This window comes from Mizuhopecten yessoensis, unplaced genomic scaffold (assembly GCF_002113885.1).
Source record: "Mizuhopecten yessoensis strain PY_sf001 unplaced genomic scaffold, ASM211388v2 scaffold8381, whole genome shotgun sequence".
NCBI lineage: Eukaryota > Metazoa > Mollusca > Bivalvia > Pectinida > Pectinidae > Mizuhopecten > Mizuhopecten yessoensis.
In genome coordinates, this window is record NW_018407519.1 from 538,791 (window position 1) to 682,969 (window position 144,179).

The 144,179-nt window shown below is 37.0% G+C and overlaps 4 protein-coding genes across 7 annotated transcripts in view; all 4 read right to left on the reverse strand.

The window, feature by feature from the left end:
- Window positions 1-28,275: 28,275 nt before the first annotated feature.
- Window positions 28,276-33,018, reverse strand: LOC110455802 (transmembrane protein 234 homolog). Its single transcript, XM_021506184.1, has 6 exons — window positions 32,915-33,018; window positions 31,476-31,649; window positions 30,768-30,834; window positions 30,191-30,283; window positions 29,622-29,726; window positions 28,276-28,796 (listed from the first exon to the last, which is right to left on the reverse strand). The coding sequence occupies exons 2-5, from the start codon at window positions 31,635-31,637 to the stop codon at window positions 29,662-29,664; spliced, it is 387 nt and encodes a 128-aa protein (XP_021361859.1). The 5' UTR covers window positions 31,638-31,649; window positions 32,915-33,018; the 3' UTR covers window positions 28,276-28,796; window positions 29,622-29,661.
- A 6,064-nt stretch (window positions 33,019-39,082) lies between these two features.
- Window positions 39,083-41,265, reverse strand: LOC110455782. The gene is made up of 3 exons (XM_021506140.1): window positions 41,220-41,265; window positions 39,664-40,307; window positions 39,083-39,591 (listed from the first exon to the last, which is right to left on the reverse strand). Exons 1-3 carry the CDS (start codon window positions 41,263-41,265, stop codon window positions 39,520-39,522), a joined length of 762 nt encoding a protein of 253 aa, XP_021361815.1. The 3' UTR covers window positions 39,083-39,519.
- Window positions 40,306-116,352, reverse strand: LOC110455793 (multiple PDZ domain protein-like). Its single transcript, XM_021506162.1, has 23 exons — window positions 116,291-116,352; window positions 115,259-115,279; window positions 113,249-113,550; window positions 112,590-112,717; window positions 111,941-112,051; window positions 106,698-106,766; window positions 101,892-101,994; window positions 70,323-70,519; window positions 67,281-67,375; window positions 65,119-65,188; window positions 64,445-64,570; window positions 64,124-64,222; window positions 61,207-61,281; window positions 60,315-60,450; window positions 59,329-59,498; window positions 58,992-59,075; window positions 58,340-58,564; window positions 57,999-58,115; window positions 57,265-57,409; window positions 44,500-44,672; window positions 44,092-44,203; window positions 43,179-43,308; window positions 40,306-42,772 (listed from the first exon to the last, which is right to left on the reverse strand). The coding sequence occupies exons 1-23, from the start codon at window positions 116,305-116,307 to the stop codon at window positions 42,496-42,498; spliced, it is 2,982 nt and encodes a 993-aa protein (XP_021361837.1). The 5' UTR covers window positions 116,308-116,352; the 3' UTR covers window positions 40,306-42,495.
- Window positions 116,353-128,230: 11,878 nt separating this feature from the next.
- LOC110455792 (patj homolog) overlaps window positions 128,231-144,179 on the reverse strand; it is a 54,959-nt gene continuing 39,010 nt past the window's right edge. Inside the window, exons 10-16 of one of the 4 annotated variants that reach the window (XM_021506158.1) lie at window positions 142,724-143,110; window positions 141,905-142,153; window positions 139,957-140,682; window positions 136,800-136,922; window positions 131,962-132,030; window positions 129,213-129,462; window positions 128,231-128,451 (exon numbers count right to left, since the gene is read on the reverse strand). In XM_021506158.1, coding sequence (XP_021361833.1) covers window positions 128,246-128,451; window positions 129,213-129,462; window positions 131,962-132,030; window positions 136,800-136,922; window positions 139,957-140,682; window positions 141,905-142,153; window positions 142,724-143,110 — 2,010 coding nt within the window. In that variant the 3' untranslated portion in view covers window positions 128,231-128,245. The remainder of the gene's footprint in view (window positions 128,452-129,212; window positions 129,463-131,961; window positions 132,031-136,799; window positions 136,923-139,956; window positions 140,683-141,904; window positions 142,154-142,723; window positions 143,111-144,179) is intronic. The other 3 variants (XM_021506160.1, XM_021506159.1, XM_021506161.1) reach the window with 3 other exon arrangements.

Below are 144,179 nucleotides of genomic sequence, written 5' to 3' on the forward strand. Positions count from 1 at the left end.
ATTCTCATAGATCCGTAGAGGTTTAAAACAAACACGCGTATAAGGGGATCGAAAGACATTAACAGCGCTTACAATATCAAATAAAAATATATTTAAATATATTTAAACATTGCAATAAAACTGTATGGAGACATGCAGAGAAAAGTGTTATGCTTGGTGTTTCATTTCCCCTCCCCCAAGTCGTCACATAAAGTATAACGCTTTTCAACTCTTAACACTGTATGGAATCCAATGTACGTCAAACGTTTGTCGAGACAGGAACATGTTCACAAAGCACGTCAAACACGTGCAGTCATTATTCCACAATGTCTGTACGCCTACAAAACCGAGCCGTCGATTCAGAATATCAATAAAGAATTTGTCGACTTCGTTCGCAGAAGGACGTCAATACTTACAAGAAGTATTTGAAAAGTAGTCCTTGTTGTATGGAAAATAATTGAATTTAGAATACTATAGAGGACAGTCGCGCCCTGTAAACAACATAAAACCATAAAACTTAAAAGCAAACAAAACGAATTTATATGTGTATTCAACAAAACAATGGCGTTGTACAATTGAAATTGTGTTACCCGATGTAAGGGACCAACGGCTAGGTGCTATACAACAGTGGGCTCGCGGTATTAGTGTTCTATTGAGGAATACGTTTTGTTAGTTTGTGTTTGTATCAGCTTGTAAGGTTTTATTTACGAAAATATTGGTCTATAGACGACGCTACGTGTCTGCGACAGATTAGCGCTATTTAAGGGAAAGCCATGTCACAGACAATGAGCTGTACAGGTAAAGATAAGGAAATCGTTAAATCGTCAGACTGAAACCTTCGTATATCGCCATGTGATTAGACGGATATAGATAGATATGTCCCATGACATGACGATATACGAAGGTTACGTATAAACCACCATAGATATACGTACATAGTCAAACTGAAACCTTCGTATATCGTCATGCGATTGGACAGATTTAGATATATGTACATGTTCGGACTGAAACCTTGTTTATCGCCATGAAATTGGAGAGTTTTAGATATCCTTACATCGTCAGACCGATTAAAACCTTCGCATATCGCCATGTGATGGGATAGATTAGGTTACCCGTACATCGTCAGATGTAAACCTTCGTATATCGCCATGTGGTGGGATAGATTAAGATACCCGTACATCGTCAGATGTAAACCTTCGTATATATATCGCCATGTGATTGGGCAGACTTAGATATATGCACATCGTCATATTAAATCCTGTGTATGCCTTCATGTGATTTGACACATCTAAAAATCCGTACATTGTCAGGTTGAAACCTTCGCATACCGCCATGTGATGGGACAGATTCAGATATATGTACATCGTCAGACTGAAAGCTTCGTATACCGCCATGTGATGGGACAAATTTAGATATATGTACATAGTCAGACTGAAACCTTCGTATATCGCCATATGATGGGTAATATTTAGATACCCTTTCATCGTCAGAATGAAACCTTCGTATACCGCCATGTGATGGGACAGATTTAGATATATGTAGATCGTCAGACTGAAACCTTCGTATATCGCCATGTGATGGGACAGATTTAGATATATGTACATCGTCAGACTGAAACCTTGTTTATCGCCATAAAATTGGACAGTTTTAGATATCCTTACATCGTCAGACCGATTAAAACCTTCGCATATCGCCATGTGATGGGATAGATTAGGTTACCCGTACATCGTCAGATGTAAACCTTCGTATATCACCATGTGATGGGATAGATTAGGTTACCTGTACATCGTCAGATGTAAACCTTCGTATATCGCCATGTGGTGGGATAGATTAGGATACCCGTACATCGTCAGATGTAAACCTTCGTATATCGCCATGTGATTGGGCAGACTTAGATATATGCACATCGTCATATTAAAACCTGTGTATGCCTTCATGTGATTTGACACATCTAAATATCCGTACATTGTCAGGTTGAAACCTTCGTATACCGCCACGTGATGGGATAGATTTAGATATATGTACATCGTCAGACTGAAACCTTCGTATACCGCCATGTGATGGGACAGATTTAGATATATGAACATCGTCAGACTGAAACCTTCGTATACCGCCATGTGATGGGACAAATTTAGATATATGTACATCGTCAGACTGAAACCTTCGTATACCGCCATGTGATGGGACAAATTTAGATATATGTACATCGTCAGACTGAATCCTTCGTATATCGCCATGTGATGGGTAATATTTAGCTACCCTTTCATCGTCAGACTGAAACCTTCGTATATCGTCATGTGATTTGACAGATCTAAATATCCGTACATCGTCAGGTTGGGACAGGTTAAGATATCCTTTCATCGTCAGACTGAAACCTTCGTACATCGCCATGTGATTTGACACATCTAAATATCCGTACATTGTCCGGTTGAAACCTTCGTATATCGCCATGTGATGGGACAGATTTAGATATTTGTACATCGTCAGACTGAAACCTTCGTATATCGCCATGTGATGGGTAATATTTAGATACCCTTTCATCGTCAGACTGAAACCTTCTTATATCGTCATGTGATTAGACATATTTAAATATCTGTATATCGTCAGATTGAAACCTTCGTATATCGCCATGTGATGGGACAGATTCAGATATCCGTATATCGTCAGACTAAAACCTTTGTATATCGCAATGTGATTAGACATATTTAGATATCCGCACATTGCCAGAGTGAACCCTGCGTATATTGTTGGTACATGTATATATTGTTTACAAACCACGATGTCCAACATACATTTCGTCTTTATTTAAATATAAAAGTGTCTATAGCAACGAATATCCCCATATACGAGTTGTCTGTATAAAACATTAAATATAAGTTACGATTCCCCCATACACAGGTTGTCTATAAATGTCTATAAGCAACTCGATCTTGTCCCAGAATACAATGTGATTAAACATAAATATTCTCCATAAACAGCGAGTATCGCAACATAAAGATAGTTCCTATACAAATATTCTACACATAGATATGATCCCACACAGAGTTTTTTCCCACATCAATAGTAGTGCTTCCACAAAAAGTTTCTCCATACAAGTATGGTTCCCACACAAATATTATGAGTGAACACAACTGTTGTTCCTACGCATAGTTCCTACAAAAAGACTATTTCATTGTGCCTATGTATATTATGATATGGCCCTCACCCGCGACCTCTCATTAAATCGCGTTTTGATATGCTTATCTACAATCTATCTATAACCGAATATTTGATACCTTATTGTATCTCATTGTATAAATAAATCGACCAACGAGACGCACCATCCAAAAATACCAAACCTGACAGGTATAGACGGGAAGACCTGTCAAATACACCTGTATTCTCTACTATACAGGTACGGGCAGAACGGACAGGTGGGCATATAAATTCAGAAGTCGGGCTATTGTCCTGATAATTATTTGATTGGAAACTGATCCAGATTTATATATGCGAACACATGTATACACCTATATTAATTTATGTATATAGTAAACAACCCCAACTAAAAACCTACATACATATATATATAAATATATCGAAACAACCCCCCCCCCCCCCCCCCTCCCCTTCACTACCATCAACGCTACCGCCACACATTTCACTATCAACTCCCAATCAAACACACATTACCATCTGTACACACTACACCACCACTACACACACACTGTCATGTGAGACTTGTATTACCAAGGATTGTTACATCTGTACACTACACTACACTACACCACTACACACACACTGTCATGTGAGATTTGTAGTCTCAAGGATTCTTACATCTGTACATATTATGAACACTGTAATATACTTCATGTCTTTACAATAATGTTTTCAAATGTCTGTCGATAAAACAAAATAAATGTAGAGACTATTTGATTTTCCAATGTAAATTTCAGTTGCAGCTCTTTCTTAAACTCGGGCACAGATAGTATCAATAGCTCATAAATATTTAAACAATGCAAATAAACAAAGTTTACAACGCCACAAAATCCATGTTTTAAGGCCAGGAATCCGGGAGAACAACCGACCTAGATTCTGTATAAGGAACCTATATTGTCCCCTCCCTGTCAGCAGGACTCTTGAGAGTGTTGACATACAATCATATTAGATTTAGAAACCGTTCGGAACCTTGTATTAAATAAACATAAGTTTGTAAGCTGCCGTAAATCCTTCTTCCTGCCCTGGGAGGCTATTATCGCTCACACAATATGGTAATTTATATATGATGTATATACCATGACACCTCGAAACTAATAATCCGTTTGCAATATGAGCAAATCATGAATAATATGGATTGAAAAATAAAACATCAATAGAGTACGTTTTATAGGTAATCTTTTGTCAGGGTTCGAAAGAGCACCTTATGGCCCTAATCGGGTATGTAGGTATAAAAGATCTACCTGTACACATGCGCAGAACGGCGAACACCTGAGCGTTGATATTAAATGTGTATCATACACTGACAGAGTTTGAGAGACCAGACACAGTCACTTGATCAGGTCGATGTGAGGGACGGTATCTGGTCGCCTGTTTAGAATACATTGCTACTGCGCTATTCCTAAACAGCGTAATCTTCAAGACTACGTACTAGTCAAAGAATTATATATTTAATGAACTACCTGGAATCTTAGGAACGCACATGGAGAAATAGATTAGTATAATCCGTTACATTGATGTAAAGTCGGCCATGACTTAGAGAGGTGTTTAAAGTGTACGTAAGAACAATATATGTTGATTAAATGTCGCTCCACAGGTATTGGAAATGTGGGTGACTCCAGGGCTGTACATGGCTGATGTAAACACCTTAGTTTCTTCTCGACCGACGACCATTGTACGTGAGCACAAAGACATCTGCGCTTAATTAAATATCAATACAAATAGTTTGAAGACGGTGCCAATTAATGAATGATTCAAGTAGCAACACGGAGTTTATTTACCAAATATGAGTATGACATCGAAAAGGATGGTAAACAACTTATTGTGAATTATTTGTGTTAGAACACGTAGTGAAACATACACGACATCTTGACGTGGAACATCTTAATAGGAATCAGTATGGAAATGTGAATCTCAATCGGCATGGAAAAGACGGATCACTACAGAAACATGTAAAACGCTATGGAAATGTGAAAATCAACACAATCATTAACGTGATCGGTTAGTGAGGAAGGCAGATTAATTTTGTCATAGAACATAAAAAGTAAAAATGTTTTCATCCGACGACGAATCTTGCGACTCGCTAGACATTTTCGACCAGTCGGAAACCGAAAAATCCACGGCCGACGACTGGCCGGGAGAGGAGGACGACAGGGAGAGCGATGGGGGGCGCTCCACGTCATCTAGTTGTGTCAGTCGCTTAAAGAAACGTGTGACCTTCCCCACGGAGGATAACCTTGTGTTTATCCGTGAGATACCACCCCGGGACTTCTATTCCGATTCCGACACTCAGGTTGACTCGTGTGACTCAGACAACTCGTCTTCGGACGCGGAGTCGGACGACTTGGAGGACGAGATAGTGGAGAAGTTACAGATATGTACGGAAAACACTTCATCGGCTACTGTGTCTAAAGGTAAATACGAAATAAGCAAAAGTACAAGAAAAACTATCAATAAGGTAGCGCAAATTACCGGTGCTAATCTAAACAGCAAAACTGATACAAATAAGAAAGTAAGTGTGAAAAAACGGAGAATAAAAAGCGCTCCACCTTCTCTAGAAAGCAAATCTCTACTAGACAAACCTAAGCCTAAAGTTTTAAAACCAAGAGCCAAAAGTGCAACGGTCAAATCTAACGACAAACCAAAGACCAGTGTGAAGAAAGTTAAAGCAAATGTTTCTAAGGAAGGTAAAAAGTGCGCTGGTACTAAGGTAAAATGCAAGAGTGCAAGTAAGCAGGAAGTGAATGACACCCTAAACAATGTATGTGGTGGTATTATAGAGGTAGATACACGGGTTATCAAACCAGCAAATGACGAACAGATTGTAAAAACACATCATCTGAGCAACGCCAAAGACAACATGTGGTCACTGATTGATTGTGAGGGACACAGCAGTATGTCTTGTAACGGAACCGGAAACGGGGTATATAATAGTGTGAACAGGTCGTTTGAACAGATCTCCGGAAAATCCACCAGCAATTACCGTGAGCGACCGGACGTCCGGACAATGTCCACAACGGACAGACGTTTATATAGTTGGTTAATGGCGAACGGAAACGTTCCAAATCCTCGATATGAAACGCCCTCCATTTCACCACTGTGGGACTGCAGTCAGATGGAGGGTCACGCTGTGAAGGCCCACATCTGAACTGTGCGTGCCAGTCGTATCTCCTCGTACACCGGAAGTGCCTGTCGACTTGACGAAGAGGACAGCAATAACAGTTGATATTAACTATGACCTCGTTAACGGTATATGTTGTGTACCGATGGATGCTGTGGGGGATCGATATTCCGTCACAAAAGTGTTTACCGTGTTTATGGCTAAACAACCGCGGAACTACTAATGGGATAACACTCGAGTGGCAATAGTCGAGTCGCTACCATCAAAACAATGCCGCAATTATTCTCTCTCACCTTCACTTAATGTATTTAGTGACTCTTGGTTTACCCTGTTATTGAAATATCAGTACATTTCAATGGACGATTTCCTGTTATAGTCAATGTCCACGAATAAGTTCGAGTGTTTCTCCGACGGCCATCGATTTTTGTTTTCTATAGTAGTCTGGTCAACTACTAGTCCATATAACCCGATAAGGGCTTCGTATCCGGCGTTTTAACACCCACCCTCTGTCTGTGATAAAACTATCTTATCTCCCACGAGTTCCGCGGTTAACTCGAGGTCAGTGATGACGTCATAATGGACACAAAACGGTGCTAAGATACCTGGAAAGTAGGTGTTATATCTTATAATGTAATGTCCCGTAGAGTATTTATGTTATAACATCTATTTCGACATACAGTAGTTTGATACAATAGACTTATAAATGACATTTGATATATAAACGAGTAATTTTTTTTTATTTTAAGACCAAATGTTATTTTTAAGGATCCCCGCACCACTGCCAAAACTGTAACCATACGTTAGAAACGGTTCTTCCAGCATACTGTACTTAGCATTAATACACCCTTTCTGGAAAGAAAACCATACATTGCAGGATTTTCAGGAAATATAAAACAAAAAATAACGGGGCTAGACCAGGATTCGAACCACCTTGACTACAAATTGGTGCATGTATACTACCGACTGAGCTACCTGGTGATTCAGTTATATCTAAGAATAATTTAAGGGGAGGTTAATGTAAAAACAACAGTGCAGTTGGACAGGGATCCTTAATAATTCAACGTTTGTGTTCAAACACTTGATCAGGTTGGAACCTGGCAAATTTGAAGAAGTTAAAATATACATTTTCAATATCAATCAGGTCAGATAATTTATCTTCTGTTTAGACAAAGCGAGAATATTTATTTTAACATATTAAATAATGTCACTATCTGAGTACCACTGCCTGAGGTGAACTATACACATGCAATCCCTTATGCAAGATTTTAACAACCCATTCAGTCCTGCCTCAAGTTTTCCCTTTTTCCTTATATTTGCGATGAGCGAAGACGACTATTTTCCTTTCAATATACATTTTTTACAACCAAACAATATTTCTGACGGTTTAAATCGAAGGACAGAATTTTAATTATATGTTTCAAGCCCAGATGACGTAATTTTCTGTTGGACAATGCCAGCATATTGATTTCTATATGCTGTCTCTACGTCCCATCCTACTCCCTCACAATCATACAATGAAGAAGATTGAGGTCAGGAGGAAATTGCAACCGAAAATATTTTCTCGTTTACGGAAAGTGCCGATGATTCCCGATTGAAGGAATTCGGTCTCTGCATTGTGACAGTGTATGCAATGACGATAAGTGTTCTGAGGACGTAAACACTAACAAAAAAGGTAGGTACTCAAACAATAAAAACCAAACAGCTTTTCATTTAAACCCCGCTTGAAGCTAACATTTAAGGATCCCCGTACCATTGTCAAATTGTAACAATGCAGTGTGGACTGTATATCTGAAGCTTTGATAAAACATGTCTGAAAGGTAAACGATAGCTTGCGGGACTTTTATAAAAAATATATCTTCTCCCTAACCGGCTGAGCTATCTTGTCAATGGAAGTGCGTTGGCCCAGCTAGCTGTGCCGCAGTAAATCCGAAACCGGAAAATTAGGGGAGGTTACTCTATTTACGAGAAATTAGAGTGCAATGGTACAGGGATACTTAAGCAAATCAATTTTCACTTAACACGTTTACACTGTAAATTCGAACATATGGCTGTGTTAACAAACCACCTATATCGGATGTTAAACGTATTAAAATCAATAAGACTGTTCTATAAACTACAGTTTGTTCGAGTCCGATTTTATTTTATTTCCTGAACATTTGAATTTGAACGAAATATTCAACCGATTTTCGTTATTTATATATAATCTTCCCAGGAAAAACATAAGAAAAATAAGAACAAAATTGAGAACAAAATTCATCTTCAATTTCTAATAAAAATGCATGGACGTTAACAATGCGCATACATGTACTTGTGCGTAATATTACGCTTGTACCAGATTTATTCAAGTAGTCGGAACATTGTTTTGATATTCAAATAAATGACTGACATCTTAGTGATTTAGTTTTCCTGGGATAATTCGACGATTGAAATTTTGAAAATCTGTTGAAAATTCGTTCATATTTTCAAATATCGAGAAATCCATTCACCGTTTTAAATGAGACAGATTTAGTATTGCAATCTCTATTTTCAACGTCTTCAATTGATAAAGAGAAAATCATGAAAACTAAATTAATAAATACTGAATATACGCAAGAAAACATCTTGAAATCATTTTAAAGACAAGGATTGGTGCACAAGCAATCAACTTGTAGGCAGAACTGCACAGTGACGTAAACAAGTCGTGATGACGTAAACTTACTGTTGATACGTAGTTTTATGAAAACTCTAATCCATATGTATTATATTATCATCATACATCTTCTTGTTTTCTTACACGTCGGCAATGTATTGACAGTTGACTGGTTAATAACAATGCATTATGGGCGAAAGACCATGAAAGTGTAACGGTATTCCATTAGCCCCTCCCCTTATTGAAAATGTTAACAAGTTAGCCGGTTTTTAATATATTTTGAAACCGTGTATTAGATTTTGGTACGCAGATATCATAGTAAATTAGACAGAAACCGAGCAGTATACCATCACAAACTACGTAAACAAACGTCATCAGTATGGTTTTATTAGTAATGATAGTTCACAAATTTTGTCAACTTGTTGTACCGCAAGGCTCAGTCGTTTGACGTTTTACTTTTTTATTAGTGATACGCCAGATAACATCGCAATCCCATTAAAAAAGAACCATTACGTATTGATAATGCTTAAATAGTCCATGTTCAATCAGGTCAGCGTCTAGATCATAAAAAATCACATGCTTACACAGTCCATGTTCAATCATGTCAGCGTCTAGATTATAAAAAATCACATGCTTAAACAGTCCATGTTCAATCAGGTCAGCGTCTAGATCATAAAAAATTACATGCTTAAACAGTCCATGTTCAATCAGGTCAGCGTATAGATCATAAAAAATCAGGTCAACGTCTAGATCATAAAAAAATCAGTTCAGCGTCTAGATCATAAAAAATCAGTTCAGCGTCTAGATCATAAAAAATCACATGCTTACACAGTCCATGTTCAATCATGTCAGCGTCTAGATCATAAAAAATCACATGCTTAAACAGTCCATGTTCAATCAGGTCAGCGTCTAGATCATAAAAAATTACATGCTTAAACAGTCCATGTTCAATCAGGTCAGCGTATAGATCATAAAAAATCAGGTCAACGTCTAGATCATAAAAAAATCAGTTCAGCGTCTAGATCATAAAAAATCAGGTCAGCGTCTAGATCATAAAATATCACACACCTCGGTATTACTTGTAATTTAGATAAAATTTAAACTGACATGGAACAACTCCACCTCGATATAAAGCCCCTCGTTTCATTTGCCACCTCGCTTACCGCCAACTTCTGGTATTTCAATTTACTCTTTCTCTTTTTTCTTAACAATTACATTATATAGGAGTACTGATCTGAAGTATAGAGCGGTTGACCATTGTTAATTAATCAGAGAAAGCTCAAACTAGATCTACAATATGTAGCAGACATTCTTAATGGACATGCTGTGCTCGATTGGAAAATTCACAACAATAGAAGTTTACCCCATATCTTCTCAAAAGAAGTTTTGACTTGTATTATTATTTATTATCACAAAGTACAAATTGAAGATTCACGAAAGCAATTGTACCATCCTCAATACAAATCGGTAACACATTGTCTTTGTGTTTAATATATAAAATGCACGAACGATCTTTGTGAATTCATCAAATACACAAGCGGTCTTTCATGGCCTGTTTCGATACAATTTATTTTTATGTCATGCTTTTCAATTACCAATGATCCGTCTATTTTGAACATTATGAATATGCTTAATGCATGCTGCTTGGTTATTAGAACCATTAAATTTGTTTATGAGTAATTAAATAGACATTTAAACTTGTTCATGTATATACCGTACTATAAATAGACAATGCGAGTCACATAAGGTTATAGAATGTGCATATACATTTATCAAAATCGGTCGACCGATTTTAATACCGTAAGTCCGTGTTATTTGGAGAGAACAAAACACTTCTATTATTACATGAAGTTAGGCCTCGCTTAAAGGTCGTAATGCCTATTAAATAAACAATTCTCTTTTCAAATTTATGGCTAATGATTTATTTCCCATAATAAATATTTTGAAATATATTTTTGATATGAAAGAAGAATTTTAATCGCATGAGAGGTTTGAAGCCCTTTGTGACTCTTGTTTCATTATACACATTATTCCGGTAGGGGAGCTCAGCGTATAGTATTGCTCGTGTTCAGGATAAATTACAACACAATCTAAAAGGCATTAAGTGAATTTGAATTCGCTTGTTGACGTCACCTTTTCTTCAGACAATAAATACATGTAAAACGTTCTAGCATTATCAAAAAATGTCTCCGTATGTGATATCAGACTTTACTCCTGAATGAATTCTGTGTCGGTTCTCTCCTCTACAAATCGGAGTTGATGAGACAGGACACGTAAGAAAACCTCGCTGGTTGCTGCTGATGAGTTTTGTTCCAAATTTCAATGTTAAAAAATCAAAAACATGCTCCCTGTGTGATGTTTTCTATCCGTTGGGGAAATTAATATGTTTAGAATGAGTTAAATACGTAGTTCAACAGGTTGCTTTTAAAGGGACGCCGAAAGTGTTCCGGTATCACACACGCATCAACACGGCTCGTTAAACAATGCACATTGGGTTTCCTGTTGCATATAATAGATTAACTTTCAACAAATAGCAATTAAACAGCCATTTAACTTAATTCACCACTGGCAAAGGTGCATTAGGTGCATGTATGGTATTAGTGGCGATGTGTATTACAGAACAAACATTTAGAGGATTTATCGACACCAGGGATTGCCTCTGTGACGTCACCTACAATGGCGGGTGTAAACAGAGACAGGTGCCAGGATAAGGAATTATTTAAAGAATGGAATTTATTTTTTCAACACTTACTAGGTCATAACAACAATGAGTTCCTGGATATATTCCATGAATCGCCTTAGCAGTTCATAGTAAATATGACCAGGAATCAGTTAACTATGCAGTAATACAGCTATTGTTTCTTTATTATACATAGGAGCAACGCAGTAGGAAGAACAGCGTGTTTCACAGGAAATAGTGAATCTTCCGTTGTAGGTACGATATGTAGTTCCATGTTCAAAATTTAATTTGAAGAATAGTACACGTAATACATATTTGTATTATCATTTATGTAAATCAACTTATTTCTATCTTTACGAATATGAATACCATAATACTAACAATATACTGGCGGTTCCACGGCGGACAGTAAAACAACTGTACTACGTAAAGCGACCTGACATATTGTATCAATGCATAATGTGATGAGGTCGCATGAGTTTTGCAAAAATAAGTGTCATTTTCGTAAATGGGTCCAAGCCTACATAATTTAAATATACGATTACATATACGAGGTCAAGTGTTTTAAGGCTTAACATAATATTTCACAAGATTTAAAAATTTAAAAGTTATTGGAAATATGTTAGACCGTCCATGCAAAACAGTATCGAGTTAATCTGGGTTTATTCCACACCGTATCTTGGATATACGTAGATGTAAACAGAATTCGTTAAGTAATATCGTCACTACTTAACTCTCCTTTCACTGAAATAATGCATATATTTGAAGTTGTATATCGATTTTTATTAAAAATTATTTTACAGCATTTGTGATTAAAGTTAAATAATATTTTATTAATCAATGTTGTTGACCCGAATGGAAGCGAATTGGAGATGAGAGTAAGCTGAATATTTCTTTATCTGATTGCTATCTATTACTGCGGGTAACTCAGAATAGAATGTAATTTACCGATGTATTTTGTTTTACATGTTTTATGACATCACCAAATTTGAACAAAACGACCAGGTGTTACGGAAGGGTAAGTTTCTTGTGCTTCATCTAAGCAAAATGAAAGTGCATGTAAAGTCACGTTCTTAGAGTAAGAACCAGGGTAGTGTCAGCGAAAACACGATGTACTCTGATAAGCCTAATATATAACATGACCATCATATCGCACTAGGAAAACAAAATTAATGAGAAAATGTTGGCGATCAAAATACTTTTTTGTCCATAATCTTTTTCAACCAGCCGAGTCTGTCAGCAGTCAACATTATAAAGAGGCTGACAATATCTATCATGTTGGAACTTAGATTAGAATAAGCGGCTGGTGTAGAAGGGAGTTTCAGAAAGATATGCACAATCAACGCGGTATATAAATTGCATGTTATCTAAAGACAACAGTCGTCGATATATAGAAAAAGATAAACTCTTCCATGTATTGAGCCTCAGGCGAAAACAGACACATGACAACCAGAAGAGGGGCATATTTTTTGAAGGGAAATTCCAATAGTCTGCTGGCAATTCTTGCCATATAAACATAACTATGGGGACATGATTGTGTCCTGAAAATATCACAGCCATTTTTTGTCATTCCCATGTAATGAGACTTCAAAGAAATAAGATCCCTTTAAAGAAGGATGTAAACACCCACTACGTGTATCTAAGCCCACGTTTTCTGCGCAGACTTTTTTTGTATATGATTCTGTCATGAATCTCTATTTTTGGTCTGGAGTACATATACATACAGAACTCGACTATACAATAGCCAGGTATATGCATGTTAAGAAATACATATTCATTATGTTTCTTCAAGTTAATGGGCATATTAAATTACTTTAATACAAGGTATCAAATGTAATATTTAAAACTAAGAAGGCTTAATCATAGCATGAACTCCTATTACAAAGAAATATTCAATATTTCAATAAAAGGAAAGGCCCTCGCATTAAACATGAATCCAATAATCTTCGTAATTTGTATTTAAAGAATAAAGAGAAGTTGGTTTTCTATATCGTTATCGGTTTACAGACTAAATACCAGACTGTTCTATAAGACACATGACTATAACCAAATCTACCGGTCAATACTTATCAAATGCACACACAATGTTGATACCAGAACAACAATACCTCACAATTAAAAAGGTCACTGGATTATGATATAATACAGAATGTATATTACATTACAAACTTAATTCGTTCGAATGATTTGTCCCTTTAACCTTATAATAACCCATGCAACCTAGAAAAAAATTCTTACAGGGTCCTCTAATGATTGTTTAATTGCCAGATATACTGCCTATATTGTAAATGAAAGTCAATAGGTCACATGACAAGAGGAGGGGCAGGAGGAGAGTAGGAGGAGGAGGGGGATGAGGAGGAGAAAAAAGACAACGACGAAATCCTAGTCTATGTTAGGAAATTCTTAATTTGACAGTAAATTTCGGATGCAATAAAAGTTTTTCATATTAAAAAGAAAATACAAATCAAAACCAACCCTCTAAAATATTTCTTCATTTCAGAATCGAATTTCGTCTCGTGATCCAAACGTTGTATGGTTACTTCCATCTTTGATAACATCATCATTTAGAATTCCAAAGTTTAAATTACGTTTTATTTTTCGGTTTTGCCTGTTCTGTTTTAAACTCCTTCATGAATGAAGAACTAATTTTATACACATCCAACATACTCACTTATGATTTGTAGGTGATCCTTGATCTGTTATAGAGTTTTGAAAAAACTATCTCTCCATATTTTTCGATGTAGTATGTAGCTTTTCTTGACAGTTCTCAATCGTTGATGTGTTACTGTACATAATGCAATACAATTGAAATGTTTGTAGAACACGTTTAATCTCTGATTGACTTCTTGAACGGTATTACTGACTAATATTTCACAAGATAAATACTAGTAACCCAAATAAACACACGACTTGGGTACAATTAAAACACGTTTTACTTGTCCGAGAGGCAGAGATGCCGTGTGGCTAAATAAGACTTCAGGAATTGGAATCGTTCAGCTCTGTTTAAAACAACTGTCGTCGGCGCAAAAAAGTGCTTGCATTATTGATCATTATCATTGTACATGTTGTTATAAAAAGCAGTGCTCCAATGAACTGCCCTGATAACATAACAGGATGTATTGTACAACACACTGAAGTTACATAATTAACTTCAACTGTCGGATCCTATTAGATAAATATGAAACAATACAATCTATCTAATCCGCAAATTCTGTTTATGGTTTGCTTTATGGCAATCCTTCAGTAGGCATAGCATTACACTTTATACTCATCTGTGGTTTGACTGAAACCCATGCGGAATATTGTTTTCCACTATAAACTGTTCGGTCTGCTTGAAGTATGATTTTCCTAAAATGTTTAACCAATTTTTTTTATCCTTCGGGTACTTAAAGAAGAGCAGCAGCATCCTTTCAAAAATGAACCGGAATGCACTTCACATCTTTGCATATACTCATAGTCACATTTTCTGAAACATATGTGAGGTGTTATGTCATTTGTTTTATCAAATTTTAAGAAGTTTTTGTATGGAGGACGGCACTCAAACACTCACTGAAGACTTCGTTACAACGGTTGGCTATTCTTCAGCCATCGGGGCAGCTGCAGTTATTTCCATCTATCTTTAGCCAACTTTCAAATTCATCTGTTTAGCTTCGTTACCCAAATCCTTTAAGCTTGGCTAACATGAGAAATGCATAAAGCACGAAATTGGTCAAAGGCGAACTTAGTGGTGTCGATAATCTGGCGGCGTCCTACATGAGATGATCCGTGTTGCAAATGTTTATAACATCCATGTAATCATTTTTTTATGGACTATAACAGATGTTGAAATCACCTTAGAGAATGATTTCTCTTTAGATATGATTTTAAGTAGTACTTCCTCTATTTTTCTGGGTAAAGAAAATGTTTGAGGCCTGTAGCATAATCCCACTGGGAATGGTTTAGTTTTTGGAGGAGTCAAACACAAAGAGTACCTTAAGACTTCCCAACAGCATGACCCAATAGAGTATGCGCCTGATAGTTTCTAATATAGAGCCACGTGATCCATCTGTCCTTCAGAACCACGTTGTAATTATAAAGATTAGTTAACTAAGAAAACAATATCGCTGCCTTTGAACCGTTTACTACGATTTGGAGTTTTGTGAATGGTCCGGTCGGACATGACAGCATATACAATATATGTTACAATTATGTGTTTTATTGGTGACCTACATGTACATATCGCTGATGAACAGTTTCTGTATACACCGATGAGATATTTTTGTAAATGTGAGGTACATGTACAGAATTGTCAAGGTACAGTACAGCCATGAAATGGAGATGAATCACTCATTCGTAGCCAAAATGACTAAGTAGATTTTAACCGGTGCGAGGTACACATACTAGCGGCTCCGATTTAATCAATCAATTTATCAATTAAATGTCACGCATTTCTAACAGATAAAAACAGTCAATTTAAGTAAGTTAAAAATTCAGTCTATCACAAATGGGTTTCATCAAGTTAAACATCCGAAGTAAACAGATCTAATAAGTTAGACTATGACGCTTTTTACTTGTACTGGTCAGTTACTATATCAAAACGAGCCATGGAGACCGATAGGTTGATCATATTTGTAACATTATTGCAGGCAAATAGCCGTGACCTGTAAAGACTTAATGCCCTCAACTAAATTTTGGTTTCAATTGTTTTATTTCTCCAGCAACAGTTGGGATAGGGATTGCCACGGTTGAAGGGCCCTGGGTTCAAATCCTCAAACATTAAATATGCCCCCAACGTAGTAGGGTTTCCATTCGCCATGCCTCTTTCACTCAGTAATTACACATTATTTGTTTTTGTTAAATTTCATAAGTATGCCATTCACACCCGATCATCATAACTAACAAGTTAATCCTCATTATTAAAATGTTCATCAACACACAATGATATAATCATCTTCACACAACACCATCCTCATCATGACATCTACATGATCATTATGAGCATCCTTATCTTACACCATCCACTTCGTCATCAGTACCACTTTTAATCATCCACTTCTATTCACACCTCTCTCTTATTTTTCATTGCCCTCAACTTGATTTAATTCACAAATCCATATACAACTATGAATTATGATAATCCCTCATTCTCCAACAAAACACATGTATTTTCCCGTTTTTCTCGTTCCTGTGCGTGTAGGACTAGTAGCATCTGTCACCCCTTGTGGGTGAGATAGGAGAATCTCAACCCAAGGGGGAAGATTCTTAATTCGAAGCCGAGTGTATGACAACTGAAGAATCTTTCCCCGAGGGTTGAGATTAATAAAATCTTTCATCCCCTTAGGGGTGAGATAGGAGGATCTCAACCCGAGGGGAGGGGGGGGGGGGGTATTCTTAATTTGCCAAAAACTCGTGTTTGGCAACTTAAGAATCTTCCCCACGAGGGTTGAGATCCTCCTATCTCACCCCCAAGGGGATGAAAGATTTTATTAATCTCAACCCTCGGGGAAAGATTCTTCAGTTTATCTTACCCTGTTGTTCCTGTCCAAGTGTAAGACTAAGCATATTGTTCGTAAACAGAAACACGTGGATAGCGTCTTAATAGTATATGTTTGCGTCAGACGGTTCACGCATCCTATTTTGAAGATTTTAAAATCAATCCAATCTTCTTTGATGTCAAATGTAAACACGACAAGATTAGCAGACGAACTTGTGTATGTGTGTGACCACATACAAGTAGTCCTTCTTCCGGGTCACATCAGTGACGTCAGGTTTATTGTGGAGAGCGTACAAAGAGCACGTGTAGCGTGTCGCAACCCTAGGGTGAGACAAGGAAATATCACACCGGTAAAAGTAAGGATAAATCTGTCCAGGGTAAGAGAATTCCTTGTCTCACCCTAGGGTTGAGACGGGGGGATTCCCCTATTCATAACAATGGTATGACGTCACTTCAACAATACAATGACGTCACGTCAACAATTCATCAACGTCACGTCAACCCTGATTTTAGCATGTAACGCTATCATTACATTGTGTCTATGATACACATTAGGAGAACAGGGTAAGAGAAAAAGAATCATTCACCCATTTGTGGGTAAAATAGAGTAATCTAAACCCTCGGGGAAAGATTCTTAAGTTGCCAATGGGGGTGAACGATTCTATTAGTCCTGGGCAAGAAACAAAGCGGTGTAAGAATTTCTATCTCGCATCCCATTTCACTTGAATGACGACACCATTTGACATTAATGACGCGACGTCACGAAATCGGGAACATCCCAAAGCCTGATGCATTTTTGTGGTTTCTGAGTTAGTTCAGTTGATTGGGATTAGAGGAAACAACATTCTTCAATGTCCAAGGGTAAAGAACAGGGAAAATCCAATCTCAGGATTTTTAAATAGGTGGAAAACCCTCGTTAAGTCTCTAGTTACATCAAAATTGAAAACTTCTTCGGTGGATTTTCCCTATTCTACATCTCTGAACGAGACTGATAGACACTAAGGAAAGTCAGCTCACTTGCTAATATACCGATAACGTCACCATTGCGTCATCACTGTATGCAGTTTAACCAGGAGGCCATCAATGTTTCCACACATTTCATCTGCTTTTGACACTTACACAGTACATTGAGTTCGCAGTTTGTTTGGGGGATAATCATTTCTGTGTCATGAAGGTTAAGAAATTTCAATCCAAGGACAAGATTTTTTAACGTGTAGCATCCGGCAAAGCCTCTTTCCAGACTTAAAAATGCCTTCTGATTGCATATTGTTTGTCTGCTATGGGTGGCGGTTCGGGCCAAAAACGATATATAGTTACGCGTTAGAGGTTACTTTGAACGCGTAAAAACTGACTTTTAACGCGTTAGAAGTGACTTTTAACGCGTTAGAAGTGCATTTAACGCGTTAAAAGTCACTTCTAACGCGCTTAAATTCACATCTAACGCGTTACAATGGTAAATGTACTGGCCAATCAGAGAAATCGTTTCATAGTTGATGCTTTTGATATTTAAAACAAATAAAAATGTTATGACTATTTATACTGAGAAAAAACCCCAGACAATAACCCATTTCCACATCATATTTTTCTTCTACGTGATGTGGAAATTGGGTTATCGTCTGGGATTTTTTCAATATAAATAAACAAGTCTTCATTTAATTTAGATAAAATATTAAACAATTCCTGTATGAAGATAAAATTATCACATAAAAGGAACATAAAACTTGATACGTCTCTGATTGGAGTCCTTAAAGGAATGATAATGTTAAATAATGTAAAAGAAAGAGGTAAAGGAACAGCAGATAAGTGTGTATCATTGTGATAATGAATGATGTTGTATGCAAGTATTCAAGTTGCCAGGTTCACGAGGATGTTGGACAACATGTACTGTATATCATATAAGTGTGAAATCTGGTGATAATCAATATAAATTAGGTGGTTTAGTAAGGTATCCACTGGTTCAATACGTGTATGAAATCCACGATTTGTCCTTCACAGATCTCAATAAATATTCATATGTAATATTTATGAAGTGCAGCGTTTCCAGAGTGATTTTCTGTTTAGTTGTAAGGGTATATGTTTTGTATTTAAAAAATGTTCGAATAATTAGTGTTTTGCGGACTAGTACAGACATGGAGGATGAGACAGAAAAGGCAGGAAAAGAGAAAGAACCTACATTGGTGGATAAATGATGGGATCCGGGGGATTTATCCTGATAAATGTAGAGTATATTGCACATGTAATGCCTGTTTTCATAAAAAACGGTTGCATTGACAAGAAAGTGTGTTTCAAATGTTCCTCATAAGGTCCTGAATACTGTACACTGTTGTTTTACTTTACAGGCGACCAAGCGACCCCATAAGTCTATCACGTAGAAGAAACATATGATGTGGAAATATGGTTTTTTCTCTCAATATAAATAGGCATATCATTTTTATTTATTTTAAATATTAAAAGCATCAACTATGAAACGATTTCTCTGATTGGCCAGTGCATTTTCCATTGTAACGCTTTAGATGTGAATTTTAACGCGTTAGAAGTGACTTTTAACGCGTTAAAGATATTTTAACGTGTTACTTTTACACTTGAAAAAGTAACGCGTTAAAAGTCACTTCTAACGCGTTAAAAGTCAGTTCTAACACGTTAAAAGTAACTTCTAACGCGTTACTATATATCGTTTTTGGCCCGAACCGACACCCAGTCTGCATCATGCAGGTGTGTGTGCTCGATTCTCAGTATTACCCCCGTATGCTCTCAATGAATGAAACGAGACATTCCTTATACTACCATTGTAGACCATCGTCTGTGAACATGTATACACGCGCGTCCATTGACCGTCCCTGTCACAAAGACAGGTTATGTATTATATCGAGTCTTTGCTGCGGAAGACCTGGTATCGTATATCATATATTCGTTGTTTTAGAGTACAACGCATTGTCTAATCTAAGAGCTGAAATGTTGGGTGCCGTTCTTCGCTGCATACATAACATACTGTACTTCTCTACTCTGTCCAGCACTGTCTTGATTTAAGATAATTGAGCATTCCCCAAATCGGTACACTGTAGTACAATATTGATACATTTTAGTACCGTAACGGGTTTGTCAACGAATATAAACGTTTCACCACTGGACATTCCGTAGTCGTTCATTAAAAACCTAAACAAGACTTTTCATTTGTTTGACTTTCATTGTCAGATGATTCATGGTTACGTAGAGTCAGTGAAGGAATGTTACATGCGTGTCCTCGAGAAATGTTTGTGTTGTAACGAGTCCGGGATAAACTACTGAACAGATGTGTTTACTATTTTTATGCTGTTAAAAATCTGAAATCATTTCGCTCTATTTACAAATAATTACTAGAAATACGATGTTACAACAACTATTACACACTCAGAGAGTCGATACAGAACTAAAATCTAAGTAAACCATTACTTAATATAACTGTTTTCCATTTAGGACTCATGTTTTTGGTAATTACAGGTAAAAGAATTGAAAAAAAAATAAAAAAAATCTCCTGATATATCCAAAATCATCTCGCATCCAGAAACTAAGTCGATCGTTCTTCATTTCAATCCGTAAACAACCGAGTTGCCAACCTTCTGTCTGTGGATGAACCAAGTGTCTTGATCACATTCCTGTGAAAAGAACAGATATTTGCTCCCGGTGTTACATTATGTATATTTCGGCATCTTTATCAAATTTGAGCTGTTGGTTGTGCCAAGTAAGTGTCATTGATATTAGAGGACATGGAAGAAAACACTTGATTCTGCGAGGACAAACATCAGTCGATCGCGTAGTTAGGAAACATAGGCACGTCCTTGTCAAAATCTGCACCGACAAGTCCATGGTTGAAACACTTCAAACAACAAAATAAGGGAGAGCCACTGTTATAAACGGACTACTGAAACAATCGTTGACAGATATTAAATTGGTATAAAATATAACGCATAAGTCATTAAAATATGAAGTCATCTCCTGTATGAAAAGGTTAATTAATAATCCCTCGGGCACTTGAAGAAAAGTAGCAAATCCTTAACTGAACTGCAATTACGGATTAGAATTACAAAGTTTTTTACATAGATGAAGGCACACAAAATGTTTTTGCATGAAAAGACGCGAAGAATTCAATTGAATGGTTGCCTATTCTTTCTGCCATCGAGGATGTTATCTTATTTTTTCTTTAGCACAACATTCAAATTCGTCTTTTCAGCTTCGTATCCCAGAACACTTTGACTGAACTTAAGAAATGTCAATAAAGGGTTTTTACCTGTTCCAGGGGATATCAGCCGTGATCCTGACCCCGTATTAATGAAACTATGCCCAAACCAACTTCCTTGTAATTCACAAAAATCATGATATCAAATGATAAAAAAAAGTCAAATGTAAATATTGAAAACAGTATTCAACTGTAAGTATCTTCACAATGTTTCTAAATCATTGACATATAGGAGTATTTTTTATTAATCTATACCCAGATCAAAAAGTAAGGCTTGAGCATGAGAGCGGTTTGTTTAAGACGGTCCCAGAACTCACTGTGTTTCATAGTACACGTATGTCTTTTATAGCGGCAAAAGCTTGCAATGCATTCATGAAATGTCTTGAAATGTATCCAGCATCCATTTGAATTATCTGCGTAAAAGCACCCTTCCCGCGCTCAAACGTTTTTCTTTATCAAACGATTCTTTTTTTACAGTAAATATAAATGAAAATATGTTTAATGTTATATTTTGGTGCTTTTCTAGAGTACTTAGTTCTTTCGCAACTACAGCATGCATGCTATAGTTATGTATTGCACAAAACTGGCCAATGACGGATTCGGTAGTGTCAGTTATTCTGGCGGAGCCCTAGATGAGTTGATCCATGTTGAATATTTTGTAAGGCCTATATCAGCTTCAATTATTGCCTGTTTTCATTGAGTTAAGAGATGTCTTGTATTTAGTAGCAACTCTCATTTTTATGAAGTATTACTCAAACAATGGTGTGACATATATTAAAAAGTTTCAAAGTATCACGTCATGGAAAATATGAAGTCATCTCCTTTCAATATCTAGGTTATACAGTGGAATGAAGTTCTAAATCGACCTTTTGTACATCAAAAAACTTTCGCTAGACCTATTCTCGTTTTTGCACATATTTTGATTCATCATAATTTACATCTATAACAGGATTTTAATCCATAAACTATAGTTACCTCAGACTCGAATAAAAAGTGATAGGTATTATCACATCAGTAGCCACAAACAGTTCTATTTTTCACTAAATTGGCTTGGAAGGTGAAAGGCCCTAAACATCCCGTTCACCGGAGCGTCATTGTAAGGATTTGTATTAAGTCAAAGAACGGCAAACATTAACGAGAGAAAAGAGTTTAAATAACTGAAACATGTGTACGACACTTTAGCAGTATCCGGCCGTGTGTACATTAGGACTACAGGTATAGTACGGACAAAGGTATTTCCGCGAGTCAGCAATTCAGGGTGTTTAACGAGCTCGGCAGTGTAAATATCTATTAAACGGGTCATGGATTCAAATAAAATCGGAGACATTATCGACAATTGATCGATGTGTGTATTAAAAACAATCAATATACCTGTCCTATAGAGGTATGTTATCTTACCTGTCCGAGTTATAGGATACTTCCCACTGTTTAATACACCATATAAACAAGCTCGAGAGGTTTGCTCTGTTTGTGTATAGTAAACTACTGTATGCCATACACGTTTAGCTTCAAGTACACCAATTACTAACACAAACATTTCCCTTATATTTAATACAATTCTACACCGAAACTGTAATAGCCCAAAGTGACGATTTGTCTGAGTCCTAACCTTATAACAACTACCCAAAGTAACGATTTGTCTGAGTCCTAACCTTATAACAACTACACAAAGTGACGATTTGTCTGAGTCCTAACCTTATAACAACTACCCAAAGATACGATTTGTCTGAGTCCTAACCTTATTACAACTACCCAAAGTTACGATTTGTCTTAGTCCTAACATTATAACAACTACCAAAAGTTACGATTTGTCTAAGTCCTAATCTTATTACAACTACCCAAAGTTACGATTTGTCTTAGTCCTAACCTTATAACAACTACCCAAAGTTACGATTTGTCTGAGTCCTAATCTTATTACAACTACCCAAAGTTACGATTTGTCTAAGTCCTAACCTTATAACAACTACCCAAAGGTACGATTTGTCTGAGTCCTAACCTTATAACAACTACCCAAAGTAACGATTTGTCTAAGTCCTAACCTAATAACAACTACCGAAGTAACGATTTGTCTAAGTCCTAACCTTATTACAACTACCCAAAGTTACGATTTGTCTAAGTCCTAACCTTATAACAACTACCCCCAGTAATTATTTGTCTAAGTCCTAATCTTATAACAACTACCCAAAGTAACGATTTGTCTAAGTCCTAACCTAATAACAACTACCGAAGTAACGATTTGTCTAAGTCCTAACCTTATAACAACTACCCAAAGTAACGATTTGTCTGAGTCCTAATCTTATAACAACTACCCAAAGTAACGATTTGTCTAAGTCCTAACTTTATAACAACTACCCAAAGTAATGATTTGTCTAAATCCTAACCTTATTACAACTACCCAAAGTTACGATTTGTCTAAGTCCTAACCTTATAACAACTACCCAAAGTAACGAGTTGTATGAGTCCTAATCTTATAACAACTACCCAAAGTAACGATTTATCTAAGTCCTAACTTTATAACAACTACCCAAAGTAATGATTTGTCTAAATCCTAACCTTATTACAACTACCCAAAGTTACGATTTGTCTAAGTCATAACCTTATAACAACTACCCAAAGTAACGATTTGTCTAAGTCCTAACCTTATTACAACTACCCAAAGTTACGATTAGTCGAAGTCCTAACCTTATTACCTGCCCAAAGTTACGATTAGTTTAAGTCCTAACCTTATTAAAACTACCAAAAGTAACGATTTGTCGAAGTCCTAACCTTATTACAACTACCCAAAGTAACGATTTGTCGATATTCTAACTTTATTACAACTACCCAAAGTTACGATTGGTCGAAGTCCTAACCTTATTACAACTACCCAAAGTAACGATTTGTCGATATTCTAACTGTATTACAACTACCTAAAGTAACGATTTGTCTCAGTCCTAACCTTATTACAACTTCCCACAATAACGATTAGTCGAAGTCCTAAACTTACTACAATTTCCCAAAGTAATGACTAGTCGAAGTCCTAACCTTATAACAACTATCCGAAGTTACGATTAGTCGAAGTCCTAACCTTATAACAGCTACACAAAGTTACGATTGGTCGAAGTCCTAACCTTTTTACAACTACCTATAGCAACGAGTACATGTCTTAACCTTACACCTACATATAGCAACGAGAGACCATGTCTTAACCTTACAACTACCTATAGCAACGAAAGAACATGTCTTAACCTTACAACTACCTACAGCAACGAGAGAACATGTCTTAACAATACAACTACCTTCAGCAACGAGAGTACGTGTCTTAACCTTACAACTACCTACAGCAACGACAGAACATGTCTCAACCTTACAACGACCTACAGCAACGAGAGAACATAGCTCAACCTTACAACTACCTACAGCAACGAGAGTACGTATTAACCTTACAACTACCTACAGCAATGAGAGTACATGTCTTAACCTTACAACTACCTACAGCAACGCGAGTACGTATTAACCTTACAACTACCTACAGCAACGAGAGAACATGTCTTAACCTTACAACTACCTACAGCAACGAGAGAACGTATTAACCTTACAACTACCTACAGCAACGAGAGTGCATGTCTTAACCTTACAACGACCTACAGCAACGAGAGTACATGTCTTAATCTTACAACTACCTACAGCAACGAGAGCACATGTCTTAACCTTACAACTACCTACAGCAACGAGAGTACGTATTAACCTTACAACTACCTACAGCAACGAGAGTACATGTCTTAACCTTACAACTCTCTACAGCAACGAGAGTATATGTCTTAACCTTACAACTACCTACAGCAACGAGAGAACATGTCTTAACCTTACAACGACCTATAGCAACGAGAGAACATGTCTCAACCTTACAACGACCTACAGCAACGAAAGTACATGTCTTAACCTTACAACTAACTACAGCAACGAGAGTACATGTCTTAACCTTACAACGACCTACAGCAACGAGAGAACGTATTAACCTTACAACTACCTACAGCAACGAGAGTACATGCCTTAACTTTACAACTAGCTACAGCAACGAGAGTACGTGTCTTAACCTTACAACTACCTACAGCAACGAGAGTACATGTCTGAACCTTACAACTACTAAGCAACGTGGATTCTGTATTTCGAAAACCTTCTTACAATTATCCACAGTAACTAGAACTACATGTACTATCCTAACACTCTTATAACTACCAACACGATCAGTAAGTCTATGTCCTAATCCTACAACTACCTGAAGTAATGAGGATTCTATGTCCTAATCCTACAACTACCTGTAGTAATGAGGCTTATATGTCCTAATCCTACAACTACCTGCAGTAATGAGGATTATATGTCCTAATCCTACAACTACCTGTAGTAATGAGGATTCTGTGTCCTAATCCTTCATCTACCTGTAGTAATGAGGATTCTATGTCCTAGTCCTACAACTACATGCAGTAATAAGGATTCTGTCCTAATCCTACATCTACCTGTAGTAATGAGGATTCTATGTCCTAATCCTACAACTACCTGCAGTAATAAGGATTCTATGTCCTTAAAGTCTCAGGTTGTCACACATCAACGATAGTTGTATGCATTAATCGCCTAACAACTACGTCAATGACAATGCGGGCGTATGACATGGAAATGTCTCTGGGAGGCGGTCTCATTTTGTCCGAACTGGTGAGGCTATTTTTAGAAATTTTACCATGGATCGTTGTCGTTCTATTGATTATTAAACCTTAACATACATTGTTCAATAGTCGTTTGAGTGAAAATATTTATTTACAACATAATAAAGTAATCACACTGTTTTGAGTGTAAAGAGATCGTTTATTATTTTGGATAATTGATTTCAATTACATGTAAACTCGTTCTACAAATTTCTGTGTGAATTAAGTAATATCTGGAGAGTTTGTTCACAAGTAGTAAATGTCTTTGAAATATGACACCTTCTGCGTGCTACCACGAAGGTTATTTGTTCTCTTTTTACCTTTCCATTTGGCCTTAAAGTAAAAACTGCCTTTACTCGCAGGCGATGTCTGTAATACAAAGGACTAATTTCATTACACAGCCTTCTTCTGGCAGGCAATGAACCTCGTAAAAAAAATGGTCTTCTCTTAGAACTAATATAAATACCCGGCCTCCTCTGGCCCAAACAAACCTCTCGTCGTCAGAAGCTACGTTATCGCAGCCAGTCTTCTCCGACATAAGCTTCTTCACAAAAAGACCTGAAGCAACGGGATCCTTCTATACAGGACACCAGTAAAACGATGGGGTCCCTTGAAAAGGGCTGTCAAAAACCAGAAGCTACTTAATGAGTGTTAAGACGATGCTGTCCGACCTTCCATCTCGGATATGTTGTTATCAGACATCAGAACCCTATCATTACATTTTCAGGGTGTCTGTAAATATAGGTTGAAATATAAAACTCCACCTGGTTTACCCATTTTCCAGTCCAGGAAGTCAAATACTCAGGCCAGATTCAAGAGGGACATCAAAACTCACCACTTCACGGTTGCATTTTTGTCTCTTTGCAAAGACGTCATGTAAATACCACCCTTTAATTGTTCATCTGATTGCTTAAATGTATAAAAGGGATGGTAAGCCTTTGTTTTTGTTTCACAATTATAACTAATATTATTATCCATATGTTGTAAATTAAAGCGTTTTAGAGTAATTTTACAAATTATATAGGGCGCTTTATAAATGTTGTATATTATTATTATTATTATGAAGCATACTCTTTCGATTCCACCATAACTGGGCAAAGAGCAAGCTACCTATCCTGATTGGTATACTCGGCTGAACGAATCTTCCACAAGCCTGCCACTCCAAGTTACACACTTGATAATCTAGCCGCCCAGGATAAAGACACAAAATTCCCCCAACGCATAGGACCTGGCCGTGTCAAGGCTTAAGACACAAAAGTCTAGTCTAAATTCGAAACCGACTGAAGAGTGTTACTGAGTAACACGTGAACCCAGGGCTCATGTAACAATTAAGAGATGGGTATATTCTTGTCCAGAAAGTCAAGCCACGTACGCCCGAAGCACACACCTTCAGGATGGAAGTTAATGCACCTCATCCTCAACAACCTTATAGTTAACACCATCATGGTTCCCCTCATGAATATGGTCCTTAAATGGAGCACCTGACAACGGTCGTCGAAGTCAGAGCACCTGGCAAAGATTAACAGCGTCACAGCCACCAGCAAAGACTGAGAATTGACCAAAAGGGCCTAAACAAAAATGTTAACCTCTCATTTATCTGCACTGTAGTGGTTATGTAAGGTGTCTAACAACATTGCCTGTTCCCGATCCCTGTCTCTATGTACATGGAAACAGAAGATTCTGCTTGGGAATCCTGAAGGTCATGTAAAACTACCAGAATTTGCTTGAAACGCCTAAAAGAAGTTAATCGTTGACGAACATATTACCACCCTATCACTTTTGTGCGAGAGAGGCCATGAGTTCAAAAATTAAAACTACATAGGGTTGAACCAAAAACCTTAAGGAAGTATACGGGATATGGTTGTAACTGCCAGGTTGCCCTCCTAAATCATATGCATGGTGTTTCAGATGGCTTAAACACTGCTGCTCGGAGGTACCAATAAATCCAAAGCATAGTGAAAATGTCAATCAGCAACTGGTTACCCGATTGGTAAACCTAAATCATAGAGGATAAATTTCCAGACTCCCAGTCATTGCACAACCATGCAGTACCCAAAAGAACTGACACCAGATAAGTGACTTCCAGGGAATGCTGACCCAGCAAAGGTGTATGAACTAGCATGGTTGACACTGCAAGTTCTGGGCAAACGTGACATCATGGACGACTGGCCTCACCTGTCAAGGAAACCCCATCACAAGAGCATAATCAACAATCGTTAGCATCTACCCCTAGGCAAATCTAATGATTTGTAGGTTGTCCTGATCAATTTGAAACTGGCTGGTCATCCAATGAGACAAAGTTTTTGAGAATCAGAACATAATCTTTAATATTGTGCTTCACATACATTTAAGATTTCCTTATCCTTGAGTTGTATTTTTGTGGTCTAGCAACGTAAGAAACTCCTATTCCGTGCATTACACGTGAATTAGCTGATAAGGTTGATCTTTTTGGAGACTGGGACTCTGCCTTGTATATGTCTTGATCTTTAGTCATACTACACTTAGTATGAATCTTATACCATGTTATGCAAACCAGCTGGTCTGCCTGAATCCAGTTAGTATACTGGACAGCATGTTACTATACCACCGGTATTACTTATTCCTCAACATCAGTAAGTACTATAGTGTTGCAATTGAACCAATACAAGCCTGTATTACATAGCTATTTCAACACGGACACCTTTCCTCCAACATACATTATATTCCAAATGTATTCCTCCATATGTTAAAACAATGCATGCTTCCATGTACACATGACTGTGATCGTTAAGATCTAAGATCGTGATCCATTAACTGTTTCACTGTGTGTGAACAGGTAGGGTTCCACTATCTGGAAGTAGAACAGAAGACATGTGTAAGAAGGGAGACAACTCTTCCAATCTCTGCACAAAGATTTGAAGTAGTAATGTTTCAGAATTTACGATTAATGTTATGACTCTTGTGATATTAAAAGTATATTAAGATAACTGACTTGAACAAACCTAATTACCCTTCATCCCAGGCAATTACTGACTAAAAGTCAACGCTCCAGTCATTAATGGTTCCACAGAAGTCATCAGAACGTTTCCCACAGGTAACTAAACTTTACTCAATAACTTTTCCCACAAGTAACTGAACCTTACTCAATAACTTTTCCCACAGGTAACTGAACCTTACTCAATAACCTTTCCCACAGGCAACTGAACCTTACTCAATAACTTTTCCCACAAGTAACTGAACCTTACTCAATAACTTTTCCCACAGGTAACTGAACCTTACTCAATAACCTTTCCCACAGGTAACTGAACCTTACTCATTAACCTTTCCCACAGGTAACTGAACCTTACTCAATAACTTTTGAAGAGGTTTAGACATATCTTTTAGCAGTGAAATCCCTCTTCACTAGCAAGCTATATGTACATGTAAAGCATCATGACAATGACCTCATAGTTTTGAAGATAAAGTCATTTGAATTTTTTAACTTTCAGCACTGATTACCCTGTACACGTGACAAGTGAGATATGAAATATAACTTTATAGAATTTATAGTCTTCAGGAAGAATCTTATTATTGAAATTCAGTATTGAAATCCTTCAATTAGAATAACAACATAAATATTTTGCATTCGTTTTGGAAATCAGCTGGTTATCTACAATGCATGTTTTTGATAACTTACCTAATGTAGTGCTGGAAGAGGTGATCTGATTCACATCCATTCATACTTTGTCAAACACACAGAGTGACACCCCACACACCACTAGTACCATACCTAAACAGGTTTCTATAGGGATCCAACAGAAGACAAAACTTGTTTGAGTTACCAATAATGTGTTTCTTTATGATAGGCCAATGTCAAATTACACATAAAGTAGCTGATTGTTCTTATACTGGTTAATATATGAAAAGTCTATTGTGATGTTTTTCTTCAGTATTTTCATTTTCAGAACTTTTTATAAGAATGCAGAAAAAAACACTTTTTTTTACTTTCTTTATACGATGATGAATGCACACTACTTAAGTTTTGTTTTGAATTAAATTCATGGATATAGTACATATAAAAAAAAATCTTTGCTTTTACACCAAATCCTCAATTTTCATTGGTTGGAGTTTTCTGGTAAAACAACTATGAAAAATAATTAAAACAATTGCCTAGAAACTCTGTCAAGTCATTATACTCTATGAAGGAGGTTTTTCGCCCAAACATTGTGTCTGCTTTAATCCCAGTAGCAACATAATGAAACTTACCTAAAGATGGAGGTTTCTCACCCAATAGAGTTCCCGATATAGATGTAAATATAAAAGTCAAGGAATTTGTGATGGGGACTGCCAAAGATAAATCTGAAAAAAGAAACGAATCAAAATTAGAATCAATGAAATATTGTAGTCTTATAGTTATATCACTACTGCTATACAATAATAGCATTAGGTAATACAATATTGAATTCCATGGCTAAGGGATGATCTTTGCAAGCCAAATATCATAACATTTAATTCTCTTCAGATCAACCTGTCCCCCCTTCCCCATCCATTTCCTCTTTCTGGTCCCATGCATGCATCTATCCCCAAAATATTATCATAAGTTAACATATCGGATTATGTACCAGTGTTTGAAATGAAATACGAAAATTAAAAAACATAACTGCAGATGTTGTCATTTATACAAATCTAATACCTTTGCCAATGGGAAACTTAAATATCAAACTTAGTCAAAATTCCTTTACATGTGAGCGATTACATGATAGAAAATAGGCAAACTTATACCTGTAATCAACAGGTAAAAAAGTTACAAGATATACTTTTGGGAACCCTAGGTTTACTGTACCTGCTGTGGCCAGTGTTAGGTAGTATACAACAGATCCTCCTTGGTTGATGCCGAATGGAATCAAATACTGCAACATTGAATATAACAGAAATTAACATGCAGCACCTGTAAACTTTTTAGTTTGGTTGTATTGCTTAGCTTACCACACCACATCTACTTTGTTTTATTACAACCATGATAATTGCTGCTATTATAATGTATTTGTGATATTGAATTTCAAGATTTGAACATTAATCAGTCATTCAAAGCAACCAAAAGGGATTTCTCCCAACATCTGCAGTAAAAAATAAATAAATATATATATTTCATTTAAAACACTGGCACATAACAGGAAATGCTATGATTAAAGTATAGGGAGTAAATCTGTCTACATCCAATTGACTAATTGCCAATTAATAGTGATACAAACTACAACTTTTCTGATGAGCTGTGGATTCACAACATATATACCTCAATGAATCACTGCCATTCTGATAGTGATAGAGAATAAGTTTGGGCTTTAGATAATGATGTTGCAGAAAATTTAAAGTCAGCATATTTTTTCAGAAACAAAAATGCCAAAGATTTGGACAACAACAAAAATCAAAGTGACAATTAACAAAACAAAGGTAAAATACAAAAGGAACGAAACGCAAGGACATAAAAAAAACATATATTTTTAAAGTTTTAAAAGCATAAACTTGGTACACTCTTTATGACAATACATACCTTCCAGTTAAAAAAAAGGAATTTAAGTTCGGATACAAATTGTTTTATCCTATTGTTTTCCTTGATGTTTTCCACACCTTTACTGCCCCTTTTGATGAGAGGGTTTGTGCCTCCCCACATCGCCGCCACCACCATAAACCAAAGAGCAGATGTGTTCACCATCGTTTTCAGATGCTACAAATAAAGTGTTATATTTCAAACAATGTTTTGAACAATTTCATTTTTCAATAGTGAAAACAGGATAAATACATTTTTATTAAAGTTTTCACAGCACTAAACAAGCATAATGAAGTAAAGCAATATGAACATGTCCTCAGCTATGACACACGTTTCATTTAAACCCTTCCCTTAATTAACTGACCTTTATGTTCTGAATAATCGTATATACAACTCCATACTTTACTACAATGGGTACTCAGCAATTCTTGACATTCATTTAAAGTTAAAAACTGTAAAATTTAAAAGTGAGCATTTATTCGTTAGAATATAAAAAAAATATATATATAATTTTCTACATTGATACTTTCAATAAATAAAAAATAAAACAGAAAGGAAATGTTACATGTTTAAATTATCTTAACAAAGCAAGGATTCGCAATTTCCAACTTAGATAACAAGCCACAGGCAGATTTTGACTTATATTTTCATATAATCTTGAAAATGTCTCTAGTCCTAATATAAAATCTAGCAGCCCCTGAATGGCTTCTCAAGTGTGCTTCCTTTTATTTTAAATATAATAACTGCTTAAATTTTAATAACATGTAGCTTGTAGGAAATAATAACAAACATAAACAATATCATTACATCAACGAATTAGCTTTCTACCGGTAAGTCCGTGATTATATAAATTGTTTCATAAAAAAATCTGGTAACAGTGAGTCTGCATGTATCGAGATTAGGAGTTACTTCCCTTACACAATATCTACAAAAAACATTATTCGAGTCACTACTCCATGTTACACAAGTAGTCTTACTATCGACACAAAAATCAACATTTATTTATATAAATGCAACTAGTATATGATGAAGGCATTAAAACGGTTATAACATTATGAAGCTTATATAGGTTTCTCTATGGGAAGTGGGCACTCAATGGCGTTAGAAATATCTCTTACTCCGACCGAATTTATTGTGACCGTTAGGGGTAATCTAATATCTAAACAAGCTCCACTAAAAGGTAATTGTTAAACAAAATAGTTTAAGTGTGAATAAACGCGTTTTTTTATGGAGTTTCCTGTTTTGTTTGTTTTCGAACTTGGTCGCGCTCTAAGATGAAAGTTCACTAGCTGAGCTAGGCCCACTGTGACTGTGTAGAACATGATTTATTACGATTATCTGTGACTGACATCTTTTAATGTATCTTTGGTAAACACATATGGGAGCTTTTGTTTACAGACAAATATCAATAACGTAAGCGGTGTAGAAAATAACGGTCTTACCTTGTGTTTGCCAGAAGAAATGTTATCGTCTGTTGATCCGGAAGTGAATTAATTTCGTATAATCTTGGTGATCTAAACGTTTCAATGGCTACACTAAAAGCGGGGAAGGATTTTGATAATAATCTGGCAACGTCAGATGGCACAGTATTCTGACATAATACACATTTATTGCCATTCTCTCCCAACGCCACATCTTGACTTCCCGATAGAAACCCCAACAGTTAAATGACAATAACAGCCGATATTTTACGAATTTCACGCTCATTATCAATTGAAGTAACAAACGATTCATTAACAGTTACCTTTGTAAAAACATGCACATCAAAAGGTCCGTGGAAAATTAATCGTATCTGACTTCGTTTTCAGTCAAAAAATGATGAGACTTTATTGGTAGTATTTATATAACACTATCCGTTCCATAGATTTCTAACCATGATGATTTAAATGGCCACAACATTTTTTACTGCAAAATTTCATATAAGCATTGTTTATGCTGGGGTGAAAAGTAATATCTCAACAACCGAAACACAGATATTAATATAAATATTACCATAATTAACACTGGAAAGCTGTGAATTGCCAAACAAAATTATTTCTAAATTTAACGCAACATTCAAAATACTGGTCACACTGTCCTTTTTAACAGGGATTTATCCAAATAAATGGAAATTTGCTAATATCATGCCGTTGTTTGAAAAGGGTGACAGATATTCTCCTTCGAACTATAGACCTATTTCTTTGCTGTCCACTGTTGGTAAAGTGTTTGAAAGAGTGATTTTTAAACATTTGTACAACTAGTCTACTCTATAGAAAATTCTTTGTTTTACAAATACCAGTCGGGTTTTATGCATGGTCATTCTACAGCGTACCAACTCATTGATAGTTATCACGAAATATGTATTGCATTTGGGGAAAAACATACTGTTGTTGTAATTTGTGACATATTCAAAGTTTTTGGTAGAGTTTGGCAGAGGTCTTATGGTGAAGTTAAAATCGTATGGAATGTCAGTATGGTTAGAAAATTATTTGTCTCAGAGACATCGAAAGGTCTTTTTAAATAGGTCATATTCTTCCGTATGTCTTATTGAGGCAGGAGTTCCACAAGGCTCTATTCTTGGACCACTTTTATTTCTTATATTTATTTCTAATCCACTGATATAGGCGAAGATTTAGACTTAGAATTTGATGGGAAAGTCTTAAACGTTACGGATTATCATAAACGTTTAATGGTTACTTTTAATTCAAATGCAAAGTAGGGTATCATGTCAATGGGATTTATACTTCTGTTATGAAAAAAAAAGTCTTACGGAAACTGAAACACTAATTAAGTAGGAATGCTCTTTGATAATTTATAAGACTTCTATTTTACCTGTTTTAGAATGTGCTTGTGAGTTGTGGGACGGTTGCACTACATTTGAATATGAAAAGTTAGAAAAAGCCCAACGTGAAGCTGCTCGCATTATATCAGGACTCCCTTCTTATACCCCTATCAATACTTCATTGTGCGAAACTGGTCTTGAAACTTTATCTAATCGAAGAAAAAGGATGAAACTGCAACTGTTGTATAGGAAGCATAATAAAGTAACTCCCGATTACTTCAATAATCTTTTGCCGCCTTTAACTGGAGAAAATAATCGTTACGCTTTACGTAACAATAATAACTATATAGGATTCCTCTTTTCAGACTGTCTCTTACTAACTATTCTTTTATAACTTCTATCCTTCATCGTTGGAATAACTTATCTACTTTAAATTCGGAAAACGTAAACCTAATATTTTGCATACTAAGCGCAGGCACCAGTGCAGTTCCCTTAATTACGACCTCTTTAGACTCAGAGATTTTTATTATCACTCAGGCACACTATTGTGCGCAACAAGAGGTCATCATAAAGTACAATATAACAATGATATGGTTGACCGTAAAGCACTCATCTTACTATGCTAGCGTACAATAATATAGTGGAAACTATTACACTCCTCATACAATGATAAACACAATATTACACTGTACTAGCATACCTTATTATAATAGACAGTATAACGCACTGATCATACAATGACACTCATCATACACTGTGATATACATTATTACACTCATTTTACAATACTATTACGATGGTATAATACATAGCATTACATTCACACATACCGTGCGTTCACACTATGGTATAGCAGGCACTGTTGCATCCATCTTACAGTACAATCCTACAATAATATTATTACAGTATTACACATATATTACTCGCACTCCATGATACATATATTATAGATAGTATACCACACCATACAGTGCAATCATACCATGGCATAATAGTGACTATACTACTCATCATACCATATAATATTACAAAGGTATAATAGACAGTGTTACAATCCCATCATACAATACTGTAATAGACAGATAACAAACAAACCATGATAAGCAAGCTGTAACCACACTCATTATGCAATACAATTATGTTAGGTTTAGCAAATGATCAGTAATATCTATATGTATACAAAAGTTTACAGTTTGATGTGTGAAATTCACATATTATTTTTTAATTGTCTTTCTAGTAATTGTATGAACAGCGATAGATTTGATAATATTCTAACATTACATATTGATATTAATCCTTTCATTTTATGAACAGATGGATTAGAGGTGTAATAAATAGGTATATATTTTCTGCGGATTTGACTTACATAAGCATTTGAACATATAAACAAATAATGATACTCGCTTCCAACTCCAGTAAAACAAAGCGGACAGATTCTGCCTTCACGTGGTGTTCTAGTCCATCGCCCAGTCTCTATAGGCAGAGATATATTACTGGTTCTGAACTTACAGATAGTTATTCTATCTCTTTGTTTGAGCATAGTTAAGTATTTTTCAAACTGAAATTGATGTTTAAATATTGCATATGTTTGACCCCGGGAAGAATTTTCAATATCAGTATACCATTGTTGTATAAATTGGTCATACAGAACAGTTTTAAAACTAACCCTAAGGTAATTTTTATTCATAGTGCAAGTTTTTTGTTGTAACCATACGTAACTTAGTCCCGTGCAATTGAATAGATTCTTGATATATGAAATCCATTTTAGAGTGAGCGTTGTTGAAAGTACAGCCTGTATTTGATGTCATCCTTGTGAGCATGTCTTTCACTACTTTTTGGAATGTCATCTTCTTACAAACGAAAGACGTATCCTAGTTCAAAATTTAAAAATAATTTGAACGATCCGTTAAATTAAAAAATAATTCTGTTTGGCAATTCACAATTTTCCGTGGACCATAACATAAAAACTTTAAGATACATGTATGTGCAAAACTTTATTAAATCCAGCAAGAGATTTTGAGTTCAAATGTATAATACATGTACCTGTTGTCACTATCGTAATGTAATTGAAAATGTATATTGGAAGAAGGTGTTGATAAGTTGTAATAAGTTGTGCTTTATTCATTTGCCGACTTTTAGCAATGACTATGTTTACACTAAAACTGATTAAAGGCGCTTTTCCACTTCATCGCCGCTACATAGCGAAAAGGCGAAAAAGGCAAAAGCGACCCTATGTTTTCTGCTATCGATTTTGAGACGATTTGTTTTATGGTTCCATAGTTTGTTTTATTTTTAAAGGATAATATAGGATGATTTTGAACAGCTGCTTTATTTAATTTATCTTCTGTGATGTTGACTGCCCTTAATGTGATATTTGGTGCGTTGTCTCTTAACGACAGCAAAATTATTTATCCTCCATTCGAAAGTAATGAGTTGTAACCTTTCGACTTTTTCCATGTCATTTACAGTTTTCTCCAATGTCTTTAACTAGTTGCATATTTTTCTCGTCTTTTTCAAAATATACTTCATGTAGGTACAATGGGTAAAAGTGAGCAAGATGCCTCAAGTACTTTCTGAGAAATAGCGCTAACAACGTGTAACTTTTAAAATTCAAGGAGGCCGCCTCTCAGCCATTTTGAATGTTGATCAGCCCCAAAATTCGATATGTATAAAAAGAGACCATGGGGAACCTTCACGTGAGCAAGATCCCTCCAGTATTTTCTGAGAGACAGTATCAGCAAGAAGGTCGGGCGGAACGACAGACGGACGACGAACCCCGTACGAAAGGCGTTTTGATTTTAAAAGGTTTCAGTCGGCGCAAAAGATGAGGGTAGGTAGCGCTATCGGAAACACAAAACATTTTTGTTTTAAATATTATGTTTTGGTTTTATTTATTCAATGATAAATTGTGATTCTGCCATCACTGTAACCGCCGAAGTGCCTACGCTAGCATGAATCACATTTAGACCATTCTTGTTAAAACTTTATAAACGTCATAGAGCTGGATCACTTTAAAGTTGGCGTGGTATTTCAGGCAATTGGTTCCAGAGGTTGATCATTCTCGGTCCCAAAAGATATTCTTCATGACGAAAGTCAAAACTTGTCAAGCGTAAGATGGAGGTAGATCACCATTTACGACAGTTTCATTCTTGCCATCACCGACTCTTGGTAAGAGAGGTATCTTTTCAAGGCGGTTAGCCTTCTACCTGAACTTATATCGGAGACTGAGTTGTAATCTACGGTGATTGATCATCGACTGATGTACTTGAATTATCTGTCAGGACGTTATGGTCAACGATGGTTTGATCAATATCCGTTGGGTCAAGTTCTTTAATTTTCCTTCAACACCGTCTTTTATTTATTCCTTCTTTCTTTGTTAGTTTATCACTACGGTTTGCCGCGTTTTTTCAAGTAAACTTTCCCTTTGATTTCATCTCCCTAACCACGGACTTGGATAACATATCTATTCTAATTCCGTGCCCTAACTTAGCCTAGCTGCGGGAACCGTAGCTTCTATGTCCGATTTTTTTTTTTTATTGTTATCTGACCATCCGGTTTTTTTTTGGTTATCGGACCATCCGATAACAATAATATTTTTTTTTTAAAAATCGGACATAGAAGCTACGGTTCCCGCAGCTAAACTAAGCCTAGCCAGTATTGGTGTATATATTTTGTGTCTTTTTTTATCAACATTTTTGTAAGAACGTGTACGCGCTATATACGTGCAAGCGTTCCGCGGTAACATCGTTCTGTCCACCTGTTCTTCCCTTCTTCAGGGCGCTTAATTCGATACTTCCGACTCGTTTATTAGTTTATCCTTTACATTGTTTTTAGTAATGGTATGACTTTTATTGGTGTCAGCTTCCACATCAGCTTTCGTTACACTGTTTGTTGTTTTACTGATCTTTTTGATATTGTTTCACTGACTTAACTGGCTCCACGCGGAAATAACGCTCTGCAGATATTTACTAAACGCAAGTGAAATATTACGTCCCCGTTGCCCAACAATACTCAAGAACTTAAGATTTGGTCAAAATTCATTCAGCTGTTCTGGACAAGTAGCTTTTTAAAGGAAATGTTGACGACGGACCAGGTGAGCTAAAAATACTGTTGCTATATAGATAGGTTTAGTCACAGACATGTGGTCCCATCAGGGACTAGGCTAATTCCGTGGTTCCATCAACACATTGTTGTATTTCAGAAATCTATATTATTTGGTTGTTGGTGTGGCAGGATTTTTCCCATGTGTATAGTTTTTTTCTGTTTATGATGTTTGAAGCTAGTCTCCTTACCATGTAATATTTATGATGACTCCAGTTACTGTTAGTTACTAATAAAGACTATAGATTCACAAGCTTGTTTGACCATATTGATGGTAAGGTGCATATGAGCGGCTCCCAGCATTATGACTTTGTGGAACTCTTGAACTTATGAACTTTATATCAGATTCCCAAAAGTCTTTCTGCAGCTTGCAGTCTAGACTAGCTTTTTTTAAGTACTTTGTACCATCGAAACCAACACATGCAAATCTTCTAAAATAATGTACATATAAACATAGATAAATGAAGGAGTTGGTAAAATTGGAGAGGCTTAACAGGATTCTTTCTCATATGTGTGTTGAAATATAAAATGTCAATCTAGATAAAGAACTTTTAAGATCTATGTCATATAAAGACAGTTGATAGATGATCTGACAATGTGCCATGGTATAAGGTCACTAATGACCAATGGTCAAGTGATCTAGAAACCAAACTAAACAGCAGATAGATTAAATAAGTTTATTTGAGTTATTGTGAGTGTAAAATTTCATGTAGACTAATAAAATAAGAATTTTCGGTAAACAATGATATTTGTATAAGCTTTTAATTACTATTTGATATGATAAAACTTCAGATATGTTCACACTTGCAAGCACAATGACAAATTTTGATTGTAATAAAGAAGACAACATGGGAACAAGCTCCGGTCATTCAGAAAAATCAGTCAAAATAATTAACCTACTGTATAAGACAAAATCAACAGGCTTACACAGCTAAACAGTGTATCAGAAGGGGTGTTTAAAGGACAGCTACCTAGGTATGTCAATCTGTAAAATTATGCACATCTCAAAGTATCAAACACACCTGTGAAAGGTATATCAGCAATGATACTGGTCTACTTAATCCTACTGACCAGTGCCTTGTAGTCAGTCACCTGTTCAGCACTGACCAATGCCTTGTAATCGGTCACCCGTTCAGCACTGACCAGTGCCTTGTAGTTGGTCACCCATTAAGCACTGACCAGTGCCTAGTAGTTGGTCACCCGATCAGCACTGACCAGTGCCTTGTAGTCGGTCACCCGTTCAGCACTGACCAGTGCCTAGTAGTTGGTCACCCGTTCAGCACTGACCAGTGCCTTTTGATCGGTCACCCGTTCAGCACTGACCAGTGCCTTGTAGTTGGTCACCCGTTCAGCACTGACCAGTGCCTTGTAGTCGGTCACCCGTTCAGCACTGACCAGTGCCTTGTAGTTGGTCACCCATTCAGCACTGACCAGTGCCTTGTAGTCGGTCACCCGTTCAGCACTGACCAGTGCCTTGTAGTTGGTCACCCGTTCAGCACTGACCAGTGCCTTGTAGTTGGTCACCCGTTCAGCACTGACCAGTGCCTTGTAGTCGGTCACCCGTTCAGCACTGACCAGTGCCTTGTAGTTGGTCACCCGTTCAGCACTGACCAGTGCCTTGTAGTCGGTCACCCGTTCAGCACTGACCAGTGCCTTGTAGTTGGTCACCCGTTCAGCACTGACCAGTGCCTTGTAGTCGGTCACCCGTTCAGCACTGACCAGTGCCTTGTAGTTGGTCACCCGTTCAGCACTGACCAGTGCCTTGTAGTTGGTCACCCGTTCAGCACTGACCAGTGCCTTGTAGTCGGTCACCCGTTCAGCACTGACCAGTGCCTTGTAGTTGGTCACCCGTTCAGCACTGACCAGTGCCTTGTAGTTGGTCACCCGTTCAGCACTGACCAGTGCCTTGTGATCAGTCACCCGGTCAGCACTGACTAATGCATGCAGATCTGTCAATCCAATACACTCCTTGACTTACATTAGTGGCTTCATACAGACTTTTTGCAATAAAAATGTAACACATAAAATGCACAGCCATACTTCAGCGTATATTAAACAACAATCTTGATAAGAAAGAAAAACATTCAAATATTTAAACAAGCAAACCAACAAAAAGAAATGTGAATTTGATTTGAAAATACAAGATCAGGCAAGTAATTTGTGATATCGTACAAGATCACATAATAAGTGTTTGTACAAGATCATACAAGTAGAATGTACAATTATTTTGTTAGTAACAAAAATGATACATATTTTTGTATGTACTTCTTCAGTGGAACCTGTCTTATCTGACACCATGTGGAAAACAAAATGGTCAGATTAGACAAGCATTCAGAATACAAAATCATTAATTTGGTAGTTTTTTCAGTGGGAAAACAGCATTATATCAGATGAAACATGATGTCAGAATACCCAAGGGTCATATTAGACAGGTTCAATGTAAGTAGGTTTTTCTGTATACAATTATCACACAACCACAAGCATATTGTTAATAACTTCGTCAGTAGCCATACCCTTAAAACAGGGATTGTTCATTAAATAGTATTTTAGTAAAAGTTTTTGGTAGTGTATATGCCCAATATGAGTGAAATAGTTGTAAGTCTACAAAGTTAAATAAATTCAGTTAAACCATTCTTAGGGGAGTTTTTAAAGAGTTGTATGCAGGCTAAACACTTCTATATCCCACTACTCAATCTTTTCAAATATGAACTTACCAGAGAAAATTGTCCCTTTAACACATCAAAAACTTGCATATCACCAACCCGATTTATATATGATTTTTATTTTGACAAAGTTCTTGTTTATTAACAATATTGACATTTTTTCTGATGAGGGTACATCATTCTTAACATTCAGGACTCGAAACCTGGACTGATGATCATTACCTTTGTCTTTACAACTTGAGCTACCAACATGTGGTTCCTTAGCCATCATGCTCAAGTTATAGCTAAAATAAAATTAAGGGGAGGTTACTGTATATACTGTACTGCAAACCCCAATGGAACTCTCCAGTGTTCTGCTTGCTACTAATTTATGTGAATTTGTTGTCCTTGGCGATTTATATACATATTTTCTATCTCCTTTGATACCAATCTACATAAATCTCTGGGCTATATAACTCTAGGGTATTTGTACTGTATAAAAAGACCCTTTATAGATAAGTAGATACATACACTATATTAAAACTAACAAACTGAATTATAGATGTGTAACACAAATAAAATTTATACATAACTCTACGGGAATGCCTGGTAGATCAACTTATAACTTAAGGCATACACATTATAAACATATTTACATATACTGGGTGAAAACAAATGTCAATATTTTCAAATATAAATTGCATAATTGATTTGTGAGAAGTAATTAGCAGAGCCTACTATCACCACAACCAAAACATACATTGACAATGTGCAACAAATCCCTTACCAAAAGTTGTAAAAAATAGTACAATATTATACAATAGCAAGGATCGCATATTACACAAGAACTGATGAACTTTGACCCCGTGTTTGCAGTCTTAACAAAAGTGATCAAGTCTAGTTGTATTCAATCTGTAAGTGTAAGAGATATTATCGTGAATGCATGTGACTGACAAACACGTTGGTGGGCGCCGGGGCATACACGCCTATCTGAAGACATAACTGACAACAATGTTTTTATTTATACAGGCAGGACTGTCACTTCTCTTCACATTATAATGTTGTTTGTATTTTGAACCAACTTCAAGCAATTCATCTGACCATTAATTGTATCTACAATGTGCCATATTGTCAACGTTTCTGAACATCATCATTTGGTAAATATAGAACTTTGTGCAACAACAAAAACATTTTTTGACAAGTGAAAATGCTGTACAAAATCATAATTTAAAACATCAAATTCTCAATTTTGTCTCAAGGTAACATAGGTAAGGTTTTCAACCAATAGAAAATACCACATTCCAAGACAAAAAATGTATGCATCATCATAATGAATACTGAAAAACGGTGTCCTTTCGCTCTCGTTATCTCCGACATTCACTGATGATACTGGGCTTGATTTGAAAAAAAAAGAAAAAAATCTAAACAGATCACACTGTACAATTAGGAATGGGGCATATAATGTTTTTGGTAAAACAAATCTTTGCGAACAAGGATATGTTAACAATCCTCAATGTTGCTATGATGTAAGGATCGTCATGACAACATTTCCCTTGGCTTTTTTTAGTATAACCACAGCCTGTTCATGAGTGCAGCCCTCCAGGCTGTCTCCATTCACTATGAGGATTTGATCCCCTCTTTTGAGATTTCCGTCTTCTGCTGCTGCACCTTTGGCGAAAACGTTTTTGACATAGATAGGAAGGTCCCCGTGGGGGCTTCCATGACCACCCACAATGGAGAAGCCCAATCCATCTCCTCCTCGCACTAAAGTGATGACTTTCTGCTGTGGAGGGGCACTGTGATAATGAAGAAAACAAAGAAAAACTTAATTAGTTCTGCAAAAATGATATGATTTCAAGAACAAGATATGGTCTTAAACCTTAGATAAATATCTTGAAAGTTGGGCACCAGACATTTCTTACAAAGACTATCCAGAAAATTGGGTACCAGACATTTGTGATTTAGACCTTGTGATATATGCCTTGAAAGTTTAGGCACCATACATCTGTGTTGAATCTGGCACAAGATATGTGATCAAAGTATCTTATTACTATAAAATAAACCACACTACAAACTCAGTTAATCAGTGACTTTGTTATGAATTATAACTTTTAATTGGTTTAAATCATATGGTATTTACGTGGTATTAACTCAATAAGGTATAAATGACTAAGTTAAGACCAGATTTTCTGGAGTACTGACCCGTCTTCTTCTCCATCAAACACGTTGTCTGTGGCAGCGGGTACCAGCGGGGCGTTAGCTATTTCCTGTGACATATCCATGCTAACCTGGCGAGAGGGGTGGCCACTCACACTTACTCGCTTCTCCTCACCTGTGAACAGAGGTAGTGTATTGCTTATCTCCCTTACTTATTATCGATAGATATCTCCCTTACTTATCATATTGACCATATATAATTTATCTCCGTAACAGAATTGACCAAGTATGATTTATCTCCCTTACATATTCTTGACAAAGGATAACTTATCTCCCTTGTCTTTCTTCAAGACATTAGCTGGAAGTTGTAACCATTGTAGATATAAAATTGTGTAACAAATGTCCATCCCACCATTGATTAAAACAGTTGGTTTAAAATGGATCATGTAAAACAAAGGAAACCACCACAAATAAATCCCTAAAGGGGTATGCTCTGGGATCCCCTGTTGTTTCGGGCTTTTCCCAGGATCCTATGTAACTGTGATTTACAACTTACTTCATACTTTCATTTCCTGTAAACAAATTCTGGAATCTGTTCATTCCTACACATCATGGTGAATATACAAATATTTGACTGTTCACTTATGAAGATTATGGTACAATCGTATAATACTCCCATTTTTATCAACAAGAGACTACTGATGGCCTTGGGTTAAATGTGAACATAACGTTTTTATCAACAAGAGACTACTGATGGCATTGGGTTAAATGTGAACATTACATTTTTATCAACAAGAGACTACTGATGGCCTTGGGTTAAATGTGAACATTACGTTTTTATTAACAAGAGACTACTGATGGCCTTGGGTTAAATGTGAACATTATGTTTTTATCAACAAGAGACTACTGATGGCCTTGGGTTAAATGTGAACGTTGCGTTCCCGAGGATGCTGCGTACCATGTTGGACTTGTAGTTTGACTACACCTGGTGTCTTAAGCAGCTGGACAACCTCATCATGGCTCAGGCCGTCAATTACCTGGGTGTTAATCTGTAAAATCTTATCTCCAATCTACAACAGATCATACAGCTTCATATAGATCATATCTTAACTACAACAATTAAGTCATACACATAACAGACAGATCTTATCTGATCTTCAACAGGTATCACAGCACAAATGAGCATAGACCTTGTGACGGGACATCAATGTTAAACTCATCTCTTACTGATGACGCCAATATCTAGCGAAATAGAAATTCAAGCAAATGAAACAAAGTATGCATGATCTGCACAGGTACTTTGAGAATGATCAGGCTTTAGTAAGCCATATGAAAAGTTTCGTCAATTACATTTACAGTTATCTACCTTTAGATTATGACTCTTTTCTGCCGGTCCTCCAGGTGTCATGTTGGCAATCATGACGGCCACATCCCCGATGGAGCTACCAATTCCCCCTGCGATGCTGAGACCGAGGGAGCCGGCAGCGTCATGCTGCAATTCTACAACCCGTATATGAGAACTGATGTCCTCACTTTGACCTGTAACAGTGAAAGGTCAAAAACACAGTGTTAAAATCGATCCAATTCTGGTCATAGCATCAATGGAGGCTGATGGACATTACTACTGTACACTCCTCTTTATATTACAGGTCAAAGAAAAATGATATTATTCAATGAAACATGATTTTAAATGGAACGTGATATTAAAAGATGTAGTGTTTTTCAGGCCTTTTTAAGATGCCCAAACTCAAAGTGACCTTTTATTTTGCAGTCCCTGTGATGCGGTTTGACAGAAAAGATTGTTCAACACAAAAAGTTTGCTGAATGTGGTTTTCATAGTCATGGCTATAACAATAGAACCATCACTTCCCTGTTTGTTCATTTGTATTGTCTTAAATGTGAAATTCTTGCAAATTTAGTCTGTAATTTCCATAAAATACAAGTCATTTAGTCCGATTCCTGATTAATAATATGTGTCATTAACCCATGAAAACGTAAATATATCCTTTCTGTTAATCTATTTGGAAACTTTCAGACAGAATCCATCAACTTAGGCCCACAGTGTTAATAAACATGAAAATGGAAGTGATGGTACTAATTAACATCTTTGATTAAACTAGATTTTCCGGGCCAACAACAGATCATACCTTGAAATTAATCTGAATTGTTTCATACAGTCATTTTGGTACATATTAGCATTTATATTTATACATGAATGTATCGCCACTTAATTCTGTTGTACCATTGGAAATTTAAAAACTTCTCTTAATGCTGCATGTTTGATGTCAATTTCTACGAATTTGGCGTAGCCAGCTACCTCATACAAATATTAGCCTACTGATCATGTGACCTCAACCATGTGATTTCATTGGATGATGCAGGAACATTGTTTGATCAGCTTTAAAATTAAAGTACATGTAGTCTCCTGTTGAAGACCTAGATTATTTTGTACGATAAAGAAAAGATGATAAACACTGACATTATGAATCATGTTGTCAAGATTTCCTTTGAGAACAAATGTTTTACATAACTTTAATCAATGTAGATTATGACATTTAATATCAGAATATGTCCATGTGTTTTTACAAACACCTCCAACAGTCACACTAAATTATGGGAAATTGTTGAAACCAGTATGTTTTATGTCTCTGAACGACATATGTATTAACTGAAGTAGATGCTCTCCTAAACTACGACATCAACGTTAACAGTTGTAGCCTAAATCTGTCATGTGAATTGGTTTGTCCCAGGATTGTTATGAGGATCAAACAATGAAGCCTACACTATCTTAAATCACGACACACTACGTCATATTAACATATATAGAACTATGGATCGAAACTGAAATATTTATTTACATAACGTGCCCAGCTGTGACTCTATATCCTTAGGTTATGGACTCAATTGTTTTTTTTACCTCAATACCATTGATTTTATTTTTTCAGGTGACAGTTTAGATAAAGCAATAACCAGAAGTCACATGTGTACCAGCTCAGGTATACATGTATTTAAGTTACAACCATAGGGTACAAACAAGAGGGCAGAACTGCTCACCTGATTTGTCCCTTCTCTGTGTTTATAAGATTTCAAATGATTAATTGAGATACATGATTTGTATGGGTATATAATTTAAGGATCGCTGTGCCACTGCTTTAAACTGTAACTACCGATTGGAAACCATTTTTTCCTTGCATGACTATAGCTTACTCAATTATTCCTAAAAAGAAAACCAAATCTTGTGGGATTTTATAGAAAATAAAAAATACAGGCCAAATAAATGAAATACAATCAACAATAGTGATCTGATTGTAAACATTCAGTGGAGCCAGATCAGGATTCAAACTCTCCACTGCACAACGATATATCGTAATTTTCCGTTCAATAGGTGTCCAGACCCAACGGTGTTATAGTTATATCGAAAGCGAAATTAAGGGGAGGTTACTGTATATGGTATACAAAAAGCTAGAGTGCTGGGACAGGGATCCCTAATAATTTTGGGTGTATGACTAATGAGGGTATAGGTTTTATTACAAAAATATCATTCCTTTTGGTTTTCGATTTTATATATCTTTTTGAGCCTATGATTTATGGATGAACATAATCTATTAGCTACGTATATATACATGGTTATGTATTTGATTTTACGGGAAATTTGATTTCAGTGGATATATGATACACTAGCTGTGATACATGGTTTTGTATATGTATATAACAGATACATGGCTTTGTATTTGTAATTTATTAGAGTACCGGGTATATCATTTTTTGGGATATTTTTCATTTTTGTATTTGATTTATAAGTCTATGATTTATATGTCAAAGAAATGCTAGTTGAACATTGCTTTCATAATTGTACAATAAATCCTCAATATATTAGGCCTAGTTTTTCCATTTACTACTAACCTTACCATCAATTGAATTCCAGGTCCCACTTTACATTCCTGTTAAAATTTAAGTCTCATGTCACTTAACCCCTTTATATATAGTACCAACATATGGTGGATAGCAGGCATCAGCATAACAAGAATTGTACTGTATACAAAAAACTAAATCCTGTTTGTCAGGATATTTTAACCAAATTAAGTTAATTAAGTGGCTTGGTGATGTTAAAATTCACAAAAATTAGAATCATGTAAGGGACTGAAGGGCCTGTATTGCTCACCTGTGATTTAAAGTTGTTGGCGACCAAGTATTTAATGCTGAAATGCTTGAGAAGAAAATGTTTTAAGATAATTTATTACGACAATCTCGATAAGCCTTTAAACCTCAGCATGCTAATGAATCCAGGCTTAAGAGAAAGTCATTTTTAGTTTTTAATATATGGTTCCTGTCACCTAAAATGTGGGTCAAGGTAATTTAATGTCATGAAAAACTTATAACCCTCTACCTCAGCAAGCTACATGCGAAATATCATTACCAGGATTATCATGATTGAGTGCGGGTCAATGTTGTTTATTTGAATAATGTTAGTAGCCGTTCCATAAGTCAGCTATCGACAAAAAACATCATTATTCTAGGCCTGTTTAATCTTATTTGACTCATATGACCTTGAATGTGATTCAATAACCTTTATTTGAATATGCTTGATAGCCACATTCATATTGACAAAATATCCTAACTCAAGGAATGCCAAGCTTGTAGATTAAGTTTGTAAATTATTGGATTCCTGTGACCTTGAAAGTAGGCTAAGGTCATTCCCTCAAGCAAGCTACAGCCTATATATTATACTAAGCATTATAGTTTATTAGAATAAATTGAAGATTTCAACACATTTGGTACTGTGATCTCTAAGGAGGGTCGTCAACGGCAGTTATTTGAACAAGCTTGATAGCCTGCCTTCCAAGTAAGCCACATGCTGGACATCCAAACCCTATAGACCTTATGTTTCATTAGAACTTCCTTCAAGAAATAAATTGATGCTAGATGCTGTGTTATTGGATACATTTTAACTCACAGGCACATAGTGCCAGGTCAGTTTACAGCTCTCCCGACTTAGGTACAGTGAAACCTGTCTAATCTGATCTGTGAGTATTGTGACATACTGTTGTAAAAGTAAATAATAAGAACCAGTTTATTCCAACATCTTGTCTTATTCAACCAATATGATTTGTACCACAGGATGCTGGATTAGGCAGATTTCACTGTGTCGTAACTGCCATCAGTACAACATTGAGCTGTGTGTAGATTACTTAGGGTAAGGGGTACCAATAAGTCAAACTATATTACAATTATGTATAACCAATGTCTCTATTATAAAACATTTGTTTAAGACCTTTAAAAAAAAATCATAAAAATCTCATCTTTCCATACAGTAGTTTTCGAAATTTGGATGTTTGAAAATAGAAATACTGTAAAAGAAAACAGGAAAACTGCTGGGAATGAATAGGGAATCTTTATATTATTACAAACTACCTACACAATTCATCAGTATCATACGAGTACAGCACCAAACGAGTATCCAATTTATGGCCCACAAAGAATATGAAAAACCTGACAGGGGAAGTTACTCTAGAAAAAAACTCTTTTTTAGTGGAACTCTTCTTCGCGATTAAAACTGATGCAGTGGTACCCTTAACCTTAATAATGGTAATCAGTGACCATTAAGTATGGACACTCACAATTGTTGTGAAATAAATAAATCATAGATTTATAATCCTGAATAAATGAAAAACAAATCTTTAAAACTTTAAGTGTAACATTTATTACTGCTGAATGCAATTGCAGAATACAAAATGAATTGTTTTAACTTAACATAGAAATCCAAAAATCAATATCACAAATAATCGCCATGAAAATCTCCATGGATGAAACATGAAATCATACAAAAAACACAGTTTTCCAAAAACTGAATGTCACCGATTTGTGTAAAGGTACTTTGTAGATCTATATCCTACATACTGGAGTCTTCTACGGGCCGGTCTAAGTAGGTGTCAACCATCCTATACTCCTCTGGGCCATACTGCTATCACATTTTTATATTGTCTATAACCTATACTGGAAAATACCCTTCCAGGGACCTTAAATATCCTGCTTTCACATGTACACAATTGGATTTTATTGATCCAATTGTGCAAAACTTGTGATTTATTTCTCAATACAGTATAGTGGTCAGTGACAAGCTTCACTCATTTCCAATTCAAAATTTGGAGTAGTTAATTATGAAACTTCAGGGGTGAATGAGTAATGCAGTTTCAATGTAATTTTAACTTTTAGACTAAATGAGGACTTGAAAATGAAAGATTACGCAAAATCTCATCTCACGTTTTATTTGTTGCTTGGAGTATGCATGCTTTAAGGGGATAAATCCTGCTGAGGGGTTGCTGGATGTTGACACTTATACTGGACCCTCACCCAAAATGCAAGCATGATACATTTTAGATCCCCTTCTCCAGCTTACCTGTATCCCTCCAGCATTCTAGCCAGTCTACCACTTTTTTGTATAAAATCTTTGGGTTATTGTTTGTCATAGATTTCGACACCTCACTCTCCGTATATATCAAGTTCTGATTCACCTACTGATGTGTCCTTACCTACATCAATGTAGGGTCAAGTATCGCAGGGGATTGTAGAGTTTGTAATTAGGGGTGTACAGCACTAAATAATAAACTGAAACTACATACCACATCATGTCTGAAATCAAACAATACAAACTCCTGTGTTTCACCAAAAGTAATCAAGCAGTATGAGTAGATATTATATATAACTGGAGATACAATTTCTGGTATTAATTTCAAAACTAAATATTTAAGATAACGAGAGAAAATAAATTGTTCATGTAATAGAATTTATGTTTGAGTTGTATCACCAGCATTTAATATGATTTATAACAAGATATGCTTATGATGAGAAAAATCTTCATCTGTTCACTGGTATAGCCCAACTCTCTTCACGCAGTTGTAGACAGTGATTACTTGAGCTCAAACTAAAACAGGAACAGCAAGGGAACACATTCTAGTACATGTACAAACATGTCAGCTCAAAAACTAAACTTTATCGAACATACGGTTTTCATGCCTTCTACAATGTTTTTACAATATTCTTAAACACATACAAATAAAAAATGCATTTTCTGTCATATAATATTCTTGTAAGACAAATCAAATCATGTACTTTAAAATAACTACAATTGACGATTTAATCCTCTGCATTTGTACATCCTCTACGCTTTTCTACTAGTAACCGTGTAATGACTTTCCACAGAGTGTTACTATGCAAGTACCCAGTAGCAGATTGATTTGTTTTGATCTTGCAGAAATAATCCGGCATTGAAATTTTAAAACAACTTGTACCTAGTATCGGGAAACAATCACTCGGCATTCACAACATTGATCATATTATGATGCTAGAATACAAATTTTTGATTTTTGATTTTTAGTTTTCTTCCTTCTTTCTTAATTTTCACCCCATAAGGGTGGGTGATTGTGAGGGTAAGTCTGTGCCTTGTGAAATTCTATTTCATTAAGAGTGTTAAGACAAAGGATTTAACATTGATTTCAATATTTAATTCTACATGAAATACTGAAATATAGACCAAGGATTAGCCTACAGCTGCACAACCACAGCTGATATGATATTTCAGCTGGAGGATTTGAACCCTAGTTACCTCCCTTGATTCCCTTTAAACAAATTAAATATGATTTATTAGTCATAGTCCATTAAAGTGAAAGGTGGTTTGTAACTGACAATGTATTTCTGGTAGTAAATAAAACAAAAATACATCAGTAATCAATGATTCATAGCGGACAGACACAAAATACAGAAATATCTAAATAAATGTCCCAATGAACTAAATATTAATATTTCATGTATTTCTACAATGTTTTTCAATTATTGTTTCTGACCTTGATCTATAACAAATTCTGTCAGCAGGTTTTTACATATACTTTCATTTACCAAAACTCTTGAAACAAATTGTATGGCTGACACTCCTTATATAAGTATAAACATTTTTTTTCAATAAAAGATTTTCATTATAAAACCAATTAGGGGGAAATCGTGTTATTACCATATGATGCTATAATGGTGACAATGTAGGGAAAGTTGGTTGCATTCTGTTAATAAAATGGATGCTGATACATGATATTGATAGGACCCAGAAGGTACACAAATAACGTTCATGCTTCGGGCGTGACCATCCCAAGAGGAAAACAACTAAACAGTCAGAAACAATTTAAGTTACATAGCACCCCCATCATGCTTCTTTCAAGATCATGAGCCAAAAACTCAAACTCAAAAAAGTTTCACAAAAAACTTGACACATGGCAGTCAACTGAGCACATAGAGATTTCCAACTGGGGACACAGGAAGCATGCAGAGGGTACAGTGAAGATTCTAGGAGTTGGAGGTCAGTGGTTGGATTGAGGTGTTACAGGCCAACCATATCCATCTTAAATCCGAATAATATATTCTGTTTTCCGTGAATAAAATATTTTTGGCAGATTTGTTACAGCATAACAATATAAAGACAAATCTCACGGTAAAAACCGCAGAGTAATCATAAGTATATGGAGGTTATCACATACTTTTAAATGACTGACAAATACTGCCTACTTCATAAATAGTTAGAAATGATAAAACTAAAATTGTCTGTATAATCCATTCACTCAACAAGCCGCCAGCATCCATACTCTTCTCATGACCAATGCTGAGAAAAATCAACAAGACAGCTTGCCAACCTTTCATTGCTCTGTTAATCTTGTACAAGGTACTGATACATGTAAATATATATACATTAGTGTTGTATATAAATAGTTGTTGATACCCATGTTTACTGCTAGATAGTCAATGTTTACTGTTTAAAATAGGAATATCATAATTAATATTTGACCTAATAAGCTACCCCTGTGGGTTAATTAGAATTCAGAACTTTCCAAAATTCACAAACAAAAGGCCCAGGGGGTTTAACAGCTCACCTGGAATTTTATATTTTAATTTAAAACCTGCTGAATATCATACACTTTTATTAAGTGTAAAGTGTCTTCAAAAGAAATTATTTGAAGTTTTTGACATATTTGACCCCTGTGACCTAGAAAGTAGGTCAAGATAACCTTTTGCAAACTTTTTTAGGCTCCATCCAAGGAATTTACCAGCCAAATATCATGAATCTAGACCTTTTGGTTCTTCAGTCAAACTTGTTTAATGGAGAAGCTGACGAGGGACAGACAGACAGACGAATGCAATGCCAGGTGAGCTAAAAATGGTTGCAATAGAAACAAATGAAACGTTAACAATAGGTTGCAGTGTGCTTATAAAGGTGGGATATGGTATAACATGTTTCCTGTGATTATACTCGGGAGTAAAAATGTATTGTTGTCACTGTTAAACATAACATCACTTGTGTTTTCCTTTTTTCCTTTTGCAGAAATGAGGAGAAATAGAGTCTGAGAGCATGCAAGTTAATGTACACATATATGCTTTGGCAACATATTTTCATAATTCACATGCAGTTTCCATGGCAACTTACACCAATCCATCAGCCACTGACCTGGTTACATTTGGTGACCTTGCTTAACCTTGTACATAAGTCTATAATTTCTTATCGAACATGATATTGGGAAGTGTTTTGATACAGATTGGTCGAGCAGTTAAAATGAAAACTGTATTAACCCATTTTTCTTTTAGATGTCTCACTTACAGTTCTATTTGGTTGAAAAAACAAAATATTATACCAGGGAGTGGGTATATAACAAAGAATACAACGTGTCAACATTTAGAAATAATTTCTTTTTTCTCTAATAATTAAAATTTACAATAAAGTTTGAACAGAAAAATATTAAACAATGAAGTTAATATATATCACAACCGTTTGATGCCAATGACAGTTATAACCATGTGAATAGTGACTGCATATATATATATATATATACAAAAGATAAGATGAAGACAAGTTTCCCATAACCTTTTCTTTGGGATCATCAAGTGGTTTACTTATCTAGGAACAGTTACTCTACCCTACATTTGTATCTAAAGGGACAGCACTCTACTTCAAGTTTATATCTAATGAAATAGACACCACATGTAATATCAATGTACATATTCCATGAAAAAGAAAACCGCTGAAATATCTATCCAGTGAAATATCTATCCCACAAAATTTAAACATCATGAAACAGATATCCCATAAAATACATATACCATGAAATAGCCCATGAAATATAAATCTTACGGAATAACTCACAATTAATTTACAGAAAAAACAACTACCAAATTAAAAAAAAAAAACCATTTTGCTCTCACTTCACTTTTAAAATATTAATTTTTAAGTATTTTTAAAATATATGGGTTCCGCTGATTTTTGGCACTATTTATTTTTACAACTTAAACAATTTTAAGCCTTATGGTTACTTTTACCAGTATCTAAAACAAGTTTATTGATGAAATTATAGTTTGGGCCCACTATACTTAGTCATACTAATAACAGCACTTAGTCATACTAATATCAGCTTTCATGCTATTTAAATGGCTTATTTGATAAATGAAATGTTACCTGTACATATCAAGTTAATGTAAAACCCTTGGAGTTGAAATTGACCCGTTCTATAAACACAAACAAAGGGGGGGATTTGGAGCACACTAAATTATAACGGTGTTGAATCAATTTATTGTTCTATTTGTATATATTAGTATTTAATGCATTACAAGAATTGATGGTCAATAATGCTTACAGATACCGAAAACCAGCAGGAGCCCATCTTTTAACCCTTTCACCCCTATGTAACTTTAGTAGGCTCTACCATGCATTGATCTGGATGAGTCCATTATGGTCTACAGTGGTGAAAGGGTTAAAGCCATGCTATATATTTCAAAAGTGTACAAATTACTTTTCCCCTTTTATAACAAATAATCTTCTGTTGCTTTAATTTCAATAGGGTACTGTCGCTTCTAAAAATTGAAGTGTTTTTTTTTAACATTAAAAAATCTTGCTTAACTTAAAAACTGTGAATTTGTTAGACTAAGTATTTTGACATAAAATACATACATGTTTGACTTTGGAATGAAGACTTCTTGTGTATAAAATCTACCTACCATCACACAATCTCTCTACATCTTAGTAGGTTTACATGAAATAAAAATCATCACATAAAATTAACACTGATCATAATAACATTTCCTTGGTACCTTAAGAAGCAGTATAAACATAACAAGCACCGATATAAATAAGCTACCTGGACCTATGGAGACTGGACAGAAGTATTCCGAAATTATCAATCCTACTGGATATTCAATCTATTTATAACTTTTTTATGAGTCTTGCTTACTTCATTTTTAAGCATTTCAGAAGATGTTTTTGTACAGTTAGGGAAAGCCTACAAAGTTCTTAATGCATCATCTACAATTAACAATCTGTTGATGTCATTTGTTTTCCGTATAAATAGAAAAAATGATGCTAAAATAACATGTTTAAATATAACTTGTTACATTTTTAAACAAGTCATTGCAAAAGATGAAAATATTTTGAGAAGACATTTTGTTATTCCTTACAGTTTGTAAAATTTCTTCTATATTGATTGAAAACAAAGCTAGGAAAACTCATTGTAAAATGTAAAAATACACGAAATATTCATAAGAATGATATTTGCCCAAATATTTTTGTCCTGTCTTTAAACACAATTAAAATATGCCAATATAAAAACACTGCCTAAAGCAGAATAGCAGGGAGCTTTATTCTATTCCACTACTCACATCATCTATCAACAAAATTATTGTGATTGAAAATCTACAAAACTGCATGTAACACCACTTAATGACATATTGATGACCACAGGTTTCAAACGTTCAATCCGAAACAGTGTTTGTGATGGTGAGGAGTGGAGGTAATGCCGTACGTCTGTACAACACAACGGGGTGTCTCTCACCAAACATCACCATATTAGGACACTCAGAGGTCAGGTGATAATTATAGAAGTGTGTATTGGTCAAGTGCGATGACACAAGTGTGGTTACTGTAATTCTATCTAGTTAGCACGGAACAAAATGTCAAGCAACCAAAGATAACCAGGTACTAGTAGCTTTTTGAGGAAGGCAGACCTGTCAAGAGAGAAAGAACACCGTTAACTCCTGATCGACAACTGGTCTACAACACAATAACTCACCTTGTATCAGGTCAAAAGGCAGTTTTATACGCCAAATTAACTGCTCAATTAACCCATTAACCAAAAGGAAGTTTTGACATCACAGTGATAATATATTTATGCTACAAACATTACTGTTAGGACACTGGTGATTGTGAAATCTAAACAGAAACCAGAGTGGCACATTAACATTTTGGTTCTAAAGAATGTACATAAGTAAAAAGTAAGTATAGTTAGGTATGGTTGGTGAAGTTAGATATGAAACTCATGATGTACTACTGATGACTGATTTGTGAAATCTTTGATATGAGCATATCATAACTTTTTGCACAGGATAAAATAACCCGAAATTGATGAAAGGAGATCATTAATGTCAGCATATGATTGATGTATAAACAAACAGATGGTTCTTGGAACAAATTCTTAGGTTCTGATGATGAGATAATTGCCCTAATGATGTAAAATCATAGTCCAGCACAACTACTACTAATCGTAACTATAGCTACATATCAAACTACCCTCTCCGACTGTGATAGTAGACCAGATCTCAATGATATTTTTAATACAATCTGAAGTGTTTTAGAAGTCAATAGTTATTACAGGGATTTGTCTTTATCGTTATTCAATAGACATGAAATTACCATACCTATCCCACAAGTCCCAGGAGTTCAGCAAATAATTTCTGACTCAAAGTGGAAGGTGGGTGCATGGGCTTATTACAGGACAATATAATACAATTTTGTTTGTAGTTCTATTGAATTGCACTAGATAAGGGTGGGCTTAATGCAGGATAGATATGGTAATAAACTGCACCAAATCTGTTTTGTAATCACACTTTGAAAGCTGGACATGATTGTTGGGATCTTAGCTTAGTAGGTTAAGATAGGTATTTATCGAAACAGTTTTGCTAGGTGACAAAAGAAAACGTAAGCTTTCAGTTGATATTAATTGCCTACATCCAGATTTCAATTTCAAACCTTGCAAACATCCCACTGCAGTTCAATGTATATTAAAACAATTTTCTTCATCCTCATAGGCAAATGGTTGTCAAAGTGGACCTCCTTGCAGAACACTTTGTCCTGAACATGTGGTGGCCCAATTCCCATTGGCCTTTAAGAATTGGAAAAATGTTTTAGTACTGTAAAAATATGCAGTTAAATTTTTGCATATTATGAAATAAATCCAGGTGTGAGCAGATTGGAACGCTCACCTTTGTGAGAATATAAACATATCTGACCACACTACCACCAGCATGTTCGGCCTTAGTCTTCTATACACAATTTGAATAATTTAACTGCTAAAGACACTGATGGTTGAGGTATTTCTTAATCAATAACTTCACATGGACTTGACCTTAGATGTGACCTTGATATGGGTTATGACCATTGATTTGTACAAATTTAACAGCCCTTCACAATAGCAAAATACAAATGAAATAGCATGACCCTAAGGCTCATGGTTCTATAGAAGAAGTTTTTTTTATTTGAATATTTTGAAAACCTTTGACCTAAGTGACCTTGTAAACCTAAGCTGCACTGATATTAAATCAAATATTATCTTGCTAGGCCTCATGGTTGTGTAGAAGTTGTTTAAATAAATGATATATGACATGGGGCAGTCATGTGCCTACACTAGGATGTAGTAGGTATGAGACTAAATGTGGGTGATAGCATATGATACTGGCAGTAGATGGCTAGTGGCTCCCTCTCATGATAGCTTACATGAAGCAAAAAATAACTGGCAAAAGGTGCATAGTGATGGGAAGTGTGACGTGATACAGGAAGTGGCTACTGACCCACAGGTGGTGGTAGTGTGTCCGATACGGAACGTGGTAGGTTAGGGAGTAAATTTGGTGATCGTGTGACTGATACAGGAGATGGTAGGCTAGGGACTAACTAGGGACTAACTATATACAATTAAGACAAAGGACAGAAATATTAAAAACAGGCTACAAACAGTGAATATGTCTTGGTGCAAAACACTAATTGATGTATTTCTACATAAATAAATATGAATAAGGTGGTAAAGCATGGGTTATACAGGCCCTTAAGATCTCTTACTTTTGTTGTGTTTCCCTCGCGACTTGTTGCTAGCGGTGGATTCTGATTTCTTGAGAGCATTTCCAGAATTAGAATTACGTCTGGAGGAGGTACGAGAGCCAGCCTTTAGTCTCCCTACGGACAGATTTATCTTCCCCATCGTTGTCTGTCAACAGATAAACACAACGTCCACATCTCAAACAAAAAACGGTACATGTTGATTCTTGTTCTGTAACTGTTTAGCTATTCTAAACAAGACAAAGTATTATGAGCAATGCATTGTCCCCATTTGTTAGATAAACCTCAATATCAAACACTCAGTTTATAGTGGTGCACAAGACCCAATTCCAATAGGCGATATTGGGATGATGCCATTTTGACCTTTTGTAGTGACCCCTGACCTTGTTTAGGTGATGACACTTGACTTTGTGTGGATGATTACCCCCTGATCTGTTAAGGTGATAATCTCAATGACAACCTGACTTAAACATGTGTTTTTTAATAGTGTAGATAACGACTCCTGACCTAAAGTAACTATGACCCCTGACCTTATGTAGTTGATGACCCCAGCTGACTTTACTCATAAGTTTTAATAGTATAGGAATGACCCCTGACCTTATGTAGTTGATGACCCAACTGACTTTACTCATTAGTTTTAATAGTATACTGATAGGTGATGACCCTTGACTTTGTGAAGTTGATGACCCCAGCTGACTTTAATCATCAGTTTTAATAGTATAGGAATGACCCCTGACCTTGAGCACAGTGGCAGCATACTCCTGAGTTGCATTTCTCATGTCCTCCCCATTGACGGCTAAGATCTGGTCCCCTTGCATAAGTCTGCCATCGGCCTCTGCTACACCCCCCTTCACCTGGAAAACAGGAATGTCACGTAAGAATTCAAAGGTGTTTCATATAAGTATACGGTTAAAACTGCCCTATAGGCAATGAGTTTTGCAAAATAAACCTTATTATATTCAATTTATTAATAATTAAAGACAACAATTTAAATATGAATAGTAAAGTAGTAATTAAAGTAATCAATATTTGAATTTTTATAAACAGAAGTAATAATTGTGAACTTGAGAACACTCACAATATCAGAGATATAGACCCCAACATCATTGCGTTTGCCGACAATACTGAGCCCAAGCCCTCGCCCAGGCTTCTTCATAAGCTCTACGGCAAATATGTTGTAAATGTCTTCCTCCTTGACTTGGTTATCATCACGGAACACAGAAATTTTCACTGTTGGCGGAGTCTGGCGTAGCACCTGGATTGCATAATCATGGGTAGCCTCCCTTAGGTCCTCCCCATTTACCTGTGTACAACACAAAATAGAAACATTTAACTTACTGCATTATTGTTAAACTATACCAAACTGGCCCCTGTCTATTGTGGATCCCTGTCTACACCAGTTTCCACATTTGGTCCTGGCATTTCCTCTCTTAAAATATGTATATTTCCTGTCTAATCTGACCATTGTCTACTTCTGTTTTTATACATCCAGTTCATTCCTATCTTTCCATATTCCTTGGTACAGATATCCCATCCCCCTTAACCCCCACTTGCTAAAGTACTTTTCCAGACTAAAATTACATGATCTGTTGACTTTAATTGTAATTTATTGTAAATACAATGAAGACTCCAGTTGACATGAAAAAAGCAGCAATTGGTAATTATTAGTCTCTGAACAAAGGTCAGCCTGTTGATAAGGGTGGTCTCTCTGGCAGGTTGACTCTACTCACATCTAGAACCTGGTCTCCAGCCCAGAGGCGGCCATCACGGGCTGCAGCACCATCCTCGTACACCTCGTGGATAATGATTGCACCCTGGGAAACAGTAATTTAACATGTCAGGTATAGTCATAAACAGGTCATATAAGTATGAAAAGTTGATAGTTCACAACATATGAATTTGAAGGACAATGCATCATTGCATAAGTTGAACTTTTGGTCCTCATCCTGTGTGGACTTTCTTATATGCATTACACAGTGGTTCCTTACTAAAAGAGTGTCATCCCCTCCCAACATATTGATCCCTATGTGGGCCTACTTTACCTCAAAATACAGGAGTTATACTCACTAGAAGAGTGTCGGCCCCACCCACTATACTGAGCCCAAGCCCTGTGCGGCCCTTCTCAATTTCTATTGTCGTTTCTTTTCCTGGAATGACTGGACATGTGAAAGGGTCGTGTGGAACTGTGTCTTGCTGCTGACTAGGAGACTGGGTGACAGGGTCTGTTGATGACTCCCCTGAAACACAAGACCACGTGATCACAAACAAAAGTAAAAATAAGAACTTTGGCAGCAACTTTTATTAGCTTAATCAAATCCTCCCAAAGTTATCTGGATAACCAAGCTTTCAGATACATTTAGAATATGCAGTATACAAGTTATTATATAGAAACCATTCTATCTCTAAAAGAAAAGTGAAATGTTATGTTACTTTAATGTATGTAATGGCATGTGACATTACTGTGTGTCATGGTGTGTGACATTAATGTGTGTTAAGGTGTGTGACATTAATGTGTATAATGGTGCGTGACATTACTGTGTGTAATGGTGTGTGACATTACTGTGTGTAATGATGTGTGACATTACTGTGTGTAATGGTGTGACATTACTGTGTATAATGGTGTGTGACATTACTGTGTGTAATGGTGTGTGACATTACTGTGTGTCATGGTGTGTGATATTAGTGTGTGTAATGGTGTGTGACATTACTGTGTGCAATGGTGTGTGATATTACTATTATGGTGTGTGACATTACTGTGTTGTAGCTAGGGTGCTTGACATTTATGTGTATATGGTGCTTTAAAATAGTATGATAATTATGTCACCCTGTGTTTAACTGTGTGCTGTAACTATGTCTATGGTGTGACTACTATTTAAGTTATTTAGGTGTCTAATCAAATACAGACCTACTTGGTTATTTAGGTGTCTTATTAAATACAGACCTACCTGGATATTTAGGTGTCTAATTAAATACAGACCTACCTGGATATTTAGGTGTCTAATTAAATACAGACCTACCTGGTTATGTAGGTGTCTAATTAAATACAGACTTACCTGGGGCACTACTTGCCACTTGAAAGACAGTGTTTTGTTGTGGACTGTGGCCACTGGAAGCCTGGGTGTTGTTCTCCCCACACTTTCGCACTTTTAACCTCACAGTCCCCTGACTATTGCGTAAAATTTCTATTGCCTGAAAATAAAATTGTTATTTTTATTTCAGGGTTCTCGATAAGGCAATGACAGTAGCAATTCACTGTATGACATTTGGGGGATAACCAGATTGTATTTTGAAATTTGTGGCCCCAAATCATGATTATACTGTCGCAAATTGATTTTTACTGGTAAAACGGATCATTGCAATATTATAATCACGATATCCCGCTGCAAATTTCAAAACACAGTTGAATTAATTATCCCCATTCTAATTCATATGAGCCAAAATCACCAAAAGAAACGATGATTTTAAGATATTTTTCAGTGTTTCAGTGTCCCTCAGAATTTCATTGGCCTTTTTGGGTCACACCATTGTTCATGACGTCATGAATAATCAAATTCATGATGTGTCAGGGTCAGTCCAGGTCATTGACATCATTAATAATCGCCATCAAGGCTTCATATGCAAATGCGAAAATTTGCGGAGAGTATTTCTTGGTTTTACCATCGCAAATTATTTTGATTGACCAATCAAATGTTGTGCTACATCTCAAATGAATTAGAATAGCAAATTAAATACATGTACCAGTTACTGAACTTGGGAGTAGTATCCCATCCACTGTTTCTGTGAGGTGTTTATGATATAATAAACTATTTGTTATTGTTATTCTATAATGTTATTCTTCATGCAATCAAACATGGCATCTTAACCATGACACAGACTTTAATTTGTTTTCTATCAACTATGACATATGGCATTTAAACACTCACTTTTAAAAATTTTATAACTTACTTTATCATAATGGACCCCAGTAAGTGGCCGATCGCTGACCTCCAGGATCTGATCACTTACACTCAACTGACCATCCTGTAATACAAACAATTAAAAGTTTAAATTATTGTAGAAGTAATTGGTTCTGTTATAATTTATAAATGAATAGTTCCTGAAAGGATAGGTCTCGCAGATCCCTGCATGTGGTACATTATACAGCAGAACCTTGATATACCATGAAACACACCCCATTCCTCTATACATCTTCCTCAACATACCGCCAAACCTCTTTATTCTACGGAACAACAAACATTTCAAATGACAAATAGTGACAGTAAAACAAAGTTGTGGACAAACTGTTTCAGGAGATTATAACGATCGCTCCCCTTACCACTCACAGGGAATTTGATGATTTCACAAATCAAAATTGAGTGAAAAATTGTGAGACTAAACAAGAAAGTTTAACTTCTTCAGTAAGACCTAGGTGTATTTCTGACATATCCTGACTGTGATTTCAGTAAGACCTAGGTGTATTTCTGACATACCCTGACTATGTGATTTCAGTAAGACCTAGGTGTATTTCTGACATACCCTGACTATGTGATTTCAGTAAGACCTAGGTGTATTTCTGACATACCCTGACTATGTGATTTCAGTAAGACCTAGGTGTATTTCTGACATACCCTGACTATGTGATTTCAGTAAGACCTAGGTGTATTTCTGACATACCCTGACTATGTGATTTCAGTAAGACCTAGGTGTATTTCTGACATACCCTGACTATGTGATTTCAGTAAGACCTAGGTGTATTTCTGACATACCCTGACTATGTGATTTCAGTAAGACCTAGGTGTATTTCTGACATACCCTGACTATGTGATTTCAGTAAGACCTAGGTGTATTTCTGACATACCCTGACTATGTGATTTCAGTAAGACCTAGGTGTATTTCTGACATACCCTGACTATGTGATTTCAGTAAGACCTAGGTGTATTTCTGACATACCCTGACTATGTGATTTCAGTAAGACCTAGGTGTATTTCTGACATACCCTGACTATGTGATTTCAGTAAGACCTAGGTGTATTTCTGACATACCCTGACTATGTGATTTCAGTAAGACCTAGGTGTATTTCTGACATACCCTGACTATGTGATTTCAGTAAGACCTAGGTGTATTTCTGACATACCCTGACTATGTGATTTCAGTAAGACCTAGGTGTATTTCTGACATACCCTGACTATGTGATTTCAGTAAGACCTAGGTGTATTTCTGACATACCCTGACTATGTGATTTCAGTAAGACCTAGGTGTATTTCTGACATACCCTGACTATGTGATTTCAGTAAGACCTAGGTGTATTTCTGACATACCCTGACTATGTGATTTCAGTAAGACCTAGGTGTATTTCTGACATACCCTGACTATGTGATTTCAGTAAGACCTAGGTGTATTTCTGACATACCCTGACTATGTGATTTCAGTAAGACCTAGGTGTATTTCTGACATACCCTGACTATGTGATTTCAGTAAGACCTAGGTGTATTTCTGACATACCCTGACTATGTGATTTCAGTAAGACCTAGGTGTATTTCTGACATACCCTGACTATGTGATTTCAGTAAGACCTAGGTGTATTTCTGACATACCCTGACTATGTGATTTCAGTAAGACCTAGGTGTATTTCTGACATACCCTGACTATGTGATTTCAGTAAGACCTAGGTGTATTTCTGACATACCCTGACTATGTGATTTCAGTAAGACCTAGGTGTATTTCTGACATACCCTGACTATGTGATTTAATGTAGATACCTATGTTACTACCCCCTGGTAACCCACTGAAAACATACCTCCATTACTTAAAGTTCTCTTTATCAGATTTTATGTGGTATAAACAGAAGATACTGACCACTGACCAATAAGACCTTAAGACAGGGATAACATCAACAGACGAGGAAGTCTCAGGATACAGAGATTTACTCCAGCAGATAATACCTGGCATGTTTACATCAGCTATCTCAGTAACATTAGATCAAATAATGATGTTAGTTAAAAGGATTATTGTCCAAAACAATTATATTTATCATAATATTAACAGACAATATTAATTACACTATATCTATTAAAAATATCTTAATCAAAAAACAATAAAAAAGAATCTTGCCCAACAGTAAGACAAAAAGTAGTATTTTCTGTTAATAATGTGAAGACTTGTCGAGACACCTACATCCCGTGGTTCAGACCCAGAAATTGAGGTTGTAACATGCACATGCAGCTGTAGCTATAGGTATATATCCCACTGGGCAATTTGAAAATTCTGTTATTTTACCAATTCCCCTCCATGACCCGGAAATGACATATTTCAAGATACATGTACAATATTTCACCCTAAAAAAGCTTTCATTTTTTTCAATTCCAGGTACTCCATGTTTGGTAGCATATTGCAGACTGAAAGTCAAACAGGTAAATGGAGATATGGAGCATGTTCAATCTGGTTAATTGATGTCATCAAGTTAATCTGACAGGGTTGTTAGGGTATTTAAAGCTCAGATAGATTAGCATATATATTGCTTAAAACTATGTTGGGCGAGTTTGAAATGCAATGAAATATGATGCAACACCACCTGGTGTTGAATTGGACTTTGATCAATTACTGGTCTGTTACCGGTTTAGTTGTTAACTCAAATGTGTGTGGTTGTTTATGCTGAATAAATTTATTTGTAAACTGCACTTAATTAACCTTAGGTGTGACTTTCAATCATGAAATATTTTAGAACTTGGTAAGTCGGAACATGTCATTGATTGGTTGAAATTCTGATGTAATATTCAACAAGATTGTTCAGTCATCCAGGACTAATAAAAACATTAAAGGAGGGATTACGCTTGAAACATGAAATGTCAATGACACAGCTGACATCATGGGCGGGCCTTTTTACCTGAGCTGCCACTCCCCCAGCTGTGATACTTCGGACGTAGATACCCTGTCTCCCTTCTCTGTTCTCCTCCACTATGGCAAAACCAAGACCTGAGGATCCCTAGAGGTAAAAGAAAACAACGTTTTTAAAATATTTGTTGACTCAAATTTTGAGAAGAACATACACATATTTAGAAATTAATATCTCTAGGACAATGCTTAAATACTGGCAAATTTACCAAAAATACTGCTAAATCTATTTATAAATTATAAATTGTCATTTTTTAGAACATAGATTACTTACCTGTATCATACAAATTGCTTACCTGTAACCATGACATACCTTTTGGAGATTAAAAACCTGGAAAACATCTTGTGGACTTAGATTAGCCCCCCCTGTTTCTATGGAAGGGTCAGGGGTGGTAGCAATAGTTGCTGGTTGGGAATGACTTGGAAGGGAACGAATATCCTGCAAAGCAACAGTAATGTGATTAATTGTAGATCAGGAACAAACAGACAAGTATCATCAGTAAAACAAGATTAAAACCTGAACAACAAAACATATAACAGGTGTGTACGCACTATGAACCCTGAGGATTAAAGATTGCCTAGAGCAGACATACCAATTCTACTAGCTGTTAATTGGATCTCTAGGACTAGAATTTTTAACGTCATAATTATCATAAAATCAAATCAACAGTTTTGAGCTCTGAAAAGATACAAAGGGCACAGATTATGCATGCAATAATCTTCACCTGTACCTCTAAGAATAAAGTTGATGCATGAAATGGATTCTGACCTAACCATGAGGTCAAAGTTCATGCATGAATTGATCTTAACCTTATATACCTCAAAGGATAAAGTTGATGCATGAAATGATCTTGATTTTTAGAATGCTCTAAAAGATACCATTGCTGCCTGCAATGACCTTAGACCTACCGCTGGAGACAAAGCTGAAGCATGGTCTTTGATCTACCTTCAAGGACAAAGATAATACAGGAAATGACCTTGACCTACCTCTGAGGACACAGCTGCTGCAGTCGGTTTCAATGGCTTCACTGCCATGTGCTCCAAGTTATCTTGTCTCCTTTAAAAATATACAAAATATTTCAAGGATTATATTCTTCATTAAATTATACGCATAATAAAACTGGCTGCCTATTTTGACGGTAAAAAACACTACTGTCTTATTTGTGTCGCCATAGTTCTGCAAACTGTTTTTCTGAGGTGTTTGTGGAACAGCTGAGAGCTAAAATGTCCACCACATAAATGTCTAGCAACAACACCAGCATTATCGGATAGGTTTTTCTTACATAGCTGGTCAGGTAAGATATATTTTTGCTATGATGGAAAACCATGTAAGATTATAAGACTCTTTCATGCCCAGGGATGTAAGATAGGGGAAATTCAAACCAAGCGCAATTTTCAAATTTGGGAAAATCCAAGGCTTTGCCAAGGGTATTGCTAAATTCGAAAATTCCTGAAGGTGGAATTTCCCTATCCTACACCTTTCGGCATGAAAGAATAGTTATCTCTCATTCCAACTACCAGAATAAGCTCAGAAACCATGAAAATGCATTTGGACTGGCCACCATTTTGAAAATACCAATTTTTCCCATGAGCTTTTTAGACAAAAACGAATCTGTCAGCCAGATTTAGCATACCCCATATTTGCAAACAGAGTTTACACACAAAAATTGATAACATTCTTCTAACATATACGGAAAATATATCTCAAAAGGTTATAATTCATCATGTCGCCTTTTCCACATTGCAGCATCGGAGATTTCCAAATTCGTGACGTCACGTCATTGTTGAGCCATTGTGACGTCACATCACGTGAAATGGGGTGTAAGATAGAAATTTCCTACACCCCTTTCTTACCCTGGACAGCTCTATTTTACACACAGGGAAATGAGAGAAAAATCTATCTTACATGGGCATGACATCACAATTCACAATAAGACAATGAGACGTATCATGCCATGGCAAGTTTGACAAAGTTTCTCATTTTTTTGCTGAATTTTATTTTCCGGTTCAAGTATTTTTCATTGATTTATTGATTGGTACTATAAACTTAATGCTTGTGTTGACAACCTCTACAGAGGAAGTGGGAGGAGCTAGATTAAAATACAATAAAACATTATCTGTGCTCCGTCCCACGTCTATCTCACATTATTAAGACAGTGGCTTAAGATGATGCTAAAGATTAAGCTATTTCAGACAGACTATTCCCAGAGTGATAAGGCCAGACATGGTCAATCTAAAACAGTAGGTGGGTATCATATATATAGACATAGGTGGCAGGTCCTCTTATTGATTCTGTCCCGCGACAATGTGTGTGTCTACATACTGACCACACATACTGACAATACAATTAACAATATATCTACTTACTGACCACACATACTGACCGTACATTTACCAAATAATGTTGCTACTTACTGACCACACATACTGACCACTCACTTAACAGACAATGTATCTACTTACTGAAAACTATCAAATAAGACCTTTTTGTTCTGATATCCGTCTTATCTGACCAATATGTTGTTTACCACAGAATGTCAGATTAGACAGGTTAATATGACCAATACGTTGTGTCCCATTGGGTGTCAGATTAGAGAGGTTTCATTGCCAAATAGGCTTCTGATAGACAGCGTAACCAATGGTATCTTTTGTCGTCGTGTAAAGCTCGGCACATTTCAGTTGTTATTCTCTTGATGTACAGAAATCATTACAACTACAGAGAACAGCACTGTCTTTATAATGTCATTTCCATTTCTCAAAAGAAGCGACTATATTAAAATCCATCTGTGTTAATAGGGCATGTTTCAAAACTCTTCATTGTTGTCACGTTCATGTTGACTTGAGCTTGTATTGAGGGACCACCTGCATTAAGAGATCACTCTATGGTATTCCTAAGGGTGGTCTCCTAATTCAGGTTTGACTGAGCATTGCTGTATGACACAAAGCCAATACAAGGTAAACTCTGCCAAAGACTCACTGTCTCTAAAGTAAACCTGCCTTTAGCTACCATAGAAAGAATACTCCAAACAGCATTTTCAATTTGATAACAACCTGACTACAAACAGACCCCCTGCCTATCAAAGCTGTCTTTGCTCTCTCCCTTGTGAAGTCTCTATAGACAGATCTCATTGTAATAGTCAACAACTTACCTGACAAGAACTATCTTGACCACAGATGCGGTCAAGCCTTTGATGATGGCCGAGGCGTTGAGGTGACTCCTGCCAGAGAGAACTTGGCCATTCACCTGATTATAAAAGTTGAAAACATGTAATTAGGTATAGATATTATTAGAGAACTAATATTTTATTTTAATGATTGTTAAATAAAAAATAAAAATAAATGAATTCTTTCTTATTCATGTTTAACTCTTGGAAGGAGGTTTAAATATAGGCTTTATAGGATAAATTCTAGTGTCAATTTCACAGAAGACAGGATAAAAAAAATCAAATCTTATGTGAAAATTTATTGATGCACATAAACATTGGCTATGACTCTGGGCGACATTTAAATTAAGCAAAATATCCTTTTCAAGTCGTGTAACAGAAGGCCTATGCAATCGGCTTGAATTCCTCAGCTGTTGCACCTTACAATATACATTTAAAATGGATTCAATATGTATATCCACAAGCTGGAACCATAAAGAAGGTCAAATGATTTAATCTAGGAAAATATGTAAATTTCTCATATTCTGTTAGTTGAAATATTTTATATAACTTTTGCATTTATCTCTATAGACAAGAAATAACTTTCGATTTATGAATTATCTTGCTAAAATAGAGACCAAATTGTGCTAAAATCTGTTGAGCAGTACATAAGGAGTAGTTATTTAAAAACTTGAACCCTCAGTACTTAAGGTTCTACCCCTCTGCCATCTGAGGGGAGGGGTTTTATATTTTAATGCCTTCTCCCAGTGATGCTATAAATATGAAATATAGGTAAAATCTGTATAACTAAATATACACTGAGCTCTCTTTTAAAGAAATCTCACAAATGTGCCTCACTTCTCTGCCCCCATAGTGATGTGGGATTTGAGTGGGGTGGGGTGCTTTTTTCTTCATTCATATGATTCTGTTTAAGTTCTTGACTTAGAAAAGCTATATATCAAACCAAAATCAAATCAGTATGTATATATTTAAAGAATATTTACTGAGGAAAAGGGTAAACTATAGTATTCTTTACACCAGTCTTCAGAGACACCACAATCATATATAAGCCAATCCATTTGTCCCTAGGATGCTATATTAGTTTGATGGCTTGTAACAATTGTATTGATCAATGCAAATAATGAGGTCCTAAGAGCTTCCACATCAGACAACAGGCATATAGCATATTTATGTGTTGTTGAAAACATGGCTCCAAAACCGGGCCACTAAGAAAGACGTAGCAATTAGTTGCATTAAATGTACACTTCCGTCATGTTCAAATTTTTGAGTCCTTTTTTTTCATCAAATCACAAAAAATATATTATGTACAAGAACATTTAAGTTGTGCAAAATTGAAATTAGCCGATTCTCCTGTCACCCTATGTATGAAAGAAGCTTGTGATCAGGACTACATTGGTTTTTGAACTGTAAAAATGTGTTATGGTCATCATTTAGTATATAGTTGTACACATGAGGACATCAGAAACACATTGTGAACTGTAACATTAAAACCTGCCATATTCCAGGACAGTACACGTTCTGCTTTACATCATTTGTTATTTGGTCGGAGATAAATGTGATATAAAGAAAAACATTACATTAAAAGATGTGATTTTCAACCTTTTTTTAGTTGTTCAAGGGATCTAATTGAAATCGAAGTAATTAGATTTAGCAGTGGAAATTAGAAATAAAAATAAAAAGTAAGCATTAAACCATCAGTGATCTATTTGTTAACACATGTATAAATTGTGCAAATTGGAAACAGAAATGTGATGTTCCCCAATCTATAATGACCGTAACTTTGATTCACTCCCCAATCTTTTGACCGTAACTTTTATTCACTCCCCAATCTTATGACCGTAACTTTTATTCACTCCCCAATCTTATGACCGTAACTTTGATTCACTCCCCAATCTTATGACCGTAACTTTGATTCACTACAAGTAGTTGCTTGGCTCCTGATTCCTGATCAATCATAGGTGTCATTTCACATATCAAAATGTAAATAAACTCTTAATACAATCTTAAAACTGCTACACATGCAGAATCCATCAGCTTGGCCAACATCTATCATAAAACCTGAGAATATAAGTGACGGCACAGACATCTCTGATCAAGCTAGAACTTACTTGTTACTGCAAGTTGTACAGATTGGTTTTACACATGTGGTCTATTTGATACGATTGTTATTTCACTTCTGTTATAACATTTGTTATATGTTGTGTTCTAATTAAGAAATTAGAATCACGGTATGAAAAAAGCCTCCTTATCACTGATCATGTGACCTCGATCACATGATTTGATCAGGTGATGCCAGGAAACTGTCTGTAAAACTGGAGAAGCAGTCTCATGGAAAAATTTCCTGATCAGAAAATTTTCAATCAATAAAGAAAATAAATGGAAGTAATTGTGTCATCAACAGCACCCTTAAACACATGATAATGAGATTTTTTGTTTTCAATTTTATTAGATAGGCTATCGTAATTCAATAAGATGAATGAATTTCTTCCTTCAGATTTTTGTTGGCGATGATCCAAGGTGAGTGTTATTTGCAGAGGTCACCTCTACATGATCGTAATTACATAAGTCAGATTAAACAGTGGAGGGAAAACCGTGTTAAATGTTATCTTACTGGAGGCAAAACGTGACATAAAACTGCATGAAAATATGTCAAATGTACTGTAGTAGTGTTAAAACCCATATCTCTAATGGGCCTTGCCCCTCTGCCCTTCATTATCTAACATTCCTTCAACTGTTTTAACAAAGTTGTCTTTTAAAGAATAGTTGACAAGAAGATGCTTCACCTTAGCATACACTTTAACTTGACCGGGTGAGCTAATGTATCAAGCAATCAAGGTAAATATTTTTTTTATTTTTCAGCTTCTTCATAATAGAGTGGAACCTCTTGAGGCAAGCTATGACCCAAATTCAATTCTACAAGGTACCACAAACTATAATTTTACAAAAAGTCCTAATCTTCAATGAAGTCCTATATTCCTGTTATTCTGTGTGGGACTATAATTGTATTAAAGATTATGGTTCAAATACCTCTAAAAGCTCGTCACCAATATGTATGCGGCCATCACGCCATGCCACACTCTCAGGCTGTATGCCTGCCACAAAGACGCTCATTGTATTGCGATCTTTGTTGCCAGCCAAACTGATTCCTAAGCCATTCCCGCTCTTCTTGAGGTCCACAAGGTGAAGGGCCCCCGTCAGGTCACCATAGCGTCGTTGTATCCGTTCTGGAATTACAAAACATTTAGCAATCAATTTGGCACAGTATTTTTAGTAAAATGATTTTTTTATTATTAATTTAATTCTTTTATATAAGCAGTAACATCTCAGAAAAAAATTGCAGTAATCAGAATTTAGTATACGATCTCACGAAACATTAACCATCACCAAAATTTCATCAGATGTCATTTTCATGAAATTTCCTGTCTGATCCACAACAGTGAAGATTTTAAATCAAGTGTAACTGCCTTAATTAATATTAGACAGAATAACACAGATGTCATACATGTATATGGTGTTGAGGAAAATAACCCTGTATCCTGCAAGAAAATAGTTCAATTGTCAAGGTCAATAACTCTGTAAAGTCACTGGACCATTACTTCCTTCCTTCATGCCCACCTGTACAGTACTTTCACTCTGTGCCAAGTTTTAATTGAATCCAAGAAAGAATGTAGAAGGATTTCATTGGCTTATAAGTTTCCAGTTGGAGAGGCAGAGTAATTACAATAAATCCATCCACTTTCAGCTTTGTTTGCAATGGGAAATGATTATGAATACAAAATGTATGTAAGAAATTAATGCCTTTGTTCCCATGTAAAATTATTTACAGGTTTGACGTCCTATAAAAGGTAACAGTAACATTAACCTTGGCCTTGATCTTTCCCAGGCTAAAAAAAGGTACATTGAGGCATGCCTTTTTCATGCCTTTTTCATGCCTAAAATGTACCTTTGGCCCGAGGTACATTTTAGGCATGCCTAAAATGTACCTCTACTTCTGGGGTATTTTTAAAGTATACCTCAAATGTGCCCCGTTTGGACTCTAATTTTGTCAATGTGCCTCAAATGTGCCCCATTTGGACTCTAATTTTAAAAATGTGCCTCAAATGTGCCCCATTTGGACTTAGGTCTCTTCCACATGCCTCAAATGTGCCCCATTTGGACTCTAATTTTATCAATGTGCCTCAAATGTGCCCCATTTAGACTTTGATTTTTTTAATGTTCTCCATTAGGACTTAAAGATTTCTTCCACATGCCTTAAATGTGCCCCATTTGAACTCTATTTTTATCAATGTGCCTCAAATGTGCCCCATTTGGACTCTGATTTTTCACATGTTCCACTTTTAGACTTTGATTATTTTTAGCGTGCCTCAAATGTGCCCCATTTGGACTTGAACTTGTTCTCAATACTGCAAAATTGCCCACTTCAAATATGTTCTTTTCAATTATTTTTTTCAGATTTGACATACTTTTAATGATATTTTTTATATAAAATTAACCATCAAAATGTCTTTTTTGAATGCCATTTGCAAAATAAAAATTATATAACAAGCTAAACGAATGAATAAATAAACTTGAACTCTGTGAATTTACCTGGTCTAATTCAGAGACATGTAAAGCCACGTATCTGTCTTATATAAAACAGAAAATTCATAAAACACATTTCTGTTTCAGTCATTGTTGCATTTAACTTTCAGTCCCAACAGCTAGAAAGACATAATTGAAAGATTTCAACGACATATTAGTGACATATTTATTAAAATGTAAAACGAAAACAATTAAACTACACAATGGAAGTTTAAAAAAATCGGCCATGTCTTAGACGCTACGAAATACTCTGCAAACTGTTTAACTGTGAAGTAGTAACTACAAGCGTGTGTTTATACCTTGTATTTCTATTTCTTGAACTGATGTTTGAAAACGTGCCGGAAAGATCGTAGGAATGTTAAAATCGTGTTTGGCTTCGTTGTGCAAGACTTCGTTTTTCTTTTCGACGTCGATGTATTTTCGTCGGCGAACAGCCAACATTTAGACGGCGCTTCAAACAATATATAAGTGTTATATTGTTGATGTGATAGGAGACTCTTTTAATTTCCAAGTTAATTGCATTGTGAATGAGCCATTTATACCGAGTCCGCCGAAGCCATGTGAAGCCATAACCCGGAAGTATATTTGAGAATGGAGAAAACGCGCGGATTCATTGCGTACGACACAACGTGTCTATAGGCCCCCTATTTGTCATACTGTTTTTTTCTGTCACTTAATATAGTAATTATATCATTCACAAATACGATAAAATGGGGAGGGGACTGGAAAGTAACGCGAGGACGTGAAAAGTATAATCGTCATTCCTCGTATGTAAACAACTATTTTCCCATGATGCAATACCATTAAATAAGCCAATCACAACAAAGCGGGAAATTTATTCATCATTTGATTCAACTTTGACCCACGACCTATATGCTGCGAATGTAAACAACCTGGTCGATCTCAAAACGCTTCAATTTTACGGTAGTATTTTCATGTTATGCTGGAGTTTTCCGGTATCCAGTCTCTGAGAACAAGACATTGAATGGTGAAGTCGGAACAGAATGTGTTTTCTACACAAACGGCGACGAAATCGATTCACTTATCCCAGACCTCGCCGGCAAACATGGCGGCCATTACGTAAGTTTACATGTGAAAATTTCGTCAATGTAACTTTTAATTGTTTTGACAAAAATATAGATCAAATTCTTCGCCCCAATTGGTCATGTTCATGAAAGATTATTCTTCATTGTTTTTCAGCTCATCGGTGACAATCGAGCTATAGCTTCTGCACCCCCGGGCCGCGGCACCCAATTTTAGAAGTTTTGAGGCAAGTTTTCAATGTTTTTGACTACACAAGTCTCTATGAATCCGTTCGGAGTTTGGGGTGTGATACAACAAACAGTTTGACGTTTTAAATGTTTGTATTGTTTTCAAAATTTCAGCGTGCTGATAATCGTCAAAACTTTTTTAAGTGAATTTATTTAAACGTTTTAGGGGAGTTCAATATTTGAAATTAATTCTTACTACAAACAATGTGTGTGAAATAATGTTTCATTAAATGTTAAAATTACTTGTTTTCTTTCACATTTTGCTTTGGCTTATGGTTTATGATTTTTGATTTTTCTCAATTGACTCCATCGAAATATTATAATTATTATTACTTATATTTCAATGAAATTTTTTTTTCTTTTTATACACCAGTCAAACCCCTCTATATCTTCAAAATTGCAGGTTCAATTAATTGCAGGTCATCACAGTTTTTCTTCATGTATATTATTCCAATAATTACAGCAGACATGTACTTGCTTAGTTATTTTCATCATGTTACATAATAATCTAATTATGTATATGTACATTTAAATTTTCAAGATATTCTTTTTATCATATATTTTCAATATTTTTATTTTATGATCATTATGGACTGTCTGTATCAATCAGAAAAAAGGAAAGGAAAAAAAGCCTTCTTGAACATTTTAGCCTGATAAAAAAAAAGTTCAAAAATATTTTATTAGTATGATTGATAAGTCAGTAAGTTTTTCAAACTTATAATAGATGACTTCTCCAAATAGGTCATGTGATGGCATGAAAGATGATATATAGGTACATTAAGAAACAAACAAATTGATGAAACATATCACAGTGAAATCAAGGATTCGTGGAGGGGGAGAGAGAAGAGGGGTGAGGGTATAAATAGAGAACAGAGATTTAATTAAATCTTCCTGACTTACCTAAATAAAATATAGTGTAACTGTTGTTATATATGTCTATACACATTGAAAAATCTTAAAAGTTCAGACTGAAAGGATTTCCAAGAATGCGTGAGATTTCATCTAGGGTCTAGTAGAGTTCTTTTTTTCTCCCTCCTTTAATTTCCCTGGCGCATAACACCTCGGACGCTCGACCCCCTGTTATAGAATACACTCCAAAAAAACAAACATTGATTTGCTTTGCCACAGTGTCTTCATTTTTTGAGTAGATATTTAATAACAAATAAAGAAATTATTTTGTTTTGGTTTACCATATGGGAAATCTTGTTAACCTCTCTATTCATTATTGATATGAAATATTGTCATTCTTTCACTTTAAGTTCAAGATTTTTCTTGATTGTTTATCGTAGGATGTAAATCAAACATAACATCTTGTACCGGATTCAGTGGTGTTGTTGCTCATCATTTCTACTTGCCGTTGCTCTGTTAATCAAACAGTTTGATTATGTGAAACAGCAGGATATATACTTATTTCTTGATTTTCTTTCATTCAGACCCTTCAGATGCTGAAGGACCTTCATTAAACCAACAGAAAGATATGGACGTCACAGATGGTAATTTTCATTTAACTTTTGGTCACCAGCTCATGCAAAGGGGATGTGGTCGTACATATTTTAGCAATATTATCTTAGCACATACAAACTAAATTCTGGGTCTGCAGCTGAACACTTTCAATGATATGAGCCCCAATCTTTTTTCTTTGCATTCTAAACATTATGGCTAATTACATTATCCTAGATTTAGGGTGTGTAGGCCTCTCATTGTTCCTAAACATATTTACATCATCAGACGCAGTCAAAATACTTTACTGATACTTGCATTTGTAACAAAGAGGGGATGGCAATAACATAAACAAAGCGATGTTCCCTCCCTTCATTATAGAGTTATGTCCCCTCGTTTGACATGTTTACACTATTCCTCTCAAAGTACTGCACCAATATACTTAATAAGCATTTCATTCTAACTGACCATTTGTGAATTATATATAAAGTCAACTCCCATATTAATAGAAATATTTTTCCTTTTGTTTAGAAAATAAATTCACTACTCCTTCCATATTACTTCACCAATTTAAGTGATACCTTTTAAACAATACAGTATATAAATCGGGGGTCCTCTCCCAATTATAGAGCTATGTCCCTTTGTTTAAAAAACTGTTTGTATTACTCCCGAGGTACAATAAAAATGAGACTGGTGTTTCGCCATATATATATTTAGGCATGGCCTTTATTTCAATTTTCATACCAAAATATATTTAAGTGCTGTTGATCTGATTGCTTCAATTTTAAACCTTGTTGTATATATATATATGCCCCATATATATCTACATGTATGTATAATTACTTAATTTATTCAAACCTGACAAGCAATTCATGAACTATTACATTTTCCTTTACTTTGTTATTGAGTTAATTTGATCATTATTTTTTTTCAGTATAATCCCTCCTGAATTCCCAGAAGATTGTGACCCTATCCGCCACCATCAGAAGCTTAATGAGGACAGTTACAGTACTTGCTGACTTAAGTTGGGCATATATGTCTCATAATAAAGTTTCATAGTTTTTTATAAGTTATTTAATATATGATATGATACTTATATATATTTGCCCGAATATTTTTGACACATGCACATCATCACATGTTCATATTCAATTCTTTCTTCTTTACAAAAGTCCCAGAGACAACAAATGAAATGATTGAACTTCAATACTCCATCTAGTTTCGAATTTAAACATTATGTTTATTAAGCCCAAAAACCTCTTTTGATTTATGAACAGATGAAAATGTATAACTGTAAGGGATTATCCCATTTATATTATTTTATGATGCGTTTGTATATATATTATTCTATGAAGCAAATTTGAATAAATTTAAATTATCGAAAGTTTGTATCCCATTTAGTAATAGTTAACAAATTTTTAAATATTTTAATTTACATGCAAAAGACTTCATCAGTAATAATTATCTTCAAGTTACTTCATTACTTTTTAGATTATCACTTTGTCAGTGTGTATATCTGTCTATATTATATAGGTTCTAATTTATTTAACTTATGATTATTTGAATTTGTACTGTTTCAACTAGAAATCAGTAAATGTATCACAATAAAATATTGTTTGCAAAAATCTTGACTAGTTATTTTCTGAAAAAGTTAGCAGGGATAGTAGGAATTTAATCCCAGTAAGGATAGATATTTTTTAGGCATACCTTAAATGTACCTCGTATCAAGGCACATTTCAGGTATACCTCAGTCAGAGGTACGATTTAGGCACATTTTAGGTATACCTCTGACTGAGGTATGATTTAGGCACATTTTAGGTATACATACCTCAGTCAGAGGTACGATTTAGGCACATTTTAGGTATACCTCTGACTGAGGTATGATTTAGGCACATTTTAGGTATACATACCTCAGTCAGAGGTACGATTTAGGCACATTTTAGGTATACCTCTGACTGAGGTATGATTTAGGCACATTTTAGGTATACATACCTCAGTCAGAGGTACGATTTAGGCACATTTTAGGTATACCTCTGACTGAGGTATGATTTAGGCACATTTTAGGTATACATACCTCAGTCAGAGGTACGATTTAGGCACATTTTAGGTATACCTCTGACTGAGGTATGATTTAGGCACATTTTAGGTATACATACCTCAGTCAGAGGTACGATTTAGGCACATTTTAGGTATACCTCTGACTGAGGTATGATTTAGGCACATTTTAGGTATACGTACCTCAGTCAGAGGTATGATTTAGGCACATTTTAGGTATACCTCTGACTGAGGTACATTTTAGGCACACTTAAGGTATACCTCTGACTGAGGTACGATTTAGGCACATTTAAGGTATACCTCCGACTGAGGTATGATTTAGGCACATTTAAGGTATACGTACCTCAGTCAGAGGTACGAATTAGGCACATTTTAGGTATACCTCAGTCAGAGGTATAAAAAAGGCACATTTTAGGCATGCCTTAATTGTGCCTAAAATGTACCTATATTGAACAGGTTTTAACCCCTCCTATTCTGTCCTCTTTTTCTTCCTTACCCAAAATGTACCTAAGGCATGCCTTAGATATACCTAAGGCATGCCTTAGGCACCCCAAAAAGTGTACCTCAAATGTACCTTTTTTTCCCCTGGGTTGGTTCCTGAAATACTAACTCCTTTGCAAATGATCTAGACCTCAGGGCTAGATTAGGGTAGGACTTCACAGCTGACTAGGGCTAGACTTTACAGCTGACTAGGGTTAGACTTCACAGCTGACTAAGTCTAGACTTGGGCTAGACTTCACAGTTGAGTAGGGTTAGACTTCACAGCTGACTTAGTCTAGACTTGGGTTAGACTTCACAGCTGACTAAGTCGAAACTAGGCCTAGACTTCACATCTAACTAAGTCTAGACTAGGAGCTTACCATGTCTAGACTTGGGCTAGACTTCACAGTTGAGTAGGGTTAGACTTCACAGCTGACTAAGTCTAGACTAGGGTTAGACTTCACAACTAGCTAGGGCTAGACTAGGAACTGACCGAGTCTAGACTTGGGGTAGGCTTCACAGCTGACTAAGTCTAGACTTTGGTTAGACTTCATAGCTGACTAGGGCTAGACTAGGAACTGACCAAGTCTAGACTTGGGCTAGACTGCACAGCTAACTAGGGATAGAGTAGGGTTAGACTTCACAGCTGACTAAGTCTAAACTATGGCTAGACTTCACATCTAACTAAGTCTAGGCTTCAGAGCTGACTTAGTCTAGACTAGGGCTAGACATCAGAGCTGACTATGTTTAGACTTCACAACTGACTAAGGTAGACTTCATTACAGATTTCACAGCTGACTAGGGCTAGACTTGATCACAGATTTCACGGCTGACTAGGGCTAGACTTGATCACAGATTTCACGGCTGACTATAGCTAGGGCTAGACTTGATCACAGATTTCATGGCTGACTAGGGATAGACTTGATCACAGAATTTACAGCTGACTAGGGTTAGATTTGATCACTGATTTCAAGGCTGACTAGGGCTAGACTTGATCACCGCTGACTTATAGTGCTGGCAAATCACTCAAGGTGTACATGTGTTAAGATATTCCCAAATCAACAGTGCGATTTAGTTGACCATTTGACCTAGTATATCTGACCATTCTGGGTCTTCTTGCATTAGTACAGAAGATCTGCCTAATTGAGAGCTGTTCCAATGGAGGGATGCATCTGGCCATGGTTTATTCTCTGTCCCCGAGCTGTATCATTAGAAGGCCATACAGGATGCTTCGGACATAGAAATCTCATCCCCGACGTTACACTAGTTGATTTAATTACAACTGACCTAGACATTCAACTGGCACACTGACAAATTATATATAACATTGTAGAAGTCAAGGGGGAGCTATATTGACCAATGACAGAAGACATGTATACTGACCAGTGATACATATCACCTATACTGACCAGTGATACATATCACCTTACTAACAAATGGTCATTACCTATATTGACCAATGACATATGTCACCTTTACTGACCAATGACACATGTCACCTTTACTGACCAGTGACACATGTCACCTATTCTGACCATATATCGCCTTTTCTCACCAGTGATCAAGGCTATACATGCAAACATTTAACCAGCCCTCAGTCAACAGTCAACACCTCCATTGTTAGGCCCCACCTATGTTAAGAGGCCACTTTCAAAACTCTCCATTGCAGTTGTTTCATGTTAACTGACCCTGTATTAGGTGTTAACCGACCCTGTATTAGGTGTTAACCGACCCTGTATTAGGAGACCACCTTAAGTGATAGACCACTTTGTGCACAGCGTAAACAGCATAAACCTTCTTGTCATTCTTGATTCCTCTGTTATTCAATTATTTTCATTAACTAATTAATTAATTTCACTCGTGACTAATGATCTTTTCTGTTGATATCAATAATCAAACCAATGTTCTGGCTAAACATCTTCGGATCTGATGGAAAGTGGAAATATTCAGCCACACGATCGTACAACACTTGGAGATGAGAAATTTATTTGATTGCCCCTGTATTATTGATTTTGCCAGAAGTCATGTTGGTCCACTGTCAGCCTAGACAACACTTTATTGGTTGTAAATTACACACATTGGCTGTGTACATATGTAAATGGGTCTACCGTGCACCCAATTTAAAAGCTAGTTCATATTTTTGTACTGTCAAGGTACAGATATAATATTTTTATGAATTACTTTTTTGATAATTCTATCATAGATAGAATATACTTGTATCAATATTTTACATACACTGAATTAATTAACTATGAAATTTTACAAAATCTGTTTATCTATTTCAGGATCTTTAATTTAAAAGTACAATTAAGCTAGGATTGAAATTTGTATTGAGGATCCTGATACCAACTGTATCAGGGATTAGGTATTTACCTATATGGAGAATCCTGGTAGTTGATGTAACTAGGACGTTTATATATTTGTGAATTATTTAATTAGCAATAAACCTACTCATAGCAACTGTGATGGTAACCAGTTTTTTTCAACAAAATGAAAATGCATGAAGGTAGCAGGGTTTTCTTACAATACAATTAATCGGACGTGCAATTGTAATCATACAAATTTCAGGGCAAAATTAAAATGTACTGTGTCTGGATATACTTAAGTCTGTTTACTGTATCAAATGTACATATGGAATATATGGAGGAGGACTTTTGATTACATGCAGGCAGTAAGGAATAGTGATAAAACACTCCAATACATCAGGAGGGAGAGGAAGGAGGCCTTGACTGCATTAATTAAGTGGCTGCTAAACAGTTCTGATCGTTTGCTGTTAAGGTTCCCCAAGTCCCACTCAAGGCAAAACAGTAGAAAATTCAACGTAATTTTTCGGACTTACAGTCATCTCCCCTTACGTTTCGTTTAGGATATAACTGTAGCGCTACTTGGCAAGGATACACACATTGACTGGGTAGCTAAGTTATGGCCCAGAAACTTACGATGTCTAAAGAGAGCTACCCCAGGGCCAAGTTATGGCCCTGCACAGACATCTACATGAGACAGCTACAGAGGTCAAAGTTATGGCCCTAAAATCTACAAAGGTCTAGACAGCTAGCCGAGGACAAAATCCTACACATGACATACAGGATAGACAGAAGGATGGACAGATGAACAGAATGTTTTTCATACCTTAGCTGTTTTTCATACCTTCACAGTTTTTCATACCTTAGCTGTTTTTCATACCTTCACTGTTTTTTATACCTTAGCTGTTTTTCATACCTTCACTGTTTTTCATATCTTAGCTGTTTTTCATACTTTAGCTGTTTTTCATATCTTAGCTGTTTAGCTGTTTTTCATACCTTAGCTGTAAAAACTCATGTCAAAGATGAGTGTACTTATAGCTTCACAATGAGGTATCTAATACCATTATCAGTTGACTCTGTCATAAAGCTTATACCGAGTGATTTCATTAATGATAGGTTCAGATATGCAGATGAATATTTAAGCCCTTCACTATGAAAGCCATGAATGACATGTGTCTTATAAATAACTTTTGTTCATGACAATAGGATACACAGCTTCAGAACAGGTAAAATTTGTCTCAAAGGTCATTTAGTTGATTGTATTCAGGTATACCTGGTACAGTCTCCAAGCAAACAATTGTACAGCTATATTTTACTCAACAAGTTTTGAATCTGTCTCCGAGACCTGCACCTTTCTAAAAATACCACCTGATGCCAACAGGCATCTATGTACTGTTTAGCTCTTTAAATTAGCCGGGTCAATTCCACATGTTTGCATCTGGAACATATTCAATATTCATTAATGAGCACCAGCTTCCCACATCTTAAAACAGTATATAGCATCATCAGTAAACAGTATACAGAATCATCAGTAAACAGTATACAGCATCATCAGTATAAACTGTATACAGCATCATCAGTATAAACAGTATACAGCATCATCAGTAAACAGTATACAGAACCATCAGTAAACAGTATACAGCACCATCAGTAAACAGTATTCAGCACCATCAGTAAACAGTATACAGCATCATCAGTAAACAGTATACAGAACCATCAGTAAACAGTATACAGCACCATCAGTAAACAGTATACAGCATCATCAGTAAACAGTATACAGCATCATCAGTAAACAGTATATAGCACCATCAGTAAACAGAATATAGCATCATCAGTAAACAGTATACAGCATCATCAGTAAACAGTATATACCACCATCAGTACACAGTATACAGCACCAGCAGTAAACAGTATACAGCACCATCAGTAAACAGTATACAGCACCATCAGTAAACAGTATACAGCACCGTCAGTAAACAGTATACAGCATCATCAGTAAACACTATACAGCACCATCAGTAAACAGTATACACCATCATCAGTAAACAGTATACAGCACTATCAGTAAACAGTATCCAGCACCATCAGTAAACAGCATACAGCATCATCAGTGAACAGTATACAGCATCATCAGTAAACAGTATATACCACCATCAGTAAACAGTATACAGCACCATCAGTAAACAGTATACAGCACCATCAGTAAACAGTATACGGTTATGCTTTATATTTTGCTGGTTTTTAGAATTTACAGATTTTCCCCCAAAAAAGTCTTTGAAGACAAGGTCAACTTGACTGTAAATAAAATCCTGTGATACTACCATGGTTAACACCATTTATTTTTCTTCTCCAACCAAACTGTTTACATCATCAGCCTGTATTTCATATGGCTTATCTCACTTTCAACATCATCTCAATCATCAAAACAAATATGATTTACTATCTATGAAGTAAAACATTACCAGAGTTTGCTTACTTCAAAACTTAGAACAGAACAAATAATGAACAGATCAGCAGAGGTGGGAGTAATGCTCTCAAATTACTGCCCCGTCCTTTAGTGCCAAAACATGTGTAGCTCATACTTGTGTCAATTTGTCTATTTGATCAAGAGATAATAACCCATGACGTTCCAGCCAAAGAAGATTCTGGCTACTACCTAGAGCAATACAACCTGTTATCATAACCCATCCATCTTACATTGTTCCCATTGGTTCAGACACATCACATGACCATGATACAAATTATCATGTTTCCTTCTAGTACCACAAGCTCTAAATGTGACAAAGCATTGTGTCTTTTACCAGCGTGTGCCCCATGATGATGCTGAAGAAAATTTTACATTTACTTATTGATATTGATTATTCGTTAGTAAAACACGTGTTCCTGAATGAAATACAGTAGATTCTATACTTAAAGTAATAGTTCACTCATGGTGGTCACGTCTGCCTCACAGGTAATTTAAAGCATTAGTACTTCGTGAGCTGTATAATCAATGAAATCTCTCCCAGAATGACATCCCTTCCTATTTGTTGCTCTTTGGGTTACATGAAATTTAAATGTATAATGAACACATACATCTAACGTACATGTTAGTCACATGAACATGCAAACCCATGTAAACACTCCAGTTGGTCGCATAAAAGCTGTGTTTACACAACGGAGAAACAAGCTTTTGATTTTTCTTTTTTATCTGTGTTTAACGTCCTCCCAACAGGCGGGTCATAAGACGACGAGGAACTACTAAAGGAACCGAGTAGGTAGGATAGAACAAATCATTCGAATATAAACGTACATGTGTAAGTGTAACGAGTTTTGTAGAGGTTGGATAAACTAAAGTGTGCACATCCTCAAATGACCTTAACCGTTGACAGGCTATTCAACAAAACAACCCACCGACTAAAGTGTCAGCAGGTTATATTTATAGACATTTATTAACCTGTATGTAATACAAGAAAACCTGAATAATATACACCTACCATATTTATCCTGTAATAAGCCCATGTACGGTAATAGGCCCACCCATATCTATTGCAGATCAGTACAAATGCCAATCAACGTTATTTTATTTTTCTGTAATAAACCCATTGCCTGCTTTGAATGTTAGATTATATTTTCAGGCCTCCTGACTTTTAGCAGGATAAACATAATTGGCTTAAGCCACAATGTTTTTAGCTTTTGGAGTTTTTAATTTGACATAAAAACAGATTATATATGTAATTATGATGGAAGCTTGTTATCCGCTACCAATAATAATGCAAGTTTCTCAGGCAAATGAACCATCTGGATCAACATCTGAACATGTGGGTTTGTTATAACAGTTTTGAAGTATAAAGATGAACAAAATTAATACGGAGTGTTGATAAAAGTCTGAATGGTTGCAATAGCACTCTAGAAACAAATTCCGTAAACACTTTGCACAAATTCACTATTTTTAGAATATGGTTCGCCAAGCGAAAAGAATGACCTCTTAGACATGACTTCCTGTTGTGAAGAGATAAACAACAACAATGATGGAAGGGAACACAGCACTGGTGCTAAACCAAAGGACAGCCCAACTTTCGATACAATTAATAAGTCAATCATGCGTACAATGAATCATCGTCTCAAGCCTAGATGGCTGCGTGTCCCTGAGGCTGGGCTCAATTAGCAATCAATAATTGCTTGCGCTTAAATAACTGCTATCAATTTTATCATATATATGTTAATTGCTATATGCCACTTTTATAGGTATATTTGTAGCAGACCCGATGCTGTATATTGGTTTTCCGGATCCTCGCTATGCATTTGGCTGTAAAGCGAGGGGATCTGGAAACTGATACAAGTTACAAGATTCCTTCAAAATGATGACAGGAAAGGAATTACAGCCTGAAAACAAATCCACTGGTACCAACTTAATGCACCACAACAGGACAGTCATGCATCAGCTTAGGACATCGGGTTTTTAATTAGTGTAAGCTCATGGACTTAAATGTTGTCCCTATGTGTAATGCCACAGGTGTGATGTGTTCAACGAGGCAACGAGGCAAAATTTTCATCTTCAACTACACATTATGGTTTTAATGCATGTATCATATTTCATTAGAACACCACACAGATAATGATAGCCCTATTAAAGTAAACTGCAAGTGTCCATTAAGTCTTAATATAGCCAAAGTTATCCAAATATATGTTATTTAAGTTCTTATTGAGTGTTCCTGGTAATTAATACTTTCCATAACAGTGAAAACAGGGACACCTCTCCAGATCTGGTTATTAATGATAAAGAATTCTAAAATTACCTGTCATCACTATAGGAGTTCAATTCTTGAATCTTAATTTTTTTTGACTTGATTTTATTGATAAGAAACGTCTCATTCTGATGATATATTTCGTTCTGATCAAACATTTCAAGATGGCAGTCAATAATATTTTGGTTTTCAGTTATGACTAATTACAGAAACTAAAGCTTATTACATTTTCTATGAGCAATACATGTGATAAAGCGCAATCTACATGACAAGCAGATATGGCTCAGGGTTTTCCTTTTATTACCTCTAATATACAATAAGAAGATTACAGTGACTAATTAACTATGGTACAGTGCACAGTTTCCATCTCTCTGAAGATGTTTCAATGACTGGTTTGGGAATCCCTAAATGAGATATTGTATATGAGTTATTATCTGGACAGTCATTTTTTGTATTAGCCTTTATTACCACAAAGTGGGTCACAGTGACTTTATTATGGTATACCCAAAGTAGGTCACAGTGACTTTATTGTGGTATACCCAAAATAGGTCACAGTGACTTTATTATGGTATACCTAAAATAGGTCAGTGACTTTATTGTGGTATACCCAAAGTGGGTCACAGTGACTTTATTGTGGTATATACCCACAGTGGGTCACAGTGACTTTATTGTGGTATACTCACAGTGGGTTACAGTGACTTTATTGTGGTATACCCACAGTGGGTCACAGTGACTTTATTGTGGTATACCCAAAGTAGGTCACAGTGACTTTATTGTGGTATGCCCAAAGTAGGTCACAGTGACTTTATTGTGGTATGCTCAAAGTAGGTCACAGTGACTTTATTGTGGTATACTGTACTGCCCCATTCAAAGATGCTTCCATATGTCTGGTATCCAGTCCCTACATGACAATGCACAAGAGATATATATACATGACCTTGACAATTTTCCATTTAAGTCCCCTAATACTTAGATTGTTGGTCACAGTAAAACAAATAACCTCATTATGGTACACTGCACCCCCAAACTCATGAGAATGATTTTTTTTATATTTGGTTTGTAAGTAACTGCAAAAAATATTATGTAAGATATGGCCCAGATGAGCAAGAGGCAAAAAAATAAATAATGGACAGACAGACTGATAGATGGGATATTATAACATAGTCCTAGCTGCCACTGACAGGTGGATAAAATGATCATCTTAAAGAAAGTAAATATTTTTCAATCAATGTGGAACAAGTTTAAAACAATTTTACATAGTAAGCAGTTTTACAACCAAGACACAGCTTATATTATTGGAGGGAAACAGAAAAATAATATTTCATAACCTAACATGATCTGGTTGTAGAAATGCTTGTGAAACATGTTTTGTTATTTTGGGCCATATCTGAACTCTGAATTTCCTATGTTTTCTGTTATTATTCTTATACATTTATATGATTAGAGAATTTCTAAACGTTATAATACATGAGTGACCCTCTGATGAACCATTTCTATACCATTTAGCACCCAACCGTCTGTGTGTACACTTCCGGCAAGTTCTCGAATAGTTTCTCATCTGCCTCCAGGGTCTTTACATCAGATAAATCACCAGCAATATGATCTTCACAGATCTATAGCGGTCAGTATTTGACAGGTCCGAGTATGATACTGATTATACCCAGAATACAGCCTTACCTGTTGGGCTTGGTCAGTATTTGACAGGTCTGAGTATGATACTAATTATACCCAGTATACCGCCTTACCTGTAATTATACCCAGTATACAGCCTTACCTGTAATTATACCCAGTTTACAGCCTTATCTGTAATTATACCCCAGTATACAGTCTTACCTGTAATTATACCCAGTATACAGCCTTACCTGTAATTATACCCAGTATACAGCCTTACCTGTAATTATACCATGCATACAGCCTTACCTGTAATTATACCCAGTATACAGCCTTACCTGTAATTATACCCAGTATACAGCCTTACCTGTTGGGCTTTCATTGACGTGAAGGTTCATTGGTCTATACCTAAGGCTTCAGGAACATGTCCTCATGTTCTACATCCACTAGATCCTGCTCTCATTCTGTGTGAGGGGGTGGCTACCAATGTTTTATACACTACACCACTTACACATGCTATACATATGCCTTCTTCAATGTTACTGTGCACATTAAAACAAACACTGCCACTTACATCCACTCGAAGTGTTTGTGACTATACAGTCAAATGAACAATAAATTGTTTCCTTGTCAGTGGTGTGAACTATGAACTGTGTGCAGGATTTCAAGCCTCTCCAGCTTTTAAAAACAAACGGAACCCAAATACTAGTACGCCACTTAATATCTGTCAAACCATCTTCAATACATGAACAGCTTTTGCCCTTTTTGCATTATATTATGATAAAATGGCTTTTAATACTCCGTTGCAGATATATTATGAAGTCATAACATCTCTGGGAAAATTCACAGATGGCAGTTTGTTTTCTGAGTGTGCCGATTTGAATATCAAATGTTTGATGAAGACAAATCCTGAGGAGTTTTTGAAGGAGAATTTACATTTCCAATGTTTCCTCCTAAGCGTATAAATTCCTCAGATGTCACTCCAAACGGAACACAGCAGTTCAATCTGAGGCCTTATTTGCCAGAAACATCACCGAGTAGTTTTTACAGAAATCACATATATATCACACATACAATCACCTGAAAAACTGTTATGATTCCACATCCAAGGGAAAATTCTTGTTGATGCCTTTCATGTTATACAATTACGACCACAAATGTATTGGCTCCACTCTCACGGAATACAATGTGCTGTTATAAGACATGTACTGTACGGCACCATACCAGCTTCTCTCATCAGCAGACAGTCAGCAGATTCCAACTACATACAGAATTGCATGAACTAAAATCCGTTGAGTTTTCCCGAAGGTATTTCATCTGTTGATTACTTCATCAGCATCTCTGGTCCATCCATCGCCTCTGTACCATACATATTGATGGCTATTGGACCACTAAACCTCACGATGAATACCACTAAGACAAAGCCCCACGCAACTCCACTACACACCATCACATGAATTTTAATCACCTACTCCCACACCGCTTATGTAGACTGTTTACATCTCAGCCTCATTGTCATATCTTGTGATACACAATGCCTGGCAGCTTCCCTGCACATCAGACAGGAAATACTCAGACCTCAGGTGACTGCAGCTGGACGTGAGGAGGAAAACACAAAATATATCCCCCCTCCTTTACAGAGCAGTTTCCTCTATTGATTCCAAGACAGCCTGCTACACAGCACAGTTCCATCAAAATAGACTTCATGTTGCTGATAATAGAAAGCTTTCAGATATGAACTATACTGCTTGAAAAACGTTGTGTGTTTATGGAGGCTGTGTGTGTGTATGTGTATAGTCGGGCTGCTGTGTCTCACAGCTAGAACATACACTGCTAGTTCAATATACTCTCTTCTCCATCACCCTGAGTGTATGTGTATTCAAACCAGACATTGCAGCTACCACAGAACAGCTACCATATACCACAGACAGACATCAATACCATATACACTGCTACCACAAAACAACTCCCATATACCACACACAGCTACCATATACCACACGCACACATAACTACCAAATACACAGCTACAACCGGACGGCTACCATATACCAGACAGACATCAATACCAGATACACTGCTACCACAAAACAACTACCATATCCCACACACAGCTACCATATACCACACACACACATAACTACCAAATACACATCTACAACGGGACGGCTACCATATACCACAGACAGACATCAATACCATATACACTGCTACCACAAAACAACTACCATATAACACACACACACATAACTACCAAATACACAGCTCCAACAGGACAGCTACCATATACCACACCCACACATAACTACCAAATACACAGCTACAACCGGACGGCTACCATATACCAGACAGACATCAATACCATATACACTGCTACCACAAAACAACTACAATATACCACACACAGCTATCATATACCACACACACCCATAACTACCAAATACACAGCTACAACAGGACGGCTACCATAGACCACAGACAGACATCAATACCACACCCACACATAACTACCAAATACACAGCTACAACAGGACGGCTATCATATACCAGACAGACATCGATACCATATACACTATTACCACAAAACAACTACCATATACCACACACACCTACCATATACCACACACACACATAACTACCAAATACACAGCTAAAACAGGACGGCTACCATATACCACAGACAGACACCACTACCACAAAACAACTACCATATACCACAGACAGACATCAATACCACACCCACACATAACTACCAAATACACAGCTACAACAGGACGGCTACCATATACCAGACAGACATCAATACCATATACACTATTACCACAAAACAACTACCATATACCACACACACCTACCATATACCACACACACACATAACTACCAAATACACAGCTACAACAGGACAGCTACCATATACCACAGACAGACACCACTACCACAAAACAACTACCATATACCACACACACACATAACTACCAAATACACAGCTACAACGGGGCAGCTACCATATACCACAGACAGACATCAATCCCATATACACTGCTACCACAAAACAACTACCATATACCACACACAGCTGGCATATACCACACACAACTACCAAATACACCAGCTACAACAGGGCAGCTACCATATACCACAGACAGACATCAATACAATATACACTGCTACCACCAAACAACTACCATATACCACCCACAGCTGGCATATACCACACACATCTACCAAATACACCAGCTACAACAGAGCAGCTACCATATACCACACACAGCTGGCATATTCCACACACAACTACCAAAAACACCAGCTACAACAGGACAGCTACCATATATACAACAGACAGACACCACTACCACACAACTACCATATACCACCCACAGCTGGCATATACCACACACAACTACCATATACCACAGACAGACACCACTACCACAAAACTACCATATACCACATACAGCTACCATATACCACACACACATAACTACCAAATACACAGCTACAAAAGGACAGCTACCATATATACCACAGACAGACACCACTACCACAAAACTACCATATACCACATACAGCTGCCATATACCACACACACATAACTACCAAATACACAGCTACAACAGGACAGCTACCATAATAATAATAATAATATACAACATTTGATATAGCGCCCTATCTAGCTAACATAAGCCACTCTAAAGCGCTTTACACTACATAGATATACAATTTCATACAGTCATTACATGTGGTATATATATTAATCAATACAATATTGAGGAATTTGCAGGAGCTGCCTTATCAGGCGCTAACTTCTAGTCCTATGCAACCTGGCTAATATCTCCCTATGTGTGTATGCCTGCGTGTGTGCTGGAGATGTATTGTGTACCACATATACCACAGACAGACATTAATACCATATACACAACTACCACAAAAAAACTACCATATACCAGACAATTACTATATACCACAGACAGCTACCATATAACACAAACAACTACTATATACCACAGACAACTACAATATACAACAGACAACTACCATATAACACAGACAACTACTATATACCACAGACAACTACCACATACCAGACAACTACCATATACACCACTACCACAAAACAACTACCATATACCACAGAATAGCTACCATATACCACAGACAACTACCATATACCACAGAATAGCTACCATATACCACAGACAACTACTATATACCACAGACAACTACCACATAACAGACAACTAACATATATACCACTACCACAAAAAACTATCATATACCACTGAATAGCTACCATATACCACAGACAACTACCATATACCACAGAATAGCTACCATATACCACAGACAACTACCATATACCACAGAATAGCTACCATATACCACAGACAACTACCATATACCACAGCCAACTACTATACACCACAAACAACTGATATATACCAGACAACTACTATATACCACACACAACTACTATATACCACAGACAGCTACCATATACCCCACACAACTACTTTATACCACAACTACCATATACCACAGACAACTACCATATAACAGACAACTACCACATACCACAGACAACTACCATATAACAGACAACTACCATATACCACATACAACTAACATATAACAGACAACTACCACATACCACAGACAACTACTATATACCATAGACAACTACCATATACCACAGACAACTACCATATACCACATACAACTATCATATACCACAGACAACTACTATATACCACAGACAACTACTAAATACCACATACCACAGACAACTACCATATACCAGACAATTACTATATACCACAGCCAACTACTATATACTACAGACAACTACCACATACCACAGAAAACTTCATATACCACAGACAACTACCATAACCAGACAACTACTATATACCTCAGCCAACTACTATACACCACAAAAAACTGATATATACCAGACAACTACTGTATACCATAGACAACTACTACATGTATATACCATGGACAACTACTATATACCACACACAACTACTATATACCACAGACAGCTACAATATACCCCACACAACTACTTTATGCCACAACTACCATATACCACAGACAGCTACCATAGACCCCACACAACTACTTTATCCCACAACTACCATATACCACAGACAACTACCATATACCACAGACAACTACCATTAAACAGACAACTACAATATACCACAGACAACTACTATATACCACAGACAACTACTATATACCACAGACATAGTCATAACTACCATATACACTGCCACCAAAGGCAGCTACATATATCACACAAAGCTTCCATATACCACCCTTTTAGTAATCAAACCTCTGCAGCTTTTTAAAAGGCAATCCTTCAGTCCATACTCTCAACAATGTTTTGACAGTCATCTACAACTCACTCACCTGGATTGTCTCAAAATTTGTTAGGAGTTTGTATCCATATTATTTTGTCATTAGTTCTCATTTAAATGTTTTTTGTGTTTTATCCATGAATATGAAATCATAAGCTGATCATGAACACTTATGATTGAGACAATCCAGAAATTAAGGTTGACAGACAACTTCTAATTCAAATATCAAACCAAATAGATAATTGGCTAACAACAATGAACTTATGTATACTTTCAGATGTTGAAAGAATTAAAGACATTGGCAACACACTGACTCTGAAATACAAATTAAATCTGACACGTTACATCACACATATGGCAGCATCCCTCCACAGCCCCTTCCACACATCCCTCCGCACCCCCCTCCACACACTGACTAAGCGTTGATTTTACCACTTGTCAAATATGCCCGTATCTGAGGAAGACATGCCAATGCTGGCTAACATGTTATCAGCTCCTACCATTTAAGAAGATGAAAGCAGCTGTCTTTAAATATTTTTAATAGATCAATGTTATTAATAGTTTCTGTCATCTGTTACCATTTCCTTTTTTTTTTAAACTCAGTAAAATACTTTACATATCAACAAGAACACTGACAGGTCAGCAAGGACACTGACAGGTCAGCAAGGACATTTACAGGTCAACAAGGACACTGACAGGTCAGCAAGGACACTGACAGGTCAACAAGGACACTGACAGGTCAGCAAGGACACTGATAGGTCAGCAAGAACACTGACAGGTCAGCAAGGACACTGACAGGTCAGCAAGAACACTGACAGGTCAGCAAGGAAAATGACAGGTCAGCAAGGACACTGACAGGTCAGCAAGGACACTTACAGGTCAACAAGGACACTGACAGGTCAGCAAGGACAATGACAGGTCAGCAAGGACACTTACATGTCAACAGGAACACTGACAGGTCAGCAAGGACACTGACAGGTCAGCAAGGACACTGACAGGTCAGCAAGGACACTGACAGGTCAGCAAGAACACTGACAGGTCAGCAAGGACACTGAAAGGTCAGCAAGGACACTGACAGGTCAGCAAGAACACCGACAGGTCAGCAAGGACACTGACAGGTCAGCAAGAACACTGACAGGTCAACAAGAACACTGACAGGTCAGCAAGGACACTTACATGTCAACAAGAACACTGACAGGTCAGCAAGGACGATGCAAATTGTGTCGGACCGTACTTACCCCCATGGTCCATTTTTTTTAACAGTGACCTTGGCCTTGACCTTAGACACTTTTAAACCCCTATTGCACATCTACAAACCACAGTGCATTGACCTGTCCAATTGCAAGACGATTGATCCTTCAAGTTTCATGGAAGCCATCCTGATCTCATATACATGAATATATATGGGAAATATATTTAATTTGTTTGTGATATCAAGGTTGATGTTTTTCTGCTCTTCATTGTACTGAGTTGTTTTGTTGTCAATACCCTACTCCTAAATCATGGCAGATGTTGTCAATGAAGCAGAAGGTGCTTACCCTTCTGGAACACCTGGTCTTTCCCTACTTTTATTACTCCTAAGTTTGAAATAGTTTTTTTGACACTTCTGTATTCTCTAATTTTATTTTAGGAAAGTGATTTACATGGGTATGAACGATCATCAAATTCTTAAAGAAGGCATTGCAATGTTCAGAAATTTGATCAACATCCAATCCGAAATAAATTCATTAGTACTGTAGTGAATAACCTTGACCTCAGCACCTAGAAACACTTTCAAACATTATTATCACACTTAATCAATGTACGAAGTTTGATCAGAATCCATTACACCCCTGCAGGTCGAGGGCTGAGAGAAAAATATACCTGCTGTACCCATAGCAACATTTGGGATATCTTTGTTCTTTCCTTTTTCTGATAAATTTCCTTCCTTAACTCATTCAGCCCTACGTATCTGAACTGGACCTGCCCAATCTTTGATTTGGCAAGGTATACATGTGACTTAAAGGCTAAATGGGTTATTGCCACTCTTAGCAATACCTTGCTTTTTGTCGTGGTGTTGAGGTGTACAGTTTTCGTCCAAGTGAGGATGGTTTAATGGATTATGGCCCCATATCAAGAAAAACTAGAATCTTTAAATTTAGTACTTACTCCCCCTTTTCTATGTATACCTTGATTTGGTAAATGTAAGGATAGAATGGCTAGCCATCAGTATGATGTGACCAGGTGGAGTGTTGTGCTGCTGTGTTTATGCACATTTATTTATCAGTGTTAATGCCATCATCATCTGTCTTTACATGACCAGCTAAGCTGTTGCTAATGCAGCAAAAGAAATTTATTCCCTAGAGGGATAATAACAAAATCTATCGCTCAGTATATACATGGAATAATGTATTTCCTCCACAACTTTATCGCTAGAGAATGTTTTTCCTTTATTTTAGATATTACTAAATTTTTAAATAGAATCCAAGCCAAACTATGTCAACCACTTGATTTTGAATGATTTTGACAAATATGTTTGACTTCAGAGTGGGTAAAGGTCAAAACTGTATAAACAAATTAGCAAACAAACTAACACTACAGGCTTAGTATATATAATTACTCCTCGATGATCTTAGTTGGAAGATTTCAATTAATTCTACTTATTATATGACTGTAATACTAAATCAATGTCATTTATTTAATAAACAAATTTTATAGCCAGTTACACTAGCAACCTACTGGCAAAATATCATAACTCTTTTTTATCTTAAAACAAACCTTGCGTTGAATTTATATGTCACCCTGGTAAAATACAGGTCACTGCCTACCAACTTGGCTAGGGAGAATTTCTCTTTAGCTCATTCGGTAGAGTGAAATTAAAACTAGTAAACCATAGGTCCTGGGTTCGACTCCTAGTGGATGTATTGAAAAAATAATGACCTTTGTTACATATAAGATAATTGTTATATATTCGACTCCTGAGTGTGACCTTGAAAATGGAACAAGGTAATTCATTTAAATAAGCTTGTTTAAGCCTTTCACACCAGTAAGGTAAACTTACCAGCCAATTACACCAGTAAGGTAAACTTACCAGCCAATTACACCAGTAAACTAAACTTACCGGCCAGTTACACCAGTAAGCTAAACTTACTGGCCAATTACACCAGTAAGTTAAACTTACCGGCCAATTACACCAGTAAGGTAAACTTGCCGGCCAATTACACCAGTAAGCTAAACTTACCGGCCAGTTACACCAGTAAGGTAAACTTACTGGCCAATTACACCAGTAAGCTAAACTTACTGGCCAGTTACACCAGTAAGCTAAACTTACCGGCCAAATATTAAGACTCTACACTTTATTGATCTTAAGAAACTTTTATAGAAAACGTTGATGTCAGATGCTGGTTGGTTTGATGTACAATGTGCCATTGCATAAACTCACAGACAAATGTGTGATAACTTGTCAACAATCATGCAAAGTTAAATATTATCTATTGATTTGCAGAAATTATCTAAATTAGAACAACAGCGACACATTATAAATAGAACAAGACAATTCGGCGAATTATAGTCCCCCATCGAATGTGAAATGCACAGACGATAAATCTGGTAAATTGTATTCAGAAGTAAATATTACACCTTAAATGTGCATACAACAAATGTATGAGAATTATACAGTATGGAAACTGAAAATCCAGTAAAGTAAGCAAAAATCTTAAGTAACTCACAGGGGAAAGACACATCTCACAACACATAGAACAAAGAATCTGGTTGGTTCCATTGTGTGCACGGGCTCTGAACATAGCTGATAGTATAACAGTCCAACATTTTTAAAGTGACTTGTTTGACAGGCAAGTATGCTTCTCCTTTAATGCAAGTGAACCCATGCCCCAAGCAAGAAGTTCCAGTGACTAGTAGTGTAGGAGATAGAGCCCGGACAAACTTTTTCTTTGATGCAGGTCAAAAACAGTGTGACCTACTTTGATATACGACACACTGCCTTACCCAGATGAACCAATACTCCAAGTATGAAGTTCCAGTGACTAGTAGTGTAGGAGATAGAGCCTGGACAAACTTTTTCTTTGATGCAGGTCAAAGGTAAAAACAGAGTGACCTAATTTGATATACGACACACCGCCTCACCCAGATGAACCAATACTCCAAGTATGAAGTTCCAGTGACTAGTAGCGTAGGAGATAGAGCCTGGACAAACTTTTTCTTTGAGGCAGGTCAAAGGTAAAAACAGAGTGACCTAATTTGATATACGACACACCGCATCACCCAGATGAACCAATACTCCAAGTATGAAGTGCCAGTGACTAGTAGTGTAGGAGATAGAGCGCGGACAAACTTTTTCTTTGATGCAGGTCAAAGGTAAAAAACAGAGTGACCTACTTTGATATACGACACACCGCCTTACCCAGATGAACCAATACTCCAAGTATAATGTTCCAGTGACTAGTAGTGTAGGAGATAGAGCCCGGACAAACTTTTTCTTTGATGCAGGTCAAAGGTAAAAAACAGAGTGACCTACTTTGATATACGACACACCGCCTTACCCAGATGAACCAATACTCCAAGTATAATGTTCCAGTGACTAGTAGTGTAGGAGATAGAGCCCGGACAAACTTTTTCTTTGATGCAGGTCAAAGGTAAAAAACAGAGTGACCTACTTTGATATACGACACACCGCCTTACCCAGATGAACCAATACTCCAAGTATAATGTTCCAGTGACTAGTAGTGTAGGAGATAGAGCCCGGACAAACTTTTTCTTTGATGCAGGTCAAAGGTAAAAAACAGAGTGACCTACTTTGATATACGACACACCGCCTTACCCAGATGAACCAATACTCCAAGTATAATGTTCCAGTGACTAGTAGTGTAGGAGATAGAGCCCGGACAAACTTTTTCTTTGATGCAGGTCAAAGGTAAAAAACAGAGTGACCTACTTTGATATACGACACAACGCCTCACCCAGATGAACCAATACTCCAAGTATAATGTTCCAGTGACTAGTAGTGTAGGAGATAGAGCCCAGACAAACTTTTTCTTTGATGCAGGTCAAAGGTAAAAAACAGTGACCTACTTTGATATACGACACACCGCCTCACCCAGATGAACCAATACTCCAAGTATAATGTTCCAGTGACTAGTAGTGTAGGAGATAGAGCCCGGACAAACTTTTTCTTTGATGCAGGTCAAAGGTAAAAAACAGAGACCTACTTTGATATACGACACAACGCCTCACCCAGATGAACCAATACTCCAAGTATAATGTTCCAGTGACTAGTAGTGTAGGAGATAGAGCCCAGACAAACTTTTTCTTTGATGCAGGTCAAAGGTAAAAAACAGTGACCTACTTTGATATACGACACAACGCCTCACCCAGATGAACCAATACTCCAAGTATAATGTTCCAGTGACTAGTAGTGTAGGAGATAGAGCCCGGACAAACTTTTTCTTTGATGCAGGTCAAAGGTAAAAAACAGTGACCTACTTTGATATACGACACAACGCCTCACCCAGATGAACCAATACTCCAAGTATAATGTTCCAGTGACTAGTAGTGTAGGAGATAGAGCTGGACAAACTTTTTCTTTGATGCAGGTCAAAGGTCAAAATGTAGGCCAGATCGAGTGACCTTCTTTTGATACATAACACACAGCCTCACCAAGGTGAACCCATACCCCAAGTATGAAGTTCCAGTGACTAGTAGTGTAGGAGATAGAGCCCGGACAAACTTTTTCTTTGATGCAGGTCAAAGGTCAAAATGTAGGCCAGAGTGACCTTGTTTTAATACATGACACATCGCCTCACCAGGGTGAACCCATACCTCAAGTATGAAGTTCCCAGTGACTAGTAGTGTAGGAGATAGAGCCGGACAAGATAGCGGAAGGATGGACGGAAGGATGGAAGGACGGAAGGACAGGACGCAAAACTATAGTCCCCCCCCCCCGGTTCCCGGTAGGGGACTAATAAACCAATCACTGACTATCCTTGATAAGTTTAAACATAATAAAAGAAAATATCTTTCTAGATGAAACTGTATCTAGCTTAGGGCCTTGAAAACAGGAAAATATCACTGTTACAATACTGGTGAAATCAAATAAATGTTTAATCTGTCTGCATTGATTTCAATTGTCAGCATATACATTGGGGATATAAATCAGCCTCTAATACAATCAGAAACCTGTCAGGTTGCCCCTTTCCCCACTAGAGTGCAATAGACTGCAGTACACCGCAACTTAAGTATTGCATTGCAGTACATGTCCACCCCTGACCCCAGACAGTATCTTACCAGTGAAGGTAAACACATGCAATAATCGAAATTGTGAGTTACATTACATCTTTAAGTCATCACTTACATTGATGTTTTAATTGACAGACACTATTTCTCAATTATACCATTATAATAGGCATTTGTGTGTATGATAAATATTATTACATGATATACTTCTCAGATAGTGATTGGATAAGCACACAGGGATCAGGACACCTGCACGGTCCCCATCTAGTTACTTTTGTACCCTGGGTTGATGTAGCTCTTGTCAGGCAGTTTGACACAGGTTGCTTCCCTATGTGACAAATATGTGACCAGGATGTAAATCATTTGGCAAGATGTATGATGATCTACACTAATTACTGTTCTGTTGAGGACACTGATGATGGTCTCATTATTCAGACCTCAGATTAATGAGTACACTAAAAGTAAAGGTTTTTGAAAAGAGACTAACTAAATTTCCTGTATGCAAGACTGAACAACAGTCACATAAGGTTCAAAGTTCTAAGCTTTAAGGCTATATCCTCAATGGGAAGACTCGCATCCAAAGTAGTTTGAACATGTGCAAAGGGGTGTGGCTTAAATTGTTCAAAGTAATATGAACATGTTTTTGCAGGATAGGAAATTTCTCTATTAGGAAGATGTGACCTAGCATGACTTTTCTAAAAAGAAAAAGAAAAAAGAAAAATAAGTTTTAAACAAAATTAAATTTAAAGTATCTAATGATTCTTCTTTTTGCTTTATATCCTCTTGTTGATCACACACTTAACACCAAATTACATTACAACATACAGTTGTATCTATAACTAAATTTCCACCATGGAATTTTACTGTAGCGGAGTTCTAACATTCAAGCCTTTGGTAGGGCAGTTGTCCAGCTATCTTAGGCAATAAGCCAGTTTGGTAACCATGCAGGTTTGTAGTTCCAGCTGTTGATCTTAAAGACGTATTTCCATGTTCTTACATCAGTGAATAATTAGTTATGCGGGCAAATAAACTGAACATCACAAACCAGTGGAATATATAACAATCACACAAAACCAGACAAAAAGAAGAAAAAGAATGGTACTGGAATCAAAATAATTTTTATGAAATAAACAAATTGATCCACCTGGCTGGATAAAAGTTTCATCAAATGTAAATATTAATCCAGATTTCCCAGATGGTCGATGGGCTGGTAACGTATTACACGGGCCGCAATATGCATAGCGCTTGTCAATACCAGATACTGTAGAAATGCATGTGACAATCATGTGATCCGTTCAGCTGACATCCACGAAACAAAATCAATATTGTGTATTGAATGCCGTACAAAGTTCATAACAACTCAAATAATAAACGAGCGATGTGTGTCTACATGTCCAGATCTGAGGCAGAGGATTCCACCTGCTATTGAAATAGATACTGTAATATGTAGCCCGTGCTATTGAAATAGATACTGTAATATGTAGCCCGGGTTTATTCTATCAGTTATTCAACTGCAGATTAATAACATGCTCTCCAAGGCCAACAAACAACAGTAGAACGGTTAGCTGAGATTTCCCTGTCGTACAGTGGTATCTGTTTCAATCACACAACAGTTATCAAATGGGATCACGAAAATGTTCCCCAGAGATATCTACAGACTGTTTCCAGAGGCAGAAGCACTCGATTACTGTTATTAGGTCTTCAAATCCAAACCAAACCTACTTTATACAGTATGATATAGGCTACTAAAATGCTTCAAGTCCGGTCTAAAACACACTTTATCTACGTTTGATATAGACTTAAACATCCAAATCCTGCAGGGACTTTGTATAATTTGGGCCTTTTAGCCCAAAATTTGTCAAATTTCAAATTGGAACTTTTAAATGTGATTTTTGTAACTTTGAATACTTTGGAACAAACATTGTATTTCTCCTCGAGAAACATTACCAGTGCTTTCACATTCTCATTTGGAATTTAGTTGGTCAATCATGTGCTATAAACTTCTAAAGAGAAAAAATTAACTAATTAACGCAAATTTGAATTTGTAACCACGGCAACTATAATTAAACAAGCCAATAAATCTTTTCTTAATGGTATTGGGGAAGTATTCGAAACTTAAGAAACAGTCATTTGAAAGCTCAATTAACGGTTTTGAATTTTGATGGATTTTGGGGCCAAACCCATACATAGTACGCCAATATATATATTTCATCCAGTATGATATAGACTATTAACAGGCTTCCGTCACAGCTGTGCTAATAGAGGGTGTCAGGTTGATAAGGGGTAGGATATGGAAATATTTTTATAACAAGAGGTCCTTTGACCCTGTATAGCTCACCTGGTTTTATATTTAAGTCATTACAACTGAATGCATTAGTACATCTTTATATGAAATTTCCTCAAAACCAGACAAGATCTATGTTCTAACCCAACTGGTACCACAATATCTGACTTTCAACTACTCAGGGGCCTCCATTGAGTTGCCATGTTAACAGATTTTGAAATAAGTAATATGTCATATTACAGGGTGTAATTAGACAATACTTTAATTTTCATTCAACTATAAGCTTTTATAAACCTAATAACCAATTTTCAACAATTTATGAAAACTACACTATAGACTATGATAATCTAGCTGTACCATTTCTTATGACCGCAGGGGTCAAATCAGCCTCATTCAATTAAGAAATGTTTGTTCTTCGTCAATAATGATTTTGACCAAATTTTGTACAATCCACTCAGGCAATTATAGGGGGTATTAGCGTCTTAAAGCGAAATATTAGATATTTTTCCTCTTTGGGACCCGGCCTTCCTAGTCCCAGGGGTGGAACTAGTCTCATTTATTTAGGAAACGATTGCCTTCCCCCGATGAAGTTTCAGTGCAAATTTGGTTAAAATTGTCTGGTTTTTAGGAGGAGATGCATTTTAAAGCAAAATTTTAGCTAAGTTCCCCATCAGGGCCTCGCCACCTTGGCCTCAGGGGTCGAACTAACCACACTTATTTAAGAAATGATTGCCCTCCCCTACTGATGCTTCAGACTAAGTTTGGTTGAAATTGTCTCTGGCATTTAAGAGGAGATGCGTTTTAAAGCAAATTTAGCTAAGTTCCCCTTCAGGGCCCCGCCCCCCTGGCCTCAGGGGTCAGGGCAACCTCATATATTCAGGAAATGATTGCCCTCCCCCAATGAAGCTTCAGAGCAAATTTGGTTAAAATCGTCTCTGGGGTTAAGGAGGAGATGCGTTTTAAAGCAAATTTAGCTAAGTTCCCCTTCAGGGCCCCTGTCCCCCTGGCCTCAGGGATCGAACCAACCTCATTTATTTAAGAAATAATTGCCCTCCCCTAGTGATGCTTCAGGCTAAATGTGGTTGAAATCCTCTCCGGTGTTTAGGAGGAGATGCGTTTCAAAACAAATTTAGCTAAGTTCCCCGTCAGGGCCCTGCCCCCCCGGCCTCAGGGGTCGAACAAACCTCATTTATTTAAGTAATGATTGCCCTTCCCCACTGATGCTTCAGTCCAAATTTGGTTGAAATCCTCTTTGGCGTTTAGGAGGAGATAGGTTTTAAAGAAATAGTTGACGACGGACGCTGCGCCACTGTATAAGCTCACTATGGTCCTTCGGAGCAGGTGAGCTAATAACCTGTCATTACTATATTCTTGGTCTTGGTTTGAGTGGTTTTACGTCCGCCTCACTACTGACAAGTTTGGTTATCCAGCAGACTTATATTCTTGGTTGATTTCTGTATTTATATCACGCACCCAATAAATTCATCAATTTGTACTGTGGTAACCATTTTTCACAACGAGCAATTTTCATGTGCTGTATCTTATACTTTTCCATTCATGACTTTTCATTGAAGGAATTTTTACACCCTTGAGACCTTGAAGGTTCATCAAGGTCATATATTTGAGGAAACTTTACCTCAGGCAGCTACTGGTCAAGTATCATAACATTAAGTCTTTTAGTTCTTTAGAAGAATCTGTATAAAAAAGTTGATGGATGGACAGAGGGTGCTGCACCATACCATGAGCTCATTGGCACTTTAAGCAGATCTGGCAGAGCCTATCAATCAATAACAAGAAACTGCTAAATCATTCAGAAAGTTCTCCAGACAGCTTAGCGACTCCTAGAAGACTACCTCAGGGAAATTTCTTGACACATGAATGTGACTCTCCAAATGAGATATGGATAGTGAGAATGCCCTTATGAATTTGTATTGCACATTTGTCCACTATGACCTTGAAAGGACTTCAAGATCATATATTTAACAAAATTGGTAGCCCTGCACTACATCAACCTGGTGGAGTAGTATTGAGACTCTACACCTTGCCGATCTTCAGAAATCATTTTGAAAATTGATGTTAAACGCTAGATACTGACAGCCAGATGACTGACATCTGTCAAGCACAATATTAGATCATCGGCACTGCACACCTGTATATAGATTGCAACGTTATCTTAAGCATGTACACCTTTTTGTTTTAAAGTAAATTTTTCACCAGAGTTAAAATAACAGGAAACATAAGGCTTGAACTTACTTAGTGTGTACCCATATTCATCCTCCACTCCACTGTCCTCTTCCACAACCTCAACTGAAGGAGGGGGTGTTGATTGCTCACTGACCACGCCCACATCAATTGTCTGGGGAGATAAACAAACAGTAAGTACATGTCTAAAACGCAGCCCACATCAATTGTCAGGAGACGAAGACTACTTTAAGTACATGTAAACAACCTGCCCACTTTCGCTCTACAATGCCTGCCAGAATAAACACTTTTTTTTTCAAGTATACTAGTTAAGTATAGGATGAAGAAATGGAATGCTTATTCCAGAAAAGGGACAATAGGCATATAAGTTAAGGATTGGGCAATTATTAGGTGAAATAGGGTATGCAAAGGTACTGTGCGATACAGTACTTTACTTCAAAACAATGAAGTACTTTCAGATTAGTGCAAAAATTGCTTATTGCATGTAAGGAAAGAGTTTTCATAGGCTTAACTCATAATGAACTATTCCAACCTTTGAATTGGAAGAGTTCAAATGTGTCTTCAGGGGTAAATGAGATAAGCCTGTTGCCTAATTCCTGCTGTACAATAAAATCTTCTGAAATGAAAATGAAATGAAAATAAAAATTGTTAATATCTGATGATCGTATTGCACTCAGAATGTTGATGGTATATGATTCCTAATTCTTGTTAGCACTTGTTACTGCAAAATGGTAGTGACTAAAGCTGCATGGGAAGCCACAGGGTATATAACGGGGGAATAATGAGGAGGTCGGTGTATGGCTGTTACAGTCTAGGTTAGTTTAGAAATGACAGTCTACAACAGAGGAGAACCACTTAGACTGGTTACCTTGTTAATACTGTTACAAGTAACTCAATTCTATAGCATATTTATCACTGTAATCTCATTACGTCAGTTCATTTGTCTACATTCCAGTCCAATCAATTAACTTTCTCACACAGTCTGGGAGTCTACCAAAAAATCCAGGAAATCAATGGAAGAACCAAAAGCACTGAGAACACTGTCAATGTCAATACATTACAAAGGGATCCCCAGCGACCAGGTCTATCTAATCGAATTCAGTACACCGAGAAACAAGACAATGATCTCAAGTGACAAGATCTCTCTAATGGACAAAAAGCACTGGCACAAAATCAGGATCCAAAAGTTCACATCAATACCAGATCTCCAGTGTCCAAATAAACAGACAACAACAGTAGATCTCTGGTGAACACAAATCAAACAGAAACTCATGATCACTACTGACAGTGACACACCCTCTACTGACAGTGACACACCCTCCACAGACTCCAAATCTGGTCAGTAACACAGGATCTCTACTGACATTGACACACCCTCTACTGACTCCAAGTCTGGTCAGCAACACAGGATCCCTACTGACAGTGACACACCCTCCACAGACTCCAAATCTGGTCAGCAACACAGTATCACTACTGACAGTGACACACCCTCCACAGACTCCAAATCTGGTCAGTAACACAGGATCTCTACTGACATTGACACACCCTCTACAGACTCCAAATCTGTTCAGCAACACAGGATCTCTACTGAAAGTGACACACCCTCTACTGACAGTGACACCCCCGCTACTGACTCCAAATCTGTACAGCAACACAGGATCTCTTCTGACATTGACACACCCTCTACAGACTCCATATCTGGTCAGCAACACAGGATATCTACTGACAGTGACACACCCTCAGAAACTCATGATCACTACTGACAGTGACACACCCTCTCCTGACAGTGACCCACCCTCTACTGACTCCAAATCTGGGCAGCAACACAGGATCTCTACTGAAAGTGACACACCCTCTACTGACAGTGACACGCCCTCTACAGACTCCAAATCTGTTCAGCAACACAGGATCTCTACTGACACACACGACAGCAACACAGGATCTCTACTGAAAGTGACACACCCTCTACTGACAGGGACACACCCTCTACTGACAGTAACACACCCTCTACTGACTCCAAATCTGAACAGCAACACAGGATCTCTACTGACATTGACACACCCTCTACAGACTCCATATCTGGTCAGCAACACAGGATCTCTTCTGACATTGACACACCCTCTACTGACTCCAAGTCTGGTCAGCAACACAGGATCCCTACTGACATTGACACACCCTCTACTGACTCCATATCTGGTCAGCAACACAGGTCCTCTACTGACAGTGACACACCCTCCACAGACTCCAAATCTGGTCAGTAACACAGGATCTCTACTGACAAACACACACATCACTACTGACAGTGACACACCCTCAACTGGCTCCAAATCTGGTCAGCAACACAGGATATCTACTGACAGTGACACACCCGCTACTGACTCCAAATCTGTACAGCAACACAGGATCTCTTCTGACATTGACACACCCTCTACAGACTCCATATCTGGTCAGCAACACAGGTCCTCTACTGACAGTGACACACCCTCAACTGGCTCCAAATCTGGTCAGCAACACAGTATCACTACTGACAGTGACACACCCTCTCCTGACAGTGACCCACCCTCTACTGACTCCAAATCTGGACAGCAACACAGGATCTCTATTGACAGTGACACACCCTCTACAGATTCCATATCTGGTCAGCAACACAGGATCTCTACTGACAGTGACACACCCTCTACTAACTCCAAATCTGGACAGCATCACAGGATCTCTACTGACAGTGACACACCCTCTACTGACTCCAAATCTGGACAGCAACACAGGATCTCTACTGCCAGTGACACACCCTCTACTGACTCCAAATCTGGTCAGCAACACAGGATCTCTACTGACAGTGACCCCCCCTCTACTAACTCCAAATCTGGACAGCATCACAGGATCTCTACTGACAGTGACACACCCTCTACTGACTCCAAATCTGGACAGCAGCACAGGATCTCTACTGATAGTGACACCATCTCTACTGACTCCAAATCTGGACAGCAGCACAGGATCTTTACTGACACACACACACCCACACCCACACACACACACACACACACACACACACATCAACACAGAATCTCTACTCACACACACATCAACACAGGATCTCTACTGACACACATACACATCAACACAGGATCTCTACTGACAGTGACACACCCTCTACTGACTCCAAATCTGGACAGCAGCACAGGATCTCTACTGACAGTGACACCATCTCTACTGACTCCAAATCTGGACAGCAGCACAGGATCTTTACTGACACACACACACACACACCCACACACACACACACACACACACACACACACATCAACACAGAATCTCTACTGACACACACATCAACACAGGATCTCTACTGACACACATACACATAAACACAGGATCTCTACTGACACACATACACATAAACACAGGATCTCTACTGACACACACACACATCAACACAGGATCTCTACTAACACACACACACATCAACACAGTATCTCTAATGACACACACATCAACACAGGATCTCTACTGACAGTGACACACCCTCTACTGACTCCAAATCTGGACAGCAACACAGTATCTCTACTGACACACACACACACATCAACACAGGATCTCTACTAACACACACACACATCAACACAGGATCTCTAATGACACACACATCAACACAGGATCTCTACTGACACATACATCAATACAGGATCTCTACTGACACACACACATCAACACAGGATCTCTACTGACACACAAACACAGGATCTCTACTGACACACACATCAACACAGGATCTCTACTGACACACATAAACACAGGATCTCTACTGACACACACATCAATACAGTATCTCTACTGACACACACATCAACACAGAATCTCCACTGACACATACATCAACACAAAATCTCTACTGACACACACACATCAACACAGGATCTCTGCTGACACACATCAATACAGGATTTCTACTGACACATACATCAATACAGGATCTCTACTGACACACACATCAATACAGGATCTCTACTGACACACACATCAATACAGGATCTCTACTGACACATACATCAATACAGGATCTCTCCTGACACATACATCAAAACAGGATCTCTACTGACACACACACATCAATAAAGGATATCTGCTGACACACACATCAATACAGGATCTCTACTGACACATACATCAATACAGGATCTCTACTGACACATACATCAATACAGGATCTCTACTAACACATACATACAATCAACACAGGATATCTACTCACATACACACATCAACACATGATCTCTACTGACACACACCAACACATGATCTCTACAGACACACATATCAACTCTACTGACACACACACACACACATCAACACAGGATCTCTACTGACAAACACACACATCAACACAGCATCTCTACTCACACACTTCAACACATGATCTCTAATGACACACACATCAATACAGGATCTCTACTGACACATACATCAATACAGGATCTCTAATGACACATACATCAATACAGGATCTCTACTGACACACACATCAATACAGGATCTCTACTGACACACTTACACATCAATACAGGATCTCTACTGACACACTTATACATCAATACAGGATCTCTACTGACACACATACACATCAATACATGATCTCTACTGACACACACATCAATACAGTATCTCTACTGACACATACATCAATACAGGATCTCTACTGACACACTTATACATCAATACAGGATCTCTACTGACACACATACACATCAATACAGGATCTCTACTGACACATACATCAATACAGGATCTCTACTGACACATATATACGATCACAAGATCTATCATGATTTATATTGATGTTTTTAAAGTAATGTGTCCTACCTGTTGTGGTAGAGAGAAAGCCTCTTCATATGACTGTACTGACTTAGTATCAATTTCCAAGTCCGTTGGCTGTCAAAGATAACAAACAAAAACGATAATTAGCAACTGGATTTTGTATCCAAATATTGTCTTAAATATTCACATGTAAGTTGTTGACATCTCATAAGGAATATTGTTTATTGTTCATCATTTATATTTTTTTTCATCAATGTTTTTTTATAGTTCTATAAATATTTTATTGTTTGCCAATGTTTTTATCAATGCTTATTATTTTCAAACATTTTTTGTTTTCTTATCAAGATTTTCTTTTGTTTCTTAATGTATCACTGAATTCTACACAAGTCCAGTTTGGATATATTGTGAAATGCAGTCCAAAGGTCAATGACCAAGGCATCACAATTGTAGACAAATTAGTATTCTAATTATACTGTAGGTTAGGTATATTGTGCAAGAGAATTGTTTCAAGGTAATTTGCAAGAAACTCGGGGTTGACAAATTTGGTGTCGTACAGTTAACGTTGTAAGGATTTTATTTATCGAGTTTTCGCATTTAAAACACTTAGTGAGCAGAGTCTTACATAGATTTACATGCCCAACCATTAACTCTTGGCCGATGACCACCAAATCTAATCAGGTGTAAAACTCCTACAATGTTACCGTGGTACTATGGTGTGAATATACCAGGTATGATAACGTTGGTGAGGGATCAGGTGTAAAACTCCTACAATGTTACCGTGGTACTATGGTGTGACTATACCAGGTATGATAACGTTGGTGAGGGATCAGGTGTAAAACTCCTACAATGTTACCGTGGTACTATGGTGTGACTATACCAGGTATGATAACGTTGGTGAGGGATCAGGTGTAAAACTCCTACAATGTTACCGTGGTACTATGGTGTGACTATACCAGGTATGATAACGTTGGTGAGGGATCAGGTGTAAAACTCCTACAATGTTACCGTGGTACTATGGTGTGACTATACCAGGTATGATAACGTTGGTGAGGGATCAGGTGTAAAACTCCTACAATGTTACCGTGGTACTATGGTGTGACTATACCAGGTATGATAACGTTGGTGAGGGATCAGGTGTAAAACTCCTACAATGTTACCGTGGTACTATGGTGTGACTATACCAGGTATGATAACGTTGGTGAGGGATCAGGTGTAAAACTCCTACAATGTTACCGTGGTACTATGGTGTGACTATACCAGGTATGATAACGTTGGTGAGGGATCAGGTGTAAAACTCCTACAATGTTACCGTGGTACTATGGTGTGACTATACCAGGTATGATAACGTTGGTGAGGGATCAGGTGTAAAACTCCTACAATGTTACCGTGGTACTATGGTGTGACTATACCAGGTATGATAACGTTGGTGAGGGATCAGGTGTAAAACTCCTACAATGTTACCGTGGTACTATGGTGTGACTATACCAGGTATGATAACGTTGGTGAGGGATCAGGTGTAAAACTCCTACAATGTTACCGTGGTACTATGGTGTGAATATACCAGGTATGATAACGTTGGTGAGGGATCAGGTGTAAAACTCCTACAATGTTACCGTGGTACTATGGTGTGACTATACCAGGTAAAACGTTGGGGAGGGATCAGGTGTAAAAATCCTACAATGTTACTGTGGTACTATGGTGTGAATATACCAGGTATGATAACGTTGGAGAGGGATCAGGTGTAAAACTCCTACAATATTACAGTGGTACTATGGTGTGACTATACCAGGCATGATAACGTTGGTGAGGGATCAGATGTAAAACCCCTGCAATGTTACCGTGGTACTACTCCTACAATGTTACCGTGGTACCATGGTGTGACTATACCAGGTATGATCACGTTGGTGAGGGATCAGGTGTAAACCCCCTGCAATGTTACCGTGGTACTAGGGTGTGACTATACCAGGTATGATAACGCTGGTGAGGGATCAGGTGTAAAACTCATACAATGTTACCATGGTACTATGGTGTGACTATACCACGTATAATAACGTTGGTGAGGGGTCAGGTGTAAAACTCATACAATGTTACCATGGTACTATGGTGTGACTATACCACGTATAATAACGTTGGTGAGGGGTCAGGTGTAAAACTCATACAATGTTACCATGGTACTATGGTGTGACTATACCTGGTATGATAACGTTGGTGAGGGATCAGATGTAAAACCCCTGCAATGTTACCGTGGTACTACTCCTACAATGTTACCGTGGTACCATGGTGTGACTATACCAGGTATGTTAACGTTGGTGAGGGATCAGGTGTCAAACTCCTACAATGTTACCGTGGTAATATGGTGTGACTATACCAGGTATGATAACGTTGGTGAGGGATCAGGTGTAAAACCCCTGCAATGTTACCGTGGTACTATGGTGTGACTATACCAGGTATGATAACGCTGGTGAGGGATCAGGTGTAAAACTCCTACAATGTAACCGTGGTACTATGGTGTGACTATACAAGGTATGATAACGTTGGTGAGGGATCAGGTGTAAGACTCCTACAATGTTACCGTGGTACTATGGTGTTACTATACCAGGTATGATAACGTTGGTGAGGGATCAAGTGTAAAACTCCTACAATGTTACCGTGGTACTATGGTGTGACTATACCTGGTATGATAACGTTGGTGAGGGATCAGGTGTAAAACTCCTACAATGTTACCGTGGTACTATGGTGTGACTATACAAGGTATGATAACGTTGGTGAGGGATCAGGTGTAAAACCCCTGCAATGTTACCATGGTACTATGGTGTGACTATACCAGGTATGATAACGCTGGTGAGGGATCAGGTGTAAAACTCCTCCAATGTTCCCGTGGTACTATGGTGTGACTTTACCAGATATGATAAGTTGGGGAGGGATCAGGTGTAAAACTCCTACAATGTTACCGTGGTACTATGGGGTGACTATACAAGGTATGATAACGTTGGTGAGGGATCAGGTGTAAAACCCCTGCAATGTTACCATGGTACTATGGGGATCAGGTGTAAAACTCCTACAATGTTACCGTGGTACTATGGTGTGACTTTACCAGATATGATATGTTGGGGAGGGATCAGGTGTAAAACTCCTACAATGTTACCATGGTACTATGGTGTGACTATACCATGTATGATAACGTTGGGGAGGGATCAGGGGTAAAACTCCTACAATGTTACCATGGTACTATGGTGTGACTATACCAGGTATGATAACGTTGGGGAGGGATCAGGAAATATCTTGTACACAAGCTTTTTACTTCGAAAGTGGTAAAATATCATGTTTGATCTTGACCTTTGACCCTTTAACCTTGACTGATGAGATGACCACCAAGCTTTAGTCAGGTGTGACAACTTGACACTACCATACTATGATGTAAATATAACATAGAATATGTTTGGGGTTCATAAGATATCCTGTACAAAAGCTTAAGCTTCACTTAATAGACACGGGCATGCACGCACACATGGGCGGACGCACACATGGGCGGACACACTGACAAAGCGATTATTAAATGCCTCCCCTCACTTAGAAATATCAAACATAACTTGTTGCATTAAGTATTCTTGCTGTAAATGTGGAATATTTAGCGGGCTAATTTATGTATAAAATGCCAGGTTATATCGTCCACATAAATCTTCATCGCTTATGGGTCCGTTGATGTCTTATTTATTGAATAGACATGTATACTGCATACATGTATGTGTGTGTGTACATGTGATGACTTCTTGTTAAATGGTTTCTTCAGTGTATTTTGTACATTGTCAAGCATTGGTATTAAGAAATGACTATACAAAGGAAATGGACATCCTGAATAGTTTAATATTTACTGTACACCAAACTTAGGTACAGAGGAAGTCCTTAATGCATTAATCCTGAGTGCATTAAGTGAAAGGAACACGGGACACACAAGGGCCCGATACAATGTACACTATACATATGTACGAAGCAAGCGTTGTCCACTTTCGACGTCAGCCAGTGTACCTAGAACACTGTTGGTAGTAATTATGCCACCATGCAGCTTTTCTTAGATTTGTAATAAAATTAAACTGTTTCTTTGAAATACTTAAAGATTCAATCTGACATTCCTCCATAATTGCACGACCTAAATAAAACTGTTTCTTTGTGCACACAGACATATGGACACATATATACACATGAATACATTAAAGCTATAATTTGTATCTATCAGAGGCCCAGTCGTTAAGCATATGAAACATGTACTCAACACCTACTGGTAATATCCTGATCAGGTACGTTATACTGTGTAACATAGGGTAGATAACTCTTCCACTTCGACAGCGATAATTTCCCCTTCACATATTGTTTTGATCTCCAGATGCTGTAAATTCCACCCATTGTAAATAAACATGTCTTCAGTATGTGCACTAACACGAAATGTGTTAAAACATTATCGAATCCTAAAGGAATCAGGGTTTTATTTGTAGCCAGTAGCCGGTAAAAATACCCTCCTACTACAGATATTTCTCCCGCTACTTTCATGAAGAAAAAAAAGGGTAATGGGGTATTACTAAACATCCTGAAATTGACTTCCTCAGCTACATTGTAACGAAAACATGCCACTTGATATCTTATTGAAAGCCCCTGAAAAATATTGTAAAATTGATACGTCTTGATTATTAATTTGAATACACATAAACATTATAATAACATGGAATCAACATTTCCTTCATTTCAGAAATATGTGTTCCACCATTTTTTGTTTACAGTAAAGACTGAACCTAGACACACTATATGGATGGCCCTTCACCCATAAATCCTCCCAGTCAGATATTGGCCCTCCACCCATAAATCCTCCCAGTCAGATATTGGCCCTCCACCTGTAAATCAATGTCCATCAAGTGTTAACTTCACCCTTGACATGTAATTACTATGTGTGGTATGCTGTTTACTTATATTGGCTGTTGTAATGAATTCACTCTCATTGCAGAAGGTGAAAAAGGTTGAAGTTGAACTACTGCAAAAAATTCCTGCTATACAGTATAAATATTTGCAGAGTTTGTTTGACCATATATCATCCCTTCCAATTTAACAGATTGATACCTGATGATTTTGGACCAACCTAAGATTCATAAAATACCACCTTTATCCTTGAATCTGGATCCCTTGAGTTTGGTTCACCAGGTTTACTGACTGTGGTGGAACATGTACACCTGGCATCCTTATTAAAGGTTTTGAGGAACTTACACATATTTGGTCAGTGAGGCTCTGGACGAGGAACTTACACATATTTGGTCAGTGAGGCTCTGGACGAGGAACTTGACTGGTGTTGATGCATGCCTGATTATCTCTACGGCCTGGTCATGTGATGCATTTCGAAGATCCTTACCATCAACCTACAGAAAAAATGTTGTTTTATTATTTTTTAAGGAATAGGACATCCAAGTGTTTTTAAAGTTCATTGTGCTACAAACTACGAAAGTTTCTCGTAGAAATCATGTTTATACAGTCATGGAAGGTTTTAGTCCATACAGTATCATCATTATTTGTTTCTTTCTTTTGGGTTTTTGGTCAGATTATTCTAAGAACATGTTAACCATAGGTGTCTGAAGGGACAATGACAAAAAGGAAAGAGGAGATAAGGGAGAAAAGAACGGGAAATATTACATGTACTGTATTACAATGGAGGCAGCAGATCAATATTATGGTTTCTTTCCAAATAAAAGATACAGGAATTCCCAATTTGTCAGGGGACCCTGCATTAGATGCCTCAAACCATCATGAAGTGGAGAAGAACAAGTCTATGCTTTCTCCATCACACGTAACCATGACAACATTTGCATCAGACACCTTTATTTTACTTGTGACAATAGTCCTATGCATTGTCTACAACAAAGAGAGATGTTCCACTTTATCGGACACCTGTCACCGTACCTCCAGGATTCGGTCTCCGGTTTTGAGGGTGCCATTTTTTCCAGCAGGACTGTCATCTAATACATGTTTGATAAAAATTCCTGAGATTGTGTTTTCCTGCTGGACATGAAACAGATCCACTCTTCCTCCTGAAAAAAGACCAAATTGTACATGTATATAAACTTATTCATACAAAATTACATATGGATATCAACCAATTCTTTATTTTATTTTAATATACTGTATTGTTCACGGTTGATTTGTTCATTGTTTGAAGCTATTAAGATATTTTTGTTTTACAAACTTTTATAAATACTCCATAAAAACAAATAGTATTCAATGACTATATACACCACTTTGGATGTATTCAGGTTTGTGGTTCCATAGCAAATAGCAAATTGTCGATGTCATACTATTAACTAAATCATATATTCATATAAAGTGCTTCATTACAACATTTCATCAGATGTTAGCCAGACAAAAGTAAATCATAATATAGACAATTCAATTCTAGTGTCTTCCTTTTTTTTCAGAAAGCGTATCGCAAAATATTGTACTGACAATACTACTGACAGGCCTCAAGGTCAAGATCATCACCTACCCACTATACTGATGATGTCAGGACCTTTTAGTTAATAGTTAGTCCACTACTGGGTGTCAATGTCCAGGTAATAACTTACCCACTATACTGATGCCCAGCCCCCTATTGGGTTCCCGTGCTAGTTCCACCATGCGCTGTGGCCCCCATGTCTGGTTGCCGGTGGCTGGGGTCCCATCAGCGGCTAGAGATTTCTGTCTGGGCGACACCGGAGCAGGCTCTAGTGAGGCGTGGGTGGTACTGCTTGTGGTGGCCTCCACTGTGAGGGCGCCCACACCTGATATGTTTGTAGTGGTGGTGGTGACGGCCAATGTTGAAGTGATGGTAGGACTTACGGTACTTGTTTCTGCTACAGACATACTAGCCAGCGGTGATAAATTTGCTCTGAAAACATAATTATATTTCTTATAATTCTGCATGATAAAAATCAAAGGAAGGTATCTGTGACTTTTTGTTTGTAATTATCTTTTTGAATGTAACATATTTTCAAATCGCAGGAGCTGAAAAGCAAATAATAACAATCTTGCAATAACGATAACGACACCATAACTGCAGCATGATCCTGTAAGTCACTAGATTTTCATGTGTATTTTATTTAATGAAAAAGTTTCTGGTTGGTTATATTCATAAATACTTGAATTGATGATTGAGAGTAGAGTATTTCAACAATGATGGTACAATTATCAACGGGTTCATATTTGCAGAAGGTTTAAATCTGTGAATTATCAGTTTCCTTGCAAATTGCAGCAAAAATTATCATATTAAACAGTATAACAGATTATATCTCTAGAACCTACGGAGATATTAAAACCCTATGTTGTATTTTCATTTGTCAAATATCACCAGATCTTGATTGGGTTTCAAATGGATAGACACATTCACAATACGTTATAAACAGATAATTGGTTACAGTCAAAAACTCAACCACTTCAATGCAGTTATGATGGCTATACTGGCACCATTATATAATGAACAGTGCATTCATCTGAATTTTAGTTGTTAGAGAGAAAAGTGATAACAAATGTTTGACATTAACAGATATACAGTGCACTGTTTAATTATAATCAATATACAACAGTAAGACTGTAAAGCATGTAAATTTATGTCATATTTTAAGAAATTTACTCATTCCTTGTCATAACTTGACTAGGTCAGTGAAGGTACTTTTTCAAAAGCTGTTTGCTTTATTGTTTTACACCAAGTCAATGTGTAAATATATTTCAGTCCCACCACAGCTAGGTCAATGCTGTCTTAAGTTTGAGCAAGTGATCTAAACTTGGGAAATTTGCAACATTACATGAGATTATAAAGAGTTCATTTAAGGATCATCTTGAATATATTCGCGGTTTATGATGAGAGTACACTCCGTTTTTTTGTGTTATACATGTAGCTCCATAACATCAAAAATATATTCAAGTTAATCCTTAAAATTTAATCTACTATACACAATTCCCTGTGGAAATCCACTTTTATTGATGGACATTTTTCCTTAGAAATTATTGCGCTACTGTATCAGCCAATCAAAAGCAACATTATAAACGGCGACGTAATTTTTTTACGTTATGGGCTACTAACATACATTTTTAAGCCAATGAAAATGCTTGTTACAAGCAAGATTCAATTATGTGAAAATAATATGATATAAAACAAACCAAAATTACACACACAATATATAAAGAGAAAAATTGTGTTTAAGGAAAACATGGTTTTAACCAAAATGTGATATTAAGTGGAATTAATTGTATTTCTTTTTTAACTTGGCACAAGATTCTTGATGGTAAGAGGATGATGTATGTAAAACACATGGTTATAATGTTTTTAAGGAAAATTGATGAACAAACACCAGGTAGCTAGTTTAAGCATCTTGAGACAGTAAAAATAAAGACATATGCATCCAAAATCTTATCAGGTCTGAAAACAAAATCAAATCACAAGAGTAGACAGAGAAGTAGAGGAATGAGAAGCACACTCAGAGTACAAACAGGTGTGAACAGGTGTGTACAGGTGTGAACAGGTATGGCAGACAGCACCAATCAGAGAACATCACAACAGGCAGAAAACAGCTGTAAAACAAACACTCAAGTTTTCTTACCGATAATGTTTTGGAAATATCCTTTATGCAGCATGCAAGAAAGATACTTTGTTGATTTTTTGTTTTACAAAATATGATTATATAGCAACTGAAATTCCTTTGAATAAAATAGTTGCTAGTAAAGTGGACTCCATTCCCATAGCCTGGGTGTGTTATGAAAGGCATGATTTGCCAGATTTGTTACACAAAGGAATACATAAAAAAATTAGAAAATTCTGGAGAACAAAATCCTTTACTAAATTGTTCTTCAAGTAATCTTGTGACCTGGACCTTGGACATTTTAACATCCAAATTTATCTAGTTCTTTCTAGTGGTTTTGTGTAAATAGATTTCTGAATATCACATATTTAATTTTACGTGATGCCTGAAAAACATAGAGTCCTTGTGACTTTTGACCTCATAATTATTAGTCTTTCATGTTATTATGTGTTGCTGATGTTATAAAGCAATGTTCTTTTATTATTTACAGACAAGCATACATTTCAAAAGCTTTCAGTCATCAAATGACCGTGTGACATTGACCTTCAGCATATGCAGCCTCTATGTGAACCATTGGACTTGGTGAGCTATCCAGAATAGCCTAGTGAGAAGGAGGCTGGACCAGTATACTAAACACCCTGAGATTCAGTACTGTACAACATCACTATATATAATAGGTGTGAACAATGTTTTATATTTACCAGAGGATTTCTCAGTTTAAGAGACAAAGTTTTTTGCTATAAATGGCTTTTGATTGTTCTACTAAGAAATGTCAGATTTAAGGCACAAAACCATTTATATTCCCAATCTACATGATTCTAAATATGACATGTATCCATTAATGTCATTTAATTAATTGTGAGTTTGAAAGTGTGTATCTTCAAAATTTCATATTGTATGGTGTGGGTGGGGCTCTGTGGAGGGGGCTGACACTAACTTTGGAGAAGGCATCATAGAGTAGTGGTTGGGGCTCTGCGGAGGGGGCTGAAACTTACTTTGGAGAAGACATCATGGAGAAGTAGGTGGGGCTCTGTGGAGGGGGCTGACACTTACTTTGGAGAAGGCATCATGGAGTAGTGGGTGGGGCTCTGTGGAGGGGGCTGACACTTACTTTGGAGAAGGCATCATAGAGTAGTGGTTGGGGCTCTGTGGACGGGGCCGACACTTACTTTGGAGAGGCATCACAGAGTAGTGGGTGGGGCTCTGTGGAGGGGGCTGACACTTACTTTGGAGAAGGCATCATGGAGTAGTGGGTGGGGCTCTGTGGAGGGGGCTGACACTTACTTTGGAGAAGGCATCATGGAGTAGTGGGTGGGGCTCTGTGGAGGGGGCTGACACTTACTTTGGAGAAGGCATCATGGAGTAGTGGGTGGGGCTCTGTGGAGGGGGCTGACACTTACTTTGGAGAAGGCATCATGGAGTAGTGGGTGGGGCTCTGTGGAGGGGGCTGACACTTACTTTGGAGAAGGCATCATGGAGTAGTGGGTGGGGCTCTGTGGAGGGGGCTGACACTTACTTTGGAGAAGGCATCATGGAGTAGTGGGTGGGGCTCTGTGGAGGGGGCTGACACTTACTTTGGAGAAGGCATCATGGAGTAGTGGGTGGGGCTCTGTGGAGGGGGCTGACACTTACTTTGGAGAAGGCATCATGGAGTAGTGGGTGGGNATTTTGGCTGTTGAATGCTTCATAATTTATTCAGACAAAATCTGTGTATTATCAGTGAATATAGAATACCAGTTGGTCTTTATGACAACTTAGTGTGTGATGTAAGGGCAGGTAAACATTAACTCTCGCCAGTGGGACAACTCAAATCAATATCTGCTATACGGACTTAAATGTTATTTACATGTAAAGTAAGTAACAGATTCTATTCCAGATTGCTGTATGATGTCTACCCATGTGATAGTCCCCGAGAGCCAGTTTGTACTCAACAACCCAGGGTCTATCTGATTCTTGTCAATGCTCGCAGACACAACACAGGCACCTATCACCAATCTAAGTTGTGCAGAAACATGACTACAATTATTTCACATAAAAAAAAATTGCCCGTAGTGATGAAAAATAAACAAGAGGCACAGAGGGCCTGTATCACTCACCTGGACATTTAAGCAGTCATATCAAAATATTCTCATTAAATTTTATAATGTACTACAAATATTACCAAATATTGACTCTGTTTCTCAGCAACACCCTTACATTATTCTCTATATCAAATAAGGTTTAGATAAAGCTATAGGGTAAAAATCCTTACATATGACTCTTGGTTATTCAAAACAATATGTTACAAGATTTTAACACATTTTTCCACAGTGACCTTGAAAGTCTATCCGAGTCATTCAGTTGAAAAAACTTGGAAGTCCTTAATCCCAGATATCATCACTCTGTGGTTCTTAGTTATTAAAAAGAGTCATTTAAATATGTTAATAAATTTGATCCCTGTAACCTTGAAAGTAATTTGTGTGAGATAATTTTCAATCACAAACTTTGTCGGGCTCCATCCATGGAAGCTACCAGCCAAACATAATTATAGGATTTTATGCCTTTTGGTTCGAAATGTTTGACATATTTGACCTCTGTGACCTAGAAAGTAGGTTGAGGTGATTTTCATTCTCAAACTTTAATAGGCTCTATCCCAAGAAGCTACCAGCCAAATATAATGATTATTTATGCCTTTCGATTATTTATCAGAAGTTGTTTGACTCATTTGACCCCCGTGACCTTGAAAGTAAGTTGATGTCATTTTCATTTGCAAACTTTGTCAGGCTCCATAGCTAAACAGCCAAACATTCATATTCTATACCATGGGATTATTTAGAAGTCGTTTGATGTGTTTGACATAATTGACCACTGTGACCTTGAAAGTAGGTTGAAGTCATTTTCATTTGCAAACTTTGTTGTGCTCATTCTAAGGAAGCTACCGGCCAAATATTAAGATTATATCCATTTCAATTCTTCAGAAGAATTTTTTTGAAGTGTTTGACACATTGGACTCCTGTGACCTTGAAAATAGGTCAAGGTCATTTTCTTTCTCAAACTTAGTGGGGTTCTTACCAACGAAGCTTTCAGACAATTATCATGACTCTAGGCCTGTCCATTCTTTAGAAGAAGTCGTTTAAAGGAAAATTTGATGGATGACGATAGATGGATGACAGACGCCGCACCATGACATAGGTCCAATAGCCCTTTGGGCAGGTAAGCTATTAAGAAGTTTTAGAGGGGTGGTGTTAACACAGTGAAAGAGGTGTAAAGGATTCCAAACTGAAAGCTAGAATTGACACATCTGTCTGGAAACAACAGTGATTGCTGTAAAAGACAAAGAGGCCATATGAGTAGGTGGATAAGGGGAATTGACCAATGAGAACCTTCAACAGATTAACATTATACCAGGAATAAAGGACACCTAAAATGTATGTGGTGAGACCTGGCATGAGATGCACAAAAAGTGGGCACAGAAAATGAAGTCATGTAGAGGAAAGGGCCTATCTGACCATCCTACAAAGGCAAGGATTTACCTCAAGATCAATTACAGAGGATGTTTGCCCCTATTTCACCTTTGACCTTAGATAAAGGTCACAGTGACTAAATTAAAGTGCACTGCAAACCTACTGTGTGTGATGCAGGTATATTTCAAGTTTCGTCAATATCTCAGTTCTACAGTTTAAAAATTATGAATATCTCTTCTACAGTTTAAAAATTATGAATATCTCTTCTACAGTTTAACAAGAGGCCCATGGGCCTTAACGGTCACCTGAGTCCTACAATATTTATTTTTGTTGTTGAAATATGTACCAATTTGAGTAAAAAATAGTATAATGTTAACTTAACTTTGTCAGGACCATGAGCTGATCATTCCTAGACCAATTTTAAGTGAGATCGGCCTATTAGAACTTAGTAGCAAAATAGCGGCCATGGCAGCCAAATTGTATTTCTGATTGACCCGAAAAATAACAACACTTTGTCAGGACCATGAGGCGATCATTCCTACCAACTTTCAGTTCAATCGGTCCAGCAGAACTTGACTTTAAGTTTGAAATAGGTTTTCAAAATGGCGGCCGTGGCGGCCATATTGGATTTCTGATCGACCCGAAAAATAACAACACTTTGTCAGGACCATGAGGCGATCATTCCTACCAACTTTCAGTTCAATCGGTCCAGCAGAACTTGACTTTAAGTTTGAAATAGGTTTTCAAAATGGCGGCCGTGGCGGCCATATTGGATTTCTGATCGACCCGAAAAATAACAACACTTTGTCAGGACCATGAGGCGATCATTCCTACCAACTTTCAGTTCAATCGGTCCAGCAGAACTTGACTTTAAGTTTGAAATAGGTTTTCAAAATGGCGGCCGTGGCGGCCATATTGGATTTCTGATCGACCCGAAAAATAACAACACTTTGTCAGGACCATGAGGCGATCATTCCTACCAACTTTCAGTTCAATCGGTCCAGCAGAACTTGACTTTAAGTTTGAAATAGGTTTTCAAAATGGCGGCCGTGGCGGCCATATTGGATTTCTGATCGACCCGAAAAATAACAACACTTTGTCAGGACCATGAGGCGATCATTCCTACCAACTTTCAGTTCAATCGGTCCAGCAGAACTTGACTTTAAGTTTGAAATAGGTTTTCAAAATGGCGGCCGTGGCGGCCATATTGGATTTCTGATCGACCCGAAAAATAACAACACTTTGTCAGGACCATGAGGCGATCATTCCTACCAACTTTCAGTTCAATCGGTCCAGCAGAACTTGACTTTAAGTTTGAAATAGGTTTTCAAAATGGCGGCCGTGGCGGCCATATTGGATTTCTGATCGACCCGAAAAATAACAACACTTTGTCAGGACCATGAGGCGATCATTCCTACCAACTTTCAGTTCAATCGGCCCAGCAGAACTTGACTTTAAGTTTGAAATGTAAAATGTTAACGGACGACGGACGACGGACGACGACGGACGAAAACGGATAGCAATAGGTCACTTGAGCTAAAGCTCAGGTGACCTAAAAATTATGAATACTTCTTCTACAGTTTAAAAATTATGAATACCTCTTCTACAGTTAAAAAAATATGAATATCTCTTCTACAGTTTAAAAATTATGAATATCTCTTCTACAGTTTAAAAATTATGGCCCAAAAATATCATTTTAGAAGAGGATATGATTCACCAGGAGAAGAACTAGAAGATCCAGTGTTAAACACAATATAGCGTCTCCTTCACTCAATGGGGTAATAATTAACATAACAAACTTCCTTTAAACATAATATAGCGTCTCCTTCATTCCAAGGGGGTAATAATTAACATAACAAACTTCCACAAACTTCCTTTAAACACAATATAGCGTCTCCTTCATTCCAAGGGAGTAATAATTAACATAACAAACTTCCTTTAAACATAATATAGCGTCTCCTTCATTCCAAGGGGGTAATAATTAACATAACAACCTTCCTTTAAACACAATATAACGTCCCCTTCATTCCAAGGGTGTAATAATTAACATAACAACCTTCCTTTAAACACAATATAACGTCCCCTTCATTCCAAGGGTGTAATAATTAACATAACAACCTTCCTTTAAACACAATATAACGTCCCCTTCATTCCAAGGGTGTAATAATTAACATAACAAACTTCCTTTAAACATAATATAGCGTCTCCTTCATTCCAAGGGGGTAATAATTAACATAACAACCTTCCTTTAAACACAATATAACGTCCCCTTCATTCCAAGGGTGTAATAATTAACATAACAGACTTCCTTTAAACACAATATAACGTCTCTTTCATTGCAAGGGCGTAATAATTAACATAACAAACTTCTTTTAAACACAATATAACGTCTCCTTCAATCCAATGGCGTAATAATTAACATAACAAACTTCCTTTAAACATAATATAGCGTCTCCTTCATTCCAAGGGGATAATAATTAACATAACAAACTTCCTTTAAACACAATATCGCGTCTCCTTCATTCCAAGGGTGTAATAATTAACATAACAAACTTCCTTTAAACATAATATAGCGTCTCCTTCATTCCAAGGGGGTAATAATTAACATAACAACCTTCCTTTAAACACAATATAACGTCCCCTTCATTCCAAGGGTGTAATAATTAACATAACAGACTTCCTTTAAACACAATATAACGTCTCTTTCATTCCAAGGGCGTAATAATTAACATAACAAATTTCCTTTAAACACAATATAACGTCTCCTTCATTCCAAGGGGGTAATAATTAACATAACAAACTTCCACAAACTTCCTTTAAACACAATATAGCGTCTCCTTCATTCTAAGGGGGTAATAATTAACATAACAAACTTCCTTTACACACAATATAACGTCTCCTTCATTCCAAGGGGGTAATAATTAACATAACAAACTTCCACAAACTTCCTTTAAACACAATATAGCGTCTCCTTCATTCTAAGGGGGTAATAATTAACATAACAAACTTCCTTTAAACACAATATCGCGTCTCCTTCATTCCAAGGGTGTAATAATTAACATAACAAACTTCCCTTAAACACAATATAACGTCTCTTTCATTCCAAGGGCGTAATAATTAACATAACAAAATTCTTTTAAACACAATCTAACGTCTCCTTCAATCCAAGGGCGTAATAATTAACATAACACACTTCCTTTAAACACAATATAATGGCCCCTTCATTCCAGGGGTGTAATAATTAACATAACAAACTTCCTTTAAACACAATATCGCGTCTCCTTCATTCCAAGGGTGTAATAATTAACATAACAACCTTCCTTTAAACACAATATAACGTCCCCTTCATTCCAAGGGTGTAATAATTAACATAACAGACTTCCTTTAAACACAATATAACGTCTCTTTCATTCCAAGGGCGTAATAATTAACATAACAAAATTCTTTTAAACACAATCTAACGTCTCCTTCAATCCAAGGGCGTAATAATTAACACAACAAACTTCCTTTAAACACAATATAATGGCCCCTTCATTCCAGGGGTGTAATAATTAACATAACAAACTTCCTTTAAACATAATATAGCGTCTCCTTCATTCCAAGGGGATAATAATTAACATAACAAACTTCCTTTAAACACAATATAACGGCTCCTTCATTCCAAGGGGGTAATAATTAACATAACAACCTTCCTTTAAACACAATATAACGTCCCCTTCATTCCAAGGGTGTAATAATTAACATAACAAACTTCCTTTAAACACAATATCGCGTCTCCTTCATTCCAAGGGTGTAATAATTAACATAACAGACTTCCTTTAAACACAATATAACGTCTCTTTCATTGCAAGGGCGTAATAATTAACATAACAAACTTCTTTTAAACACAATATAACGTCTCCTTCAATCCAATGGCGTAATAATTAACATAACAAACTTCCTTTAAACATAATATAGCGTCTCCTTCATTCCAAGGGGATAATAATTAACATAACAAACTTCCTTTAAACACAATATAGCGTCTCCTTCATTCTAAGGGGGTAATAATTAACATAACAAACTTCCTTTAAACACAATATAATGGCCCCTTCATTCCAGGGGTGTAATAATTAACATAACAAACTTCCTTTAAACATAATATAGCGTCTCCTTCATTCCAAGGGGGTAATAATTAACATAACAAACTTCCACAAACTTCCTTTAAACACAATATAGCGTCTCCTTCATTCCAAGGGCGTAATAATTAACATAACAAACTTCCTTTAAACACAATATAACGTCTCTTTCATTCCAAGGGCGTAATAATTAACATAACAAACTTCTTTTAAACACAATATAACGTCTCCTTCAATCCAAGGGCGTAATAATTAACATAACAAACTTCCTTTAAACACAATATAATGGCCCCTTCATTCCAGGGGGGTAATAATTAACATAACAAACTTCCTTTAAACACAATATAACGGCTCCTTCATTCCAAGGGGGTAATAATTAACATAACAAACTTCCTTTAGCTTTGAAGTGTCAGTTTGGATGACCGAAGGGCACCAGTTATTGTACAGAAATACTAGTACTCCAGCCAGATGGACATGGGGACTGATAGACATCATAACAATATCTTGTTTAGTCTATGATGGAGAAGGGGAGATCATTGTTGAGACATTATACTCTGGAATGCTTGCCACATTCTCAAACCAGTTTGTAAGTGTTTTATCAGCCTCAGATAATCAAAACTGGTAATGTGTTGAAACTAGGCTGTGTAATATAACATCAGTAACAGATTGTTTAAACACCTAGGGCACAGATAAAAGTCTGCACATCACATTTTACTGCAGAAGTCAATCCTTCCCCCTGCAGCCAAATATTGGACTGGTCCAAATGTTTTAGGAGGAGAGTCCACTGAAGACAAGGAGGGTAAGCCAGCCATCTGCCTGCCACACTATCCTTTTTGTTGTACACAAATCAAGACAGCAAACCACATGCTTGTAACCTTTCCTTAGGGGAGGGGGAGCAACATGTTTCTCCTCCCCAACTTTCACATATTAATACCTTCCCCAGGGGGACCCAGGAATTAATTTTGGGTGTTGCCCAAAATTTTAAACTCAGAAAAAGACTCAAAAAACTAATAAATTATAATTGTCATGTCAGTTGTACATGTATACTACATTCTGGCACCAAACAATATATATAACTTCATTATTTCTGAGATTGTGACAACTAGAACACTGACAGGTCAGTAAGGGCCCCGTCTTGTTGCAATTATATATATATCCCCCATAATCTGCAAGAAGCAATCTGCCCATATAGCTGAGCTTGATGTCTGACATTTGGACTTCAAAAAGAATCGCAAGGAAGCAAAATATACAGTTTACATGTACTATGATGTGATGTGTTTCCTTCCACCTCCATATCTGCTGGGCTAACAGAAATGTAATTACCGGTGCAATACTCATTTGTTAGCTTTGATTTGTTTTATTTCACCTTTTATACCTCCTCCATCAAGAGCCAGGGTCAAAGTCAGAGATCCACTTTGTCTTTCACCTTTGGACCCAAATGACCTTGACCATTAACCCAGTGACCCTAATCTTTGGTCAGTTGACTTATTCTTTAATTCCGACCAACTTTGCTTCTTAATATCATAACAAAATGTTCATCAGTGAAAAGATGCAAAATTTGACCTTGACCTTTGACCCAATGACCTTAATATTTGGTCAGTTAACTTGTTGTTTGATTCTGATCAACTTTGTTTCATCATGTCATAACAAAATGTTCATCAGTGAAAAGATGCAAAATTTGACCTTGACCTTTGACCCAATGACCTTGATCTTTGGTCAGTTGACTCGTTGTTTGATTCTGATCAACTTTGCTTCATCATGTCATAACAAAATGTTCATCAGTGAAAAGATGCAAAATTTGACCTTGACCTTTGACCCAATGACCTTGATCTTTGGTCAGTTGACTTGTTGTTTGATTCTGATCAACTTTGCTTCATCATGTCATAACAAAATGTTCATCAGTGAAAAGATGCAAAATTTGACCTTGACCTTTGAATCTCATGACCTTGACCTTTGACATCAACTTTTTACCTCAGTGTGTCTCTTGGTTTAATTCCGAACAACTTTGCTCATAATGTCATAGCGAAATGTTCACTTGTGAAAAGCTACAAAATTTGACCTTGACCCCTGACCCGGTGACCTTGACCTTTGGTCAGTTGACTCCTTGTTTAATTCTGAACAACTTTGCTTCATAATGTCATAACAAAATGTTCATCAGATGTAAAATTTGACCTTGACCTTTGAACCTAATGACCTTAACCTTTGACCTTGACTTTTTACCTCAATGTGTATTTTTATGAACTGAACATTTTGACCAAGTTTCATGTACAACATAAATACCAAAGTTAATTATCAGCCAAGAACAAAATTTGTGGACGGACAGACAGACAGACAGACAGACAGACAGACAGACAGAGTGATTACTATAGGGCACCCGTATCTCCGATACGGGGCCCTAATTATAATTTCCCTGCTGAGCAGATCGAGTCAAATTTTTTATTTTGCTAAGTGTAGAAAGCTAGAATTTATCGGACATTATTTCCATTGTCAAACAGATCGAATAAGGCATAGAATAGTTTTCTGAGTTTGCGGTTATTTCCAGGTTATATTTTATAACATAGAGTATTAATATTTTATGATGGCCGAGCGGAGCAAGTGTTAACAAATTCTCTGAAACAATGATAAAAATGTTGGTTTTTGGTTAAAATATTGATGTTTGTGTCATGCCTTTCATGTGTTTGTGTCATGCCTTTCATGTGCATGTAGTTTAGGCGAGCATTTTGGCAATTCAATATCGATTTATTTTGTCATAAATGTGAATCATGATTTGACTGTTTGTCTTTAATTGTGAATTTGTATGCATGCATATGTACAAGGGCAACACCTGTTGAAAATACAGGTTTATCTATCATGAAGTGGACTCTTTACCTTTGAATTAACAATCAACCTATATACCTTATTCCAACAGATGGTTTATCCTCTCTCAACGGACAGGACAGGGTGATTACCACACCGTGACATTAGAATATACGATTAGGTAGATAGTCCGTTGAGCCTATAATTTCACCACTGACCTGACTGGAGACCCTACTAATATATAAACAAAAGAGGATTAATCCCCTATTGTTTAGAGTATAAGTAGTGGACTCCTTGTTTGGGCAACTGCACCCTTAGGCTTATATATATAGATATTCAAACTGCTGCTTGCCATAGAAAGTCATAGTTCACAGGATGGTTGATATTAGAAGAAAATCCCATATCAAAAAGAGGAAAATCTTCAAAAACCTAAGTCCAGATTATTTTTGGACACAGAAAAAAGGGCAACTAGAGGTATAGGGCAACATTCACCCCTGGGTCCACCACTGCTTCCATACCCTCAGTGAATAGACTGAACCAGTTTTAAGTGTCTGTTGGACTGGTCTAGGGACAGCTGACCTATCTTCTAGTGTCTACAACATGGCTTTAGTTGGACTAGTCTAGTCTCAACTGGACTCATGTAGTGTCAACTGGACCCATGTAGTGTCAACTGGACCAGTCTAAAATGTCACCGGTCTGATGTCAATGGGACAAATCTATAAACTAAGGGAGTAACCTGTCAACTGTCATCTGGACTGGTCAGTCGAGTGTAAGCTGGACTTGTTAAAATGTGTCTACACCAACAAGTGTAATCTGTACCAGTCTAGAGTCTGCTAGAGTGGTGTTTATTGTAGGTACCACGTATACAGCTGGGGGGGGGGGGGGGTATATACTGTAGGTACCACATATACAGCTGGGTGACATTCTAAAGCTTCCTGAATTCTCCATTACTACACTACCTTTATCTACACAATAGAGATCTCTGTATAACATTGGCCAATTGTTAGAAATAAAACTTTATATATTTTGCAATGGGGATGGGGGTGAGGAGGGGGTGAGNCAGGTGGCGAATACCTCTTCATGTCAGACAAGGGAATCAAATCCCAATTGTCTTGTTGAAATTAAGTGTTCTTTCCACTGTGTCAACTGACCATCCTATAGGCCTTTAGCTCATGGTATATATATCTTCATAAGAGACAGCTAGATTTCAGTTGAAGATTATTTATTCTAGACCAAAAATATGACAGCCACCTGATTTAATTAGAATCAACATTTTTGTTCAGACTCTTTTAACAGAAGTTATCTTCTTCTATATAATATAGCCTTACATACATCAGTAAGGACAATCTTATAGTAAGACTAGAGATTTTAACATTGACCTTTCCAGAACATGAGAGATGTGTCAGGTTGTCTGTGATAAATCAGGGTAATGCAGAGACCTGAATGGTGTGTGTCCTCTATAGCTAGTTATCAGGGTGTGGGGGCATTCTGACAGGAAAGACACAAATATTTGCCATTACCGTGTGTCATCATTCTCTAAACAGTTTCTCTCTATACTGTAGACTTACCTAAACAAGAGGCCTATGGGGCATGAACTGCTCACATGTTTTTACTTGTACTAGACAAGAAAATGACAAGTTTCCATCGATTTTGAGAACAATGGCTGCTAGCTATCTCAAATTTTACTAATACCCCAAAACAACAACAATCCCTGATGAAGGCAATAAAAGGAACATTTGTACCAATTTTCAACATGTTTAACTTCTGTGACGTTGAAAGTGGGACATTTGTTCATGTTCTTGGACAATTTGATAGTATACGCTTTAAGACTTATGGCTCAATATCAAGATACGGGATATTAGATTATTGTAGGTCTTAATTACTATTCATTATATGAAGTTTTTTGAAGATTTTAATACATAATAACCCGGTGACCTTGAGTGTAGGTAAAGGTAATATATTTGAACAAATATCATAAATCTACACCCTAGCTAGTAACATACCAAATATCACGACTCTATGCCTTTAGGGATCTTCATATGAAGTCATATAAAGATAAAAAGAGGTTTTATGTGTATAACACCAAGATTTTAGATATCACCAATATTTCAAATTGAATTAAAACCCATCAGAAAATATATTACCTTTACAGTAACAAGCTGGCATACACAAAATCTTGCAATGCTATTTTCCAATAACTTTGAATCACCTTTTAAAACTTCACACAATTAGAATACAGTACACTTACTCTATGTCAAGGCCAAGCAGCGTGGCCCTGTGGATTATAGCCCGTGCCTGGGCATTGTACAATTAGAATACAGTACACTTACTCTATGTCAAGGCCAAGCAGCGTGGCCCTGCGGATTATAGCCCGTGCCTGGGCATTGTACAATTAGAATACAGTACCCTTACTCTATGTCAAGGCCAAGCAGAGTGGCCCTGCGGATTATAGCCCGAGCCTGGGCATTGTACAATTAGAATACAGTACACTTACTCTATGTCAAGGCCAAGCAGAGTGGCCCTGTGGATTATAGCCCATGCCTGGGCATTGTACAATTAGAATACAGTACACTTACTCTATGTCAAGGCCAAGCAGAGTGGCCCTGCGGATTATAGCCCGAGCCTGGGCATTGTACAATTAGAATACAGTACACTTACTCTATGTTAAGGCCAAGCAGAGTGGCCCTGCGGATTACAGCCCGTGCCTGGGCATTGGTGATTTTCCTCAAACTCTCATTGTTGATGGCAACAATGTAATCGCCAGATTGAATACGCCCGTCCTTGCCGATCGCACCCGAGTGTAACACAGTCTTGACCAAACAGCCATTAATTCCCTTGTCTACAGCCTCCACTGTCATACCTATACAATTAAAGAATTGTTTCAGAGTTACTTCCCTGTCACTTTTAACAGACAAACAACATCACTATGGCATTCCTTTTGATTATGGTACTCTTCTACTTATGGTCAGACTCGTTTACCCCTTGTGGAATCCGTCTGCTGGGTATCTCAGATATGGTATGTTATCTAATATGTTGGTATGCTGTGTCGGTTGACTTGTATACTGAAGCTGTCTACCACCCATTTTCATTTGTATAAAGGACATATCAAGTAAAATCTTTTAACATTTATACATTGAATGAATTTTATTTAAAACTGTTAGATACAATCTATAAATATTTAATCAATAATGAATATAACAACAAGATGAATCAAACAGGTGTATCATCGAAACAATTTCTCGAAATGTCAGTGAAAACCACATGTTGGACAAATGATTAAAGATATAAAGAAATCTGAAAAAGAACAAAGTCTACCATTACGGGAGTTAAATTCAAATATCTCTCACACAATTCTTTACCTTAATTGAAGAATTCAGCTGCTTTGGAATAAGTGCATGCACATTTCAAATGAATGCACAACTTCCCCTGACACAACTATTTCATACCAGGAAGCTTTCCCTAACAAACATTTCAGTTGTTTAACTATACTGCAGGTCAAATTTACATGCTTTTGCTTGAATAACTTTTAAAAAAAAAACACAGCCTTTTTTCCAGAAGGGGATAACCTTTAAACCTAAGGTTCATTAAAAGGGGAGACAAATTGACATTAAATTGACATACCTAGTTCATCCTTCCCTTTCTTTAGCTTCAACTTTTTCTCTAAAGATGGGGGTAGTGAGTCGGAGCCTCCGGAGAGGGTGCGTCGTAGGTTTGGGGAGGACATAGGTGAACGACCTGGGGACATCGTCCGGGGGGACGAACAGGGCGAAGACTTGTTAAGGTCACTTGCAGCTGGGGCCTGTTCTGATGACGATGAAAAAGAACTATCTAGACTGTCCGTCTGACGGTGCCGAGGAATTCGAGGGCTGATCTGCAAATGAGATAAAATATTTGAATTAACACATAGTGATATTAAAAAGACATTTTTAAAAAATTATTGTAACTTTGGATTTTTCAAATATTACACAAAATGGGAAAATCATTATGAAAGATAAAGTAGTGATAGGATTTTTTTTGCGAAAAAGAAAAGAATAGAAAATAAGTTATTTATTTCTCTACTACAAACACACAAGTGCACATGATTCCACACCACAAAGGGTACACCAGTTGTTTAAGACAGCATCCATACCTGTAACAGTTGAATAACTATTATACACAGAGTTTATGAGCTAGTATCCTAATCTAAGAGTTACAGTGCTAAACAACATTGCTTAAATTGAAATTGTATTTAATTTCGTGCTTCAAACATATGAGGGAAACCTTACAAGGGAAAGTCTAACTACCAAGTTCTGATGAAAAGAATTGTCTAGAAGTGATTTACGGAAAATCAAACAAAGATTTAGACACATGATTAACATCAAAGGTGTACAGTCTATATAAACTACCATAACATTTTCAATAATAAATAAGCATATAAAAACAGTGCACTACAATTCCAAAATAATATGATAAAATACTGTATATTTATTATATAAACATGGCATTCTGATTGTAATGTTAAAAACTTCTGTAAACCTCTACACTATACGTAACTAATGTGAAGGAAGCGAGGAGGAGGAGGAGGAGGAGGAGGAGGAGGAGGAGGAGGTATAACATGTGACAGGCAGTGTTGTGGGGTTGGGGGTGAGGGTGGGGGATGTGGGTGGTTGGAGGTGTACATGTTAAGGGCAGTGGGAAGGAGGTGTAGTTGTAGAGAACAGGTGAGGGGGGTGGGGGGGGTGGGGGGGGGTGAACATGTGAACAGTGGGGTACAACAACTGAAGGATTGTGGTGTGGATGTAAAGAACTGTGGGGGAGATCTAGGATGACAGTTATAAGGAGAGGGGAGGGGGGTATTGGTGATGATAAGAGAGCCACTGTACATGTGCTGAATTGAAGGGCAGTGGTTGTTAAATATGTGAAGAGTGTTGGATGCCTGTTCTAATTTTGATGTATAATCTTGAAAGAAGCAAGGTGTCAAATAAGAAAAGGAGGATGGTGCAGTTCCATATGCTATTCATGGTATGCTATTCTGTACTTGAATAAATGCAACTGCATAAAATGAAAGCCCTGGTTTTTAAGCAAATTGTGTGGAAATAATGGGCTTCACAGAGTGAATATATCATCTTAAATAGCAGACAGACAAATGACAATTATGTGGAACTATAAACCATTCAGAACGAAGCTGCCTTATTACAAATGCATGCAATCTGCCCAATCATCCAGGCCAGCCATTCAGTCAGTCGATCAGCTGCACTTCTTTAACTTCTTCTATGATGACTAATGGATGCGAAGTTTGAAAGCAACTTAATAAATCACCTGGATAAAAAATACAATACCTTTTTGTTCTATTTTCAGTAGCAGCAAATTTGGCCTTGACATCATCACCCCAAAATCAATAGGGATAACTCTTTAATTAAAATCAATGCACTTGTGGACAGACAGATAGAAAGACAGACAGAAAGACAAAGTGATTAGTAAAGGCTATTCAGATCTCTCAATTTGGGGCTTACCTTTAAGTCACTTTATTAGAGGTAGATCTTAACTGCAATTCATTGTCTTAAAGTGTGGAACTAACCATTTTATGTATTATAGGATGGAGTTTACTCTTGAATATCAAAGACATTACCTGTATATGGATTATCTTAACACTTACAGGCTTACCTTTCAGCCTACACACCGCTATTATTAAAGCCACTCATTTGTTCAAGTTAATCTCTCAAGCCTAAACCATTATTAAGGCTTACCTTAAAGCATTCACCTTTACTAGGGCTTACCTTCAAGCCTACATCTGCATTATGGCTAACTTTTAAGAATAACTCTGTATTAGGGCTTATTACCTTGAAGTCTAAACCTGTTTAAGGGATTCCTTCAAGCGGCACCTTTATCAGGGCTTAACCTCAAGTTTTTCCATGCATAAGGGATTACCTTTTGTACTGGGCTTACCTTAACGCCTACACCTTTATTAGGGCTTTACCTTCAAGCCTTTACATGCATGAGGGATTACCTTTTGTACTGGGCTTGCCTTAAAGCCTAAATCTTTATTAGGGCTTACCTTCAAGCCTTTACATGCATAAGGGTTTACCTTTTGTACTGGGCTTGCCTTAACGCCTAAACCTTTATTAGGGCTTACATTCAAGCCTTTACATGCATAAGGGCTTACCTTTTGTACTGGGCTTGCCTTAATGCCTACACCTTTATCAGGGCTTACCTTCATGCCTTTACATGCATTAGGGCTTACCTTTTGTACTATGCTTACCTATACACCTTTATTAGGGCTTACCTTCACGCCTTTACATGCATAAGGGCTTACCTTTTGTACTGGGCTTACCTTAACACCTACACATTTATTAGGGCTTGTCCTCAAGCCTACAACTGCACTAGGGCTTACCTTTAAGCCTGCAGCACCAGCTTGGTCTAACTGTGGGGGAGAGGAGGCTGGAAGAGGGGGAGGTGTTTCCTGAAAGGAACGGTCAGTTTAGTTAGTATTAGCTGGGACAATCTGTTAATGTAGTGCAAAACAACACAGATCATCAGACTGTCAACACTGTTTAGACACAAAAAATCTTTCAAATTTCAGGAAAATTTAACACCAGGTAGAATTATGACTAAAAAGAGATTTTTTTATTAACGTTGATGATTGCTTACAGTGATGACAATCTGACAGAAAAATACTTTATTAAAGATATATGATGCACCAGATCATGTCAGAAACATCCCAACTTGAGAAGTCTATTGAAGTTTCGACACTTTTGACCCCTGTGACCTTGAAAATGGATCAAGATATTTTTTCTAGCAAAGCTGATCTATATAATTGTTCATTCTAGCAAGCTATAAGCTAAGCTTAATAACATTTCTCTGGACTATGCGAATTTTAAAAAATACTTTAGAAAATGTTTGACCCTTATGAGTGGTTTATGTTAGCTAGATAGGGCGCTATATCAAATGTTGTATATATATAAATGACCTATGAAATGACTTAAGTTAACTTATCATTTTCTTGGGTATTGTGGATCTTTAGAAAAATTTGTTTTAATTTTATTTTAATCTATTTGACTCATGTGACTCAGAAAGTTAGTCAATGTCATACTAGACACACAATCTATGCTATTTGGACAAATTTTGATCCTTCCTACCAGCAAACTGCTGGCTGAATAATGTCACTGTAGACATCGTACGTCTCGAAAAGATATTGATGATTTTAATATATTTGACTCCTGTGACCTTGAAAGTGCCTTATGATTATTTATCTGAACAAACTTGATAGCTCTTCAGTCTGACAAGGTTTAGGGAGAATAACCTCCACTCAATGTTTTATGGATATATAAATGACAATGTTTGAAAATTTTGAAAATTTTGACCCTTGTGACCTTGAAAGTGGATAAAGGGCATTCACATGTACAAATTTGATTCTCATAATTCATCCAATCAAACTAAAAGCCAAACTTGATTTCTATGAACAAGATCAATCTTTAAAAGAAACATTTGAAAGAATTTTGAAAATAAGCTTTACATCCTCAACAAGTTCAGGGGGCACAATAGTTATATGGCATTAGGGATCTTTTTAAGTTTTTAACAAATTTGACCTTTGTGACCTTGAAAGTGGGTAAGGCTCATCCATTTGAGAAAAAAATTGCCCTCTACAACAGCACGCTACAGATTCAGACTTAAAAGATCTTACAAAGAAGTTGTTTAAAGAACAAGAGGCCCAATGGGCCTGCATCGCTCACCTGGTATAAATCTCACACTTGTAACCTTAAAAGTGACCTAAAATAAAGCAACAGGTAAAATATCAGAATTTATGATTAAAATTCATTCAAAAGTCCCATTTTTGTTTTTTTAAACATTTCGCCCCTGTGATTGAAAGTCAAACAAAGTCATTATGTTGAACACATTTTATAGCCTTTTACCTCAGGATGCAACTTGCAAAGTATCAACATCCTGGGACCCATGGTTAGTCAGAAGAGGTCGTTTTAAGATTTTACATATTTGACCCCAGTGACCTTGAAAGTGGGTAAGGATCCTTCATTTGGAAAAAAAATTGCCCTCTACAACAGCACGCTACAGATTCAGACTTAAAAGATTTTACAAAGAAGTTGTTTAAAATTTTTAACATATTTGACCCCAGTGACCTTGAAAGTGGGTCAAAGTCATTCATTTGAACAAACTTCGTAGCCCTTCATCCCAGCATGCTACAGGACCAATATCAGTACCCTGGGCCTTTTGGTTATTGAGAAGAAGTTGTTTTGAAGTGTCTAACATATTTGACCCCTGCGACCTTGAATATGGGAGAAGGTTATACATTTGAACAAAATTTGTAGCCCTTCATCTCAGCATGCTACTGGCCAAACATTATCACCGTGGGAATTTTGGTTATTGAGAAGAAGTTGTTTTGAAGTTTTTAACATATTTGACCCCTGTGACCTTGAATATGGGTGAAGGTTATACATTTGAACAAAATTTGTAGCCCTTCATCTCAGCATGCTACTGGCCAAATATCATCACCCTGGGCATTTTGGTTATTGAGAGGAAGTTGTTTAAAAGTTTTTTTTAAGACAATTGACCCCCGTGACCTTGAATATTGTTGAAGGTCATTCAATTGAACAAACTTGTTAGCCCTTCACCCAAGCATGCTACTGGCCAAATATCATCTCCCTGGGCAGTTTGGTTATCGAGAAGAAGATGTTTAAAGTTTTAAACATATTTGACCCCTGTGACCTTGAAAATGGGTCAAGGTCATTAATGTTTACAAACTTTGTAGCCCTTCATCCCAGTTTGCTTCTGGCCAAATATCGACACCCTAGGCCTTTCGGTTATTTTGAAGAAGTTGTTTAAAGTAAAATATTGACGCCAGACGGACGGACGATGGACGCAGCGCCACGGCATAAGCTCACTTGGCACTTCGTGCCAGGTGAGCTAAAAAAAATGATGCTGACCAGACCAATGAAGGAAGAGTGATGGATGTGTATCATCGAAACACCTAAATGTCGCTCATGCCAGGTGAGCTAATTGTTCTATAAATATTAGCACACCCTTTATGCTTGATTTTGTCTTCCTAATGCATTTACCTATACACCTATATAATGTACAAATCAATTAAAGTAAATAAATGGTTTTTTAAAAAGAAATCCCTGTAAAAACAAACCATCAGCATAGTTACAGTATCCTGTAGTTCACAAAGCTGATAGGTTAGTGAGGTTATATAGACTCCTCTACAGTGATACAGCACATACACAACATCTTAACTAGAGACATTCTAACTCTCTTATAACCTCAAACAGAAATCATTTACAAATGTTGATTACAAAATGCACACGATTAAAACTGTGTATATTTAACAAGTTTTATAACTGTAATGAGTGCATATATGATAACCAGTATACATAAATGTGTGAGTATTGGTCCTATATACCTCAGTAAAGCACTGACGTTCAGCTACAACTTTCAAACAACATACATATATAAGGTGCTTGGCATGATAGCATTGTACTTATGGTACATGACTTACATTATGGCGTAGCTGCAGTGCAGGTTAACACATGGTCCTATATGTCAGTAGACTATAGCAGGTAAATAAATAGTGCTATACTAGCACCTGTAAACAGTCCAGCAGCTGTACCTTACAGGTAAATCAATTAGAGGGGACCCAGCCACAGAAACTAAGCCAGTCATGCTCTGTCACATATCTAAATAGCTTGCTAACAGTGCATGACATGTATGAAATATTATACAAGGTCGGTGTAGGCCGTTTCCCAGTAAGGCTACCAGAACAGAATTACCCATATACAAAACACAACAGCATGCAGTCTACGATGCATAGCTAATGAGTGATGGAATACTAGGTGACAAAAGACGTGTCAAACTGGTACAAGTCCGTACTCCATACTTTGTATAGATACATCTATAATGTATTAATGAAAACTAATGAATCATGCAAGACAACACATCAGCTAACCTTAGAAACCTATCAGCCATCTCAACCATGCTGGTAACACTTAATAAACAATCTCTACCTAAATGTAATGTACATGTATCAGAAATAAGTAAGTATCTGTGACCGCATTAAAAATCCTAAGATTCTAATAAACTTCAAACATGCGCATCATACAAATATTGGTGAATATACCTAGAGACAACCAATCAAAAAGGAGGAAGTGCCCGTTACCTAATCAAATATTGACAGATTCTGTTTCTCTTCAAACTTGGCCTGAGATTTTCAATCCAATCATTGGCTGAAATCCATGAATATTTAGGGAGTTGGCATGCAATAATTGGCCAACCAGAATTGAGAAGTATCTTAACCTAATCAAATCATAAAATATTCATGGATTTCATTCATCTTCCAACTTGGCAAATTTGAAAATTGCATGCACATACCAAGTTTGACTTAAATCTGTGAATATTTTGGAGAGTTGTCTAAAATGCAATGTGTGACATAGGGAAGAATTTAAAACTAAACTCAATAAAAAAAGTTTTGAAAGAACTGGAGAAAAAAAAGACAAGGTGAATCAACAATGAAAATAAAATCCAATAAGAAGAGCCACACGCAAATACAGAAGGTCAACCAAACTAACTCACTAGGTGAATAAAGTCAACAAAAGTTTTGTTTTAACTGGTGTTATTCTGGAATGTATCACAGTACATATTTAACGTGAAATACACAGAACATTATAAATGTTTTTGTAAAACTGGGTTTTCTTCTTTTCTGTTGATGACACATTACTTTCACGAGATTGAAGTACAATCAGACCTTGTTATACTGTCACCATTTGTCCAGCAAAGTGTTGGCATTATAAAGGGCTTTGACAATATATGAAGGGCACATAGACCTCTGAGGGCAGTGGATGGGGTGGCCAATCAAACAAGGAATATTTGAATATTACATAGAAAATATGTGACATGCTATTAGTGCATTACTGTAAACAGGATTGGAAGATACTTTTTCAACAAATATTTGCTGTAAAGAATATTTGAATATTACGTATAAATTTTGTGTCATGCGATAACAAAAATCTGTAAAAAAATCTGTAAATATGACAGGAAGATACCACTGAAACAAGAAATTCCCATAAAGGATATTGCAATATTACTTAGAAATTAGCGAGAAGCAATCAGATTATTTCGCATTAAGTTTTTGTTAATTTGTGGGAAGCTGTTAGTATAAGTCTGAGTTATCCCATAGATCTGTGCATGCAGAGGAGGCAGAGTGTGGCCAGCTTGCGTTGTTACCTTAGGCTTGACTTGTATCAGCAGAGCCTTGGGAGGTGCCGGTTTAGGAGGGATCGGGGGAGGTGTCCGCTTGGGCGAGGACACCTTTTTGTCAGACGGGGACACAACTGCACTTATCACAGGCTGGCGAACAAATCAGCAACAAAATCATCACATCACATTGAAAGCGGCTAGCATATGAAAACTAAAATCATTTCCAACTTCACTAACACAAAATTAAAAACATTCTCAAGCACAACAAATACAGAATGTTATACACACAAAGAAACATAAAACAATGCTGTATTAACGGTCAGTTTTCTGACGAGTCCGATAAAAAAGAATCTTGACAACAACCATTAAATTATTGTCCTGTTTTACAGAAAGTACATGTATGTCTTGGGGTCTTATCAGGTAAATAGTGATCAAATAGGGATTCACTGATTTCATGTTTTAAAATTTATCTGATATTTAGCCAAGAAAAATACATTAAAAGGCATTGATTGTAAATTAGTTCTTTTATCAACACTTTCTCTTTGTTAACCTATTCTGTAGGAGTAAATCCTAAATCCTAAATCCAAATTTAATCCACTGACCAAGGGATGCTTCACATCAAATTTAGTCAGTTATTATGTTATTAACATATTCAGCCCCAGCTCAGTCCTCAGGGAACAACATATACAAATAACAATTAATCATAGAAAAAAACCGTTCCCTGGACCATACCCAGTCCTTTACTTCCCTGTCACTGTTTACAGTTTCTGTTAACTAATCTGTGACTATGAATAACTTCAGAGTTACTTCCCTGTTTCTTTGAAGTGTATACGTACTAGAAATGGTTTTTGAGTTACTTCCCTGTCTGCATCTGATACTGAGCACACATGTTTTCAGTTTTGGTACTGTGAGTGAGTGTGATGAACTGTGGTGTATGGCTTTATCTAGTGTTTTGGTACTGTGATGAACTGTTGTGTATGGCTTTATCTAGTGTTTTGGTATTGTGATGAACTGTTGTGTATGGCTTTATCTAGCATTTTTGTACTGTGATGAACTGTTGTGTATGGCTTTATCTAGTGTTTTGGTACTGTGATGAACTGTTGTGTATGGCTTTATCTAGTGTTTTGGTACTGTGATGAACTGTTGTGAATGGCTTTATCTAGCATTTTGGTACTGTGATGAACTGTTGTGTATGGCTTTATCTAGTGTTTTGGTACTGTGATGAACTGTTGTGTATGGCTTTATCTAGTGTTTTGGTACTGTGATGAACTGTTGTGTATAGCTTTATCTAGTGTTTTGGTACTGTGATGAACTGTTGTGTATGGCTATATCTAGTGTTTTGGAATTGTGATGAACTGTTGCGATAGCTTTATCTAGTGTTTTGGTATTGTGAAGAACTGTTGTGTATGGCTTTATCTAGTGTTTTTGTACTGTGATGAACTGTTGTGTATGGCTTTATCTAGTGTTTTGGTACTGTGATGAACTGTTTTGTTTGGCTTTATAAAGTGTTTTGGTATTGTGATGAACTGTTGTGTATGGCTTTATCTAGAGTTTGGGTATTGTGATGAACTGTTGTGTATGGCTTTATCTATTGTTTTGGTACTGTGATGACCTGTTGTGTATATGGCTTTATCTAGTGTTTTGGTACTGTGATGAACTGTTGCGTATGGCTTTATCTAGTGTTTTGCTACTGTGATGAACTGTTGTGTATGGCTTTATCTAGAGTTTGGGTATTGTGATGAACTGTTGTGTATGGCTTTATCTAGAGTTTGGGTATTGTGATGAACTGTTGTGTATGGCTTTATCTAGTGTTTTGGTACTGTGATGAACTGTTGTGTATGGCTTTATCTAGAAAATGAATAATAATTCCATTTTATTTTGCTTCTGTATTCTTTTCTTAATGTAATTTTTTTAATGATTTTTTTTACAAAATAGACAGATCAAAAGCATCCATTATGACAAACAAATCCCAAATCATGCAAAAGAATTATTTCGATATGAATAATGAAACACACAAACAAGTGTCGCTGCATAAATTACATGCATAACAGCACACGATAAATACATCAATGCTGTTGAGAAGACTTAGACAGTGAATAATATAATGTATAACCTCAGATACCCTGTGGCACACAAAACAGCACCTCTATACCAAAGGGGACTGGGGACCGCTGTGTAATGGCAGCAACAGTGGCATGTAGGGCCCTATATCACCTGTATGGTGGCATGTAGGGCACTGTATCACCTGTACGGTGGCATGTAGGGCACTATATCACCTGTACTGTGGCATGTAGGGCACTATATTACCTGTACGGTGGCATGTAGGGCACTGTATCACCTGTATGGTGGCATGTAAGGCACTGTATCACCTGTACGGTGGCATGTAAGGCACTATAGCACCTGTACGGTGGCATGTAGGGCACTATATCACCTGTATGGTGGCATGTAGGGCACTATATTACCTGTACGGTGGCATGTAAGGCACTATAGCACCTGTACGGTGGCATGTAGGGCACTGTATCACCTGTATGGTGGCATGTAAGGCACTGTATCACCTGTACGGTGGCATGTAAGGCACTATAGCACCTGTACGGTGGCATGTAGGGCACTATATCACCTGTATGGTGGCATGTAGGGCACTGTATCACCTGTACGGTGGCATGTAAGGCACTATATCACCTGTACGGTGGCATGTAGGACACTATATCACCTGTTGATATCTGTACGACTGCTTCATACCTGTAGGTACCTGTATTACAGTTACATACAGCGTAACTGTGAGTACTGGAATGACAGTTTCATACCTCTGGATAGCTGTGATGCTATTTCATAACTGTGGATAATTTATATTACCATGTCACACCTGCAGATACCTGTATGACACTATGTAACACCTGCAGATACCTGTATGACACTATGTCACACCTTCATATGTACATGTATGACACATCTACAGATACCTGTATGACACTACGTCACACCTTCATATGTACATGTATGACACATCTACAGATACCTGTATGACACTACGTCACACCTTCATATGTACATGTATGACACATCTACAGATAATTGTATGACACTACATCATACCTTCATATGTACATGTATGACACATCTACAGATACCTGTATGTCATCAGGTCACACCTGAATACATCTGTATGACCTATGATATGTCGTACCTCATCAGATGAGGGACTTGCCCTAACCGTTCTCTCCTCCTCCTTTTGAATCACCTCTTCCACCGGATACTGCTGTGTTTGAGATTCCGATCGAAGTGGTACAGGAGGGGGAGGTCCATCTGGAATTGGAGGGACCGATGAAAACATATCGTCGAGGTCACCTGCCGTGGCTTCCTCGTAAGTTGGGAGAGCATTTTCATACTCCACAGGAGACACTGAATGTGGACTTTCTGATGTGAACTTAGAAGGTTCAAGCGTTACTTTTGGCTGTGTTGTTTTTATTAAGTTTTCGTAGTCGGGTAGGAGAGTTCGTGGTTGAGGGGTGGGAGGTGTCTGGTCCACAGCAAGTTCTGCTTGTTGCTGTTGCTGAAGACTTAACACAACACTGTCATTCTCGTATGACCCTGACGCCATGTTTTTGTGTATATGAGTCCGAGGCGTGGTCATTGGTTTAACAGAGGCGGGATTATTAGGTGAAACAATCCCAGTGTCTTCATCACTCTCATAGAAACTATCACGATTTGATTTGTGGCCGTCCGTTTTCTCACCACTGGAGAATGAGTCGGCATGTTCTTGCATGGAAACAGGGAAGGGGTAGCTGTCTTGCTCGGGAAGTCGTTGTAAGTTTTCGGCGGAGTGTGCTATATGCTGAGGAGGCTGTGGAAGGCTTGAGAAGTGATACCCACCCTCCATGTAGCTATGGTGATTCAAAGGGAAGGTAGCATTCTGTCAGAGGAAATGAAAAAAAGAGTATAAAACATAACATTAAGTGTAGACACAATGAATATTGTAGAATTTAGTAATAATAAATGAAATGAAATTCAAGCTAAAATATCCTTTCTTGATCAAAATTACATAGTCTGTCATCAACACATATACCACCAAACAGTTAATACACTACCCAGCTCATACACTACACTCTGTCTCAACCAGGCTGTGACAATCCGGATTGTTACTGGGAAGATCCATTTGTTCTTGACAATAATAATACATAACAAACATCACTCTCAGCAATGGGAAACTCTACAACTGGCCTAATTATGTTTGCTATGTGTTTGTTTCAGACAGAGAGCATTTACTATATCTTTTTACAAACTGGTAAATTTATACACAGGTTATGCTGTAAGGAACAGATCAGTCCGTTTGTCTTATTTGTTGTACAGAATCCTCCATCCTTTCATTTTGTGCAAATATCTGTATCACATATTGTCAACCAACTTTCACTATTGAGATTTTGACATGTAATACTTGGGGGAAAAGTTTCATTTCTGGGACACTGGCAAAATGTACAATAAACCTACAATAATTAGCAGTTAGTTTTACTGGTGTGTTTAAAAAATAGCTATCTGTTTCAGACCCCACAGGTAACTTCCAGGTAACTTATCCAACATGTAGGATAATCAATTTTATTTAGATTTTCCAATCTCAAAGTAATGAACAAGTTTTAAAAATGAGATCAAACAGCTTTCTGAATGGGTTTAATGTCAGAACCCATCTGAACATCAAAAGCTAAGCATTATTCATATTTTGTTTTGACACATTGCTCTGTTAGGTACCATGTAGTTTGCAGTTTTGATTTTTGCAAAATTTGTGAGGGGTTGAAATTTCACATTTTATAGTCAATACTCCTTACTAAGGATTCTACAGGGGGACAATTATTTCACATACATTTATATTTTGTACTACACCATTCAACAGCCTTTAGTGACTTAAGGTAGATAATTAATTTCCACTTGTTTACATTTTTGCCACTGTATAAAGTCAGTAGTGCTAACTAACTTTTTATAGGAATTGCATGGATATGCTCGAGTTGAAATACATGTGTTTAGCTAAAAATTAATTCTTGAGAAATAAAATTGCAACACGTACAGCACAAGTATTTGATCCTGATATTGTCAAACCAGGACACTCTTAACCTTCCCAGACAGGAGGATTCCTAAATACATACCTGGCCATTATTTGTAGTCTGGAATGCATTATTTCCTAATGGCAAGGGTTTGGCAACACCGATTCGTACTATTCCTTTGGGAGCACCTTTCAAAGCTTGAACAGCCTCGTCCAGATTAGCGTTTTCTAGATTGTCTTCATTGACAAAAATGAGTCGATCGCCTGGCACAAGTCGGCCATCTTGTTGCGCTACGCCCCCAGGGACAAGGCTTCTAATTACTATCACAGTCTCTGTAGGGTTTCCGGGGTCCTAAAAAAGTCAAGGGAGGCAATTGTCATACCGAACAAATGTGAGACTTGGAAATGCTTTTTTGAAAAAAAATCACAAAGTGTATTGTCTCTCAATTTGACAGTTATGGCTTTCTAATCACAACAAGGCTCTGTGCTCACCAGTTGAGTCGGTAGTATATCTATGTGCCAACTAGTTTTGAATGCTGATCAAGACTTTGTTCGATCTATTTGTGCTTTACTTCCTTTTGAAGCTATGGTAATTAAAGGTCATCCCAGGTTTTTCTGGTGTAGAAATTGTAGAACACGGAGAAAAAACATAGATCCGGGCCGGTACTTAGCCCAGTGGTGAAGGGCTAGTGATTGTAGACAGTTAGACACCTTAAATACTTGGGCAATGCGGCCCCTATTGATGAAGAATCCTGAAACACTAGTTGGCCAATAGATAAACATCCATTCAAATGCCAATATATCTTTCGGTTCCTATACTCAAAAGTTGACCAAACTGACACCATTATAGAACATAGTGTTTTATTCTCCTGCTGAAATCATTGGGTATATATAAATAATATTTTTCTGACAAGAAGCCTACCTGGTAATCCAGGATACTAAATCCTAGCCCCTTGTCTCCCTTTTTCAGCTCAATCACAACTGGCTCCCCACTCCACATGGCTAGGTTAGTCAGCGGTTCCAGTGACCGAGACTTCATTTTGTTGAGGGAGTTTTGGATGGGAGTACTGTCCACTGATGCGAGTGCCATCTCCGACTTTGCCTTGACCAGCCGGTCAGAGATGGGCGTGACCTCGTTCACCCCGGAGTTAAGCTGTGAGCTGTGGAATTGGTTCTCCTGCTGTGCATAGATATCATTGGAAGGCTTTTGTATTCGGCGTGCACACACCAGACGAACATTTTGAGGAAGTTCCTTGAGGATACCTACTACCTCCTTGTGGTTTAGCCCTAGAAGTCTCTTGCCATTGACCTAAAATTGGGGAAAGAGTCATGAAATTCAGTGTTAAAGGAAAGTAACAACCTGCTTATTATTGTCACTGATCAATTTTTATCTCTCAAAATTTGATATTTAGGATATCTAAATGTAAAATATAAGTTAATAAAAAATGTCTAAGTCCAGAATGTTGAACCTTGAAATTATTCTAAGTCTAACAAGAGGCCCAATGGGCCTGCATCGCTCACCTGGTATTAAATCTCACACTTGTAATCTTAAAAGTGGACTGAAATATAGCTACAGGCAGAATATCAGTGTTTGATTCACAAGAACCTATTAAAAGATTTAAACATGAAGCCTGTGTCCTTGAATGTCGAACAAGGAGATTAGGTTGAAAGTGGGTCAAGGTCATTCATTTGAACAAACTTGGTAGCCCTTAATCCCAGCATGTTACAGGCCCAATATCAGTACCCTTGGCCTTTTGGTTATTGAGAAGTTGTTTGAAGATTTTAAGACATCTGACCCCAGTGACCTTGATAGTTGGTCGAGGTCATTCATCCCTGCGTGCTACAGGCCCAAAATCAGTACCCTGGGCCTTTTGGTTATTGAGAAGTTGCTTGAAGATTTTAAGACATTTGACCCCTATGACCTTCAAAGTTGGTCAAGATCATTCATTTGAAACTTGGTAGCCCTTCATCACAGCATGCTATTGGCCAAATAGCATCATCCTAGGGTTTTCGGTTATTCAGAAGAAGTTGTTTAAAGGTTTTTAACATATTTGACCCCTGTGACCTTGAATATACACAAGAGGCCCATGGGCCTTAACGGTCACCTGAGTCTACAGTATTTTTGTTTGTTTGTTGAAATATGTACCAATTTGAGTAAAAAATAGTATAATGTTAACTTAACTTTGTCAGGACCATGAGCTGATCATTCCTAGACCAATTTTAAGTGAGATCGGCCTATTAGAATTTAGTAGCAAAATAGCGGCCATGGCAGCCAAATTGTATTTCTGATTGACCCGAAAAATAACAACACTTTGTCAGGACCATGAGGCGATCATTCCTACCAACTTTCAGTTCAATCGGTCCAGCAGAACTTGACT

Coding starts and splice junctions, on each gene's coding strand:
- LOC110455793 (XM_021506162.1), bottom strand. Junction 113,551..115,258: donor ATATTTCCAAAACATTATCG/GTAAGAAAACTT, acceptor TTATGTTTTCAG/AGCAAATTTATCACCGCTGG. Junction 112,718..113,248: donor GCTGGGCATCAGTATAGTGG/GTAAGTTATTAC, acceptor GTCTTTTTTCAG/GAGGAAGAGTGGATCTGTTT.
- LOC110455782 (XM_021506140.1), bottom strand. CDS start 41,265: ATGGCTAAGGAACCACATGTTGGTAGCTCAAGTTGTAAAGACAAAG. Junction 40,308..41,219: donor CTCAAGTTGTAAAGACAAAG/GTAATGATCATC, acceptor CACTAATGTAAG/TCAAGGAGTGTATTGGATTG. Junction 39,592..39,663: donor AACGGGTGACCAACTACAAG/GCACTGGTCAGT, acceptor ACCAACTACTAG/GCACTGGTCAGTGCTGAACG.
- LOC110455802 (XM_021506184.1), bottom strand. CDS start 31,637: ATGGTGAACACATCTGCTCTTTGGTTTATGGTGGTGGCGGCGATGTGG. Junction 30,835..31,475: donor TCCTTTTTTTTAACTGGAAG/GTATGTATTGTC, acceptor TCAATGTTGCAG/TATTTGATTCCATTCGGCAT. Junction 29,727..30,190: donor TGAGAAACCTCCATCTTTAG/GTAAGTTTCATT, acceptor GGATCCCTATAG/AAACCTGTTTAGGTATGGTA.